The sequence below is a fragment of the Etheostoma spectabile genome, unplaced genomic scaffold (assembly GCF_008692095.1).
Source record: "Etheostoma spectabile isolate EspeVRDwgs_2016 unplaced genomic scaffold, UIUC_Espe_1.0 scaffold00569331, whole genome shotgun sequence".
NCBI classification, from domain to species: Eukaryota; Metazoa; Chordata; class Actinopteri; order Perciformes; family Percidae; genus Etheostoma; species Etheostoma spectabile.
In genome coordinates, this window is record NW_022605066.1 from 799,689 (window position 1) to 943,867 (window position 144,179).

The window sequence follows — 144,179 nt, forward strand, 5'->3', positions numbered from 1 at the left end:
TATTTATCTCCTCACCCAGATTTTTTCTTTCCAAATAATTAACTTATATTTTCACTTCAAAATATTGCATTTTTTACCCTTAATTTAAATAGTTACGTCTATAATTAGAACCAATCCAAACCTGAATGCATGCCTGCTTTAAAGAGACGGAGAGGGTCCTTTATGGGTTTAATGTCTGTCTCTAGATCATGTATGAACAGCACGTATACATTTATTTTTAGGATCAGTCTGGATACTGTGCCCTAACATAACACCAATCCCAGACACACACACACACACACACACGGGCGATGGATGATCACATACTGTTTCACTCAGTAAGTCAAATAACGTGAGCTTTAGGGGAGGTGGGGGGCAATTAAACAACTTGTCGTGGGCCGGCGTGCAACCCTAATAAATCCTCGTTCCATCAGTGGGAATGTAGTAGTCTAATCCCTGCGCCCTGTTGGTGGAAATCCCCACGTGGTCCACTGGTGTATAAAAACTTTGGGTGCGCGGAGCCCCTGTTGTCGTGACTGCAAAGGGAGAAAAGGGTCTCAGTGCTCAGTGAACAACAGCATCTTGCAGGACGCACGGAGCTGCGCGCATCGGACCCAGTACCCAGGCGCACACACACACACACACACACACACACAAAAGACACGGGACTCGGCGAGCTTTGTTATTCTCTGTGGGACTGCAGCTGTTGGACACTCTGCATGTTGCTTGAATGGGAAAGAGCGGGTTGGACGCGTTTTTTTATTGATACTTCTCGGAGGCGGTGTGCTTTTCTCCGGTTGTTTTGGTAGATTCCACATCCGAGGTGAACAATCCGTGTGACAGAAGCGCGTCAAACGATTCCGAACTTGCGAGTGCGCCTGGCAATCAGAGAGATGAACTTCTACTGTGTGCAGAGAACAGACGTATTGCTGGATAACCAACCTGAAGGCACAGCGCCTGGGGTTCATTAGCCCCCTCACACTGTTTTCAGCAGCGCTCTTGTATGTTTGGGAATACACCGATCGCGCTGACTTCTGTGGATAACTTGTGGCACTCACTTTTGGAACACGAGTGGACGTTCGGATAATTGTAAATTGAAAAATCAGCTTTAAGCTCAGAGTGTGTGTCTAACATACATATGCACCATTATCTTCCATAGCATATGGACTGTAATCATACATTAAAAAAAAAAAAAAAAAAAATGAGCATCTACAGTGTGGCTTTGTCCTGTTTGGTGGCGTGCGTTCTGTCCGTCCGCTGCAGCACGGTGGCCGGGACAGAGACGCAGAGTTTGCCCCAGGAGTCGTGCGCGTCCTGCGGCCTCAGGGCGTCGGACCAGTCGGAGCGCGTGGACATAGACTTTTTGGAAGCGGTGAAGAGGCACATACTGAACCGGCTGCAGATGAGAGACAGACCCAACATCACCCACCCCATCCCGAAGGCTGCGATGGTGACGGCGCTGAGGAGGCTGCACGCCGGGAAGGTGCGCGAGGACGGCCGGGTGGAGATCCCCAGCTTTGACGGACAGGCGGCGTACAACAACGAGGTTCAGGCGGAGAACTCGGAGATCATCAGCTTCGCAGAATCAGGTAATACTCAATAATTCATTGCATCGAAATCTACCTCTCCGTGAACCCGTGCGTGCACCCTTTTGACTTTACGTAACAGGTAGGTAGGTAAGCAGGTGAGCTCACAACTTAATAATACCACATGAAATGTCACTCTGCAAGATGTATTAGATGATATGCATATCAGCTGTTTTTTGGGATACAAGTAAAGTGCAGTCATCTTCTTCTTTTTTTTTTTAAATCATTTTATTACATCACTATTCCCAAATGCCAGTGGTTGGTGTTAAATCCTCCTGTTTTAGCCTTGATGAAATTTCAAAAAGAAATGAAACTAAAGAGAGAGTCCTTAAATTACCCCCATGTGTTGTCTAGGGGATAAAAAGAACCTCTGAGTCCAATTTCATCACTAAAGCTGTGCTCACACTCAATACTCCAATGTATAAAGCCCTCTTTTAAACACGGACAAAGTCCCTCAATTGGCCATTTATCCCTTCCTCTAAGAATGTGTATCTAACTAATTCTCACTAGTCCAAAGAGAACACCCTTTCCAATCTCTCTCTCTCTCTCTCTCTCTCTCTCTCTCTCTCTCTCTCTCTCTCTCTCTCTCTCTCTTCTCTCTCTCTCTGTCACAAACACACACACACACACACACACATACCTAAAGACATCTGTGCTTGACATAATCCAATAATTGTCAGTTAGCGCTGTGAGAACCACATCTTTGACACAAACTGTTAGTTTACCAAGAAGAAAACACACAATTAAAGACACCAAAATAGGATTTCTTAAACATACACACACACACACACAGACACACACACACACACAACACACACACACACACCATCCTGTCTTTTCCCATTGGTTCCTGCTGGTACAATTAGCCCTGAATGGTATAGGCCCTGTCTTCCAATGGGAATGATCTGATCTCACTCATGACAAGGGAACAATGCCAGGCAATTATTAGAAGAGCACGATGTGTTCCTGCTGAACCCGACATGTCAACGTTGAGCCGGAAAAAAAAAGCAGGGAAAACAAAAGAAATTGCTCCGAATAATGCATGAGACATTTGAGATTTGCGGGGTTGGATTGGGGGAGTGTGGGTGGAGGGGTATGGTGTTGGCGATGGCAAAGGGAAGAGGGGAGGGTGGGGGGTGGGGGGGGGGGTTATACTGTGTGTGTGTGCCCATATTGCTGTGTTTTGAAGAATCCTTTTTTGTCGTTCTAAAAGGTTCGCTGGGCTCCTTTTGCTTCTTCTCCTTCTTCTACTTCTGGTTTTTTTTTTTTTTGGTTCTATTCTTCCTCACACCTTTGAGCCTTTGTGTGGCATTGTACCATGGAGCTGGCTTGGGTCCCTGCTCCCTAGACCCCGTCTGCATCCTGGCCAGCTGGCTCACGGCCCCCCACCCCCCACCCCTCAGATCGGATGCTGCCAGCCGGGGGCATGGCTCAGAGACAAGGTCCCCAGAAAGCTCTGAAGCCAGGGGAGCATGGGGGGGGGGGGGATTGGCATATGTTCAGCCAACAGTATCCAGCAAATAGAGTGTGGATAGGTGTTTACATGCCTTGTGTTCTGTGTGGAGCAGTGAGGTCATCTTGGGTCCTCTGCCTCCCCCTCAGCACAGGGTTAACTGTGTGTTAGTCCGCCCGGGAGCCGGCTCCTTATCTCCAGTTGCAGTAGCACAGGGGTAAGAGGTCTGCCAAGCGGCCCCCGGGCAGGTGAAGGAAGACGATGCCAATCTCCTTTCTCTCCTGACATGGTCCCGTGGGTCCTTGCGGAGGGATTCGGTGTCCCGTATCCACGGGAGCGGAGCAGGGAACACAGGCAGGGGAAGAAGGGAGGGCGAAAGAGAGAGGGGTCGATGGAGAGGTTGAGATCAGCGCTTCTTGATTGCTCACTCTAGTCGTTCGGACCCAGTGAACTCGCGGCGAGTGGTCCAAGACACGGAATTAAGACTTCATTATGGGGGGTCATTAACTCCAGCCTGGTTCCCCCACAGGATGAGGTTGGCACGTTTGCTTTGGGGCGCGTATCTTTCATGAGGAGCTGTCAGTCAAGGCCCTCCTGGACCTGGTCCAGCCATTTTCCACGTTCACCCAAAAGAGTGTGTTGCAGTCCTCAATGGGCCTGGCTGCCTTTGTATAGCTTGAGAATTCTTTTTTTTTATTATTATAAATAAACATAGAACAAAATAATATAGACATATATTGTCATACAGAAATAGAGTGGAAGAGAATTAAGAGTCTGATAGCAATCCCATTTTTTCCCTGAAACCCTCTCCTTTCTCCTTTGGAAGCATTCCTCCAAACCGCCGATAGAGTCCTTCATGTTCATTAGGAGTCTCAGGTGGGAATTGGGAATCCTTGGGAATTATAGAAGTGATGAGTGCAACTTTTTTTTTAAAATGCCCTTTTAGTAGAGCTTGGCAATATGGAGAAAATCACATATCACAATATTTTTGACCAAATACCTTGAAGTCCGTATTGCACCGATATTGTAGGCTTGACAATTAGTGCTTTTAAAAAAAAATGTACGCACTGAGATTTTAGATAAATAATCAGTTATGTGGTGGTATGTAAAGGCAAATAAGACAACAATGCAGTGTGGTAAGTTCAGAGTAGTACAACACGTTAGTGTAACACAGCCGGTAAAACCTGGAAATTGAAGACAATATCAAGGCTCATCTATTGATGTGATATTGACATATTGCCCAGCCCTACCCTGTGGTAAAGCTTCAGCAGCAACAGAGTCAGCGCCTCGGCGTCTTTAACCTTTCGCCGCAAGTCCAGCGACTCAACCCCACTTCTCCATCCTCCCCCCCATCTCCTTCTTCCCTCACCCTGTTTTGGAATTCCTGGAGTGCTGAGACCCGGGCCTGTGGGACGGCTGCCGTGTGCTCCACGCCCCTGTCCCTCAACGGCGTGTGGTCTTGTCGACAGCAGCTTTGAGTAATGATGTCTGGAGCGGCCTGCCTGCCTCCACGGCCTCTTCCCTGGCTCGGTGGCGCAGGCGGGGACACGCTGGAACAGCTCTTTATCCCGCACAAGCCCACCCAGGTGTCCTGCCTGCTGAGACTCACTAAGACCTTCTCCTGTGCGTGGTCTGGCGAGGCGTGTCGGGGCCAACTCCAGATCGTTTGTAACCCTGGATGAAAAAGAACAATTTGTTTCTGGAAAAAGAGCTCAGTGGAAATAAGTCATGTTTGCATGTTGGTATCTGGAGGCTAAAACATATCTACTGAGCGGACCTCAGGGAGGCTAAAACATATCTACTGAGTGGTCCTCAGGGAGGCTAAAACATATCTACTGAGCGGTCCTCAGGGCGGCTAAAACATATCTACTGAGCGGTCCTCAGGGAGGCTAAAACATATCTACTGAGCGGTCCTCAGGGCGGCTAAAACATATCTACTGAGCGGTCCTCAGGGAGGCTAAAACACATCTACTGAGCGGTCCTCAGTGCGCTGCTGTGGAAAGTGTTTCATTTATTTAACCGTTCAAATATACTGTTGCCTAGGCTACAGTTACCTAGGAAACAGTAGTGACAACTTAAAGGTCCAGCGTGTAACGTGTGTAGTTGATTATTATCAAAATCGGCGTTTCCCGGGTTTTGGAGCAGATAAAACGGATGTAGTTTACAGATGTGATGGTCTTGGCCTTTAGGAAATTGTCTTACACTATTTAATGTCATTGAATGCATCAATTCATTGGACAAAATAAATGGCAGATTAATTGACAATGAAATTAAAAGTTAACTGAAGTCCTACTACAAATGGTAGGCAGCTATGAGAGCATCTCTGAAGTTCCTGCCCCCCCCCGACCCAGTTGTACCCCCCAGCTCTGCACATTGGAGCTCTTTACTACGATTTGGCATCATGAACCGGTTCCAACATGGAATTGTTTCAAAAATCACCATGCTAATGCAATTTTTTTTTTATTGGAATTGTTAGGAAACTTTGGTTTCAAATCAGATCACTGGTTCCAAATCCACCACGGGTTGTGTTGCAGCCATGGAGCACAGTAAGCAGCGCTCTAAAGTGGGGCTGTATTTCACATTGAAAAACCTTGAAAACCGTAAACCACCAGTCAAGTAACATTTCTCTTATCTGTGAAATAGAAAGAATCGATAAGGACCGGAATCGAAAGGAAGAATCACTATTGGTAATCCGAATTGTTGAAACCCTAACCCAACTCTACTTTTACAGTTTTTCACGATTGCTATGACAATTTTTTCCATACTTTTAACAATTTTCTCACTTTCTTCTCACATTTCTACATCCACAACCGGCGAAATGGTCAACATTATGTTCAAATTCACACATCGTAAACACCAATGCTAATTTTCATAATACAATAATACACTAACACAATACAATAGGTCAACCAAAACACTGCAAACATGTCCCAAAATCACATAATTCTTCCAAAACACTAACACAGGTTCTCTCCCAACAGGAACATTTACTCAGTCACAGCACAATGTCACAAAAACACTAATATCACAGAAACTGTATTTCCATCGGAAGGTTGGAGGTTCGATCCCCGGCCCTGCAGTCTCATGTCGAGGTGTCGAGATGCTGAGCCATCGGAGTGTGAATGTGTGTGTGTGTGTATCTGATGAGCAGGTGGCACCTTGTACAGCAGCCTGGGCCCCAGTGTGTGAATGTGTGAATGTGTGTGAATGAGGAATGGTCCCTGTATGATGTTAAAGAGCTTTGAGTAGTCGGTAAGACTAGAAAAATAAAAGAAGAAAATAAGAACAATCCATTTCCATTTACTTCTGTAATGTCAATACAGTAAACGAAGTTGGTTCACTGTTGGCTACAAGTTAGCATCAAACGCAACAAAGGCTGTCAGTTGAATGGCGTTTTGAGCTAACCACAGATAGCTACAATGTTTCTGAAATGATTTCCATCTTCTGTTATTGTTTGTAATGAGAAAAGTGTATTATTTTAGGGATTTCACAAATTTCAGTATGACACGTTATGCCGTAAACCGTAAAAATCGGAGCATGCACGACTCAAATCTGCCCTCGACTCACATCGAGACAGGATGTATGGTTTATGAAAAATGGACAAAGAGACAGAATTGTCCTGGTCCCTCGACTTCCTCTCCCTTGAGCAGAAATCGTCTTACTTTTTTTGTGTTCATCTTTCCCGTATTGTTCCTTGTTCCACACAATCAGCCCAGATAGGTCCTCTTGCACTGGTCGTACTGCTGTAACATATCAGAACCAGCTGTGGCCAGGTCTGGGTGAACACACAAGGAATGTGGCTTTGGTTTCTGAAGTCCTCGCTCTCAAAGTACAGCACTCGCTTACTGTCACATATAAAGAATAAAAACAGATGGTCATGTGATTGAAAGAACCTCAACCCCTGAGTGTGTTTCCAAGATGGATGACTTCAATCAGCTGTTCCTCTCATTTACAGTAACAATGGAATAAAATGCAACAGGATGTTAACAGCCTTTGCAAATTTGTCAGTAAAAAAAAATCCATTATTTTGATCTTGGTTGAGCTTGTTTGTAAAAGAAGTTGAAGCATTTTAAATGTTGTGTTAAAGCAACACGAAATGTGTTAATTGTACGGCCTGTACAGACGGATGTTGTGCTGACTGTGTTAAGGGTTTAGGAAAGTCGTTAAGAGTATTGAAAAGATTGTCACAGCAATCGTAAAAAAACTGTGACTGCACATGATTCGGGGATCCGATCCTGAGACTACCGCAGATATCATGTATCTTGTGAACAAACAGAGTCTGAACCTACTTGTCTGAACAAACATCAGCGGAGTTATTAGATTCATGCTCAGCGTGTGTTTATGCCGCTGTCAGTGTGTGCTGTCCCAGTTTTTTTTTTTTCGAAGCTCAGAGATGTCAGGGCAAGTAAGAACGCACGTTGCTGAATGAGGTGAGGTTAGTTACTTGTAGCCCTGAGGGGCCTTTACGCCAGTCGCAGGCAAAAAGCTACTATTCCGCTGATTCCTTTATATCATTGCCTTCGGATGGATTTCAATACATTCTCATTGTGCACTTGATACTTATACCACAGTCTGTGGTATTGAGAAGGCTGATATTTGATGTATTGCTTACCATGGGCTTGTGTGTGTGTGTGTGTGTGTGTGTGCGCGTGTGTGTTGATGCGTGCAAACGTGTGTGTATGAAGTATTTAAGCTCCCAGCTGACATGCTACAGAGTGGAGAGCCGGCCTCAACAGGTCCCTGTTTGAATGTAAAGCCCTGGTTTACAGAAGGAAGAGACGTGAGGCTCCTTGAAGAGGGGGGGGGGAGGGTGCCCCCGTCTTTGGTGGCCACCTGTTGACACTGACACACACTAATCAGTCGGCAAACAAAGTAATTTAGCCGCATTCAAAGACGTCGCTCTGCTTGAGCACATTGTACCAAATTCTCCTGAAGTAGAAACCTTTCAAGTTACCTCAGGGTAATTTGGAAGACATCATTAGGCTTAGGAAAAGAAGAAGAAAAAACAGTGCCAGGGAGAGCCCATCACCACCTTTTAGACTGCCAGGATCTCTTCTTTGTGCTGCTTTAGAAAGTGGCCAGTGTCATGTAAATGGCTTTTATTTTTGCCTCATCATGCTTTTTGCTGGAAAGCCACGCGTTTGAAAGGCGGGCTGCAGCGCGGCTGTCTCCCACTGCCTCACAGGGGGCTTTGTGCTGTCACTCTCAGGGTACTCACACTGGAAGGACGGGGGGGGGGGGGGGGGGGGGGGGTTCAGGGGGGCTCTAACAGCAAACTCAATGAACCCCCCGCGGGTTTTGGCCGTGTCCGCCACCCTCCCACCTTTTCCACTTGCATGCTTCCTTCTTTCCTTCATCTTCCTCTTTTCTGTTCTATTCCGTCCCTTTCTCTCTCTCTCTCTCTCTCTCTCTCCCTCTCTCTCTCTCTTTTTTGGCCCTGACACTTAAAAAGCTGGACTTGAGGCCAACTGGGCCTGATCCCAGAACTGGCCTGTCACCGCTGGCCTATCAGGAGCTGCAGCGGGGGTCATCTGACACAGTGATTGAGGGTAAAAAAAGAGAAAACAAGGGGAAAACAAGACAGAGTGGTGCCCTTTCTGCACTAGGTGTGTGTGTGTGTGTGTGTGTGTGTGTGTGTGTGTGTGTGTGTGTGTGTGTGTGGTCTAGGTATAGCTACATTTGTGGGGACCAAAAATTGTGAAAACAGTATACTTATGGGGACCTGAGTGCTTTGTGGGGACCAAAATGCTGGTCCCCATACCGTTAAAGGGCTTTTTGAGGACTAAGACTTGGTTTTAGGAGTAGGGTTAGAGTTAGGTTATGGTTAGGGTTAGGGTGAGGGTGAGGGTTAGGCATTTAGGTTTGATGGTTAAGGTTAGGGTAAGGGGCTAGGGAATGCATTATGTCAATGACTGGTCCCCACAAAGATAGGCAGACACGACTGTGTGTGTGTGTGTGTGTGTGTGTGTGTGTGCATGTGTGTGTGCGTATGTGTTTGTTTGTGTGCATGTGTGTATGCGTGCGTTTGTGTGTGTGTGTGTGTTTGTGTGCATGTGTGTGCGCGTGTGTGTGCGTTTGTGTGCACGTCTGTGTATGCGTGTGCGTGTGTTTGTGTGCATGTGTGTGTGAGCGTTTGTGTGTGCGTGTGTGTGTGTGTTTGTGTGGAAAAAAAGAAAACAGCCTTTAGCCCTTTCTCTTGAAATAACATCAATGTATTGAAAAAAAAGTGATTATCACGAGGAATCACTGGAAATATTTTCAGCCGCGTTTCATGGCCCTCGTCAGAAGATGAAACTTGCTCAGTAGTCATGGAGACCGTTTCATAAAGTATGGTTAGGGTAACGTGTTATCAGGTCATATGGCGTGATAACTGAACCATTCTTTGAATAAGGATTCTTTCCAAAATGAACCATAATAACCCTCAACTTAAACATAAACTGACCATTTTCATTTCTTTTATAAAAAAGCATTTTATGTTCCATTGTTCCTATGATACAAAATACAATACATGAGGGTGTGGTAGAAACCTGTAATTTCTTATATATATAAATAAAAAAACACCCAGAGGAAATACCAACCATTTTATCAGGTAAATGTGAAGATACAAAATCCCTAGCACATTTTAAGTATTAGTGTTCAAAAGTTTCATAAAAAATATGTTTTAAAATAAAACAAACATGCAGAGAAACCAAGGTAACTGCCGTATTAACAGTAGGGCATTTATAAAGTATGGTTTTATAGGTATTATTTTTATACGGAAAATAGGACTCAGGAATCCATGAAATGTACATTTTCATTCCAAAAAATAATTTAATAGAAACCGGAGCACGTGATGTTTTATACAAAAGAAGAAGAAGGTTCTTAGCCTGTCTAGATGGGTTTTTCCACATTTCCGTTGAATGGTTAATGTTTTAAAGATGTAGTAAGATGTCTTTTCTGTCTCCAACAGACGATCGCACCTCCAAGTCCGGCCTGTACTTCCACGTCTCCAACGAGGGCAACCAGAACCTGTTCGTGTCCCAGGCCAACCTGTGGCTCTACCTCCGCGTGCTGCCAGCCGGCCCTGAGAAGGGCCTCCGGAGGAAGGTCACCGTCAAGATCCACTACCCGGAGGCTGCGGCTGGCGGCGGTGCGGAGGGAGGGCCGGGGGGCGGCGGCGGCGGAGGGGGAACAGGCCGCTGGGCTCTCGTGGAGAAGCGGGTGGATCTGAAACGCAGCGGCTGGCATACCTTCCCCCTGTCGGAGGCGCTGCGGGCTGTGTTCGGGAAAGCCGGTCGGCGTCAGGACCTGGAGGTCCACTGCGACGGTTGCGAGACATCCGGCGTGGCTCCGGTGCTAGTGGACCCGGGCGACCCGTCCCACCGGCCCTTCCTGGTAATGCGGGCGCGACAGGTGGACGGAAAGCACCGCATTCGGAAGCGGGGGCTCGAGTGCGACGGCACCAGCGGGGGCCTTTGCTGCCGGCAGCAGTTTTACATAGACTTCCGCCTCATTGGCTGGAACGACTGGATCATCGCGCCGGCTGGTTATTACGGCAACTACTGCGAGGGCAGCTGCCCGGCGTACATGGCCGGCGTGCCCGGCTCGGCGTCGTCCTTCCACACGGCGGTAGTCAACCAGTACCGGATGAGAGGCATGAGCCCCGGCTCGGTCAACTCCTGCTGCATCCCCACCAAGCTCAGTACTATGTCCATGCTCTACTTTGACGATGAATACAACATCGTAAAGAGGGATGTGCCCAACATGATCGTGGAGGAGTGTGGCTGCGCTTGACTCCACACCGACATTCATTATCTTTGGACTATGGAACAGTCAGGAAGGTCTTTAATACAGACGGGACGTTGTTGTACGGTACACATATACAATATATATATATATATATGTATATATATATATATAAATAACTACTGTTTGTGCAAGCAGCACACACACTGGCTTGTCTGGTACATCTCGCAAATGCAAAAGTACCAGTGTTGTGTCCATGTGTGTTACGAGTGTTGCGAGTGTGTGTATTTATCGGACTGAGTGACTGAGTGCTTGCTGCGCCGTGCCGACGACCGCTCAGCGACGGGACGACAAGGGAACCACGATCACCAAATGATACTTTGCTCTAGTTTGCCATTTCTAGTCAAAAAATAATGGCTCGTCATCTCCTCTCGAATGAAGATAACCAGCGCTTAAGGAAAAGTGACAGGATCGGCCGCCCCCGACGCTCCCAAACACCCTGCTCCTCCAACCCTCTTAAGTACTTAAGCACACCACAGACTTTTTTTTTTTTTTCTTTTTTTATAAAGCACTGACAATTCATCCGCTTATACAATTCAGAAACACCAGCACTTCCCTACAACGCCAACAGACACAGTCTAACTGTCCTCTCTGGTGAAATCAGAACTTCTGAAATCTTAACGCCCTGCAGGATTATCAACTCGCCACAGAAAGGTTGAAGAAAGTCCTCCACGTAGCCGCCGCCGCCGCCGCCGCCGCCGCCGCCGCTGCTGCTGCTGCTCGGGCCGTTCTCGCTATCGACTACGGGCTTCAACTTCCTGCCTGTCAGGAGGGAGCTGCAGGCCCCGCTACCGTGACAACCAGGTGAAGCTAGATCTCATAAGTGCACTTCGCTTGTGCACCGGGAGCGACACAGAGAGAGAGAACCGCTTCCTCCCGCCCCCCCCCCCGTGGGCCTGCGGGAGTGGGTGACTCCAGTTTGGGACACATAGTGTGCAGTGCAGAACTTGCAGAAACTGAAATGCACACCCTGAATAGCACTTGTATAAAGAAATGCCTTCCAAGGGGTACCGAGTAGTGGTGTAAATCCTAGGTTTTTAATCGCTGTACCGACATCCAACCCTTGGACATCGAGACGATATTTGGCCGAAAGTCTGTCCCAATGCGGAATCCCGATTCCATTCCTTTCAGGGGCCTGCGATCGATCTGAGACGGATTAAGGAGCCCATTGAACACAGTCAACTCAAAAAGGCAACTTACGTGTGATTTGACAACTTTTATAACTGAGCTCTTTAAGATATTTAAATTAACAACCAACTACTCTTTTTAATAAAAAGATCAAATATAAAGCGGGAATAGAAAATAAGGAGGCATCTCATCGATGATGTTTGTTTTGAATTGTGGATCATTGAATCCATTTGCCGATCCAGATCTAGTACTGAGTGTCCTGTCCTATCGCTACATAAGTGCCACATGAGCTATGCAATGTATAGTAACCTATCCCCATACTCACCATGCTCTGTTAGACTGGATTCTCTTTCTCTCTCTCTCTCTCTCTCTCTCTCTCTCTCTCTCTCTCTCTCTCTCTCTCCTTCTTTCTCGCTTCCCTCCTCGACTCTTTATCAATACTTGAAATGTAATCTTTCGCTTCCTTTCCAAAGCGAATGATTGTTGTGACGTTTGCACTGAAAAGTTGCGGGATTAGTGAGACAAAAAAAACTGCCATTGAAAAGTTATTTTTATAGAAGTAAATTGAATTTTGTTTCAAATGTATTTTACCTAATTAATGGAACCAAAGAGGCCAATATTTTAGCTATTGTACTAAGATGGCGAGGCCATGGAGTTACTGTGTACAATACTGTTTTTGATCATTTGCAATAGGCCTACCACTGTATCAGGGTACGACATATGATTTCATTTCTTAGCTCTATTTTCATTCCGTTTTGTACAATAAGCAACACTTTTCATCTTTAATTCTGTTTTTGTTTTAAGTTTTCTATTTAATAAAAAAAAAGTTATTTTTAGTTCCTTTCTAAGAAGCATTTAGTCAAATTAATGTCATCTGTACAGTTTACGTAAAATAAAATGTTTTCTTAAATATTCAGTAACTTTAAAATTCCTTTGTGCGTCATGTTGTTGAGACGTGTGTTTCTGCTGATGGATGGGCCCCCCCCCCCCGGTATCTCTGGAAGTGTCCTTTTTTATCTGATGGAAGGTGCTTTGGGCTGATTCCTGACTAAAGAAAAGAAGGTGGGGCTGAAATAGTTGTGTACTACAACACACGCACACTTGAGTCTTCGTCCGTACTGGTTGGGACATAAAACATCTCTTTCTCGGCTGTCTGTCAGGACTGAGTGTCTCCCATGAGCTGGAGCCGTAGAACAGTAATTACAACTGTGATTAACCGCTTCAGTGGCACAGCGCCCGCCAGCAGACAGACCTCCACATACCTGCTTGATTCCTTTTTGGCTACAGCGTCTGTTGGCGTGTGTTTGTGTGCGCACGCAGACGGTTGTGTATTTTGCCGCGTTTCCACTGCTCGGTGCTCCACTCGACTTGCTGACTGTTTCCCATAGACGTGCACGGCAAAAAGATGTCTGTGAAGCAGTGGATACTTTTTTTTTTTTTCTGGACTGTCACGACATGAACACTGTATTTTGAACAAGCTGGCATAACAGCCTGGCTTTGAATTTCCAGAGAAACCAGACCCACGTGACGCGACCGTCCAATCGGCTGCCGTCGACAGTTTGGTGTGTTCTGGGGAACTTTTTTTCCGCCAACTCGGTCCGGCTGCCTTTTTTCCGCCAACGGTCAGCCATCGGGTGGGGGGGTGTCAGGGCCTTTAGTGGAGCGCTAAACAGAAGTTTATAGCTCGGCTACTGTATACATCGGCCGACGGAGGTCTCTGGTGCGCCTGTTCTTTGGGCCGCGCGGTACGGAAGCAGCGTCGATCATCCAGATCTTTTGTTTTGGCTTCGTTCACCAATGAGCAACTCTCGGAGGAATGATCAGGGCTCCGCCTCAAACACCGTATCTAAATTTAGGTCTTATTACGCATCCAAAAAAAAGTCGAGTCGAGCCGCGGCATGCAGTGCAGGAAAAAAAACGGCATCGGTATCTGTATTTGTGCGGATACCTGTGTTGGGAAACTGGCAGCATTCCTGTGGCCCGTGTGCAGCCATGCAATCTGTTACATCAGAGCAATCTCCCCCCTGCAACACACACAATATTTGTGTTACTCAACGTAGGTTTACAGGTGCCATAATGTCCGGGGCCGAGTGTCAACACTTTGTGCAACAGCACGAGTCTTGCCCAACTAATTGCCCGCCTGTGCCAACACCTACCAACGCCTAGAATTCATGTAATGTTTCTGCAGGGCTCCATCAAAACACATCACGTGTCTTTTGTAAAAAAATACATGAGGGATAATTGCTCTAAACGATGTATATTTTAAAATGTATCTAGGATCTGTCAGGGAGCGCAGTGGGATTTGATGCCTGCGGGGCAAATAGCATGTCAGGGAGGGATGAGTGTAATTACCTCGTTACCGAGCCGGCAGCAGAGCGTCTCTCGAGGGAATAAAAGAAACAGAAACAAATCAATATTGCGCTGCATGCATATACCGGCAAGCGGAGAAAAAGACGAAATCATCTGTCAGAGGTGATCTGAAGCGACGCAGGGTGTTTTGAATCTCTGCACCTCTCTAGACGAGAGAGATGGTGTAGTCTGTGTTGTCATGCTTCCAAATGCATGCCAAGATCTCCACAGCTGGAATGTTAATGACGCTGAGCAGGAGCCGAAGGCCGTTAAGCATGCTGCCGTTCATGGCTTCACTCAGGGCCACACACTCACATCCATACTCTTTGTATGACGGGGGGGTTTGTTAGTAGCTGAAGTTTTACCGCTCAAACTGCAGTCTGCGTCACCGACATGCAACAAGCCTCTTGGCCAAACGGGTCATCTAACCTCCAATACTCACTTGAAACACTTCATGTGTGTCTCAAAATCAACTTGTTGGACCAAAACACTGGCATCAGGTTCTCACTCAGACAGCATACATCGGGGGGGGGGGCAGCCGGGTGGCTCCGTTGGTAGAGCGTGCGCGCCCATATGAAGAGATTTATTCCTCAATACAGAGGCCCAGATTTTGAACCTGACATAAGGCAGGTTTCCTGCATGTGGTCCCCCCCCCCACACCGCCTCTCTCTCCCTTCCCATGTCTGAGCTGTCCTGGTGATTCAAATGATCTTACAAATTAACAAAAATAGAGCATACATTGTAGTAAAGCAGGAATTGTATGTATATATATATATCTATATATATATATATATATATATATATATATATATATATATATATATATATAATAAAACACATACATGCATATAAACAAAAGAAAAATAATTTTGAAATTCCAGGGCTTATTAAAATAATAATCACACAAGCATGCTGATCCATCGCTAAGCATGCTCTCGTGCAGACATGTATACACAATCATGCACTCTCTCACGGGCTCTTTTCTAAAGTCGCCTTACACATATGCATACACACACACACACACACACACACACACACACACACACACCCCAACCTCCGCAACCCCTAGTTATCAGCTTAAACAAATATTGTCCCTCTGCCCTCCCTCGTCTAATACCGCCACAGGTTGAGGTCATGACAGCTGCCGAGTTGATGGGGTCAACTGGTTTATCAGCGCATTAGCATTCATTCTCTCCAAATCAGCCCTGGCCCGCATTCACGCATGAATTTATGACTATTCATGGCCCGGGGCCAGGCATTCCTCGGCTTCACCTCCTTGTGCATGGCCCCGTGGCCCGGGGCCATGCACTACACCACGTGTCGATGAGGAGGAGGTTTCCTGATCACTTACGTATCCTGCACCTACGGTACTGTAGAGATGTATATCTTCCACACGCTTCCATTAACGGCCGAGCTGGAAGGTAACCAAGTACATTTACTCCAATAATGTACTAATGGTGAGGTACTTGTACTTTCTTTGAGTCTTTTCTTTTCATGCCACTTTCTACTTCTACTCCGCTACATTTCAGAGAGAAATATTCTACTTGATGCTCCTCTACAATCATCTGACAGCTTTAGTTACTAGTTACTTTAGTTACTAGTTACTTTAGTTACTAGTTACTTTAGTTACTCCTCTACAATCATCTGACAGCTTTAGTTACTAGTTACTTTAGTTACTAGTTACTTTAGTTACTCCGCTACACTCATCTGACAGCTTTAATTACTAGTTACTTTAGTTACTAGTTACTTTAGTTACTCCACTACATTCATCTGACAGCTTTAGTTACTAGTTACTGTAGTTACTCCACTACATTCATCTGACAGCTTTAGTTACTAGTTACTTTAGTTACTAGTTACTTTAGTTACTCCACTACATTCATCTGACAGCTTTAGTTACTAGTTACTTTAGTTACTCCGCTACACTCATCTGACAGCTTTAGTTACTAGTTACTTTAGTTACTCCGCTACATTCATCTGACAGCTTTAGTTACTAGTTACTTTAGTTACTCCGCTACATTCATCTGACAGCTTTAGTTACTAGTTACTTTAGTTACTCCGCTACATTCATCTGACAGCTTTAGTTACTAGTTACTTTAGTTACTCCACTACAATCATCTGACAGCTTTAGTTACTAGTTACTTTAGTTACTCCGCTACATTCATCTGACAGCTTTAGTTACTAGTTACTTTAGTTACTCCGCTACATTCCTCTGACAGCTTTAGTCACTAGTTGCTTTAGTTACTCCACTACATTCATCTGACAGCTTTAGTTACTAGTTACTTTAGTTACTAGTTACTTTAGTTACTCCACTACATTCATCTGACAGCTTTAGTTACTAGTTACTTTAGTTACTAGTTACTTTAGTTACTCCACTACATTCATCTGACAGCTTTAGTTAGTAGTTACTAGTTACTTTATTTCCTAGTTACTTTCCATATTAAGATGGCTGCACACTAAACACATGTACATTATAAAATCTGACGTTTTATTATAATGTTACCTAGCAACCTAGCCGGTGAAACACTCAGTTGAATGTTTCCAGTTTATTTGCATTGAGTACTTTTACTTTCAATACTTTAAGTACATTTTCCAGATGATACGATTTTCTATCCAGGACTTTTGCTTGGTACAGAGTGTTTTTACAGTGTGGCATTATTACTTTTACGTGAAGGATCTGAGTTATTTCTTCCCCCCCCCCCCCCCGCTGATTTATGTAATAGTAGATTTCTTGCAGCGACCTCTGACCTCAGCCATAACTGACTTGACTGAGCTAACACATCAGGATTTGTGTTAGCAGCGATTAAAGGCCGACCCTTTGTCTTCCCTTGTAGAGAGCATGTAAAGGCCCTCTTGTTCCAGGGGGTTTATGGTGCGGGCCCCTTACTCCAGCCCTGTTTACGTCTCCCTCCAACCCAGAGTGACATTCTGACCTCTGGAGTGACGTAGCCCGAGGTCCTGCGAGCTCTCTCTCTCTCACGGCTGGATTACTGCGGGAGTAAAAAGGCTTTGCAACTTGAAAGCATATTTGTGAGCGCTAATGAGCAAAAAAATTAATCCAATCAATCCAATCATTCTTAATGGCTGCATTCAGGAGCTCACGTTGCTGTGGCATTTTTTTTCTTTGTGCGTGTGTGTTTTAACAACACGGTGAAATCAGACCCACTACACCCATCCCAGTTGTGTTTTCTTACTGCAACACAAGCTCCAGCGTCTAGAGGCGTTCTTATCGACTTCTCGACATGGGGATAATCCCCGTCAGTATGTATAATTCATTCGGGGAAGCAGTGGACATGTTTTACAACTCCTGATTACCGGCAGTTGAAGGAGACATTTGAGGTTGACTGGCAGCAGAGTTTTGAGTCCAGCATTGAGAAAATATAATTAACACCGCCTCGAAAGGCTGTTAGCAGATCAGTCCTTCTATTTAACCTCTCCTGAATGTTGTAGCTGAGGAGGGAATGGGTTCAACATACCACAGTGCACAGTGTGTGTGCGCGTGCGTGTGCGTGTGTGTGTGTGTGTGTGTGTGTTGTGTGTGTGTGTGTGTGTGTGTGTGTGTGTGTGTGTGAGTGCGTCTGTGAGTCCACAATGTCATAATGTCAGGGTTGTTCTTCCCCGTTTTAGCAAAACAACTGAAGCCTTGTCACCAAACTCAGCCTCCCCCCCTCCCCCTTCCACCCCTTCCCACCCAAACTATGTCTCCCCCATCAGCACCTACACCTTCCCACATTGGCACCCCACCTTCCACCAACCTGACCTTCTGGCTCCCAAAGTACTGAAGGCACACTCAGGGGCCACAAAGCCCTCATTTGTGTTGTCTACAGTGGCTGGAAAGGAAAGGAAAGGAAAGGAAAGAAAAGGAGTGGAAAAGTAAGGAAAGGAAAGGAAAGGAAAGGAATGGAAAGGAAAAGAAAAGAAAGGAAAGGTAAGGAAAGGTAAGGAAAGGAAAGGAGAGGAAAAGAAAGGAATGGAAAGGAGAGGAAAGGTAAGGAAAGGAAAGGAAAGGAAAGGAAAGGAATGGAAAGGAAAAGAAAGGAAAGGAAAGGAAAGGAAAGGAAAGGTAGGAAAAGAGAGGACAGGAGAGGAAAGGAGAGGAATGGAAAGGAAAGGAAAGGAAAGGTAAGGAACAGAAAGGAAAGGAATGGAAAGGAAAGGAATGAAAGGAAAGGAATGGAAAGGAAAGGTAAGGAAAGGAAAGGAAAGGTAAGATAAGGAAAGGAAAGGAAAGGAAAGTTAAGGAAAGGTAAGGAAAGGAAAGGAGAGGAAAGAAAGGAATGGAAAGGAGAGGAAAGGTAAGGAAAGGAAAGGAAAGGAAAAGAGAGGACAGGAAAGGAAAGGAGAGGAATGGAAAGGAAAGGAAAGGCAAGGCAAGGAAAGGACCGGAAAGGAAAGGAAAGGAAAGGTAAGGAAAGTTAAGGAAAGGTAAGGAAAGGAAAGGAGAGGAAAAGAAAGGAATGGAAAGGAGAGGAAAGGTAAGGAAAGGAAAGGAAAAGAGAGGACAGGAAAGGAAAGGAGAGGAGGAAAGGGAAGGAAAGGAAAGGAAAGGAAAGGAAAGGAAAGGAAAGGAAAGGAATGGAAAGGTAAGGAACAGAAAGGAAAGGAATGGAAAGGTAAGGAAAAGAAAGGAAAGGAATGGAAAGGAAAGGAAAGGAAAGCGGCAGGGGAGGCGGTTACCTTCAGCCATGGATTTTCCTGCATTAAGGACTTTTTGGCACCCCCCAAAGAGGTTTTAGCCGACCCCAAAGGAAAACACCAGCGCTGTAATGACAATTGAGAATAAAAATAGCAATTCAAATCCCCTTTAAATGGGTTTTAGAGAAATTTACCAAACAACCGTTGAACAAGTAGACATAAACTTGAATATGAGAGCTAATCTCAGATTTATTGCGTCTGACTGTGTCGGACTCTCCCGGTGTGTAATTTAAATATTATCACTATTCTTTTTAAAGAGTTCATATTCTGCTCATTTTCAGGTTTATAATTGTATTTAGGTTTTATCAGAATAGATTTACATGGTTTAATTTTCATAAAACACCAAATTTTTGTTGTACTGCACATTGCTGCCGCTCCCCTTTTCACCCTGTGTGTTGAGCTCTCTGTTTGAGCTCCAGAGTGAGACATCTCACTTCTGTTCCATCTTTGTTGGGACTCGCACATGTTCAGTACCTAGGTAAGGACTACTAGCCAGTCAGAAGCAGAGTATGAAGGCCCTGACAGTACCTAGGTAAGGACTACTAGCCAGTCAGAAGCAGAGTATGAGGGCCCTGACAGTACCTAGGTAAGGACTACTAGCCAGTCAGAAGCAGAGTATGAGGGCCCTGACAGTACCTAGGTAAGGACTACTAGCCAGTCAGAAGCAGAGTATGAGGGTCCTGTCAGTACCTAGGTAAGGACTACTAGCCAGTCAGAAGCAGAGTATGAAGGCCCTGACAGTACCTAGGTAAGGACTACTAGCCAGTCAGAAGCAGAGTATGAGGGCCCTGACAGTACCTAGGTAAGGACTACTAGCCAGTCAGAAGCAGAGTATGAGGGCCCTGACAGTACCTAGGTAAGGACTACTAGCCAGTCAGAAGCAGAGTATGAGGGTCCTGACAGTACCTAGGTAAAGACTACTAGCCAGTCAGGAGCAGAGTATGAGAGCCCTGACAGTACCTAGGTAAAGACTACTTGCCAGTTATTATTCTAGGCTCGACATTTGACATTGACATTGAAACAGTATGTCATATAACGACTAGTTTACACCTGTTTGTGAATGGGTATGCCTCAGCATTTTCAAAATAAAGCCCCTTGGTAATACGGTCATGTGCCACAAACAGATTCTTTTTTTTAAAAATGTTCCTTTATTATACAAGACAGAACAAACGTGCTAACGAATCACATCAAACATTGACATTGAACAATCAGAAAAGAGGTTCAATAGAGCATTTTAAGCAGATTATAACCCATTATGACTGTTTATAATGCATTACAAAGACATGCTTCATGGAAAGTTGTATTGTTTCTAACGAGTTCTCCTTTGCACACGTTAGTACTCGAAAAATGTTTGAGGAGAGAAAGATGAGCTGCTCTATAATCAGCACCCCACCCCTCTCTGCTTCTGCTCCACATTATTCATGCCTTCAGACATCTTGCTGTTGACCCCCCCCCCAGACCTATTGACCAGCTAAATTTAGCTCACTAATGGTATTTTGGACTGAAGAGGGACTTTTTTTTCACAACCTTTAAAAGGGAAAGGAATCCTGGTGACTAATGTCCTGTGTACATGTAGAAACAGTATGTAAACAGTCTGGCTTTTGTTTCCCGACAAGCAAAGTTTCTGTTCACATTGCGGTGTCATAGTCGGCCCTCTGATAGTGCTGGTAGCAGGCAGTGTGTGTGTGTGTGTGTGTGTGTGTATGTGTGTGTGAGCATGAACATACTCACTCAGAAGGAAAGACAAACACCCATTCCCCTTTGTGACAAACAAACAAGACAATATCGATCTCCAATGAGTGTGTGTACCTTGCGTGTGTGCTTGTATGTGAGCAAGACTGCTTTGTGCGTTTGTGTGTGTGTGTGTGTGTGTGTGTGTGTGGTGTGTGTGTGTGTGTGTGTGTGTGTGTGTGTGTGTGTGTGTGTGTGTCAGAGGGGAAATTCCAGCCAGGGGGATACAAGGTGTGGATCATCTCTGACCACTTTAAAGTGGAGCCATCATCGTCGCTCCTGTGTGACTCTCGGCCCCAGCTGTGTTTCCCTCTGAGGGCCCATTATCCTGGCAGGTGCCCCATTGTACCGTCTTTTGCGGGCCTTTTCAAGAGCATACCAAAAACACAACACCGAAAATATGCAGGGAGGAGCAGGGAGGAGCAGGGAGGAGGGTGGCCCGAGTCAAAGTGAAGAAGACTCAGAAAAAAAACCCGTGGCATCAAAAGAAGAGAAGGAGCTTTTGTTCGGAGGGATGAGGGAAGAATGGGAGCCGTTAGATGTTTGCTGGTTAGAGCGGCGGGATGTGGCGGTTGCGGCTGCTGTCAAGGAGACACGTTCACAGACTCGGATTGTGATTGAAAACACGATGGGACAAACTGCCATAGCTCACAAAATGTCCCCATCAGTTCTTTGTTCAAGCAGCATTTACATTTCTAGTAGTCTTGCATCGCTAGAGTCTGGCTAGTTCCCACTGCATTCTGGGATGGCAGAGAAACGTGCTCTGGTTTATTGGCATTTCTTTAAACCAATCACTGTCGCCGGACAGAGCAATGGTGCTTTAAAATAGTCTCAGGAAGGAAGGCTAACCCTAAGCCTAACCCTAACCCTAACCCTAACCCTAAGCCTAACCCTAACCCTAACCCTAAGCCTAACCTTAGTCGTCCACACAGCAGTCCAGGGTGGGAGAAAAACCTGCTCTGGTTTATTGGCTGAGATGGCAAAAGTACTCACTTCCCATACTCAAGTACAAGTACAGATACTTGTGTCAAAAATACTTATGTAAAAGTAACAAAGCACAGGCTTGGAAATGTACTTAAAGTATAAAAGTTAAAGTATCCTTGTGAATGTACTGGACACACACATGTTACTAGAGTACAAGCTGAGGAACTTTATATGTTGTTGGCTCCGTTTTATATGGCTGTCTGCCAACAGGCCTACAACATCCCCTATAGGATTATTATGACAGAGACTGGGACTACACGTTCATAAGATTCTGACTGAGCAGCAAGATGGGAATTCAGATGGGATTCTGTGAAAATTCACAGATCCAGTTTCTCTTTTTTAATCTTCCCCTTCACATTTAAAGGAATCTACATGTGTGCGTGTGGGCTCAGATATGGCTTCTGGAAAGAAAATAACGGATAAAATATGAATTATTTATTATCTGCTATGGATGTGTGTGTTTGTGTGTGTGTGTGTGTGTGTGTGTGTGTGTGTGTGTGTGTGTGTGTGTGTGTGTGTGTGTGTGTGGTTGTACAAAAAAATAAATAACATTGTAAAGGCTAACATACACAGTGCATAGGAATCATATATGCTAGCAAATAATAACAATAAACCTGCTATTCCATTATCTAAATGCAGTGTAACTACTGTAGCATGGAAATAATAAACCTAAAATACAAACGGGAGCGAGGGCGTTCAACAACCTCCATTCTATCGAATCAACAGACAGGTGTAACCTAGGTAACAGGTGTAACCTAGGTAACAGGTGAAGAACACTAACAACACCATCACTAGCTAACTAACTTTAAATGTACCAGAACTACAGACCAACACAACATCAGGCTTTAATAAACTGACACCATCAGTTATACCACTGCAGTTCTCAAGGACACACACACACACACACACACACACACACACACACACACACACACACACACACACACAATCTCAGCAGATTATCCTCCAAACAGATAGTCTCTCTACTGACAACTACACTACTACTACTACTACATGCAGGAAATCTTTCCTTTTCTGAGTCCAAATTTAAAATGAAAACCCTTTTATCAAGGTCATGGTTGTCTTTTTTTTAACCCTTTTGTGGCTGTCCCTCAGTGATTTTGTCACTTCTTCAACGTTTGTCGACTGTTTCTGAGCCTTTTGAATTTTTGGGGGATATTTCCCAACATTTTTAAAGTTTTTTTTTTTAACATTTGCCACATTTTTTTCTTTCGACATCTTTTCACATTTTTTGTCACTTTATTTGACATTTGTTCACATTTTAGTCACTTTTATTGACATTTCTGGGTCTTTTTTACACTTCTTTTAAAGTTCTTTTAACAATATTTTTTTCTCCAAAAGCCATAAAATTGAGCAAACACACAAATTCAACGAAAGTAGTGAACTGATTATTAATTTAACTTGTGAGGAGCGTTTTGGGAACCGTCCACGTTACATTTCTTGGAAAATTAGTTTGAAAGAAACCCAAATTTCTGATATAGAAACTTGTTGGAAAGGAGTCAAACTAGACCTGAAGACACCAGGAGGGTTAAAGCATCTTCAAGAGATAAACACGCACAGTGTGTGTGTGTGTGTGTGTGTGTGTGTGTGTGTGTGTGTGTGTGTGTGTGACACACATGGGAGCTCATTTTGGAATATGGGCCAGTGGAGCAAATATCGCGGAAACTTGAGAAGATCTGGCGCTCCACCAAACTGGAAAATTCTCGTTTAACCTGGCAAGATAGTCTTAAAACGTATAGGAAGGCCCTCCGTAATGCCAGAGCAGCGTACTACTCGTCATTGATAGAGGAAAATAGGAACAACCCCAGGTTTCTTTTCAGCACTGTAGCCAGGCTAACAGAAGGTCACAGCTCTACTGAGCCAAGTATTCCCATAGCTCTTAGTAGTAACGACTTTATGAGGTTCTTCAATGATAAATTATAACTATTAGAAGCAAAATTCACCAAGACCTGCCTTTAACTGGCTTATCTCTAAACTCAGGAACGTTAGAAACAGCTGTAAAACCAGATACATGTTTGACTGCTTTGCTTCACTTGATCTTTATCAATTTAATTCAATTATTTCTTCATCTAAGCCATCAACCTGCCTCTTAGATCCCATCCCGACTAGGCTACTTAAAGAAGTTTTACCATTAGTCAACACTTCACTACTGAATATAACCAATTTGTCTTTATTAACAGGCTATGTACCACAGTACTTTAAAGTAGCTGTAATTAAACCTCTTCTGAAAAAGCCAAACCTTGATCCAGATGTTTTAGCCAACTATAGACCTATATCCAACCTTCCATTTCTCTCTAAGATTCTTGAGAAAGCAGTCGCCAAACAGCTGTGCGACTTTCTGCATAGCAACAGCTTATTTGAGGATTTTCAGTCAGGATTTAGAGTTCATCATAGCACAGAGACAGCACTTGTTAAAATTACTAATGACCTCCTAATTGCATCAGACAAAGGACTTATCTCTGTACTTGTGTTATTAGATCTTAGCGCTGCATTTGATACCATTGACCATTATATCTTATTACAGAGATTAGAACATTTAATTGGCATTAAAGGGACTGCTCTAAGCTGGTTTAAGTCTTATTTATCAGATCGATCTCAGTTTGTTAATGTTAACGATGAATCCTCTGTGCACGCCAAGGTTAGTCATGGAGTCCCACAAGGATCTGTGCTCGGTCCAATCCTGTTCACTTTATATATGCTTCCTTTAGGCAGTATTATTAGGAAACACTCCATAAACTTTCATTGTTATGCAGATGATACTCAATTATATCTATCAATCAAGCCGGATGAAACTAATCAGTTAGCTAAACTTCAAACGTGCCTTCAGGATATTAAAACCTGGATGACCTGTAATTTTCTAATGTTAAACTCAGATAAAACTGAAGTTATTGCTCTCGGACCCAAGCACCTCCGTGACGCACTATCCAAAGATATAGTTACTCTGGATGGCATCACCCTGGCCTCCAGCACCACTGTGAAGAATCTTGGAGTCATCTTTGATCAGGACATGTCCTTTAATTCCCACTTAAAGCAAATTTCAAGGATCGCCTTTTTTCACCTACGTAATATTGCAAAAATCAGGAATATCCTGTCTAAAAATGATGCAGAAAAATTAGTCCATGCATTTGTTACTTCTAGGTTGGATTACTGCAATTCTTTTCTATCAGGCTGCTCGAAAAAATCCATAAAGACTCTACAGCTGATCCAGAATGCTGCGGCACGTGTTCTGACGGGAATCAGGAAAAGAGATCACGTTTCTCCTGTTTTAGCTTCTCTGCATTGGCTTCCTGTAAAATTTAGACTAGAATTTAAAATCCTTCTTCTCACCTACAAAGCTCTTCATGGTCAGGCTCCATCTTATCTTAAAGAGCTCATAGTACCTTACAACCCTGGGAGAGAACTACGCTCCCAGAATGCAGGGTTACTGGTGGTTCCTAGAGTCTCTAAAAGTAGAACGGGAGCCAGAGCGTTCAGCTATCAGGCTCCTCTCCTGTGGAACCAGGTTCCAGTTTGGGTTCGGGAGGCAGACACCGTCTCCACATTTAAGAGTAGGCTTAAGACTTTCCTTTTGATAAAGCTTATAGTTAGGGCATAGAATAGAATATTGTTAGGGAGTAGTAGTTAGTCACATAGTTTCATATAATATAACTAAAGGGAGACTTGGCATACAGCCCGATCCGGTTGGGGGGAGTTCTGGCCGACCGGGCTGGAGCTCTCTTTACCTTGTCTCTCTTGGTTTTGTTGTAATAATAGTTTTAGACAGCTTGGGACTTATTTTGATACACTAGTTAGGGCATAGAATCGAATAATGTTAGGGAGTAGTAGTTAGTCACATAGTTTTCAGATTTCTATCATATAATCAAGAATATAATAGAACTAAAGGGAGACTTGGCATACAGCCCAATCCGGTTGGGGAGAGTTCTGGCCCGGCCGGGCTGGAGCTCTCTTTACCTCGTCTCTCTTGGTTTTGTTGTAATAGTTTTAGACAGCTGGGGACTTATTTTGATACACTAGTTAGGGCATAGAATCGAATATTGTTAGGGAGTAGTAGTTAGTCACATAGTTTTCAGATTTATCTAACATATAATCAAGAATATAATAGAACTAAAGGGAGACTAGGCATACAGCCCGATCTGGTTGGGGAGAGTTCTAGCCCGGCCGGGCTGGAGCTCTCTTTACCTTGTCTCTCTTGGTTTTGCTGTAATAGTTTTAAACAGCTGGGGACTTATTTTGATACACTGAGCTCCTCTCTCCTCTATCTTTCTATCTTTTCATTTATGTGCATCCATGTCCCAGAAATGCGTGTTACTAACCTATTTCTGGGGAGTCATTCCCCGGAGTCCTTATGTTCTTTTTTCACCAGCATGTTCCCTTGGATCAGAGAGGCTCCGAAATCAGGGTAGCAGCTGTCGCCATGGTCCCGCTACACGTTCTGTGATGCCATGTTCAACTGCTACACTGCGGTGCCCTGCTACGTCCTGCAACGTCCTGCAACGTCCTGCTGTGCCTTGTAATGCCGCACAGCGTCCTGCTATGCCATGAACTACTACAACGAACTTCTACAAACTACTAATTTTTTCTATTTTTATTGCCACTCTTCATTCTAACCCCAACCGGCCCGTCAGACACCGCCTACCAAGAGCCTGGGTCTGACCGAGGTTTCTGCCTAAAAGGAAGTTTTTCCTCGCCACTGTCGCACTGTTGCTTGCTCTGGAGGAAACTATTAGAACTGTTGGGTCCTTGTAAATTCCGGAGTGTGGTCTATCTGTAAAGTGTCTTGAGATAACTCTTGTTATGAATTGATACTATAAATAAAATTGAATTGAAAATTGAATTGGAGGTGAACCCGATTTGGTTTCGTCAAACTTTTAAGGACACTGTTAATATCCGAGATTTCAAGAATAAAGTTGAAATATTTTGAGAAAAATAGTTTAGTGTGTTTGGGGTAAAAGTACTGTAGTCATACAGTGTAATATATAAAGTCAGAATTTTTAAGAAATAATGCTTAAATCATTTTCAAAAAGAAGTTGTATAAGTCAGGTGGCCTTCAAAGCTCAGCAATTTAGAAAATGTTGCAAAGTGAGAAAACATAACCAAATATAGAAATATGAAATAAGTGTTTATAAGAAAAGGTTGTCATGCCCTGTAAACAAGGTAAACATGTTATGTAGTATGTCATATTTTAAGAAAAAAGTTTGTATTGCGTGAAAATAGATTCAAGAAAAATTGGCAATGAAAGGAGAACAAAGTTGTAACTTTTATGGAAAACGTGGCAGTGCTAAGTTTCAAGAGTTGTTATTGAGAAAGAAGTCATGATGTCATGAGAAGAAAGTTGAAGATTCCATTTCAAATGTCTGTAAAATCGAAACATTCATCCTAAAATGCAACTTTATCCTCAAAACATAACACCATAATTCTAAATATTGCAGCCGTTACTCAGGATATTATGACTTTTTCCTTTAAGTTTTCTTACATCATTATGATTTCTTTCTCAATATATTTCAACTTTATTCTCAAAATCTGAGACGACCCCCCCCCCCCCCCCCCCCCTCCAATATTATTGCATTCAGCACAATCTAACATGATTGCTTTTTTTTTATTGGGGTTAGCTTAAGGGCGCTGGTTGGGAGCAAGACAGGTCGAAAGGGTATGGAAGTGAGTCCTGGAAAGTATGCCGAACAAATGTGTTTGCAAGTGTGTATGTGTGTGTGTGTGTGTGTGTGTGCGTGCGTGCGTTCGTTTGTGTGTGCACGCACCATCTCCAATACGTAGCGCTGCACCACTTCAGGTTTAAACGGCCTCCCTGACAGCGCGAAGGAAAACAACGTCCCGTTCTTCTAAACACACGCCTGGCGCCAGCTGCCAAGGGAGATAAAGACGAGAGGTGAGGAAAGAAAGAAAAACACCCCAGAAATAACAAATCCCTCGTATCTCCGGGCGATGAACAGTGACAGAGAAACGTTTACTTTTGCCCGCTATCAGATGGGACGAGTCCGCATAGCTTCGCAAGAGCAGCACATTAGAGACAGACTTTGATACATGGACATTCCTGTAGATTTAGCCATTTGTTGAGAGTGAGCCACCGCGGAGGGCACCGAGTCAAAAACATCAGAGACACGAGGACTCGGATGGCTTGGGGTGGGGTCCTCTACGGGCGTAGACGCATTGGCCTTGAGCTCGTGGATATCGCTCGGATCAAAATTAATTTTGCGGCGCCTTGGCTCGGGATCAGGGTGAGTGAGTGTGCCACACACAGTCTTTGATTGTCTCTGATGGCTCAGATGATGCAGAAGAGGAGATAGCATCTGAAGTTACCCATTCTTTTTTTTTTTTCCCCTGCTTTTCTTTTTTTTTTCATCTCAGATTACAGCAGTGGAACAGGATCCCTGCCCGTGCTGTACCTCTGTGGTGAGCTGGGAGTACACACAACAAAGGCATCTGTTGTACTGGGCAGTCATTGTGTGCAATTTACCGTCTCCTAAATACTTTTATTGTTGACTCCTTCAGGTGCATTCTGAACATTCCTTGCGGTTGGGCCGGGAAGCAGCGTAGCATACTGTTACAGATAAAAAAAAAAAGATTATTGCTTTTGAGGATATAGCGACGATGAGACTCAAAGGATTTAAAAAAGAAACTAACTGACTACTTAGCACGTCTTTCAGTCCAAAACACATCTCCCCAAACAAAGACACCTACTTCACTAGATGTGAAATCACCTAACAAATTGACACACTCTATGCTTGAACAAGAGCAGGCATATCCTTTAATTAGCTGTCAAGCCAATCCCATAATGTGAAATCATGAGTCACGGTGTTTTCTGTTACCCCAGCAGACAATAAGAATAACGATGAACCAGGGCCCTAAAATAGGTACCACCTACGGAGGGGGTTTTCAATTCTGTTTTTTTTCTAGACACCACAACAGCAGTTTGTAGGCCTGCAGACTGAGGTAATGCCCTGTGAGAGATTCCTGTTGCCTTACCTCATGGCTGTCTGACTGAGAAACGCCTCAGTTATCTCAGCCACTTCCTTCTCTTGACCACATGCATATCAGCTGAGGTAAGGATGGAGTGGCCTGGTCCTAGAGCAGCAAGCTGGCTTTAGAGACCTGATTAGATTGGGCTTCTGGAGTCAGATGGCACAGGGGGTAAAGTGGATCACATGTACAGTCAACGTTCTATTTTAATAAGAACACACTCATTTGGTCCTTATCTCAACGACCTCATTGAAAATTGAAAAGGTTGGTGGTGCGATCATGTCATATTCAACGACTGTATGAAGTAATGCTTCTGACAAGATGCTTCTTGGCCTGAAAAGTGAGTGCCTTTAACCTGCATTCTATCAAAATTCCAGCAGGGGGGCGACTTCACTGGCTCCAAAAAGAAGTCCCTTTCACTAGAAGTCTATTGGCGTTTTTCCACTGCTGGTAACAGCTCGACTCGACTCGCCACGACTCGCCTCTACTCGACTCAACGCATTCTGCGTCCGTTTTCCATTGCAGATTGAGTAACGCCTCAGCGTGGCTGGTCACCATAGCTACGCGTGATGATGTCATTTTCAACGCGACTCACAACAGCACGTCGCATACTCGCCGCAGCAAGAAGAAACGTTTTGTTTAAAAAGAAGCTGAAGGAAGCAACAAAAATCACCGCTGAAAAAAAACAGGAGTTTGGGAATTCCGACGGAGTTCAGACGTCGACATGACGGTTGTTCGCCGACACAAAAGGGTAAGTTAAGTTTCCCGGTAACGTTAGCTAACATTTGCATGTGTTAGGGGCCCCGGTCAGTCTTTACTATACGCTATATAAAGTACATGAACTTTAACAACCATGATTACACACCAAAATATGTATGCTGTGTACTGTTTGTGTTTCAGAGCATTCACGCTTTGCAAAATCGCCGCCGCAGACCGTCTGGTGGGCGATGTCCGACCGGTGAGATCTCCGGTTCTAACCTGCTGGGCTTCGTATAATCTTTATGAGAGTCACGGAGAGGCTTATGACAACGACTGGGATGCATCTGGGCCAGCAGGGTGCAGAGGAAGAAGACGGGAGGGTTAGATGCGCTACTTGAAAAGCTAAATAAAAACATTTCTTTGATACGTTGTCTTGTTTTTTTAAAGTAACAGTGTGCAATATTGGAAACGACATAAAGCCGCTAATAGCCCTTAATATTGAACAGTTGATAAGTGAGAATAGTGCAGAGAGTAGATAACCTGTCGGTGTCTGGCTAGATTTTTTTTTTAAATGTCCCGTTTGTTCTGGACACACACTCCGCACTCTTGTTTGCTAAAAACGCAGTGATCCGACCAACCAGCGGTCTGCAGGTTTCCACGTCACCTTTTGGTATCGCCTCGGCTCGCTTGGAACCTCAACTGAGGTAGTACTTAAAAAAAAAAGTACCTGGTAGCAGGTCCCAGGGACTTTTTTTCGTAATGGAAAACCAAAAAAGGCTAGTAGAGTCGAGGCGAGTCGAGTAGATACCACGCAGTGGAAAACCGCCATATGAGAAAATAACCCTACTTCCCACTTGATTTATTACCTGAGAAAACATTTACATGATGAGTTCAAGGTGTCAATCACTAGTTTCAAGTCTTCTTCTATACAGCATTATGTTCATTTAGTATATTATGGTCCCATTTATTTTAATATGACAATAAAGCAGGGGATGCTGTCAGTCATGATAGAGGCTAACCATGCTTACCATGACACTGTGGACATTAAAATAGACCTGAACATGTTTTAGGGTGGTGTCCATGTTTTCTTCTTTCTTCTTCTTCCTTCTTTGACCCTTGAACTTTGGTTGCCTAAAAATGACTTGTTCAGCGTTATGCCAACAAAGCTAGCTATCTACCGCCAGCGTTAGATGGTAACTTAAGGGACAGTTTGCCAACAAACCACTGGGTAACGTCACCGATACGGCGCCTGTTTCTTTTACGGTCTACGGGCATGGCTCTCCCTGTGTTTTTTGTGTGTGAAGAAGAGGTTGATGGCTAACATCGCCTGCCTGTGTCTAATCCTTGGGTTAAACAACACACATCTCCTCTTCACCTCTTCACGATTTGTTAAAATAATGCAGAGTAGACTTGGACTTAACCCTCTATTGCAGGGGTCTTCAACGTTTTCCAGGCCAAGGACCCCCAAACTGATGGCGAGATGGAGCGGGGACCCCCTACTTATATATATTGTATAAAATTGTGTTATATCAAACTGGTCCCATAGTGCCATGTGTGCATCTTCTGCCTCCATTTATCTGTTTACTACAGTGTGTTGAATTCATGTTAATGTGTATTTAAAGACATTTCAATTAGTGGAAAAAATTGCAGGGGGGGGGGGGAATAAAAAAAAGTCTAATCAACCAAAACTTTCGCGACCCCCATGCAGTACATCCGCGGACCCCCTAGGGGTCGCGGACCCCCTGTTGAAGACCCCTGCTCTATTGCATGAATTATTTTTTATACATGGTAAAAAGGTCTTGATGTGTTTTTTATGACTCCAGGTTGCCTAAATAATGTAGTTGTGAAAAAAGAAAAGAAAAAAGAAAAATAATACTTAAAAATGATTAAAGGGGTGCGCATTTTTTGGAAAGTGCCAAGAAATCCATTATTCCTTTAAAAACATGTTTTTTATTGAAAAAACACCAAACAAATTATATGCCATATGGCAACAAATTAATTTGAGCCTTTTACAGGAAAATGTAGCATTTTAACTGGTTTATGTGATTAAAATTGAAAGTTTACTTACCCCAGATAACAGTTGAATTTTTTTTTCTCAAAAAAATGCTTCTAAAATTAAGGAAAATAACCACATTTTGGCTGATCCCGGAACGTGATCTTTAGTGTGTTACATGTCCGGAAAAGGGGCGGGGAAACAGGATTTCCTGGTTATGTGAAGTCATCCAATTAATAACACTTCAAACTTTCCCCTCAACACTTTTCATTTCAAAAGAAAACAATGCATTTTACATGGTTTGTTGTGAAAAAAAAACTAAGAAAAATAATTGGTTGCCATATGGAAACACCACGCAATAGAGGGTTAAAGTTATAGTGCGTAGTTTCTGTCGCTCCGGACGGCACCAGTTTCTGAACATTGATAACAGAGAAAAACAGAGAGAGTGGTGTGGAGCTGATAGTCTTAATTAGCCTAGGGGCGATGGCTGGGATGTAACGGACGTTCATTAATATCCAAACGTCACACACTAAAGCTCAAAAGTGCTGAGTCAGACATCACAGAACCAAAACACAGAGAGGGCCAAGTACTCCATCTTGTCAGAGCTCACCTTCTTCCCTTTTTAGTTTTTCTTTACTGTCTTTGATCTCCTCTCCTTGTCCCTAACTTTTTGTCCTTTCTGGCCTTCCCTCTCCGCCTCTCGACTCATGTCCTCTAGTGTCCTTTCTTGTCCCCTCGCTTCCTCTCATTTCCTCCCTTCTATTTCCTTGGTGTGCTTCATCTAAACGTTCCTTGCAGGACTGGCAGGATTATCGACCAGGGGTAATAAGGTGGTCGCCCGGAGAGACCCAGATGCTTTACATGCTTTCCCATCAGGATGAGGGGTAACTGTAGCTCTCTCTGGATTGGCTTCATTGAGAATCCCATGCAATAACAGGGAAGGGTTGTGTTTAAGGCTAACCAAGCGGTAGTAAAGCCATGGGGATTTAACAAAGTATCATCAATATGTTTAGCAGCAGCAGTAAGTTAACACCCTCTTCTTTGCAAATCACGTAGTGGAGCTGTTCGAAATGTGCTGTATTTGAATTAAGGGTGTCCTATCAGTCCCAGCAGGGTGCTGCCGCTCCATCTACTGTTTAAGTGAGGCTCGACATGTTATTATGACCATCCAATCAACAACCATCAAAATGTGGGTGTGTCCTGTTCTAGCTAATGGGAAATGAGGCTTTAAAAAGTTCACCAAATAGCTGTTTGGGCTATGTATTGGTTAGGATGCTTTCATGAACTATCCCATAGACTGTAAAGAATAAGGACGTAGCATCAGTGACGTCAGCCATTGGTTTGTGGACTGCTGTTCTGAAGCCAGGAGTTTAGCATTTGGGCCGTCGCCATCTTGGTATTTTTTGGAGTCAGAAATGACCATATTTGGACAAAAGGGGGAGCTGGGGATGATAAGGCATCCAAGCCAGTGTCTCTATGGTTGCAATGGCTTTTCAACCCTTCTGACCCAAGTCACCCAGCTATGTTTTGCCGCCTGGTAAACAACAGACCTCAGCATATTGGCGTCATTCATACGCATGTATGGCAGGAGTTCCCCCCTGCTGGAAATGTGGTATCATGCAAGTTTGAGGCACTTCTGCATTGGCGTCACTTTTCAGACCCGGAAGTTGCCAATTGAACAATTCACATTCTAGGTGCTGAAAGGTTAGTAACAGGGTTTGATTTGATTCTTCTGAGTAAAAGTTACTCTAAGTATTTTGTTGTTTTACTTCATCAGTTTTGCGCCTTATTTAGTTCCTGACAGTTTTACCAAAAACACGAACCACTGTTGTGTTACTGTCTGTCCAATTTGACAGAATTCTGCTAAAATGCATTTTGTAACATTTATTTTCAGGTGAACTCACATTTTTGCATTTCTATTTAACCTCATAAATATTAAATTCAACTATGAGCATCAGTCTCAATCTCAACAGTCCTGGCTATTCTAAAAAAGACAATGTGCAATACGTCCATATTTGAAGCTAATGCGAGACTTTAAGAGTCTGATGAATGGAAGAGGACATGGACTGACACATCTTTATAAGGGACTGAAACCATCTTCAATCAGAAGCCAGCATTTTGAGGAAAGTCTTATGTCTGCCTGCTCAAGTCTCAAGCCAAATGTAGGGTCACTCTGACTTGAAGTAATTCCACAAGTCAAGTCCCAAGTCCACTCCGTGAGTAGCCCGGTCCCTAAATTATTGTTGCAAATAAATCATGAAGGGATTTCAATTTTGATTCGCCTCATCGATGGTATATTGCCACTGTTTTAGAACTGGATGACGCTGTCAAAGCAATCCATTTAGTTTTTGTATTGTCGAGGCACTAAGGCAAGTCCCTGCACCATTAACGGCTGTGTTTATTTTCGGCTCTGATCGCCAACACCGTTTTGCTGTCGTGGAAACCACTGTCTCTCTCTCTCTCTTGCTCAACCACCCAGTACATATTGAGCTATTTCTCTAAGCAGCTACGCTAATCTTATATCTCATTTTCAAGGGGTCCATGGAACTTTCTACCAAGGGACTTTACATCGGTCATTATCACAGCGGTCTACATTCCACCACAGGGGAAGTACAGAGGCTGCCCTTTCAGATCTTTGCAAAGAACTGAGCTGCTCACAGACTGATAATCCTGAAGCAGTGCTCATTGTTGCTGGAGACTTAAATCAGGCTAACCTTAAGAAGGTCCTGACTCCTATTAACATATTGACTGTGCAACCAAGGAAACATACAGCCGCGCAGCAACGTATTTTGACCAGGGGGTGCTGCCTTGTGTGACCAGCCTGCATTAATAACACATAGCATTGCTATTTTGAGTAAAGTGTCAGGAAAAAACCAGGGTAACAGATTTGAGGTCTCAATCGCATCATGTTCTTCTTTTGATACAACTCTGCAGGGCCTAGAGCAGCTTTTAGAAACATCTTCGTCTTTCCATTTTCTTTAGTACTGTATCCAAAATTAGGGCTACGTATGGCTTTACATTAGTCACATTAGTTTTTTGGCTAAAGCCTATAAGGTTTTGTCATTTAATCCGCAAAAAAAAAAAAGTTAGGCTAGTACCCAATTTTACCATGTCTGCACACATTAGTTTATTGCAACACAACGACAGTTACAATGGTCAAATTACAGTAAACTGGAATTGTCTCCCTGTTTTCTTTAATAGTTAAGAACATCAAATAGGCCTATTTTAATAATATTGGAGGCTGTACTGATAAAATAAATCTCCCTCGGTTTTCATTTGAGAAAAGGTCACCTTATTATACATGCTACTGTATGTGCATGTACTTTATAACCCTCTGAGCCCTGAGGCCATTTTTACAGTTTGTTGTCCGTCTGGATTTATTTTATGAAAAAGCTTGTAAAACATCCACCCTGTGGTCTACAGTCAAGATATGAACATCATTTTTTTTAGGACAAACTGGGTTATTACAATATTTGGGTTGCAGTGAGGTCACTTGAATGTTAAAAAATGTTGTAGGGCCTTAAAGATAAATAAATAAATAAAATGGAACATGAATCTTCTAGATATGTATTGATATCACAGACAGATAAGTAATGAATAAGCCATTTTCCTTTCTAAAACACTTGACATATGTCTTGGGAGTCACACTGTGAAGAAATAATCATCAACTTATAACAATTTAACTTATACAATTGACAAAATACATACATTTTTTCAAAGAAAGTCAAGACGCTTTTGCTCTCATGACATTTGCTTATGCCAATAATAACATAATAATGTCATATTTATTAATATTACACCCACAGCAATGCTACACAAGCAAATGTATGTAAAAAATTTGCTCTTCTTGGCCTTCCATACAGCCTATTGGCCTTCTTGTCCCCTTTGGCCTTCCATATATGGGCATGCTGGTGCCTGTATTTCCGGAAACAACAGAGAGGAGAGACGGAGCCGCGAGCTAGCGGCAGAAATGAGCCAAAACTCGATGAATTATGGACATAAAGTGGATCAATCTTGGATGTAACGTTTGGATTTAAAGCCCAACGACCCCAAAAGAAGCTGGAAGTTCCAGGCTGGATAGAAAATAACCTTTAGGGGCTAGAAAGACCCGGAAGAGACCTCCGTAACCGCTAATTCGTCAGGTTTCAGAGGCAACTTTTGGTGAGTTGTTATGGTCAAAAAGTTATTAAACTATGAATCAGAGGTGCTGTTTTTACGCGTGGGCGAGTGTCTCGGTCTCAAAATGTGCAGTTTACTGATGATTTAATAACATCGTAAACGCCGTCTTCTTCCTCTGAAAGCTAACAGCTGTTGCTTTCCGATGCTGTTCTGTCCCCAGGGAGATTGAATATTTTCTATCTAGTCTGGAACTTTTGCTTCTTTTCGGGGACTTGGGTACAATAAATCCATAGTCTTAGATCAGGTATTGATAGTCCTGTTGTCCATATTTTATCCATTATCGACCATCCATTAACGTTTACTGTAGTTAGCTTTGTTGCTTAAAAAAAAAAAAACGTATTACAATTCCCGTGAGAGTCTAACCATCTCAGAGGTTTGATTACGTCTGTGTGAGGCGGGTCAATGCGTATACTTTCACTTTCATCTCTGCTGTACACCATTAAGAAATGAATTCAGAATTGGATCCATATACTCTGATAACTATTCAAAAGACTGTAAGAACCACAGGTGGACTGGTAGCTGGAGAGGGGTAAGTTCACCTCCTGGGCACTGCCAAGGTGCTCTTGAGCAAGGCACCAAACCCCCAACTGCTCAGGGGTGCCTTTCCATGGGCCCACTCTGACATCTCTCTATTCAGTAGATTTAAAAAAAAAAACAAGTCAAGGTTATCGCCAACCAAATACAAAAGGGATTTCATTCCTTAGATGATCATATCAAACACACAGTATGACTCAGATGATTCAAAGTAATCCCAAGGCTAGACAATTTAGAATGTGTGCACATGTAGAAGTCCTCCTGTGTGTGTGTGTGTCTGAATGAGTAAGTCAGAGTGCAGGTGCTCCACCTCATCGCTGGGAGCAGCTGGCTAAGGCAAGGCCTCAGACATGTCTGGCTGCAGACACACACACACACAAACACACCCACACACACGATGAGTATGTGGTTGCAATGTGGAAAATACTTACTTACATGAGAAAAACGTAAGCAGAAGGGAAAAGGAGGGGTTTGAAACAATTAAACCCATGCTGACAACTCACAGACATTTCATAACTCACGGCTGGAGCTTGCGTCTCGTACCGGCCGGGCTTTATGGAAAGCAACCCTTATAGGGTTATACTATGAAACTCACACAGGACTGACACACGCCTGGCACAAGACGAAGGTGTGCCCTATTTGCCATTAGCCAGATGTTCTGAACCCAGACAGCTATGGCTTAATCACTCCTAGCACATACTGGTAATAGCTTCATCAATGGTTTTTCATTGCAGTGACTGTATATTGTCTCTGCATGCAAGCTGATTCTACTCAAGATAATAATCCTCTGATGTAATTTTCCGTGAGCGGTGGAAACTTTGGTTGGGCAGAACGGACACATCTGTTGCCAAGAATTGATACTGATAGGTAGGGAAGGCTCTTGATGTTAGAGACCACTCCTCAAAGGAACCCGCCACCGTTTGTCGAAATAGGGCTTATCACTGTCTCCCGTTGCTGTAGATAGGGGGGCCAACGCATTTTTTGTCTCAGTGCATGCATTGTTTTAGTCTGGTGCGACGCGGCTAGTTAGCTTAGCATAGTGAATGGAATCCCATGCTGCCGGTTGGCATGTTGTGAGGACAAGGGAGTCAACAAAAAACAACAACGACCTAATTACTTCTTGTGGCCTGCGTGTTCACAACGAGAACAAATAGCAATGCAGATGGAGACTAGACCATTTCCTAGGCAGATAATAATTTGGGACTATGTTGGGTGGAAGCACAGCCGAAGCACTGTCCGTCAGCAATACACACACTACATACTACCTCCTGCTTGTATCAGGTTAGGGTTATCTATTGGCTGAGCAAGCTGCCTGTCTCCGGACATGTGATTGGTCGGTATGGTCAGCAGACAGAAGTCAAGATGGCGGTGGCTAATAATAAACAATGCATTTTTTTGGAATTATTGTGCATTATACCAGGGTCTGGGTGAATACTCGATTCTGATTGGCTCCAGGGTGTCCATAAAAAAGTGATGTAGGACACCTACTAAAGGAGTTCTGGTGAAACTGGCTGTTTACTGTTCTAAATGAATGCGTTCCACTTAAACAAAAAGGAAATGTGGGTCTGTTATTTCCAACACGTCCTCTGAACACCACAGGACGGTGCTGACACACAAGCGGAAAGAAGTCCCCTCTAAACTGACTTAGTTTCGCTTAGTTTAGTAACGTTTTCTCACATCCCGTTCACTGTTCAGGTTGCTACTTCAGGCTGCGGCCGACAGGAACGTTACACATCATGGATAAAATTGTTCGTAAAAGTCCTTATGTTTTGTAGGGGACAATGACATAACTGGATAGCTAGCTTATCTTCTTGTTCAACATACTGTCAAATTATTTTCACTGATTGCCAACTGTACACAATATCATTGACTTTGGTGTTGCTAGCATAGCGTTAGCGTTCTGGCTTGTAGCTGAGCGGACTATAGATATCTCCCGTTGATAAAGGAGGCGAGTCGTAGCTGAGGTCCTTCCTATTTCCTGGAGGAGTGCACAACGTTTGCATTGCAAAAGAACCTTATGGGATGGGAATGATTGTTTCAGGTATTAGTCCAACCCTCAGGCGTAACCAGGGAAACAGGGTTATTGTTTGTAAAAACTTTAGATTTTGATTGTAAAACTAATTAAAATATAAACTACTTTTTTAAAAATATGTTATTTGACAAGTGACCATGGTATAAGCAGCTTAATGTCCTTCACGGTGTCCATTGCCCATTGTTAATGGACTTATTGGACTGGATGTATGGATACGAATGGAGGAATGAATGTACATTTTTAACTGAATGTCTGGATATTGATGAATGGATAAATGAATAATTATTACAATTTCTTCTGATTTTTTTAAGACTGAATGCATGGATGTGTATGGAAATAGGATTGAAGGGTTGTAAGGCATGTGTGGGTGAACAGAAGAATGTAGGAAGGATGGCTTTTGATTTATTTAACTTTTTTTGAAAAATATAAATATAAATCAAGTATAGAAAATGGTAATTTGTATTCTGTAATTTGCACAGCTCTTTAAATAGCCCATAATTTTACTGGACATTTGTCTTTTAATTGTTTTAACCCTGTGCTCGTTGTTGTGTGTCTGTTGTAACTCAAACAAATTTCTCCTTAGGGAGACTAATAAAGATACTTCAGACGGTTTGTCGGGCGGCTGTGGCTCAGTGTAGAGCGGCCGCCTGCCAATTGGAAGGTTGGGGGTTTGATCCCTGGCCCTGCAGTCCAATGTTGAAGTGTCCTTGGGCGAGACACTGAACCCTGAGTTGCACTATTGGAGTGTGTGTGAGTGTGTATCTGACGAGCAGGTGGCACCTTGTACAGCAGCCTGGGCCACAGTGTGAGAATGTGTACTGTACTATGTAAAAGAGCTTTGAGTAGTTGGTAAAACTCAGAACAGTCCATTTACATTCTCGTCTTCCATTACTACCTGACAATGGACGGGCATTAACCCTTACATAGTCTCTGAGAAGTTTCAGACTTCTAACAGGGCTATGGTCGCACTGAAGCTTTTTTTTTTTAACAAAGACATTGTAATTCCATGCTGGATTAAAAAGCTTTGGAATGCTATCCTACACTAATAAAAAGGACCTTATTGAAACGGTGCATTTTTCTGCTTTTGAACAAAAAAGCTAAGTCTCTGCGCTGTGTTTATCTGGTTTTATTACATTGCTCCATGTGACCATCTAGCCTCCAAATGGAGACCTTTCACCCAAAACGTAGCGATATCTCAAGAAAAAGAAGAGAAAGCAGAGTGACAATCCAACATGAACGTGAAAAAGTAATCTGCTGGGAAACAATGCGTGATGAAAAAAGTTAGCCCTCCCCACTCTCATTAGCTTTACAAATGGCTTCTAATGGTACGGTATGTATGCAATTCACGAGTTGCGTTCCATTTTATAGAAATAATTACACCCGTACCCATCTTAGCTTTTGTTCAGGGGACCCCTTAACCCAAGGCTGGCTCCAAAACAGGGAGAAAGGTTAACTTCTGTGTTTATATGCAGCGGGAATGCATGTAAGCAGCAGGGCTTGTTTGTGCCTTCGCAGCGGGGTGCCTGGGAGTTTCTAAAGGGAAGCATTATGTTTCCTCAGGAGCTGTGTTTTCCTGGCCTTGTATTAGCCGGAGAGGTCAGCAATCAGCCCTGAGAATAAGCCAGGATCTTGACATTCTTGTTGCCGCAGGGGGAGGACAGGCCTCCCACTTGATTCCTACTACTCAACACAAATGTAGCAACCAGGTAGGGGAGAAGGTGAAGAATGGAAGGAGGGAGGGATGGTTGGAGGCGACAGTGACAGAAAGTGACAGAGACGCAGAGGGTGGCGGAGCACTGGCGCTAGCTACTGCATGTTGCAGCACGTCCATCATGGGTACATTACAGAATACCTCTGCAATTTAGAGATGGAGTGCCACTGTGCAGCATGCTAATCCGCTGCTATGAGTGACTTTGTCAGGCAAGGAGGCAAGCATGGCCAGACTGTATGGCGCATTATCAGTAAGGGGCTTATACAAAATGGGAATGCTGTTGTAGGGCTTACAACTTCCTGTAAGTCACTCTCTAAAGCCAGGAACTTAAGAGACCTTTTAGATAAGGATGTCAAGGTCCGCTCCTTAGCAAAGCACACTGCCACATCTTGTAAAAAGTTAGCACTGAGTAACATGTCCTGACACCCATGACTTTAAAGGAGCTGGAAGAGAATGGGGTAAATGCCAACTTTGTGTTGTGTCCTTAAAGAGAGTGTGCTTGAGGTTTCCTGCCCAGAAGCTTCCTGAAAGTTTCTGGGCATAAGATTGCCAAGCTCAATGTCTTGGCCTGGATCCTGTTGCTTTTACACTGGCATGTCAGATTGGATGTGATAAATAATGCTACACTATGATGCATAAATACATCAACCCAATTTGAGTTCTTTTTTAAGCATATCAAAGCAGACACAAGGTAAAACAATGTTGTCAGTGACATGTTGTGTTGAGGCTGGGTTCCTGCTTACAATAGTCTCGCATTGCCAGACCTTCCTCCACAGAGCTGTGGAGGAAGGTCTGGCCAGTCCACACAGCATTCCAGGATGGGAGAAAAATGTTTTGGCATTTATTTAAACCAATCACAATCATCTTGGGCGGAGCTGAGCGCAGTGCCTCTGCTAAAGTGCCGCAAGAAGGAACTTGTTTTGGTGGAACGTGTGTACGTTCAGAAATAGTTTTAGTCTTCAACAGAAAACTCAGATTGGACAGATGGTCTAGCTAGCCTGTCTGGATTTGTTCTTGGTCCTCAACTACTCTGCCGTGCAAAGGAAAAAGGCCGTAACTTTGTTTTTGGTCAAAAATGAGTTAATGATATTTTTGGGAAATTCAAGACTTCATTTCATGTGGATAAGTATCTTGAATTTTGTAGTTTTTTTCGAGAAAGTAATGGGTTGGCTGAACAGTAACTCAGTAAAGCCAAAGAGAAACAAAGGCAGAACAAGGTAAAACACTACTTACAGCTCTTTGACCTTGTCTTGGAATGCTCAAAGCATACAGGTGTTACTATAATGATTTTGTACATGGTGATCAGCAACAAAACATTGATAATGTGGAGGTACTGCCTTTTGCCTTGGCGAGACGTCTCACTTATTGCAGACAAAACAAAGGCAGGGTATAGTAACAAAAAAAAGAGGGCAAAAGTCAAAAAGGTTTTGAGCTCAAGTTTTTTTTTGTGTAGATAAATCTCACACCAAAACATCTCATCGCTAATTTCCAGTGGCCTACCTATAATTCATTTGGCTGGACAACAAAATAACTTTAAAGTCATATTTCTCAGTTCCACACTCTGGCAAGTTAAGGTCTTTTGCCTTTGTAGGGCTGTAAGTAGACCCTGGTCATGCAATGAACTTTTACTCAAGCGTACAGGCCCTTACTGCTGTAGGACACTAGAAAGTTCCCTGGCTGTGTGTGTGTGTGTGTGTGTGTGTGTGTGTGGTGTGTGTGTGTGTGTGTGTGTGTGTGTGTGTGAGAGAGAGTTTGTGTGTGGTCATCTGGACCTAAAGAACAGCTCTATTGTCTCCATTCAAAGGTGTGGGGGGTGGGGACCTGAAAAAGCACCTCTCATCCAAACCCTTCCTTCTAATGGCTACACTTGACATGCAGGGGACAATTCCTCAGGCAGAGAGTGAAAAGGTGCTGGCCAGCTGAGCGGGACACTCAGCAACAAGGAAGGAGAGACAGAGAGAGAGGCCTGAGAGAGGGAGGATAAAAGAAACAGGGGAAGAGAGGGATCTACGGAGGCGAGGGGGGGAGGGGGGATTTAAACATACATGACAATCAGGTTGGAATTTTGCTATTTTTTGAAACATTATTTTTGTGATTTGACTCACCTTCTGTTCAGAGGTTTGCGATAAAGAAAGGGAGTTCAAGGGGTGTGTTTGTTAAAAAGTGTGAGTTTGGGAGGCGTGTGGGGCCATTAGGAGGGCCTGGGATTTTTAAAAGCATATGCTCTAGAGCCCAGGGCATGCTATGAGAGGAATACCAAGCTCTGGGAACAATGACAAGAGGGCAGAGTCACCCCTGCCCAGCAGCCTTTCACCGCTCTGGCCACTCAAAGGGCAACTACCAACACTGCACTGCTGCTCGCTCGGTCTCTGTCTCTCTCGCTCTCTATTTCCTCAGTCAAAGCTGCCATGTGCAACTTTTGCCATATTGAGAAAACTATAGCGATAACATGATCGATAATCCATTTCATCCGGTCGAAATGGCACAGTTTTAGAGGGAGCCTCGACGACCGCCGAAAGCAAGGTAATAAGATTTAATGGTCAAGTGAAATGGAGAGCGACTGAAGAGAGAGATTGCTGAGCGCCTCTAGAACAAAGCTGCCAATCAGAGAAATAAAACGGGTTTTTTGCCGATTCATCACTAGAATTGGAATTGTAGCAAAAAGTCTGGAAGTCAGAAGTTAGAACAGAAGCACAGAGAGATGTTGTTATGGAGATGATGCACCGTCTCGTCTCAGTGGTTATAAAGTGGCAAGAAGAAAATTCAGCTGTGAATTGTGTGTCCGGACCCTCCATGTGGCCCTGCTCATAACACACAACGTGTCAGTGAGTGTGCAATTACAATACATTTCAAGGCCAACACCAGTTTACCTAAGTTGTTAAAGGTGGAGTCAGCGATTCTGGAGAATGCTTGTTGTCAACAGTAAATGTCTCCGCACAATCCGCTATCTGTCCAAACTTTGTGCGCTAAAAAATGTGTTAATGCACATAAACTGGTATGTAAACCAAGGGGCCATCGTAGTTAGCAACATGCCGATTTACAGAGCCTAGGCTATGTATTAACACTGAACCTTTTTTTTCAGCGCACACACAGTACAGACAGGTAGTGGATTGGGAGGTGATGTTCACTGATTTTGACAAAAAGTGATTTTGACAACAAGCTTTCTACAGAACTGACTCCACCTTTTTAAGAGCCAAATCATTGGGTGAGGGGAATAAAGTTCCAGAATTGGTTACTGATCGTTGTGTTCAGGTGCATCTTAAAATGGCTCAGTCGGTGTTTCTGAACATTTTATTAAGTTGTGTTTTCAAATGACACTTATAGTGTGTTTGTACAGGAGGGCAGGGGAATCTTGCAAGTACTTTGGTAAGTACTACATGAAAACAAAGATCCACTAGATCTTCGAAGCTATATCTTAAACACAGTTTAGGAGACTAGTTATTGTCTTTGTTTAGTATTTTACCATACAGAACAATTAATCGAGCATTGAGTGTTTCTTTTGCACAATGCAGAACATTATATATTTTTACTGAACATGCAAAGATAAGATTTTGTTGGCAGCCAGTCGTGGCCATTCTGTGCTAGAAACGTGCAATAAAGCTGAAAGACAAGTTTGCAAAGTTAGCAAAGAGATTCCCAAACTCCTCCGCTATACTGTTTTTAAAAATGTGCTGTAGCTTCACCCCACTCTATTGAAAATGGCTTGAGGTTTAGACTGGGCTGGCCACTTACAGATGACAATACAGTTGTCTGCATTGTTGTCTAGAGCACAATCACTACTCTGTACAAATTAAAAAGCTATAAAATGAGAGTGCCCCCAAGAAAGAAAATAGGCAAAAAAACTGATTTGGATCATACAAATCTAAAGTTGATATGACGCAATTGTTAACTGAGAATGTGTAGCTTGCCTTTGTGCAACTGGCAGACTCTTATATCCAGATGTCTAAGTAGAGCTTGGTGGATAGATGCTGTCTCTGCGTTTGGGGAACCTTCCTGTGGGTGATGAGGTGGTTGTGGTAGATTTTGGTGGTGCAGCTCAGGGCCCGGTTGTAAAAAACCTTTGCCTCTCCACAACGGTCGGCATGAACTTGTGGTCAATATCAGACTGCTCGGATGGAGGCTGGATCTTCAGCTAACCGGAGGCGCACCTGGACACTTTCCATTTCAGTTGGGGTTTGGGGATGTCTCTCAGGGAATCTAGAATATCCACAGAAGGTGTAGCAATAAGATGTAGGCTATATAAATGAGCACAATGATTAAAAACCGTACAGCTAATTGTTGTGATGATACTTATGGTACTCATACATCGTTGTGGAATTAAAAGATAATATGTGAATTGCATTTTCATTCAATCTGAGATTAATTGTACCCTCTTCCAAGGTAAACAGACGCACCTGTTCAGGTCAGAAGTGGTGAAGACTGCCACGTCATGCCAGCACAAATGCCCCTTATGATGCTAAGAATCGTCTACCACAGCCTGTAGTACGATTGATGGCCAGCCCTTTCTATTGACAAAATCCTTGTAGCCGTCAGCAGGGGGTCAAATCGGGATGTGAGTCCCGTCTATTGCGCCATACACCTGTGGCACAAGGTGCGCTCTGGAGTTAAGTAGCGAGATGTCATGCACCTCACCCACTCCTGGCAGGTAGATATACCTCTGCATCATCCTCGTTCATATGGCATTGCACATGGCGTAAACACACTGGTGCACGGTGGTTTTGCTGACTCCAAACATTTTGCCTACCACTCTGTACTCTGCGCACATAGCCAGCTTATAGAGCGCAACAGTGATCAGGGAGGCTCCAAAATCAGGGTAGCAGCTGTCGTCATGGTCCTGCTACACCTTCTGCGATGCCATGTTCATCCTGCTACGCTCTGCTGTGCCCTGCCGCATCCTGCTGTGCCTTGTAATGCCGCACAGTGCCCTGCTATGCCCTGAACTACTACAAAGAACTACTACAAACATGACTGTTATTGCCACTCTTCATTCTAACCCAACCGGCCCGTCAGACACCGCCTACCAAGAGCCTGGGTCAGGGTCTGGGTCTGACCGAGGTTTCTGCCTAAAAGGAAGTTTTTCCTCGCCACTGTCGCACTGTTGCTTGCTCTGGAGAAAACTACTAGAACTGTTGGGTCCTTGTAAATTCGGGAGTGTGGTCTAGACCTGCTCTATCTGTAAAGTGTCTCGAGATAACTCTTGTTATGAATTGATACTATAAATAAACTTAAAGTGAATTGAATAGTGATACGCTTCTCGGTTGGAACCGGAGGGCGATAGCTTGCAACATGTGGGGAAACTCACGGGCCAACCAAAGGGTTTCCATGAAGTGTCTCTGAACCACAAACTCCCAGAACTGTTTGGAGCGCTGTCGTTTTCCCACACCACAGGCCGCCTCTGTTGTCGTTGGGCATTTACGTGCGTCTGCATCTGCATCATCATAGCAATGTGTTGTGTTGTTTTCTTATTATAGCTTGATATGTCGCTACCAGCGGGCGCATAAGAACTATGACAGCCTGTCCCATATTGATCATGTGTTGGTAGACGGCGCGATCCGTTTTGTCTAAAAAACACTTTGTTCCCAAATGTTTTCTTGAATGTTGTGTTGTAAAACACTTTAAAATGTCTCAAATCAATTAGATATACCAATTTGATCGTCAAACAGCGTGTGACATCATTACCACAGGTTTTTATTGGCTTTAAAGCCGTTGGATAGAAACCCACTTCCACCAGTATTATTCACATGAGTATTTTTACCGAACTTCAGATAATTTGATTGACAAGTGCATGGAAACTTAGTTACTGTCAAGACATCGCTATGACGATGCAGATGCAACTTGTCTTTTATTATCCCTCCGGCACCGCTGCGAGACTCTTTTTTTGAGACATATCTTTCTGATTGAGCGTCTTCCATTGACTCCTTAGGACGTCCCACGGCTTGTCCTAACCTTTGTCGGCCATTTCCTTCACGAGTTCCTGATAAATTAAATTTAGAAAGTCTTTCGTCTCCTCGTCCGTCCAATTCCATCTGTCTTTGTTGCCCCCCCCCCCCCCATGTGTGAGACAGAGAGGAACTACTGGGCAGAAATGAACTAAAACTTCTTCTTCTTTGTTTTGTGGCGAGTTGCAACCATAAAATGACCTAAAACCTAATCGCAATTCATAATTTATTCGGCAAATGACGTTTCCATAAGCCTTTATCACATAGGCCGTATATCATCAAGATAAAATCAAATGTGACCAACGGATTTTCTTTTGAGTTGATATTCATGAAATTCTATCAAATTTCCATAAAGCATTTTTTATTCTAAATCACTTAATTTGGTTAAAACCGTGTGGATGGAAACTTAGCTACTGTCCCCTATTTAGCTGAGTGGTATTATTTATAGTATTCTTACTTTAAATTCTTCCAAAGTTGTTTTTTTCAAATGTCTCTCAGGCTTACTCGTGCATTATCACTTCCTCGTTTATCTTCACTCCAAACCAAGACACCATCTCTTTAAAATTCATCAATCCCATGCTGCTTGGAACAATAAGAGACACTGCTTATCAGCACAAAGGGCATATATTTACGTACAACCCTCTTTATCTCAGCTGTGGGCTTGTTTTTATGATTTGTGGTTAACTCCTCAAAGTCTCCGCCAAGATCCAAGGCTTGTACAGCTTGTAGTTAATGAGTGTAATTTCCAACATTAAAAGCTTATGGGTTGCCACTGCAATAATAAAAAGCGTGCTTTGTCAGTCAAGCCTTTTGATCTTGACACTTAAAAAAAAAAAACAGTTCCCTGTTGACAATGCAGCCAACTGACAGGCCTGTTTGTAGGCTGCGGAGAAAAGAAGATTATTGCTCTTTGTGGACATGACCCCATTCGTCTTTTCGAGAGGTTTTGAGCCGTCTTAGAGGAATTTGGGGATGTAAAGTTCTACCCATGTTTTGGATGGAAAAGAATGAGCCTTTAAAGAGGGAGTAAAGCTCACAGAACCGTATGGTTTCTTTTATTCTGATGTGAAAAAACAAGCGTGTCTGAACACAAGATTCAAAGTAGTAAACAATGCATGTCATAGACATTTCATAAGCGTGGATGAAGATCTAAAGAAAAACAGATTCGTAACACATTTTGAACAACATTTTCTAGATTTATGATTTAAGAAATTGCAAACAACTCCGAGTTGTTTTTAACATGGAGAGCGGACACATCTTCTTTGGCAATTCTCTAGAAGACGAGCAGCATTTTGTGAACCCTGAAGTCCTGGACTGAGCAGCTGTCATTTTGCTCATTGACATTATGCGTACTCGATATTTGCCATGCTGTTTCCTCCCTCTCCACGCGGGTAATTTGGGGCACAATAAAGCACTCTAGTGGGTAACAGAGCTCTCTTTGTGGGATGGGCCCCTGGGGGCCGCTAATCTCTGCCAAGGAAAACAATGGCTCGCTCTACCACACCATGGCCCGCTCCTGTCAATAATGCATCAGGTTCAAACGCATGGATAGAAACACACATACACACATACACACACAGCTGGCACCGTTGCCGCCCATCCTTGTCCTGACAACACTAAGAAGCGATCACCTGGCCTACAACCGTGTTTTTCTTGGCAGATAAGACTTTGTGAAGAAAAAGAGCGAGTTATTACTATATATGTTAGTTACCATGTAGAAACAAAGGGAGTTTCCCTTATTACAAATTAATTTCCATCCCTGTTACCTAGGGAATCCTATTGTTGACACATCAACCTGCAGTTTATAGTTCAGAGAAATCAATATGAAAATACTCAAAAACCTACCTTACAGTGCCAAAACTCAAAGGCATTGCAACATATATAGTTGTTGAGACTGAACTAAATATCTGTTTGGAAATAGCACATGCAATAACATGTCATCTCTTTTGCTTTTTAGCCAATAAACATATCAGCTGTAGACCTCTACAGTGTGGTTCCAGAAGTAAAAATCCTATTGATTTTCTTTGTAAGGATTTTGATTACCAGTCATGATGTCTAAACCATCCGAGGGAGACTGACCTGGAGCCCCGAGGTTGTGAAACGAAGGTTTCTGCTCCTCTAGAAGCTAGAAGTTCATATGAAATCCACCTAAGTACTACAGAAGTACTACACTACCCACAATCCTAAGCATAACAGTGACCTACGCACAGCTAAAAGTGAGCTTCTGTCGATGAACGCATAATGTTATTTTTTTGCGCCAAATCAAATGTTCTATGGTCCCGATTAATCTTGTAGATGGTTGGCTCGGTTCCAGGCTTCAAACTCTCTAAAGAAACATTTAATGAAACGTCAGAGGAGATATTAAATGGACCAGGGAAACAGAGCAGTTCAAAAAGTGTATTAGTCTCCCGAGTGTGACTCAGCACGTTTCTAATCATCAGTCTCCCAGACAACTCTTGAAATGATTTAGAGTAGAGGTGTAATCAATGACAAGTCAACGGTGCTACAGCTGCTGAGTCATGACTGCTGAGGCCTAAAGGAATCAGACACTCATCAGCAGATGGACAAATCCTAACATGTGGCCTGAGTTACTTTTTCCTACACTCGGGTTCCTCCGAGCTGTTTGTTTATTCATGCTAAATGGACTGCACTTATTGGTTTGGCACATTTGGCCAATAATTTGGCTGATTACAGTTTTTCTCAGTCGCTTTGGTACATTTCTCGAATCATCCTCAAAATTTGCCAAACAGTAGGTGTTAAGAGTGGAGAATGGCGGCCCATAATGCAGAGGCGGAAACTGAGGCTAGTTATGATGATTTCATGAAAAACAAACCTCAAAAATGCACAAAAACCAAAGGAGTCAAGGAAACAAGCGGCAAAACGGTTTATACAAAAATAAGGAACAAGTAAAGTAGAAAGCAAAGGAACACTAGCATGAACTGAGAAGACTAACAAGCAACGGTACTAACTGGAGACACACAACGATCTGACAGCAGACGAGGTGAACACAGACACTAAATACAGGGCAAATGAGAAAACAAGGAACAGGTGACACTAGGTAACACACAATACACAACAGAAAAACAGACTATCAAAACAGGACAAAACACCAAAACCACAACAGTAACAATTCATACAAATAGCAAAACACCATGGATTACCTGCAAAAGCCAGTCTCCTGCTCAAAATACTTCATAATAGTTCATCTTTCATATAAATATCTGTGTCAATGAAAAACAGCAGTGCCGTCAGAAAGCTCTTGTGTCATTCGGATAAGACAGTCAAATTGCTTAGTCATATTGTCAATATAGCAGTATCCTCTGGAGGGAATACTCTGATGTAAACTATGGCTAGAGTTCTGAGAGACTGGACAAGACTCACATTTACACTTTTACTATTTGTACCGTCAGTTATTGACAGATTGTGTCATTGCGGTACAGAAAGGAAAAGACAGCACTGCATAGCACAAAGAAAAGAAATGGAAATGTGAACGCAGAACAGTCTCCTTAGGGAAAACTGGACATGCAGACCTGTAGGAATAACACGGCAATCTTCCTTCACCTGCTGACTTGGATGTCTTCAAAGATGTCCTCTATATATAATGGCACTCTTTATCTCCATCGTGTTCAGGTGGCCTTCTGCCACCCCTGTTAAGTTGTCTATAGGGAAAAGTATTGTAATACAAAACTCAAAATTATGTAAGATAAAATGTCACTGTATACTCTAAAGTATGCTTACTGTATGTTGTAAAATGCAAGTGGAATACTCAAATATTGTATGCAGCATTACAGAAAGTATCCAGGATTCCACTGTTAGATTTCATACCGGTTCATCCTGTCTGGATGATTGAGGACACCGGACACTGTTCTCCCAACATTTGGCTGCACCCTTCGACCAACCTCGGCCATCGTGAGCCCGTGATTGAGGACGTGGTTTACAAGTGTAGGGTTATCTCATCAGGAACACGCAAATGTCCTCGGCCTCTTCTGCCTCTTCCTCTGTTCTGCCTCCCAACTCCTCCGCCACGCAGCCTCACACCTCTTCCTCTTCTTCTTCTCTCTGGCTGTTGACCTTGTCCTTCCAATGTCAGACATTATAACATTGTGTTGTGCTCCAGCTATGTATATATATATATATATATATATATATTTGCCAGTTGACGGTTCATGAGATACACTTGGGAGCAATTTACCAATTCAGGAAGATTTGGAAAGAATTTCTGATGGAAATATATCGAAACATGCTTGCCATATTATGACCATCAACCATCAACAATTTTGCATGTAAAGACTTATGCCTAAATTTTGTGTGGGGGGGAGACTATTTAAGAGAGACCCATTGTATGGATGTACCAACGCATTGGCAAATTCTTCAAAGAAATGAGAAACAGCTTTTTTTATGTGCACAAGTGTTGTTTTGAGAATTTTGATTCTGATCTGAGAAATGTACCAAAGCGACTGAGAAACACTGTTATCGAAAAGGAGAAACGAAAAAGCAGGTTAGCAAATTTTTCCTGAACAGGTCAAGGAAAACTTTCAGGTTGTTCCCACTTTGAGCTAAAAAAAACCTACATGCTGTGGTTGCTTTTTGCAGCGGCTAATTGTTTCAATAGATAGATAGATAGATAGATAGATAGATAGATAGATAGATAGATAGATAGATAGATAGATAGATATGTGAAGATTTTTGAAAATGTGTCCCCTGAAGATCCATTTCTAAAAGTACAATAATCAAATTTCTTTTCACCTCTGCATTCGGTTTTAGTTTGTCAACATTTTGGTCGGAAATTGAATTTTCTTACTTTTTGGACTAAATGTGCAAATGAGGCATTATCTTGTTAAATATGTTATGCTAAATTGATACATTTCCATTACAGAAATCTGAACACTGGACAAAGCCAGCTTTGAAAGTCTTTTTGTGGCATTATATTATGTCTTTTTTTCTCTTGTCTTTTTTGGAGATAAAGGCGAAAATAGGAACATTATGTGCACTCACAGATTCAGACAGGTGGTCTTCAACCACACAAAGGCTTCTCTTTAGGTTAAGTGGAAATGTTTAGCAATCAAATATGACAGATCAAGACAAGGCTCTGCTAATTAGTGGAATTCCATTGGTTTGCATGTCTGTAAGAAGGCCAGTGAAGAAACCAACATTTAGAAGACTTGTTGTCACTTCAGGTTATTTCACCTAATATATTTGTTTGTGTCTTGTTATTCTTCTCCTATGTGTTTTATTTTCTTTCATTTATTGTGTGAGGGATAGCCTTTAAATGTTGTAAGTCAATAGTCATATTATCCTACAGGGCCTGAAATGAAACCCAACCATTTACTCTGATGGTGATTGCTGCAGCGTTGGCGGGTACCCAATGAGGGTTGAGCGATTAATTAGTTGGTTTTTTTAAACACAATTCCTTAGAATTTCTGACTTTTCCTTTGATTTGGATCAAAAATTGAACGGCAATTTGCTGGGGTGAAGACGGAGGGAAGGAGAAATTGTAATACCAAGTGGACAGCTGGCAACAAAAGGACAAGGTTCGTGAGTGGCTGATTTATGACAACAGTACATGACAAATGTTCTGCAGGGGCTGTCCTATGGCCTGGAGAAAGCAACGCTAAATCCTTTTGAATTGGGGACTAAAAACTGGAAAATAGAAACAATTAAGGACCCAGAGTAATCACAATAAATAAAATTGGCTGGTAAAAGCATGTATACATACAATCACTGGTAGCCAAAAACGTTAACTTCACACTCTAAAAGCCTACCAAAGTACCTGACGAGCTCTGGGAACATGGCAACATTACTAGAATGAAGAGGCACAAGCAGGTTGTAAACAAACCATCCGTTTAGACCAGACCTGGGCATTGTACGGCCCCCGGGCCACATCTGGCCCTTTTGGGCGACCCTAACCGGCCCGCGTGAGGTCAATAATAAATAAGTGTACATCATGCATGGAATACAACTGCATTGCTTATATTTTGAAGGCGACTGTCTTTTGTTTTTTTTGTTTTTTTCTGTGAACATATACAGCTTCTTCTTCTCTGGTTCTAAATGACAATTAAATATAAGTAGCAGAAGTGCAATATGTTGGTGAGCCACAAACTGAGCTCACAAGACATTAGCATGGACGCAAATGAGCTGTTATCCCTCAAAAGTGTCAGCTCATGGGAAAAAAGTAAGGTTGATACAGAGCGCAGAGTTTTTAACCAAACATGGATTTCTAAGTATGTATTTCCTGAAGTCAAAGGTAAAGCTGTGTGCTTAGTTTGCAGAGAACAGATTGCTGTGTTAAAGGATTATAATTTGAATCGGCACTACTACTACTACTACTACTACTACTACTACTACTAAACATGCAGAGAAACAACTTGACTGATGCAGAGCGGGCATGGACAGCTGAAGCTTTACTAGTTAAACGGCAAAAGCAACCAAGCGTCTGTGTTTGTAAGACTCTTCAGCCTCTCTGGGATAATTTGGTCCAAGTTTGACAAGTCTAGGTATAGTGGTCTTGGATCTGGACCTGGTCTAATGTGGTCAATCGGAAGGTAACTTCAGCTTAAAGTTTCCTTTAAATTTCCCCTAACTGCCAAACCGGAAGCTGCGAATTGGTGGCCAACTTCAGCGTTACAAACTGGCATGTGTTACACTCCAAAATGACTTTGGATTGTGACAATTGTATGCACGCGGGGCAGTGGCAGTAGGTCCGCTGTCTCTAGACACATGCTCCATTGACCCACAAGTGTCAACAGCATAGAAAAACATATTAGGTGAATGCACCCATTGAGCACGTTTCATTAGAAATTGAATGTTTTTTTTGGTACATGCATGGCAAACTGTGATCACAATTGAAATGTGCCGTGCATTTTCCCTCGCACATTCCAGCTTTTTACTATGAGCTATCTGATCTTCTGGCTGCTCGTGTTTCTTGCGTCATCTGACTTCATTTAGCGATGTGTCTGTGTTCCCAGATCTCAGCAGTAGACCTTTTTAACAGCAGACCTTTGATTTATAATAGCAAGAACAGCACAGATAGATTCACTGACATTAAAATGGCTCAGTCCCATGCTGTGTCCCTGTACGCTACTCCAGCCAACATGCACAATACCAGGACCTAAGTGGAATGCCGCTATTGTTAATGTTAACTTTTCCTAAAATGTCCTCTGAAAGGTCTAATACCTGTATGATCGCCAACAGGAAAGATGCAAACAAGATTCAATTTCTAACAAATAAAAGTATCCTTTAAAATACCCTTGCTGTGTATACTTGCTGTATTCCATGAGAAAACACACTTTTGGGTACATAAAGCATGACGGAAAACCTATTTTAAAACCTTTGAGATCCAATAATAACAGGTTGAAAATCAGAACTGTTTTTAGGATTTGTCATGTTCCCAACCAATGACAATGTAGTAAGTCAAATTAGGACAGCAACCAAAGCATGTAATCTACATGTCATCTTTGCATCTAACCTAGATCTGTTCTTTATTGGTTAACCACATGTGAGCGATTGTATCAACGAGAACAGGTCATCAGTCATGCTGGAGCTCTCAGCATCGTGTTTGCTGAGGTTTCCCTGCCATCTAATGAAAGGCGGGATTGCTGCCTGGCGAGCCAGTGACGGCTTGAAAAACATCAGAGCTTTCTTACAAGCCTGAAAGGGAGGATGAGCAGCCAGCTGGGACATTCTACACCAAACAATGTGACTCATATTTAAGCTCATTTTATGACTAATTTCAAGTGTCAGAAATAAATCTTCCAAGCTGAGAACCAAAATTAGGTGCACTTGTATTTCAGTGCAAGCTCTTTTCATATCTGCTGAAATCTAATTTGACAGATATAACAAGAAACATGAAAAGCAATACTTAAAGGGGATCTACAGAGAGCACGGCTGTGAAAAGATCAGGTGACAGTGAGAAATAAAAGGAAAGACTAAAAAATGAAAAGGAAAAATTGAGCTAAACAGTTTTGTGTAAAAGCTTTAATTCTGGAAATTGCATCAGTGAAGTGGCCAGAGGGTGGCTAAGCCCCCCCTGAAATCTGGTTGGCTCCCCTTTAGGGCCCCTCCCTGGTCAAAAGGTGATAGGTAGTTGGCGTATTAGTGGTTGTCATGGATGGATTACTGAACAAGCCTGCCAGTACAGGCCAAGGGCCCCTGGACCCCTTGCCACATTTTTACTCATTCTACAAATGTGCTTCTCTAAAGCGTCCATATTATTCAAATTTTCAAGTTCATAATTCTATTTTGAGGTTGCACCAGAATAGTTTCCAAAAAACACCATATTTTTGTTGTACTTCCCATTGCTGTGGATTTTGTTTTCACCCTGAGGTCTCAGTTTTAGCTCCAGAGTGTGACATCTCACTAGTTTTAGCTCCAGAGTGAGACATGTCCCTTCTATCCTATCTTTGTTGGGAGTTGCACATGCTCAGTAGCTCAGTAAGATCCCATCAGCCAGATAACTCTTTCTCCAGCTTTGGTCAGTCCAAGGCAGGATCAGCTGGGAGACTTCTTCTAGACCAGGACCACTTGTGGAATACCTGCACAACAAGGACAGGAAGTAGAACAGGGACAGGAGGTAGTTCTTTTGGAGATTCTGCTCAACTAGTGGCTGTTGGAGCAGTGTTTAGCCATTGAGCACGAGCTAGCATGCTACGGTTAGCCACCTCGTCTCTAGTGACGTAGAAAGCCGTGCGGATGTTGAACAGCTCACCGGGAGACTGAAGACAGAGGACATTCAGAAACCAGATCTCAAGAAAACAGCATGGGTAGTTTTTTTTCCAAGTTTTCATGCGTGTGGAAGCACCAGAGACACAAAATAACCCCCCAAATCCCAGAAAAAGGGAATATGGGCAATGTAAAGCTTCTCTTATCTTCTTAAAGTCGTCCCTGCTCATCACACATTTCTCAAGGGAAAGTGTACTGTATGTGTTCTGTTTATGAATGATCTCTAATCATTTTAGAGCACAATTCTTTTGAATGTCTCCAATGTGAATTGACCCTCCAAGATCACGCCCCTTCCACTAAGCTACACAAGTCTTTCATACCTGTATCCTTCCCATGCCTTGCTATTCTGATCCAAACGGAGAGCTCTGAAGTGTATGAACAATGTGCATGAAGAACTACCCAGGCTGGGGGTAAAAGAATAACCTACCCTCCTTACCCGCATCTAACACACACTTTAGGATCTTGTATGCGTTGTCAACGGACATTCTAAGGAAGGGATAAAACCCCTCTTTCATCCCCTTCTTACGGGTTTTGTGTTGATTCTATGGGTCGTCAGATCCAGCTGGAAGTCTTCACTCTGCCCACAACGCCTCCCTGTGTTAAGTACAGACTAAGGAATCAAACCGTCAAGCTACTTTGAAGATCAGCAGTTATTATTCCTCAAGTACCCTCATTGTTCCACGCTTGAATTAGTGCACCTGAATCCACTAATCAATGGTTGTAAGTTCTGTCTGCACATGAATGACATGTGAGGGCTGTTAGGTGATATTTGAGTGGAATGGCTGCCGGTGGTTTAGTGGACCAGGGTGTCTGTCCCTTCTCACTCAATGTTCAAAACTGTCCAGTGTCGAAGAGACAACTTCAACTTTCAACTTTATTTTGTGACCCTGAGGGCAATTGGTTTCACAGCAAGGCAATCCAACACTGAAAGCAACATAGGCATCCAACACAGAAGAAGAGGGATACAATTCTGAAGACAAGAGGGCTAGAAGACCAACAATAGTCACTGGTGACCGACATTTACACACTTTCACATGTCCCCGTGTACAGCACCTATACCATCAAAAAAACACAGCAGGATGACAAAAAAATAAATACAAATATGATACGTGATGTTAAAAAGTGGGGCCAGACTATATTTGTGGACTACCTGCTGTTCTCTTTTAATGGAATTTGAAGTAGATTAAAAGAGTGTTGCATTAAGGATTGTTTGTTGCCTTAATGTTGCTAAGCTAGGGAGTTTCCTCATGTTAACACTATTTTCTAGTATGTCCTTTAGACATCATACTGTGTTCTTTAGAGCAAGTCAGCCCAGTTTAACCTGTGGGAGTATTGAAGGCTCGTGCCACATGTTTTGCTGCCATGAGGAAGTAAATTCCCTACAAGTGAAAACAAGTGGAAAGTCTTCACTGCAGAAGTGAACCTAGAACCACTAGTGTCAGCGAAATTTTAGGGTGCTCTGAAAAATGCTTACAGCCAGAGTTTCCTAGAAGTTGATTTTCCTAGAAGTTGATAGGACAGTGTGTGAGTGTGTGTGACTGGTAAACAGGAGGAAGAATATTACCTGTTCCTGAGACCATAAGTGGACAAACTCAAATGTCTGATTTATGTTCAGTGAAATTCAATGAAAAATGTCATGGTTTACTTTGCTGAGAGAAAAGGCTTCAGGTGAGGACTTTTCCCATTGGACTAGTCTGATAAAGTCTTTTTTTGGGTGGATTTATAATCCGCCAGGACAGTACTTCCATCACTCAGTTTAGACATCCTTAAAGATACAAAACCCAGATTATTCAGGAATGTTGGATTCCCAATGGTTAGCTGGCAGCTAACATTATATAACAGAAAAATAAGACATCCATACAGAGCCTCAACATTATTTTTCTATTCTCTTCAGAGGGCGGGGTTCCCAGGTTGCCATATAATAACTAGGATAATGATTTAAATTTAAAATAAATGTGTGGACCAGGTTCACTAAACTATTGGCCAAGACATTGGCCAACCAGCTCTCGGCAGTTAGAGAAATGATGACCTTATTCAGCTTTATTGATTTTTTTTTAACAATAACATGATTTTCTCGTTTATTTTGTGGTGGTCACCACAAAAGGAACATTGGCCGCCAGGACACGATCCGTGGTCTTTCCGGGAAATGAAACGCCACACGCCGGCGGAAGGACCGCCACACGCGGGACGCGCTACAACAACGGGACGGTTGTGATTAGGAGAAGAACAACGGGGAATGGAGGCTGCTGGGACATGATCCGCCAACTGTGGGGGACGCCACAACGGGGAAATTAAACGCCACACGCTGTAGACGGGGACAACAATGGCTACTGGGACACAATCCGTGGCCTCTGGGTGTCCCCCCAGAGGCCATGGATCGTGTCCCAGTGGCCTAACCCTAACCCTACCCAACAACAGGGAAATGAAACGCCACACGCCGGCGGCCGGGCCACCACACGCAACAACGGGAAAAAACAACGATGACGGTTGTGGTTAGGAAAGGAACTGCCACATGTGGCAAGCGATTCCCGGACTCTGGGGTTAAAGTCTTGTGTTGTTTGACCCATTGTTTGACAATTGAGTCCCTGTACAGGAATCAATAGATTAAATAACGTCACCATTTCATGAACTGCCATGAGACTGGGCAGGGTTGCCAGACCTTTTGTCATTGGCATGCGCTGTAAACATTACACAAGGTGACGCCATTTCCCTCTGCATCGTTGGTGAATTTATTACTTTGAATTTACCCTCTGACAGACGGAAGGTATTTTCAGGCAGACAGTAGAACAAAATATAATGTGTTTTTGAACCTTAACGCATGGAAACGTGTTGTAGTAGAAACCCAAAATACAAGCATGAACATGATAATGAACATAATATGGGACCTCTAAATTTCTGTCGGCCTGTCATACTTATTCAGTGCTAAATTTACTACCCAACTTGTCACTGTCCACCACGTCCCATTATGGTTATGTTCAAGTTTAAGAAGCTAAAAGTACTTTCACTCAGTAAGACATGCTAGGTTAAAGAAGCTTCTCGGTAGCTGAAGGGTTACAGTGCATGTCAATCAGTACGTGGGACCTTTGCTGCATGTCATGCCCCCCCCCCTCTCTCTCTCTCTCTCTCTCTCTCTCTCTCTCTATGTTTCCAGTCTACCTCCCTTTCAACCAGTCAATTAACAAGAGTTCTAGAGTTAAATCTATTTGAAATTAAATCATGTCCTATGCGGCGGTGAATGATTGTTGGCAGAAACATCCCTGGATATTTTGAAGCGCAAACATGCAGTGAAAGCTGTCGGTGGAATAAATATTGTATATATGCAAGAGTTGATCACTTGACTTTAAATCTTGAAACATGAACAGTGTTTTTCACAGCAATTCGTCTGTACAGGCAATCTGCTTACATATGTCAACGATACTAACATGCGCATCCACCTTGATCGATCAAGTGACCGTGTGGAAGGACACCTGTCCCTGAGCTGTTGATGGATGTTGTGACAGCTGTCTGCCGGGCGAGACGCGGCGACGTGTCCGAAGCCTGACAGCGTGCAGCGGCCAGTAAAGGCTTTACAGGGATCAGCAGCCAGGACCCTGCGGCCTCTCGCTGAGTAATGGACAGTTGCAAATCTGTTCCATGGGGGATCTGATGAGGAAGGGAGCGAGACAGACATAGCTCGGGGTGGTGGGGGGGGGGGAGCATGGAGGAATGACGTGTACGGCGTGAGAGACGCAGGAGATTGGGTCGCACACCTGCACCGGGGCTGGACTGTTGTTACATGCAGTAGTGGAAAATAAGTACATTTACACAAGCGCTCCTGAGGTACTTGTACTTTCCTTGAGTTTTTTCTTTTGATGCCACTTTGTACCACCCGGCTACATTTCAGAGAGCAATCTTCTACTTTTTACTGAACAGCTTTAGTTACTAGTTCATTTAGAAAATCAGATTTTTGAACAGTAAACACATGAAGTTAAACAATGTTTCATTATTAATGAAACTACCCGACGATATATAGGCGTACGTTTGCAGCTGAAATATTAGCCGCTCCCAACTGTTTGGATCCTTTCCAGGTTCTAAAATGAGAGGATTTTTTTGCATCGAGTACTTTTACTTTCAATACTTTGAGTACAATTTTCTGATGATACTTACATTACAGACTTTAACTTAAGTAACATTTTCAATGCGGGACTTTTATTTGTAACACAGTGTTTTTACAGTGTGGTATTAGTACTTTTACTTAAGTAAATTATTGGAATACTTCTTCCAGCGTTGGCTACATGAGGGGGCTGCGTTTGTGTGATCCCTCCTTAGGGGACCATGAATAACCCCCCAGCTATGGGGGGGGGGGGAGACCCACTCTGTGCATGGCTGGCCCCAGTGGGAGGGCTGCGGTGGTGGCATGGGTGATAAACTGTGTCATGCTATTATACAATGACACGGCACTTTTAAGGTGTCAGCAGCGCAGCGTGAGAAAGGTCTGACAAGCTACCTCAATAAGTTTGAAAATAGCGCGATGTGTATTATACAACAAAATGATTATTTCTGGAAAATGCAAGATAAGCAGAAATGGTCAAGAACCAAGCCAAGCCAGCAATACAGCATGCTATTATTTAATATAAAACAACAAAAGAACAGTAAATCTTTTGAGTTATTAGATGAAAATAATTTAAATATGATAAGTCACACACTCTGGCATCAGGAAATGTGAATGTATTTTTTGTATTGTCTTTACTTTATGGTTTGTAATGTCTATTCTATTCCGTGTGTACCTTTTTGTAAATGATTTTTTTTTTGTGTAAGCTACTCCAGTTCCTGGGTCTCTCTGGTCCCTCTGGGTGCGTTCTGATCCCTAGTACAGGGGTTAGCATCGGTTATGATCAAAAGAGACATTTTTGGCATTAAAACAAAAAAACATCTGGAGCCGCAAAACATCTGGAGCCTTGTATTTCGTGTCCATCTTGTAAACAGAAGATACAGAGGAGACATGATTGAGGTGTACAAGCTTTTACCTCGATTATATGATGCAGCGGTTGAGATTATCTTTCATTTTTGCAGCAATAACTCGGATTTAGGAGGACATTCTTTAGAGCTTCATCCCAGAACATGTCTGGAAAGTAAGCCTGTGCGATTAATCGTTTATAAAATGGCGATCTTGATTCACCCTGTTCACGATTGAATTTAATGATTAAAAAACTTTGATTCTCATTTAATTAATTATTTAATCACAAACAGTACTACTTTCTACTTTGAGTTAAATGTACTGCCAATAAGTGTTTTTGGTCATGTTAAAAAAAAAATCAGGATTCTTATTTTTCCCCAAATCGTGCAGGCCCACTGGAAAGAGAAAGCCTTTCTTCCCAGGTTGGAAGGAGCTTCCAGAAGAAGTTCTCCCCTTCAGTTAACTCTTTCAAGAATAGGATAGATACACTTTGTCTGTCAATTGTAAAGTCGGTGTGCAATTTATGGAACTTGTTTATGAAATGAAGGCAGCGCAGCTTTATTTGTACAGCACATTTCAGCAACAAAGCCAAGTGCTTTACATAAAACATTAAGGAGCGGTTAAAACCATTAAGAAACTAAAAACAGATAAAATACGAGACTAAAAGTTGCAGTGCAGTATAAAAAATTAAACATTAAAGAGCCTTTAAAAACAGCTAAAAATATACAAGCAGATGGGATTTTCATATAATTTTAACAATGTAACTTTATATAAAACATTAAGGGGCAGTTAAAACCATTAAGAAACTAAAAACAGATAAAATACGAGAATAAAAGTTGCAGTGCAGTATAAAAAATTTAACATTAAAGAGCCGTTAAAAACAGCTAACAGCTATTTTAACAATGTAACTTCAGCATAGGACATCACCAACTGTTTAAAGAAAGGTGTGGACACCATTCTTTAAATAGTTGGTGATGTCCCCCTGGTGTCCTTGGGTCAAATTTGACCCATTTTCAACAAGTTTCTATGTCACACATGTCTTTCAACCGAACTGTCAAAGAAATAACGTGGATGGGAACGTGACTACGGCGCTCTTCACAAGTGTAAAGTAAAGGCTCAGTTCACTACTTTTCTTTGAATTTAGGTGTTTTATTAAATGTTGTAGTATTTGAATGTTGAAAAAGCGTCCAAAAGTTTGGAAAATGCTGCAGAAAGGCTGCGAAAAAGATTGACGAAAACATCAATAAAGCGACGAAAAAGATCTACAAACAAAAAATGTGTCGAAAAAACAACAGGAAAGGCAAAAGTGACAAATGTCGAAAAAGAAGAAGTCAAACTTTAACCCAGAAAAATCAAAAGTTGCGACAGGAATACCCGAATGTCCTCGGGTCAAATTGACCCATTTCAAAGTGTTTTATATCAGAAATATGGATTTCTTTCAACCAAATTGCCCAAAAATAACGTGGATGATTCCACACAACATTCTTCAGGTAAAATGAATGATTTCTTTCATTTAAGTTTTGGGTGTTTTATTTAATCTTATAAAATTTGAATTCTTTTTTTTTTTTTTATGGTTTCAAAACAGTATCCTGACTAAACTTTGACATCTACTAATCTGTGATCCACTCAACATCCTCTGATCTTAACTATTAGTCAAAATAATTCATAATCTTTGCCTTTTTAACTAAAAACTTGCGTATAATTTGATTTAAATGAGGTTTGTTGACCATGAATTCCAAGAATAAGTGTAAAACCTATAGTGAAACCAGCTCAGGTTTTTTAAAAAAGCACCAAAAGCGTGGAAAAAGTGACAAATAAATCAGAAAAAAACTTTAAAAAAAACACAAAAAAATCAATTTTGACCTGGAAGGGCAAGTTCATGGTTCATGGGAAGACAACACAAGGGTTAAAAGAACTGCGAGCAGACCTGTACATTGTCCTCTAGCGAAGCATTTTGTAGAAAGCCAGACTTATTGACCAATGATGATCATGGGACTTTGTACTCTGGTAACCCTGGTAACCAAGAGTGGAAGTACTTCCCTTTACACTACAGTATAGTTGTCACCATACAGCTTACTTTAATTACGGCAAAATTTTGCAAAACCCTGAACGGCTCCAACTGTTTCTTGTAGATTTTACCATAAAATGTATGTCATGCCCGCGTTGGAGAAATTCTCAGAAATATGTTAGTTTCCTGTTCAGATATACCCCAGAATGGCCACAACCCTAATCTCACAAAACAACCCAAAAGGTACCAAGTTCACTCCAATATTTGTTTCAAATGAATGAGATTTATGAAATCAACGTACTTTCAAATTTGTTGAAACCGTTTAGGTTTTTGTGTTGTTTGAGTCTGGAATAGGGGATTTTATATCTTGTACCAGCAAATAGGTCTAATAAGTCTAAATGATATTTTTGACCATTTGATCCAATTTTTAAAAGGACATTTTGCTCTGCTTTCTGCAGCAGTTGCAAAATCGCTCTCTTTCGCTCATCCCAAGCCGAATACGTTTTTTTGCGATTGCTGTGTGCCTGTTCTGGTTATGTCTTTGAATATTTTGAATTAGTAATCAAAAGCTACTACATGGAAACAGTACAAATACAGATACATTGCAGATACATGTGGGACAAGTGGAGGAGTATTTGGCTGGTTACATCCCAACTGAAGACAGTTAAGTCAGAACAAGTTAGTCTAAGCTATCCCAAAGGACAATGATGGATCAACTGACAAACCCCCGTGCCCCTCCCCCACCTGATGTCATTGTGTAGCAGACAAAAAAATTAGGGGCTTAAAGATGATTAGTCAAAGAGTGCCAGTTTAATCAATAAAATGTGAATGTGACATTTTCCCCGTGTGTGTGTGTGTGTGTGTGTGTGTGTGTGTGTGTGTGTGTGTGTGTGAAGAAACCAGTGTTTGCTTTAGACAAGACCATGACTGATTGTTTTTTTTTTCTAACTTTGTGGAGCAATCCTCCAAAATGTGACAGATTCAAACTCTAAGTTAATAAATACGATTTCTACTAAATCAACTGCAAAGACTATTTGGTCATTACAACAACAACAATAAGCTAATTCTTGAAGTCGAAAGCAAAGCCCGAATCAACTTTTCCAGTCCGGTGACGACATGTTGTAAATAAAGTCCCCCCCCCCCTCCCCCCCCCCTCGAGAAACCTGAGACCCAATCATCATCTCTTATCGAAATCCAGCTGCCTTGATTTTTTGTCCAACAAAACAACCATTGTGAGCTACGTGCACACTTAAAATAAACAGGTAGAAGAAGAGATTGCTTGTTCACTTCTTGTGGGATGAGGTAGCGCAGCGAGAAGTGGATACGGCAGGCTCCTTGGAAGGGTAATCTCATGAAATAACATTTAGGGATTAGCTTTAATTTGAGGTTGTTCCCCCCACACAGCAGCGTCTGTCATCAGGGGCTTGACTAAGCACTGGCCTGCAAACAGCTTCTCATCATCGACACTGTCATTACATGTGGAGAGCCAGGCTGATTTTAGCTGCTCCTAAACTGACCATGACGCTTTAATAGGAGATGAAGAAGAAGAACATTTTTGCTGACAGACTTTCTTTTTTAAGTTTTTTTATTTTTTTCTCTCTCAGTGTTGGTTTATACAGTTTTTATTTCTCGCGGTTCTTCTCCCTGGATGTTTTCATGTGATTTTTACCCTTGTGTTGTCTTGCCGTCATAATTGAAAATCAACACTTTTGTTGACACTTTTTATCATTTTATTTTTTTCATTTTCTTACGTTTTTGTCCCTTTTTTCAACACTTTTGACGTTTTTTCTCAATGTTTGTCACTTTTTTGACGTTTTCAACACTACGTCACACTAACTTATTAATTTTAGTTTTACAGTTAATTTTTGAATTTATGGTCAATACGTAAGGAAATTATTCCTAATGTTTGAGTTAGAAAAGCAGAAATTAGGAATTATTGAGACTAAAATTAAAGGAATGGATGTTAATGGATAATCACAGACTAGAATATGTCAACTTTTCCTCAATACTATTTCAAAAAAACTTCAATTTTTTTTCAAATGCTATAAAATTGAATAAGACGCCCCAAAATTAATGAAAGTAGAGATTTGTACTTGCCAACGAGCGTTGTGTGGAATCAATCATGTTATTTTGGGGAATTAAAATGAACATTGAAATAAGAAAACGGGTCAATTTGACCCAAGGAGAACACAAGGGTTAAAGGGATGGTTCGGAGTAATTTCACCTTAGGGTCCTTTGCACCATGACCTCAAACCAAACAACCCCCCCCCCCAGGAGCTTTTTTCCCTTGGTCTAACATTGGCTGAGTTAGCGCTATCAGTTGAATGGCCCAGTGCAGGAGCTAATGGAACAAAGTGTGTATCTTGTAAATTACCCTACTCATAATGCCCAGAATGGTACTAAAACAACTACAGTATTACAAATAGGTTATTTACTCATAAAACGAGACATTGGAAAGTTTGTAAGTACACCAGGAGTTTCTTTAAATGACATCTGCCTGATGGCTTCTGCTCTTTGCTGCTATACCTCTGCATCGACGTCACTTCCCTGATTTGGGAAACTCACAAGTGTAAGGGAAAAGCTAGTGAATTCAACACTCCATTGCAATGTATTGGTAACTGGATGATATTTGAAGTGTTGACCTGAACATACATGCATTTATAAAACTTTCCAAATTCAGCGAAAACGTTTTTGTACTCTCACGTAAAACTTTGTTGACGGAAACAACTGCGCACACGTGTGTTGAAGCCATTTCTATGGAAATTTTGTAATACCTGACAAAACCTGTGTTCAAAATAGAACGTAGAAATTGGAGTTTACCAGTGACATGGAATAACGTAATTTGATTGGCTGCTAGATGTAGCATGAAAGAAATAGTACTCTGGGAAACAGCCAGAAGCACCTGGACTTTGGAGCAACACAGTCTTTTGACCTACACGGAATTACAGTTAATTTATTTATTTACTTTAAAGAAAAGTAAAGATCCTAAGTTTTTGTATTTTATGTTTTGAAATTTTTTAAATAAACAATCAAACGAAGAACTTGGGATTCAAGACTTTTATTCACTGCCGTTTTGTGTTGAGTAGAAAAGAACTTTGAAGTCCTAAGCTAGTGAGTCAGCTTGTAGCACTCACAACGTGACTCCAATCCTATTGGTCCTAGTGAGAACGGTAGCATGTGACGGCATAACCGTAGGGGCATACATAGGCACGCCGGCACATAGCTCATTAGCTCTTTCTATGAAGCAAGGCACTCCAGGCGGGGCGAGGGGCGGTGAACCGACGCAGTGTCTCGCTCCCCTCTCTCGGGGAACAAGGGTTACATACGTAACCCGAGACGTTACTTCAGACCACTGCAGCGTAAACGATAGGGCAAGATGCCGGCAACGCTGGATCTCCCCGTCTGCGAAATGAAAGCTAAAAAGGTTGAGTCCGGAGACCTTCCATGATCTGCTGTTTCGGCACAGTGACCCGGAGCTTCTACAACAGTGGCTTGTCCTTCTCAAAATGGACATCACGATGAAGCACTACCATGTCTGTAGCTGACATTTCGATGAAGACAACTTCCTTTATCCTAGTAAAGCCAAAGACCCAAAAAACGCCAACTAGAGTACAAGTGAAAAAGAACACTATTCCGCAAGTGGGGCCACTGGCCGCGGTACGGTGCAGAGGACCCTAGGGTGAAATTACTCCCAGCATTTTAACCTTTGACTTCGCACTGATTGAACATAAAAGATGTGCTGAGGCTACGTTTTAGTTTTAGATCTGTGAAACTGAAAACAAGCTGTACAAGGACACACTATAGTACTAAATACGTGGAATGCATACAAATTACAGTGCACGAGAAATAAAGATTTTTGAAGATTAATGCGACAGTCAGAAGCAGTTACCGCAAAACTGCAGTGTGTTGAGTACAACTTCAACTGTGTACCTTCATGTTTAAAGCCCTTGGTTTATTTGTAAAAAACTAAAACTAAAATGCAATTTCATGTATTTTTTTTTATATTTATGTACTGGCTCAGACATTCAGGAGAAGGTTCCAGTGCTAAAAAGTAGGATCCAGCATCTCCACAATCTGCCCTGGGACTGGAACATCAGGCTTTTCTGTCTAGTTCGTTAAGGTCCACTGGTTTAGCAAAGACCATTTCACAGTTCGTTCAGCTCCACAGGAAATGTGAGAACAAGTGTGACACTTTACGCGCAATAGAGGAAAGTCCCTGAAGGATATAGTTTCCAAAGAAATCTGATGTAATACTAGCACTTGAACACTTTAAATGCTTCTTACTGCAACGCCCTGCAGCGCCCTGCTATGAAATGCACCACCACTACTTCTACTATGACTACCATTTTTTTTGTCACTGGTCAATTATCTTTATTGTGACTGTTATTGCCACTATTCATCACGCCCGCCCCCCCCCCCCCCCCCTTTCCCGGCCCATCAGACACCACCTACCAAGATCCAGGGTCTGTCCCAGGTTTCTTCCTAAAAGGAGTTTTTCCTCACCATTGTCGCACTAAATGCTTGCTCTTGCGGAAATACTAGAATTATTGAGACTTTATTATTCATAGAGTGTGGTCTAGACCTATTCTATCTGTAAAGTGTCTCGAGATAACTCTTTATGTATTGATATTATAAATAAAATTGAACTGAACTGAATTGAATGTACTGTATATATGAGTTGGTTCAATCCAGCTAAAGGGCAGTGTGTGAGGTGTCTGGGTGCCAACCCTAAAGCTATGTAAACAGCAATTACAAAATGACTATCTCTAACCCTGACATTAGGCCCTGTGATTCAAACAGAGAAATCAACTGGAACACAAGCATGCAACACTTTGCTTTCTCTCGTGATGAGGATGTGTCACACCGACCAGTGGCTGAGAGAGGAAATTGTTTTCCAATAAACTATTAACATTGTAATGGATGAGCGTAATCACCGTAATGTTGCAGTAGAAAAACAACAGCTCGTGAGTCATGCACGTCCTATGAGAAATGTCAGGCTTTGATATTTGACACCAATCAACAACGCAGTAACGTTCAGTGTTCAACAATGGACTCGGTTTTACTTTAAAATGGCAATGGGAGCAAGTATCATCAAGTAACATCACGGTACGGACGAGGATTAGGGCCAATGCGAAAACAGTTTTTCAGTTCTGAGATTAAAGTCATAATCTGACTTTAGAATTCTGAATCCATTCACAGAATGCTGACTTTAATCAAAGACTCACAACTCAAATACAATTTTTTTATCATGTGGCCCTAATCCTCTTCCCTATGAACTGCAGGTTTATTAAAAATGGCCATGGGAGAAAGATCCCAGATGATACATCATTCATTTTATGGAGGAGGATTAGGGCCAATGTGAAAAATGCATTTGAGTTCGGACTTTTCTGTCAGAATTTAGTGAGCTTTAGTGAGTTTACTCTCAAAATATGGACTTTAGTCCCAAAAATACAATACGTGTTTTTATTATTATTATTATTATTATTATTATCCTATGTGACCCTTATCCTCTTCCTCATCCTCTGCAGTGTCATTTCCCAAAATGCGTTCTGTAAAAACTCATTTTGTCATCAAATTAATCACAAACCAAATCCCATTGACAGCTGTTAGCATCGCCCCAGGGCAAACAATGCAGCTGGCACAAAGACAAAGCCAACTATTGTTTTCCTTTCACCTACAATGATAACGCATGTAAACATCTGACAGTGCGAGTCTGATCAAACGATAAGATGTGAGCCACATTCACGTCTGTCACATTCCTGAACCCAGTTACGTCCTGTGGTGGAACATTGTTTTTTGTCAACACACATCAATGCGTTTCATTCTGCTTCTTTTTGTTTGGCGGTGAAACTTGAGCTCGGTCCCGGCATCGTCAGAAGATTGCATGCTAAGAACGTTTCCTCCGCTGCAGCCTTGGATCTGCCCAGGGACTGATGAGCAAGGCGAATGAAAGCAGCGGAAATGGGGAGCTAAACAAACTTTGAATTAACAGTAATTTCTGTTTGTCGCCTTTCCACGCCCCTTCCTACCAAACTATCCAACAACGCCACGCATGACCTTAAACTTATCCCCCTTCACACACACATTCGCACACAACTGTGCTAAACATCTGCGGGGCTTATGACATAGAACACACTGTAATCCTCTGTATGAGACAGGTCACACAAAGTCAAATACAGTCAGATGAGGGCAAGCTCGTACATGCATTTGACAGTTCAGCGCAAGATTTTCAAAGCTCTTTTGGTACAGTATTATCTTGCGTTGTCACAATTTATTTTGCTTTGGTACAAAACAGCTCTATTCTTAATTCTTTAGACCTTTTGGAATGGCAGCTTCTAATATCATTATGCAAATCAGTATATTAATTAAAGATGTTGAAACTTAATACACTTACATTTTTCCTTTTTTATTTGGGGCATTTGTGTGCGGTACATACCCTTCTTAATGTGTATTTGTGTAGGGAAGAATACAATGTATGGAAAATAAACTTATGCCACACACCACAGCATTTTTAGCCTGAGCTCATTTACAATGCACGCCTAGATCAACCCTTTCTTTTACCCTTGTTTTGTCTTCCCGTCAAATTGAAAATCAACACTTTTGTTGACGTTTTTTATCCATGTTTTTAATTTTTTATTACATTTTTGTCCCTTTTTTTCAGTGTTGGTCCCTTTTTTGATGTTTTCAAGACTACGAAATTATTATTATTTTAGGAATTCATGGTCAATAAACCTCATTTATAGGAAATTATACCTAATGTTGGAGTTAGAAAAGCAGAAATTAGGAATTATTCAGACTAAAGTTAAAGGAATGGATGTTGATGGATAATCACAGACTGGAATATGTCAACTTTTACTCAATACTATTTCAAAAACACTTATAGAATTGAATAAGACGCCCCAAAATGAATGAAAGTAGAGATGTGTACTTGCCAAAGAGCGTTGTGTGGAATCAATCATGTTATTTTGGGGAATTAAAAAGAACATTGATACAGGACAACGGGGCAATCTGACCCGAGGACAACATGAAGGTTAAATACAATAGCTTTAGATTAAAGACAGTAGAGAACGCAAACTCAAAAATAAGTAGTAAAACTCACAATAAAGTACAGACAAAACAATACAAAACACAGACTAATACAAGAAATCACCAAAGGAGCACCAGATTATTTATGACTATAATCCAATTTTATTTTATTTATATTATCAATTCATAACAACGAGTTATCTCGAGACACTTTAGAGTCGGTTTAGACCACACTCTATAATTCAAAAAGTCCCAACGATTTCTAGTAATTCCCATGCTACATGCTGTTATGTCTCGTCTTGTTTGTTAAGTCCCTCATGTCTAGACTTGTTCTTGTAGTTTGTGCACTTCCTGTTTTATTTTGTATTCACTTTCCCTGTCACATTCACATTCACATTCGCGATTTAACCTGGTAACAAGTGATCCACCGTAGTGTGGATTGTAGTACAAGCCTCTGGTCTTCATGTAACCAGGTTCCCCTTCGAGGGGAACTCAAATGGCGTCGGTTCATCGCCCCTCGCCCCATAGTGTCGTAACCGACGCAGTGTCTTGTTCCCCTATCTTGGGGAACAAGGGTTACATACGTAACCCGAGACGTTCCCCTTCGAGGGGAACTCAAACTGCGTCGGTTACGACACTTTGGGGCGAGGGGCGGTGAACCGACGCAGTTCGAGTTCCCCTATCTCGGGGAACAAGGGTTACATACGTAACCCGAGACGTTTTGTTTCTATTTTTTTCGAAACTGATTGAAGTGAGCGCTTTTCTTTGTTTGAACCTTTGCCAAGTAAACTTTAGTTAAACTTTCTACTGTTAGTAAGTTCATTTTTACCAAACAGTGTTTGTAGAAAAAGATGACTTTTATTTTGTTATGATTTATTAATTTATTGGCAAAATGCGTATCCCATTAGTTGTCATTATTTCCTGTTATGTAGTGATATGATGGTTGTTGATGCACGTGGTTGCAGAAGGTTTTTCTATAGTGTGGCAACATGACTCCAGGGATGTTACAAGAGTATCCAAGTATCCCTGAATCAACAACACCCAAGAGGACACGAGTGAGTGTGCACCGGAGCTCTGATGGGCGAGAGACACACACATGTGCAGTCCAGCCACACACAGACTGTAGCTAATTAGCAAAGCAGAGGGCTACAGTCATAAGGTTCACTGTGATTAATCCTGTGCTGTGCAATAATCACGCGGAAATTAAGTTTCCACACCAAATTTGGTTTGCTCTCATTGAGATTGAATGGAGACGCAATTCACCCTGATTGGGAGCGAAACACAAGTTCACAAATGAGGACAGCTGGAGAACCAATCAGGTCCCAATGTTTGTGTTTGGACGCGGGAGTTACAAAAAAAGTCTGATCAAGATGGCGGAAGTCATCAGAGCTGTATCATGAAAATGTGTATGTGATTGAAACGTTTCTACACCAACATTGGTACTTTTATCAACACATTGAGATTTGTATGATGAACAACTTAGTCAGGCACATACACCACTGAATAGACCACTGTGTATGTTAGCTTAAAGACTCCAACTTTACAGCTAGCCGACAAGGCTAATCACTAGCATGTTTGGATATTGGATGTCATTGTTGCCTAGCCAGACAGCTAGCTAGGCTACTTGTGCATTTGTTTGACTACGTGTTTTGTTGGGGAACATTGACGCTTGTAACAACATGGATTGATATTAAACAGGGAAAATACACCACTGCAGATGTTAGGGTAAACACTCAGTATTTCACGAGGTGGATCGCTGTGTGGAACCCCACCGTGAGGCCCTCATTGCCCTTAGTGTTTGGTGTGGTAAAGTGGTTTAAGTTCTTGTCTACTGGAACGGTGTCGTTACATCCATCATCATCATCACTCCAGTTCTGAGCTCTTTACACTGTCTTCCTGTCTCTCAAAGAAATGATTTCAAAATATGAACCATCCAGACCTCTCTGGCGGTCTGGGACCCAGAGTCATGGTACATGTCCACATACGCATTGTTTTCACACCAGAGATTGCCTCATTCCCCAGCATTGCTCACCGGTGGCTTCTCTTCACTGACCACTGACAAGCAAAGAAAACAGTCTATATAAATATATAGATACATATATAAATAGGCCATAGAGTTGCTGAATCAGCTTAATCTGGTCAGTTTAAAAGATTTAGCTGGCCGCTTCTCATTTGCGTGAAGTTGCCTGGATTTGACATTATGCAAATGAGTCCCTGTGACGCTACCACAATGCATTGCACGGCTGCTCCCATAGAAATGAATGCGAAGCGTGGAAATGATGCTGACAATGGACACGTACCATCCGACCTAAACATGGAGAAGCAGTGTTCAGTTTTTATGCACCACGTATCTGGAACAAATTTCCCGAAAACTGCCGCAACTGTTCTTTTAAATCAAGGCTGAAGACTCTAACCCTCTCTTTAACAAAGGTTTTCTTTTTAACTGCTCTTTAATGTTTTGCATAAAGCACAATGAATTGCCTTGTTGCTGACATGTGCTATGCACATAAAGCTGCCTACAACAAAGACCCAGGTGTAACACTTTCATAAGGGTTTCTCTAAAGTTTAAAGTTGTCAGTCTGTTTTCTAATCCCATTGTATTTTAGTGAACTTTCATAACCTTATTTTCCCTCTCTTTCTCCCATGAGCATGAGGATACAATTTCTCGGTCTCTCTCGCAATGTTCTTACTTGACTACAGAGTTGGGTGAAGTTGCTGCAGCTGCTTCAGAGAATATGTAGTGTTCCACTTTGCTTTTTGCTGTGTAAAACTTTCTCTAATGAGTAGCAGGTGTTGGTAATAGTTGTTAGAGCTGCTACCAGCTGATATCTATTGTTAGAGATCAGATTTCAATGAACATTGTTCAGTATTTAAAGTCCTATCACGTTATTATATACAAGATCTTTCTGTCAGCAACCTCAGCTTTGATTACCTTCCGGACATGTCTTTTGGCAATTGTTAGTGTTTTGTGATACTATCTTCTTAACACATGTCACATATATAATGTCATAGTGTCAGTAAATACCTTCAGGCAACAGCTAGCTTGTGCTACAGCGGGACGGCTAGTCAGAACCCGTTTAAATTGCATTGCTGTTTAGCAAAAAGTACGAAATTCTAAGAACTCAGCACTCCCTAAGTGCAAATAATGCTAATCTTTCAGTATTGCTTTAAGCTCTGTGGGGTATGTTTTTCTGCTGTAAACACTGAGCAAAAAGAAAAGCAGGGGTGAGGGGTGAGGGGCTCAGAGCGGACATTCAGCCTGGGGGATTCCCTCATTTGGCAGGAGCAGCGCTGCCTGGGAGATTGTCCACAGGGACACATAAACCACACTGAGGAGAACAAAGGTCACGACTCAGAGACCAAGCCCTAAACCCCCCACACTATTCAGCCATGGTCATCGTCTTGCTCACTCTTTGGTGCCCACTGATCCCAACAAGCTCCCAGCTACAAGGTCGACAAGCGGGACTCTGCACTCGATCTCGTTGTGCTGTTCCTGCCTTCCTGCACTACGGAAAACTCCAAACGTAGGCCTCACCCTTCACATGTCGCTGCCTGGTCCCTGAGTGGTGCAACAATGCCAAATGTATGCCAAATGCTCCTCCTTAATGGTGGTAATTTATAGACACAGGCAGGAGCAAATTTGGACTTGTGGGCAGAGGTGTTGATTACCCTTTTTATCTGGCCGTTTGTTTGGGAGCTTGATCAAAGCCATCACCCGTTAGTGATCATGTGCTTATCCTCTCCCCCTCTGCCCCCTGCTAAAATTTTGGCACACAGCCATTCATCGGCCTACTTTTCTTTGTTTTATTACTTCAAAAGGTTGAGCCTCACCCCATTCATCACAGAACACTGCTCCCGTCAAAGCTGCAACAGAGTCAAATTGTTCAGGCATTTGGGCAACAAAGCACGGTGAGCATCTCCGAATCTGATGTAATTCAAGGAGGGATAATTCAACACTCTCCAAGCCGTCTTTGATCTGTGATCTGTACCATATCTGCACCCACACTCAGCCCTGGCTCGTCAAATCACGCTTTGTTACGCTTTTGATATTTCATCTCATCCAGCCTATTTGAACATATAGACGCAAATTAGCATTGGGATGTGGAATATCCCTCGATAATGCCTTTGATGTTCGTTTTGTCAGATGAGCGACCTTGATTTGGACACATATTTGTTTACCGTGTTTGCTCCTCAAAGTATCACAGAAAGGACAAAGAATGGAAAGTATCCAGAAGCGCTCAGGGCTGGGAAGATTGTTGGTTATACAAAACAACAGCTGGGCGTCTTAAACTTTAAAGACATGACCCCAACCTTCAGATGACTCTGTTTGTGGAATTACCATGATGCAGTGTGGCCTTTCCTTGAGGGTTTCTTTCAAGTGACTGTGCAGCTGGATGGATTTGAGCTTATTTATCTTTCTGTTCTGCATGACTTTTGTGCAAATGTTGGCTGTGAAGGAAAGGCACATGAGGTAGAGGAAGCCACCGCAGCTCTCTCTGAGGCACCCTGCCCCTATATTGAAGCCTAATCCGATGAGGTCACACTCAGCATGTTCCTCTCGTGAGTTCTGCATGACTTGCGCTGCCCCCAGAGATAAAGGACGGAAAGGGCGCTGCTGTCCTCATGGAGAGGCGGCTGGCGTGGGTGTGGAGGGGTAAGGGGGTGTCATAAAGAGGTGGGAGGGAACGGGTGGACACTTGGGGTATGGTTGTGGGGAAAGGGGCGGAGAGGGGACATACTAAGGCCTCTGTGTGCATGTGTGGGGGAGTCTCATCATCGAGCACCTCTCCCGCCCTCGGACACTGACCTCTTTGTAGGATTCATATTAAAAACTCTGGCCCGGTGAAGATGACCCGCCGAGACTAATCATGTGACCTCCAGCGCATTAAAGTGACCGTTAGTGGACATGGCAAGGACAGTCTGTCATTTTGGACTCCCAGTGGAAGGATGTTTGTGTGTGTGTGTGTGTGTGGTCAATGTTTGGATGTCAGCGAGGGCAAGGTGGGGTGCGGGGTGTGTTTGTCATGCAAGTGGGGTAAAACCTTATGTCATTGGGGAAGTGGAAGGTTATGTACATGTTAAATGTGTCTGTTTTGTTCTCTGCTGAGGTACTTGGAAAGCATTAGGGAAAGAATTATTCCACCATGTTACTATTTTGCTCAGCATGTGACAAAACAGGAAAAATTCTACTTACTTAGGCCATGTAAAAAGCCCTCAGTATCTGGAGAAGCATACATTCTTAGTGGGTTGCTTACAGGCATTTTTTGTTGTTGTTTTTTTAAAGTGCTCAGACCCGAGGGAATCCTTTACAGCTCCGGAAGTCTGTCACCAGCTGGCCATTTGGTCGGTAATGTTCAATGACAGCTCAAAGCACCGACTTGTTGTCTCTGGGACCTGTGGACATCTTCTGAAGCTCTTGGAGGCCACTTTATGTGGTGATAAAAAAGGGCCCAATAAAGCCTGCTCAACAGCAGCAGATCCTCCCAGTGCAGCAGTCCTTGTTAATCACAGCAAACAGTTGGAGATCCTTTCAAAGGGGATTATATCAGGGTCAGGAGCATTTGGACCTTAATTACCCTTGACATAATGTTTGACCATTCTGTTACCACCGGGGAGGGCAACACTTATTAAGGGGACATGGGCCTAGGGGTCACCAGGGTTACCCAGGTCAACATTGCAAGCACAGCCCAACCCAACCCCCCAGCCAACCTTTTCCACATTTAGTCATAGTCCAGCTACGGATCTCTGAGCCACAACAACTATGCGCCATGACTCCAGAGAAGGAATCCTGTCAGTTTAGGAGCTGAAGGATTTAGGAGGGGATGTTGGTTGATGTCATCACATTGAAGACCATCAGCTGGGACATGCTTTGGACAGAAGGGCTGAGCCATGACCTGCAAACACATGATTTGAGGACAACTGCAGCCAAAGGGTTAAAGGTTACTGGTTTTAATCCTCAGAATAGCAGGATACATTTGCACTTAAGAGCAATGCATATTGCTTTCATTTGCTGAAACCCAAGGACCCAAGCTTTAATGTCCCTTCATTATGTAGATAACAATGTGTTTCTTTTTCTTTATGATCATAGAATCACCTCATCAAGTCACACATTTGCATCACTTTTTACAAACAAAGCAGACTTAATGTGCTGATAGTGTTAAAGGGTTACTTTGATTTTTTTTCAACCTGGGCCGTATTTTCCCATGTTTTTGGATCTAAGTGACTGATGGGAACAACAATCTTTGAAATTAGTCCAGTATAAAAACGTGACAAGGCACCTTCCATTTATGTTAAAAAAAAGTGCAAACATGACTTACTTAGGTCATTGTTAAAAGTGTCCTTAGAAATGTTCTAAGAACTTTACTGTTAACATCTTACATCCACATTTGGAGATTAGATGTATAAAACTTTTTAAAAAAAGTAAGAACGGTTGATAACTGAGGAACACCAAAATAATGGCACTAACCCTAAAACTCACTTGGGGCCAATTCATACTTTGTGTCCGCATGGCAGAGGATATGCAGGATGTAATTTATGTCCACTGCTCGTGCTTTGTGCTTCGTGACTGGCCAAAATGACTGAGGGACTGTACGCACTCCACGCACCAACCAGCGTGCCAACTGCTAATGTGTGATACGCGTCTATTTATGCTTATTTTTTTCAGCCAGTGGCTGGCTAATTGGCTCTTCCCTGTGGAGGAAGTCAAACAATGAGACCATTTCCATCAGCAATTAATAAGAGATTTTTATAATGTGTTCAGAGCTCAGCTTTTGTGCTCAGGACAAGGAGTGAGAGGTGCACAAAGTGGGATGCAATCAACAGATGGGAATGAAGTCGGCCGGTGGAAAGCATTAGCCCCCTCCACACGCAGAAAACATGTTTCCTCTGTAGGCCTGATCACTGTTCCTTCTCAGACACCTTCATTTTGGCAAATATCTTAAAGAGCCACTGTTCTGACGTTCTTATATCGAGCAAACCCTCAGAAGTCTGTAAAATACTACTCTCTGTCTTATCCCCAATGACGTAAACAGATAACACCCAAAAAAAAAATGTAGCTAATACAAATGCAATCTTGTATCTCTCAAGGTGTGAGTTTACATGCAGCCTAAATGTGACACAGATGATATACAACAAGAGGATACATGTTTTGCAATCAAAACATCAAATCCCTTGCTGGCTACACACTGTATACATTCTGTCAAGGTCCTCTCCAGATCAGAGATTATTCTCATGTAAACACACATTGCTTTTCTTAGCTGTTCTTGCATTTTTTTGGAGAGAACAAAATGCCCGGGGTCCTCTGAAATGAAGAAAAAGTGTTTGACTTTGGAGGAGCTACTTTCCTGCTACGCTCCAGCACTCCAATGGCTCAAAACACGCTTATAATGTGATTGAATAATCAGTACAGCCTTATTCCTTATCAAAACCCATGCACAATAAGCCCTGCAGGCTGCACCCTAAAGTCATAACTTAACCTTACATGAATAGTGGATATACAACTATGCTCTTAAGATGCCCCGCTGTTTGCTTCCCAAGTGTCTTCAATGATCTTATTGGGCCAAATAGCATTTGCACATGCTCAATAATTTACCCATAGTCAACAGTCTTTTGTTCAGCGTCATGCTCGACCAAACGAGCACAATATCGCCATAAACACACGCACACAACACAAAACCCCCAGCACCACAAAATGTTGTCCGCCAGTCAATGTCACACACGTCCAACTGTGTGGCAACGTGTATCTCTGAACACAACACCCCACCCACCCCCGTACCTTAGTTGACATGAGTGGGAGCACGTCATTGGGAGAGTTACTGTAGATGTAGGGGAGGATTGAGAAAGGAATACGGAAAGGCAGGGAGGGTTGGGAGGAGGAGGAGAAGACAGGGGGGAGGTGAGGGTAATCTGTAAACAGCTTGTAATTGCGTCTTAAATTGTTTAAATTGCCATTATGCGATGACCCTGTGATCCATGACTGACACAGAACATGAAGCAACTTGGTTTTCACATAAACATGGAAAACACCAGGTTTAAGACACATGGAGTCATCGTTTTACAGCTGCTCTACAATTATTAACATCCCTCTATTGTTGGCTTCTTTTTTCTGTTTATTCTAATTTCAAACACTCAAATGTTCTCAATGTCACAAACAAGGTATTAAAATTATCAGTTGCAACTTTATAATAGCCATCTAAATAACGTTTGACAGTTTAAATTTGTTTCTAAAGCTTTACAAATATTTGGTAATCATTAAAAAATACTTGATATTTTATTTAAAATGTTACGTGTGCAACAATTATTTTTGTATGAATAAAAACAAACAATTATAGCATTACTAATGATTACTAAACACTATTATTTTGTTGGTTTTGAATAATTCAATTCAATTTTATATATAGTATTGAATCAGAACAAGAGGTCTAGATCACACTCTATAAGTTACAAAGACCCAACAATTCTAGTAATTCCCCCCAAGAGAAATCATTGAGTGTGACAGTGGAGAGGAAAAACTCATTTTAGGGAGAAACCTCTTGTGTGATGAATAATGGGAACAGTCACAGTAAAGATAATGGAACTATGACTAGAAGTAGTAGTTGTAGTAGCGGCGTGTAGCAGGGCGTAGCATGGCGCGGGGCAGGACCACGGCGACAGCTGCAACCATGATTTAGGTGCCACCCTAATCAGAGGAAAACTGCGCGGTGAGAAAACATAAGGACTCTGGGGAATAAGCTCCCCAGAGCTAAACTAACATCAAGCATTTCTGGGACATGGATGGAAAGAGAGAGGAGAGAGGAGCTCAGTGTGTCAAAGGAAGGACATCCCCCGGCAGTCTAACACTATCACAGCGTAACTAAGAGCTGGTGCATGGCAGACCGGAGCTAGTTCCATAAGGGATGGTAGACGAGTCTGACGATTATGAAGAAAAGCAGGGAAGAGAATTGTAATTTAAGTTTAGTTAACTATCAATTTGGGATAAACCAATGTAGACTGTTGGCAGGAAATGGAAGAAAAACCCTTGGTGTCAAAGTCACAGGCCCTGTTGACCCAACTGTTCACCTTACCATAACACCAACCATCACTGCAGAATCCTGATTACGTGCCATCTGATGCTGAGGTATTTCAAATGTTTACTTTCTACATTATCCAAATTCAGGCACCTGAAGACAACACAACTTTACGTTATGGTTGTATATCATGTAGAGAGAGAGCAGCACGTTAGCAGAGTTGCAGCTTCAGTACTTTGCTTGTGTCTACACATTGTTGCGTCCAGGCAGTTTTGAATTTTGGTCATCTGCATCCCTCCATGTTAATTTTTACCGCCCCATCAGTGCTGCACTACTCTTGCTTTTCTAGACCTTCCTCCAAAGCGCTGCGGAGGAGGGTCTGGCCAGTCCACACAGCATTCTGGTTTATTGGCATTTCTTTAAACCAATCATAAATGCCTTGTGCAGTGCTAAGCACCGGGAAAAGTCGCAGTGCCTCTGCAAAATAGCCTCAGGAAGGATTTTGTTTTGGTGAAACGTGTATACGTTCAGAAGTAGTTTTAGTCGTCAATAGAAAACTTAGATTGGACAGATAGTCTAGCTAGCTGTCTGGATTTACCCTGCAGAGATCTGCGGACCAGGTAACCATGGTCCTCAGATTGGACAGAAAGTCTAGCTAGTAGTCCGGATTTACCCTGCAGAGATCTGAGGACCAGGTAACCATAGTCCTCAGATTGGACAGATAGTCTAGCTAGCTGTCCGGATTTACCCTGCAGAGATCTGAGGACCAGGTAACCATAGTCCTCAGATTGGACAGATAGTCTAGCTAGCTGTCTGGATTTACCTTGCAGAGATCTGAGGACCAGGTAACCATAGTCCATAGAAATGAGACGCAGGTTAGAATGCCAACACAGAGACAGAGGAAGGGGACGGATATCCGAGGAATCCTAGAAGTGGAACGTCAAGGAAATAGACTGCAAAGACTGAATCTAAAATTACAACAAGGCAGCACCCCCATGGGGATATTCTGTCTGTGCAGTGGGAGGAAGTGGCATGTTGTCCTTCTTCATATGCAGTCTATGAGCCCAACACACAAACATTGTAGTATAACAGAATAAAATAGACTTGAAGCGTAAAAATGCCCATGCCAGATTTCCTCCTGGGCTTATCCACCAGACCTCCTCCCTACAAAGATTTGTGGCTTCATAGAAACGTCATGTTATTTTCACCTTTGCTCCACACAGACAGTAGCCATAATTCACAGGACTGCAAGGGGGTCTTGTCAGTTAAACACAAACATAGCTCAGCATTTGACACATGATTGATGCTGTCGTTTTTCTTGGGATCAGGCTCCGTGTTCTCACCAGAAAGTATGGGCCTCAGTGTGGCCTCTCAGTCCATACAGCAACGAGCTGCACCTAATCCTACCTTTATAAAGGCTGTCGCTTTTCCTACGGAGGGAGGTTTTCAAATGATCATCATGACCTCATTTATGAAAATTGGTTCTTGTGGCGCAGTAGCAGCACATGTTTGTAACCCTACACTGTAATCACAACAAGCTAATTCATTGTGACACAATGTACGTCCAGTCTGGCCCATTCCTGAGTATGAGTCAGTCTGCATCTCAGATTAAAGTGTTTATATGAGAAACATACTGCGAACAGCGCAGTATGACAGATAGCTTACAGTAGTTTTAAGAAGCTAGCAGGGGCATGAAGTTGGAAAGCCCCGAAAGGCTTTCAGACATTTGTCTGGGAAATCAAAATGAATAAACATTTGTATTAACCCAGCAATCAGAGACGGTGAAAACGCATGTAACTTTTTATGATGGTGCCACGGGGGACACGGACAACATTCAAGGCATTCAACGCGGTCTCAGGAGCACTTTCCCCTAAACATTTTCCCCTAGTGAAAATGACAAAAAGTGCTAAATCTGTACAGTGAGGTGCTGTTTTAGAAGCTGCTTTATGGCCTCTCTTGAGTTTTACATGAGACGTGGTGGTTACGGCGCACAATCAAATAATGGAGCTAAATTTAAACTGAAGGCTTTTTTTCACCCACACACGCCAAGAAAAGAAGAGTGGAGCTTTGACTCTTGTCCCCATAAATCTATCACTGGATCTGTTAGTTGATCCTAAAACAGGCAAGGGGGGGGGGGTTCCTGGTGTAATTTACAGTAGTTTAGTTGGTGATGCTAGCGAGAGGTAATCTTAGAGTAGGGTATATATGAAGGATTTTATGGACTCAAGTCTGCATGATTTTATTGCAACAGTGGAAATAAGCATGCTAATGTTTCCAGTGCCACATTCCTCACAGGTTCACAATGGAGCAAACCACATTAGAAATATTAATCTGTGTATTATTGAATTCCTAATGGGTTTTGGTAGAGCCTGAGTGGAAAGGACACTTTTTTTTCATTAGGTTTTCCTTGTAAGTTCACATGCCAAGAAAGTTGTGCAGGCCAGAATGGAACATATTGTCTGCCTGCTTGGCCCCGGCAGCATCCAAATATTTTTGGGGAAAAATCCCCCCAACGGTAAAATTCAACACTTGTGAATCCAAGGTAGATGCACTGGATACTACACAGGCACTACTTTGAAGGTTGACAAAGGGCTGAGCATAATGCCACTCTGCGAGATCACATCACATTATCCTGCTATTGTGCTGTACAGAACTAATGTACAATCCAGTCTTTCATCCCGTCTTTATTATGCGCATGTCAGCGTTAAAAGAACCATATTGGCTCTTTAATGCGTGCACACAAGCAAGCGTACCCATGTCCAAACCTCTTACAAAAAACAAAAAGGGATAGTGTAGAGCTATCCGGCCATTATTGCATAGCACCCTGACAGCGGAGGGGTCTTGAATCAGCCTGTTCTGTTCAGAATAGTCCTCGGCTTGCACTACATCATCCCAGCATCACACGTAATACCATGTTTAGCTATGTTCCAATACATGCTGATTATTCAACTGTGCCCTTTTATATATGGATCTGAACACTGTTGCAGTATTATTATACTTATTAATAGACTTTTTCCGTGAATTTAACAAATTCCTTAAATCATAAATATATTTCCAGCAATAAATCCACACAGACTTTGTATTGCTCTCACAATGAAAAAAAACCCAGGCAGCAATGTTCCAAACGTTGTTCCTCATGCAGACAAAAAAGTCGCTGTTTGAGTTTTCAAAACTTTGTCCACATTCCGTCTTGAATGCAGTGTGCAGCCTCTGTTTGGGCTCTCCATGTATGTTGGGATGCGGCAGAGAACCTGTTGGCACAAACTCGGATGTGCACGTTCTCCTTTTCCTGCCCGCAAGCCCAGTAAACTCTCTCCTGTTATTCACTGGCAGCTTTTCCAGGGATCTAATAAAACATCAAAAACTCATAAAATGAATATATTTAGTCTCACTCACGCTTAGACATTTACATTTTTCCAAATTCTCTCTAGATTATCTTGCCTGCTTAAATAATGAATTAAAAAAACAATATACGCATGCATGCAAGTGATGAGATGGTTGCTTGCATGATGTTGATCTGTTTTTGTATATTCTATTTGTATTTACAACCAAAACCCATGGCAAAAAAAGAAGTTTGAAGTTGACTGACAATACAGGCCAAACGTTTGGACCCACCTTCTCATTCAACTCATTTTCTTTATTTTCAGAAAACATGTCTTATATTCTAGTTTCTTCAAAGTAGCCCCCCTTTGCTCTGATTACTGCTTTGCACACTCTTGGCATTCTCTTGATGAGCTTCAAGAGGTCGTCACCTGAAATGGTTTCCCAACAGTCTTGAAGGAGTTCCAAGAATGCTCAGCACCTGTTGGCCCTTTCGCCTTCACTCTGCGGTCCAGCTCCCCCAAAACCATCTGGATTGGGTTCAGGTCTGGTGACTGTGGAGGCGCAGCACTCCATCACTCTCCTTCTTGGTCAAATAGCCGTTACACAGCCTGGAGGTGTGTTTGGGGTCATTGTCCTGTTGAAAAATAAATGATGGTCGAACTAAACTCAAACCGGATGGGATGGCATGCCGCTGCAGGATGCTTTGGTAGCCATGTTGGTTCAGTATGCCTTCAATTTTGAATGAATCGCCAACATTGTCACCAGCAAAGCACCCCCACACCATTACACCTTCTCCTCCATGCTCCACGGTGGGAACCAGGCATGTAGAATCCATCCGTCACCTTTTCTCCATCGCATGGCGTTTGGAGCCAAAGATCTCAAACTTGGACTCATCTGACCAGAGCCCAGATTTCCACTGGTCTGATGTCCATTCCTTGTGTTTCTTGGCCCAAACAGATCTCTTCTGCTGGTTGCCTCTCCTTAGCAGTGGTTTCCTAGTTGCTATTGGACCATGAAGGCCTGATTCAGTCTCCTCTTAACAGTTGTTCTAGAGATGTGTCTTCTGCTAAAACTCTGTGTGGTATTCATCTGCTCTCTAATCTGAGCTGCTCTTAACTTGTGGTTTCTGAGGCTGGTGACTCAGATGAACTTATCCGCAGCAGCAGAGGGGACTCTTGGTCTTCCTTTCCTGGGGCGGTCCTCATGTGAGCCAGTTTTGTTTTTAGTGCTTGATGGTTTTTGTGACTGCGCTTGGGGACACGTTAAAAGTTTTGGCAATTTTCCAGACCGACTGACCTTCATTTCTTAAATTAATGATGGCCACTCGTTTCTCTTCCCTGAGCTGATTGGTTCTTGCCATAATATGAATTCTACCAGTTGTCCAATTGGGCTGTCGGCTGTGTATCAACCTGACTTCTGCCCAACACAACTGATGGTCCCAACCCCATTAATAAGGCAAGGAATTCCACTAATTAACCCTGACAAGGCCCACCTGTGAAGTGAAAACCATTTCAGGGACCACCTCATGAAGCTCATTGAGAGAACACCAAGGGTTTGCAGCACTATCAAAAAAGCAAAGGGGGGCTACTTTGAAGAAAATATAAGACATGTTTTCAGTTATTTCACACTTTTTTGTTAAGTACATAATTCCATATGTGTTCATTCGTAGTTTTGATGTCTTCAGTGATAATCTACAATGTAAATAGTCATGAAAATGAAGAAAACGCACTTTGGTCTGTACTGTTAGTGAACTTCAAACTTCTTTTTTTTGCCATGGGTTTTGGGTCAGTCAAAATACAAATGTAAGGAAACACATTGAATGAGAAGGTGGTTCCAAACCTTCGGCCTGTAGATACAGATGTATCATGTTATAGTGATGAGCACACAAGCAGGAAGGGATGAAGCAAAGTGTTACTTTATAGTGTATATATGTATATTTATGGAATGTTTCTCACTAAGGTTTTTGTGCAGCCTGGTCTCACAGAATTTCGTGAAATTATCCCAAACTGTTACCAGCACCTGCTGGTGGCACGGAATTTGTGAATGAGAAGTCCTTGAGAAGATGACGTAGCATTAAAAGCGACAACGGTAGCGAGTAGTATAAAAGCCTGAAAATCCGCGTTGGAAGGTTGGTTGGGGGGGTTGATGGGTCAGACAACACAGGACTGGGATCTCCCAGGAGACCGGACATAGTGTACCGCATGTCACGATTCCTAAACCCAACCATCTCGTTCTTCTTTTCCTAAACCCAACCCGTTGTTGTCCCGCCCACCTGTGACCTTTTCTTTAACTTAAGGGGCCGATCACCCATCACGGAATTTTCAGATTCCATGAAACTGCCACACATTTTGAGTTGAGGAGCCATGTTCATTTCACAGAATTCTGTGAGACCAGGTTGTTTTTGATGTTGTGAGCAGAGATGGTAAAAGTACTCACTTCTCATACTCCAGTACAAGTACAGATAGTTGTGTCAGAAATACTCTGGTAAAAGTAGAAGCACTGATTTCACTTCTTTGCGCAACTAAAAGTAACAAAGCACAGGCTTGGAAATTTACCTAAAGTATAAGGTAAAAGTTGCCTTGTGAATGATCACCATTACTTATGCAAAGCTACCAGGACCAGACAGATGTTACTAGATAACTCGCTGAGGAACTTCAGTATTCATGAAAAAAGACTCTGAATCTGTCAAGTCGTCTTGTAGTGGTGCATCAAGTGCAACGTACAGTACTGTAGAGTCCCATCCAATTATTTAATTTATTTATTTATTAATTATGAAATTACATACGGGATACAAGCATTTCATTGCCTAACTTGTTATCGTAATGACAAATAAACACCTTGAACAAGATTGAATTTGGCATTGATGATGTAAAAAATATCAGCTTTTACAGCTGCTGCAGAGGAGAGAGACACAGGTGACGTTAGATTCAGTAGTACAACTAAATCCAAAGTTATGTTTCTCACTGGAGAATGAGATACTGGAGAATAAGGCCTGAGGAAGTACCACATGGTGAGTGGCAGCCAGGTGTGCCTGGTACTGCCTGTGGAGCCACGCCCCTGTAGATGAAGTCACACACACACACACACACACACACACACACACACACACACACACACACACACAGCGGAAGACTGACAGGGAATCAGAGGTCACAGACCAGGCTGTGGCAGATATTGGCGTTAAAATGTTAGAACTAAAAGTGAAAAGTCGGCACAAAAATAAAGTAAAAGATATCTGAAAAATCCACTTGAGTACAGTAACAAAGTATTTGTACTTTGTTATTTCCCGTCTCTGGTTGGGAGACATGTAATACGACCCAGGCAGTCAACTTTGATGCATAGGGTTAGCAACCTTTTTTGAGCCAGGTTCAAATATTTTACTGAACTTTTTTCAGGGGCTCTCTGAAATGAAAACTGTTAAACGCAATGAGTGAGGGGGGGCTGTGGTTTTTCACATACTGGTACTGGTCTGTTTGCATCACACAAGTTGAACCTGGCCAACAAGGATAGCAATATCAATTGTCATGCCACACATATGACCTGTGATCTTTTTAGAAAGACTTGGAGTTGCCCCCATCTTAGTCAGTTAAGCAGCTATTCAGTCTTTTGGTGTTCGGCAAATACAATTACTTTAGTCAATTACTAGTTTTTTGCTAAATAGTTTTGCACGCTGAATGACTTGTTTTAAATAAACATATGCGCACATCTCTGGTAAACACAAGATTTAAAGGGGTGCTCAAGCCTGATTGTTTTGTGGAGAAAACTGAGTTTTATAGATCTGTTGGTGATAAATCAACTAATCGTGTAATCGTCAAAATCATGTGTGTTAGTTGACAAAGAATGTTTTCAGTCTTGTACAGCTCTAGTATTAGTGTGTACTTTGGACAAACACTGCACCGTTCTGCTGATTCCAGCTGACAACCCCCCCAAGAGAGCACTCAGGCCACGGACACCCAACACATCCAACACAGTCTTCAACATGTCACATCAGGCACAGGTAAGGCCCGAGACAAAAGGCCAGGGAGGAATTCAGAATTGGAAAGTGAGCAGGAGAGATTGAGAGAAAAGCCCTATTTTTTTCCTCTGTATGCTTTTCATAAAGGCGAGCTCTCTGATTGCCAGTGTCAAAGTGACAGGGTCTTTTATGAGCACTTGGCCGGTCCCCGCCCTGGTTTTGTGTAGTCAGGCAGCGATAGCAGTGCCCATTGTTAGGCTACTGGGAGAGGAGCGGCCCTGTGCTATTGAGAGGGGAGGGGCCCGGCCCTGCTCACCCGCCCTGTGCACTGTGTTGGCTGAATAGGCAGCTAAGGTGTCCATGCCCCCCAGTGCCCTTCAGTGTGGGAAAGCTGGTGCAGAAAGCACCTGCAGCATCTTGACAGCGGCGGACACAGGATTGCGTGCTAGCTTTGGATGCGCGGGGCACCGGGAGGTGACACTCTGCGCTGACGGGTATAGTAGGAGTGTCACACTCCCATGCTGTGTTAACATCTCCTGTCAAAGATCAAACGGATCGAGTTTGCATGCACCGTAATGTACAGTACATGCCGCTTTGTGCTTGCGCTGTGTGCACACAGACATGCACACTGGCTGCAAGACGATACTTTTCTACGGTACAATAAGTATACAATCTCCACACATGCACTTCACACAATCATATCAGTGCACATGAAAACATGTTATAAAACAAATTACAGCACATAATGCAACGAGCCTAATGCTTTGGAAAACTAACACACATATCAGATAACCTGAAACCTGTTCCAAAAGCTCCTGGGAACAATATTAACTACATTAAGACTGTAAAAAGACGTACAAAAAAGCAAGTTTCAGCATATGTTATCCTCCATTTGACAAATATTGGTTAATAACGTAAAAAATAGTAATTTTGTCAACGTGTAAACTAGCAACTGAATAAAAAGCCATCAACGCTATTTAATATTGAGTTTGGTGCATCAATCAGTCTCTCATTTATTGCCTGGCATGTCCCATGCGATGGGTCTGTGTTGCAACGCTGCCATTCCTGGCATTCCTCCCTGGAATGCACAAATAGGAGCTCACAGAATGGGATCAAGACTGCAAAACAAGACAACATTCCTAAGGCAAGTTTTAACAAAATATACTGTGCTGCTTTATGTACTGTAAGTGGCACGTGGACGGGAGACGTGCAATCTAATGTATGGGCGAAGGAAACAGAGTTCAAGTATTACATGTTTGTAGTGTGTGAGGTTTCTATGCCTTGAACGGTAGAAGTCAATGGTGTTCTTAAATGTCCTTAAGGGATTCCTCCTGTTCCAGATGCATTTAGATTCTTATTGCAGAAATAAAGCTGCATTTGTTGTCTTTTTTTTTTTTCTAAACTTCTTCACAAGGACCATCCATCTCACGCAAGGCTGTCATAGAGAGAATAGAAGGTGACACCTTGCCCAACGCTGGTGGGACAGAACAAATATTTCAATTGACATATTCAAATATTCAAATATCAGTTGCCCAGATTAGATGACTGTTATGTGTCCGTCAACATGTTAGAATGACTCTTGACTGATTCCCTCTGGTCACTCTGCTGTTTCCCCATGACATCAAGTGAGCGGCAAAGCCACTCGACGCATGACTAGCAGCTTCGACTAACTTGTTTTCTGGGGGGGGGGGGAGTTGACTGGGTTTTACCACAGTGCGGCTGTTGTTCCAGCGCCCGAGGATTACAATTAACCAGCCACTCCTGTTGGGGCTTAATGACCGAACACTGCAAAAGCCAGCAGCAGGGACACTTCCTGAACAGCGCTGGGTTAGCCCTAATTGGTTCTGGCACAGCAATCCTTACTGCTTATCTCATAGCCAGCTGAGAAAAATCACCGGTGATGTGTGAATCAAAACATGTTGATTGCAAGAATTTCAGATTGAGCAACATAGTCTACCTGATGAAAAGGCTTGTTTTTGTGCAATCATGCTCAGTCACTGTTCCCTGACGTTGTATTGTCTTGGGCTTGATTGTGATTATATTTGTGCAATGTAAAATGATATTAAGATACTTTCAAATCCTTTGTTTTAGTACTATGGTTCTGTCCTGAATGAGGCTTTGGAAATAAATAAATAGATACAAAAAATGAGAGGGAATCTCCCTTGATCATAACAGGACCCTGTCAACGCATGTCCAAGCTCAGAATCAAGGGGGGGGGGGTTTGGACGGGAGGCCTGGGGGATTTGGGTAAACCATCTGTTGACCAAAGCTTTTGGGAAAGAGCACTAATATGGATTTAGGATATTATTCTCTCTGCAGGTGGGATGGTCAAAACCCCTGTGGATTTCTATGCAAGGAGGGGGCGAGCCTTATAGAAATAGAAAAAAAAAAAAGATTTCTAAAGAGGGACAGAGGGCAGAATAGACGGAACAAAGATGCTGCATTGTTGAACTTTCCCCTATTCTCCACCAACTCATTGGTAACTCAGCAGAGTCAGGTGTGAGGGCTCAACATGGGGACGGAACAGAAAAGAATTTGTCACTGAAAATATCCACATTATAATATTTGCGGTGGCATTTCCTTCCTCCCACATTCCTGGCACAGTTAGACCAGCAATATTAAGAGGTGGAGGGCCTGGGTGGCTCTCCACATGGACTCAGACACCATGCAGGGTGGACTTGGGTAAGCTCAGACACTGACCTTGTGTTGGGTAGAGAAATAAGGACTCGGGAAGTAATAGCGCTCTTTGGCTCTCTAGTTGCCAGGGTTTATTCCAGCAGCAGCCGTCTTTACTGGGCTTAACAGTGATTTGCCCCCTTTTGCTAACTTGTTTGTTTACCAGGATTTTCCAATAGAGCTTTAAGCTGCCAGGTGCTTTCACTGTATTACTGGTGGAAGATGCACAGCTGCTCACATCTGCATCAAGAACAGTGAGAGGCACGGATGGCTGTTACAAGTTTTTAATATTATTGTAATCTGCTTAAACAGCCAGATGAGAGTAAACTGACTTCCCTGTGTCTAAACATTACTTCAATCTAGCACCTACAGCATGTATGCCAAAACACACCATTAAAAGGTATTTTCCCAAACTGCTTGGCCCAGGACTTGGGAAATGGTAAGCCTCTAGAAATAATGCAATTCCTATGAGGCAGATTTTGAGTCTTTCAGGCCACATGGTGCACAGCAAGTGGCCAACAAAAGCCACTGGACTTTGTATGCAGTCAGGTAAGGAGAGCTTAGAGTAACCAGTAAAAGATCTTCAAAACTATGGCACATAGCAAGCCCAGCCAACTCTATTATCCCGAGACAGATTTTTAGCAACTGTGTAGACTGGTATGTGCTGTTGAAGTACTGTACAGTAACTGTAGCATGAAGCACAGATTTTCTACAACTTCAAAATGAGAAGAAAAATAAGAAGAGTACAGAGGTTCCATGGCCCCAGGGGGATGACCCAAGAAAGAGGTGGTGATGATGTAAAGCTCTTTCCTAGCTCCCAGTCAGTAAATTACAGCTTCCCTCTAATCCGGCTCTGACCCCCCGCCCCCAACCCTCCCACCACTCCATTTCCCAATCTGAGATACTGAGTGAATTGATTCCAGGAAATGTCTATTTTGAGGAACAGATTGTGGCATTGTTGTTGACAACTAAGCGGGAACAGCGACGGCTAACCCACTTTATCACGTTAGCTACTGTTTACATGGGAGTGACACGAGGTTGCCTTTTCTATTCTGACATGCAAAATACACAATACATTTAACTCACATCTGGACATGAACAGATGTCAAAAAAGGCAATACTTAGGCAGGAGTGCTTTAAGTTAAATGCTAATATCTGCATGCTATCATGCTGATGTTAAGCAGGTATAATGTTTACTACGTTCACCAGCCTACTTTAGTGTCTTAATAACAGACAGTATTTACAGATGGACGACACATCTCCACTTACTCCCACTGTACAAAAGTGAAGCCAAACTATCCCGGATACAGGCGCTCTTGGAACTTCGGAGCCAGAGTGTGTGCAGTAGTGTGCAGCAAAAATGAACCATCTAAATGTGAGAAATAAAATACCTAATTTGAGAAGTTAAATACTAGAAACAAGTTAATTTATCTGTCAGTGCAGTAAGATAATTACACTTGATAAGATTTCTTGAAATAAGGCAAATTATCTAGGCATGAGAAAGGGGAGAAATCTCTTGAAAGAAGTGCTTGAACACTAATTTCAAGCACTGCATTAAGTCAAATAAACTCAAAACTAAGTTGTCAATTCTTCTTTCAGTGTTTTGTCCTTTCTTAATTTTAGTGAAAAGCTCTTCAAACCAGAACCACTAAACAGGATGATTTCTCTTGATTCAAGACTGTTCATTATTATCTTATCCAGCTTAAAATGAGATAAAGCATAAATAAAATAGAGCACAGATAATTGTCAACAATGTATTTATATTTGGTATATTTTGACCGGCCGGTGGAGCCGCAGTATCAAAGTCCCGTCCATAGTGCATTGTTTAAAATTTGAGAACATTTCTCACGGATATTACGTTCGGATTGTGTAATAATTTCCCTCAAAACCGTTCTCACACTCAAAGGGTCACTCCTCGGACTCAGGCTGCTTCTGCGCGCTTGCACATCTTCTGCTCTCAGACTTTTCCGGCGCTCTCGGGTTGTTTGCGTTGCCTGCCCCGTTGAGGGTGCATTCGCTTTGTATTAATAAAAAACCACCCCTATTTAAGTAGCACATCATTTCTAGATCTGTTTTTATTATAGTGGTTACTGGTTAAATTGTACTTCAGACTTCAGACTAATGTTGTATGTGGGAACAAAGACTAAATTCTGATGAACAACATACAACACTGATGCAAAAATTGACACAAACAATCCAGTTTCTTGCGTCCTAACAGTAATATTACAGTTTAGGTTTTACTACTGGCTCTAACATGAAATTACTCAAATCCAGGGAACATGGTTAACCAAACGAAGAAAAAATACAAAGTGGGGTCAGCACATTTACGCATAGCCAGTGTTCGCCATGTGTTGTTCAATCTAGCTAAACAATAAAGAAAACCTATTTGTTTATGGACATCAAGCTAGGCTATATGCTAGGCGCTTAAGTTATGTTACTCATCTTACCCTCGCAGTTGTGGACTTAACTTCATACGTCCCACTTCAAGCCTTTCTCCCGTTTCCTGATGAGTGCTGGTGAAACTAAGGTGTACTAAATTCCATGGCAGTCCATTTAATAGTTGTATTTTAGTCCATTTGTCCATTTAATAGTTGTATTTTAGTCTGGACAACGGTGGAGGTGGACAGACCAACGGACAGATCGGCATTGCCATCCCTTGAATCTTACTGGTAAGTGTGGCTAAACATACAGAAATTCAAAAATGTAAACAATGGCCAAAGTGGGTTACATTCAGCACTGGAGAAAGAAAGCTCTTAGACAGATTAATTGCTCCATCATTAAGCTATAAATCGTCCATCTCGGTCAAGTTATTTGTGGCTTAATTCATGGTCAATAAAGACGACTTAAACCCTGATGGAGGGACTTTGCCCCTATTAGATACAGGATCTGGCTGGGGTGATCCCATGCGTAAGGATATGTGAATCTGGCCACTTAAGGGGCCCTGTGGTTTTGGGTTGATTAGTTTCACAGATATCCTTCCTGATGCTGTCGGGATATCCTGCTGCTTTCCAGTAAACTACACATCTCTGATCCCATGCTGAAAGAAAAAGAACGAAAGAAACCTTTCCAAGCAAGCAGTTTATTGAGAACCGTTAACAGTTTGACAGCTTAGATTTTAAAGGCTTTGCAGCTTAACGCAGGATGAAATAGCCTGTAGATATGCTTTAGTCTACTACATTTTGTATTGCCAAGCAGGTTCATTTAGATCTTTGGCGAATGACCAGATTGAATGTTAGCCATTAAAGATGGAAGAACACAGTCTTGGCAGAATGTGAGCTCAAATTAACCAGAATGGGCGTGTTGATCAAGGACACATGGGACACAAGTCCTACCAGGCATGCAGTTCTCAATGAAAGAAGACAAGGTAATGCAATCTCTCAAACTGTAATTCAGAATAATAGGCCAGCTTCCTCCAGGAATGGTCTCTTTTTGATTGTTTAATTGTTTGCAGGCATGCGGGTGAACTAACTGGAATCTGGTTAGATTTTTCCCCTGGGGATTAATGAGGAGCATGTTGGAAGGAAACCCAAGAAGGGTTTCACATCCTGGACACAGCAACAACTTGTCATTGCAACAGAAACCGATGATTGACACATTGTTGAACTGAAGATTACAGACACTATATTCGTGGCTAAATTGACTGCCAACATGTTTTTTACTCTTAATAATCACAAGATCTATTGATACTTCACGTTAGTCACCATGCATCATATAATGTAACAGATGAAGTTCTTATGGGTTTTAATGTGGTCATATATCTACAGCGAAATCTGTTTTGAACTGCATTCAAAACAAAAAAAGCATCACCTCCTGTTTTTTTTCCCACTTTCTTGAATTTAGATCAGCAATTGCAAAAGCTTTTTTATGAAATGTAAACAGGTTGAACCACTATTGTGTTACATCAATTAAAATAGTAGTGAAATTGGAATATACTGACGAAAAAACGTCAAACTTCAAGCGTCACATTTTTTTCTTCTTCAATGGCCGCGGGTTTGACTCCGACCTGCCCTATGCTGCATGTTATTCCCCATTCAAGTCTAAACTGTCCTATACAAATAAAGGCCTAAACGCCCCAAAAACAATCTAAAATGTCAATCATTATACTTTATACTATATACATTATAGTGAGTGATTGTTGATTTCTAGTCTTGAATTGGACTTTGTGAGTGACTTTGCAGCTGTGTTCAGCTCTGGCCGCGCGTTCTCATAGAACAGAGTGACAGCATGATGTCATTTCAGGTCCCAAAAAACACCTGGGATGAGGCTACCCTCTTCCAAGCCATAAAAAAACACCTGGACTGCCTCTGTCCTGAATAAGACTGCATCAGATCCATCTAAACGTTGAACGTCATGGCTAAGATACATAAAGCAGTGAGCCTCCATGGTGTGGAATACTAACAGTGGTTTCGTAGAACCCCAATCATAAACATTTGCATGGATACAATGAAGGATTTGCTCTTTACTTTAATTATTATTTTTGTAGTGTCACAGGGACAGCTATCACGTGGATTTGGAGTGAGTCATGTGTTTGTCCATGAGGACATCATCTGGGATCTTACTGTTCTCTTACAGGACGTGTTCGCACACGTCAGCTATCCCCTGCACTTTGAATACGCCCATACAGCTCGATCTGCTAGTGTTTCCTTGCTTTGAGTTCTCTGGAAGTAAACAGCCAAATGGACAGTTTGTGGCAGGGGGATAAAGGGTATATGATGAAAATGAGAGAACTAAGCCCAGAGGCCCCGCATTCTGCTTGGGGAACAAAATACTTCAAAACAGTAACCGCTGCTGCTTGACTACAGACAACCACACTTCCAAATAGAACATGCTACCACCCAGCAACACTGAAGGATAACCACTGTGCTAGGTATTTTGTGTATGTGCTATGTGCATACTGCTGGACTTAATCTGACAGAAACGGTAAGGCCTTAGGCAGAACATATGGGACATCTTGACATTTTGCGTAAAGTCTGCTAATTATAATGCCATTATAATAATGTTGAAGGGCATTGATGGGAATAACAGTGTTATAAATGATGCTGGCTGAGGGTTTTACTTTTTTCAGTAACAAGTAATCCGATTGATTACTCTTCCCATCTTAATAACGCCGTTTTTTCATCACACCAACTAGATCTCTGAGCTGAGAGGTAAAGACTGTTTTTACTGTTCTTCCTCGGTTAGCAGCCACATGCTCCTTCAAGGTCATTAAGGTCTGCAAATCAGTCTCTTCTTGTTGTCCCTAAAACACGGCTCAAGAGCAGAGGGGATCGGGCTTTCTCAGCCGCAGCCCCGAGACTTTGGAATGAGCTGCCTCTACATGTCAGACTGGCCCCCAGCCTCCCGGTTTTTAAATTGCGACTAAAAACCCATTTTTATTCCCTGGCTTTTAGTCCTATATTCTGTCTATTTATTGTTTCATTTCAATGTACAGCACTTTGGTCAACCTGGTTGTTTTTAAATGTGCTTTAGAAATAAAGTTTGATTGATGGATTGATTGATGTGACTTACGGGTTCGCTACGGCAAAGCTGTTTCCATCTCCTATTTTGCACAATAACTCAAAACCACCTCAAGCAAACGTTCAGCTTTTTTGCGTAGTTCTTTTAAATTTTTGCCATTTCCATCAACATTTTCTAATGTAATACTTCAACATGTGTATAAAAATATGTTGAAGTTGTTGATGATGGAAACACGGCTAGAGACTGCTGCACTATTGACTTCTGTAGCTCAGTGTCCAACTCAGTATCCCAGTGGCATGACTGAACAGTTTAAAGGATAAAGGTTGCAATATTCAATACCTTCCCTACTGTCAGCCATCCATCCATCCATCTTCGACCGCTTATCCGGTATCGGGTCGCGGGGGCAGCAGCTCTGGATATCTGCTCTCCTACCCGAGCCACATCAACCAGCTCCGACTGGGGGATCCTGAGGTGTTCCCAGGCCAGGTTGGAGATATAATCCCTCCACCTAGTCCTGGGTCTTCCCCGAGGCCTCCTCCCAGCTGGACGTGCCTGGAACACCTCCCTAGGGAGGCCCCCAGGAGGCATCCTTACCAGATACCTGAACCACCTCAACTAGCTCCTTTCGACGTGAAGGAGCAGCGGCTCTACTCCGAGCTCCTCTCGGATGACTGACCTTCTCACCCTATCTTTAAGGGAGACGCCAGCCCACCCCCTCCTGAGGAAACCCATTCAGCCGCTTGTACCCTGGATCTCGTTCTTTCGGTCATGACCCAGCCTTCATGACCATAGGTGAGGGTAGGAACAAAAATTGCCCGGTAGATCGAAAGCTTTGCCTTCTGGCTCAGCTCCCTTTTCGTCACAGCGGTGTGATAAACGTGATGTAATACCGCACCGGCTGCTCCGATTCTCCGACCAATCTCACGCTCCATGGTCCCCTCACTCGCGAACAAGACCCCAAGGTACTTAAACTCCTTCACTTGGGGTAAGGACTCACTACCTACCCGAAGAAAGAACTACATCGGTTTCCTGCTGAGAACCATGGCCTCAGATTTAGAGGTGCTGATCCTCATCCCAGCCGCTTCACACTCGGCTGCGAACCGATCCAGGGAGTGCTGAAGGTCACAGACCGATGATGCCATCAGGACCACATCATCTGCAAAAAGCAGCGATGAGATCCCGAGCCCACCGAACTGCCACCCCTTTCCGCCCCGACTACGCCTCGATATCCTGTCCATAAATACTATAAACAGGATTGGTGACAAAGCGCAGCCCTGGCGGAGGCCAACCCTCACCTGGAACGAGTCCGACTTACTGCCAAGAACCCGGATACAGCTTTCGCTTTGGTCATACAGATATTGGATGGCCCTGAGAAGGGACCCCCTCACCCCATACTCCCGCAGCACCTCCCACCGTTTCTCCCGGGGGACCCGGTTATATTCCTTCTCCAGATCCACAACCAGCCAATAGTGTGTAAACACCCAAAGCAACTGGGAATAGATCCTACTAACAACTATTGTCTGTGTATCCAAAGCCTGATATATCTCCATTATTGTCTAAAAACTATCCAAATCACAGTGAGCCAGGCTGTTGAATTTTTCCTTTATGCACACACTGTAGTTTTTATTTTACTCCCACATACACTGTCCCGCTGCTGCAAGCACTCACTACTACTGAACCAAATGTGGATTAATCCACCAATGAAAATAGTCCCCAACAAAGGCATTATTTATTCCTTTTGAGTTATATGTGCTTATAACTACAGTGCCCACTTGCCTCAAAAATTACTTTTTCAAAGAAAAAACAGTTGGATTTTTGGCCATTGTGAAATATATTTATATAATTAGAATTATGGAATTATACATTTTAAGTAGGAGCTAATGGGCTTGGTGCCGTGTGCCACAGACAGGGTAGGGAACTAAACTAACACATTGGGGGTTTTGGTCTTTTCATGTCATTTGTAGACAGTGAGAAAAACAGAGTAACGCCATGCTTATCCTTTATGAATACATAAAGAAATAGTTCAATAGGAACATCAAATTCATAATTTGAGGATGCTATTTGTTGTTTGTTTATTTTGGCCTTTTGCTGTTGTCTCATAGCAGATGTTCTAGTTTTGAACGTATAAATCATTTGGGGATTGTTTTCACTGATGCCTTCCTGTTTTTTATGTTAAAAACAGATCCCATGAAAAGACCAAAAACAACAGTGAATTATTCATTACTACAGACACTACATAGCCCGTGTTCGATATAGTGTATTCATCTGTGCTACCAAAAGGAAAAGTTGTTAGTCTAGATCTTAATACTTTCCAACTTATCTATTTAATAGTATATGGCACCCGCTCTGAACGTTATCAGCTGATTAAGTGGGTGTTATCAGTTGTTATCTCTACCACAGATATGAGGCAGTAGGGCCCGACTCTACCTCCTAGCCTTCCGTGCCAAGATCCAATGCTCAGAGCAACTACTCACCTGCTGCACTGGAAGGGAATAGTATTGAAAGACACTAAGGGTCCTTTTTTTAACAATCTACCTAAAGCTAAAGCTTTTAGGGCGTTTACGAATCCACTAATGCTAGTTTAATGGCAAAAACAATAGTCCGTGCGCCGGGCGCATGATTCAAAAGGGTTCCCTTAGTTTCTTCTTTATTCAGAGGTGTGTTTTAGGCGTAACATGCAATCAACCAATCAGAGGTCCTCTCCCCCATTCCCTTTATTATCGATCAGAATTAAAATTGCATTGCTAGGAAGGAGAAAAGTTCAAGAGAAGAAACTGATCTGCTCGTGCTTGAAGTGAAAGCGAGCAAGCAGATGATATACGGCACGAGCACGATGCCAGCAACACTCCACGAGGTGAAGCCGGCGTTAAAATAACAATGAAATGCTTTAGACCAGGTTTTTGTTGGTCAATGGCAAGATCACTTCCCGCTGCCTCAAGATAGCAATACGCCTAGAATGCACCTGGACACACCTCCCTGTAAGACCAGCACGCCCAGAATACACCTGAACACACCTCCCTGTAAGACCAGCACGCCCAGAATACACCTTAACACACCTCCCTGTAAGACCAGCACGCCCAGAATACACCTGGACACTCCTCCCTGGAAGACCAGCACGCCCAGAATACACCTGAGAACACCTCATTGTAAGACCAGCATGCCCAGAATACACCTGAACACACCTCCCTGTAAGACCAGCACGCCCAGAATACACCTGGACACACCTCCCTGTAAGACCAGCATGCCCAGAATACACCTGGACACACCTCCCTGGAAGACCAGCACGCCCAGAATACACCTGAGAACACCTCATTGTAAGACCAGCACGCCCAGAATACACCTGAACACACCGCCCTGTAAGAACAGCATGCCCAGAATACACCTGAACACACCTCCCTGTAAGACCAGCACGCCCAGAATGCACCTGAACACACCTCCCTGTAAGACCAGGACGCCCAGAATACACCTGGACACACCTCCCTGTAAGACCAGCACGCCCAGAATACACCTGGACACACCTCCCTGTAAGACCAGCACGCTACGTAAGTTACCTTTTTTACATGGCATTCTTAACAGACGCCAAGAACATGGTTTCATTTTCCAAACACAACCAAGAAACTTTTGGTTTGTTTGGACTCCCAGAGCGTTAAAAAGTTATGGGACTCCAGACCACCCTAGTCTATAGCCTCAACATTCCACTTCTGGGATTTTTGCGGATGCATGTATTTCCAACGGATGCATGTACAATCACCAATTATTGTCCCCTTCCTCTTTCTCTGTGTTGGCGTTCTAACCTCTGGTGGATTTTTTGAGGACTATGGTTACCTGGTCCTCAGATCTCTGCAGGGTAAATCCAGACAGCTAGCAAGACCATCTGTCCAATCTGAGGACTATGGTTACCTGGTCCTCAGATCTCTGCAGGGTAAATCCAGACAGCTAGCTAGACTATCTGTCCAATCTGAGGACTATGGTTACCTGGTCCTCAGATCTCTGCAGGGTAAATCCAGACAGCTAGCTAGACTATCTGTCCAATCTGAGGACTATGGTTACCTGGTCCTCAGATCTCTGCAGGGTAAATCCAGACAGCTAGCTAGACTATCTGTCCAATCTGAGGACTGTGGTTACCTGGTCCTCAGATCTCTGCAGGGTAAATCCAGACAGCTAGCTAGAATATCTTTTTTTCAGGCAGCAGGACGGTGTATGTGAAATTGAGTCAAAATAAACTACAGAGTGTATTCATGATTTGTGTTTACATTACTCTCTAGCTTATACACATGTACAGCATATACAAACAAAACTCTTCCTTTTATGAGTGTCTTGTTGCCACCTGAGGAGATTATCTAACATTACCTTCCTGATCTTCATACAGCGTACACCTGTTGATGCAGTTTCATTAACAGTAGAGAGCCAAGAGTTATTCAGCCCACAACACAATTCTGGTAAAAGATAACAGATAATATCACAATTTTTTAACATATGTCACATTGACATAAAGTATACACCCTTTTCCGGAGAAATATACAGTATATCTGTGGGAACACAAATGAATATTTAGCATGTGTGTATTTGTGTGTCTGGATTGACTCTTCACCTGCAATCTGATTTTTCCAATTACCTTTCATGCCAAGATGGAAAAATACTGCAGGGCACATCGGAGGTATGCACATTGGTAGCTGTCATCTAAATTGTTTATTTCCCTTTTTCTCTTGTCAAGGCAACCTTTTGAAAAATCTAAAATCTCCCTCAGTACAAGAATAGAAATATAAAACGTGAACAAAGCATAGTGCATCTACACTTATTTTATTTTTTTGTTTAGCTGTGTTTTGTGATCTCTGTCCACACAACACTTTCAGATCCAGTAGCAGAACTAATCTCCGTCCATATTAACGCGTCTTAAAACGCATATCACATGGCCATTCACACACACTGGGCATGTGCGTGGAAGCTGATTGTCTGACGTTACTTTTGCGGTTGAAAATCATAGACTGAAAATTCGGGAAATCTTTTGGAGAAAGAACAACGGTGAAAAGTAAGAGCATGGGATTTATTAGTAGCAACGCCGAGGTGGACTGTTACTGAAAGGTAACGGGTAAGACTGACGTCGTTTCCAAAGGTCTCCGTTTGTGGCCGTCCAGACCACAGAGCAACCCCGGAGCTCTCAAACCAAAACGGGGGCAGCAGTGTCATCAAATGTCTCCGTCTTAGGGGCTCGGACACACCGGAGTAGTGTAGATGCAAAGTGTAAACGTGGCAAAAGATATCTGCTTTCCAGCCAAAACATAGTAGTCTCCATGTAGCCTCGGCGTATTACACACGTACACACGTGGGTACATGACTCAGCTAGTACATGTGTACTTTTCTTCTTTGGCAACCCTAAGACAGGTCACAAGCTCACACACACTTTGGCAAATACTTTCAGCATGGTTAACAGTCCAGAAGATGCAGGAAAGGCCGTTTTCTTTTACAGGCAAACTCATAAACAAAAGCCGGCTCATAACTCATAAGCATCAATGGCTGACCATGCAACTAATTTCCTCAGGACAGATTTCCCCTCTGCTTTGAAGCTGGAAACAATATCATTTTTTGTGCATTCCTAATACCATCACTTCTAGTTTGGTGACTTCACATAAAAGGCGTTTGTGTAAACAGCGCTGTGCAGCAGGAGGCCCTTTTTATGGTGGAATAAAACAGCTTTGGCCTTCATGTTTTTTTTTTGTTTTTTTTTTACTGCTGAGGAGGCTGATCCTGAACCCCTGTGTTTCAAAGCATCTTGAGCCCTGCACAATCCTCTAGCCCGCAAATATACCCCACCCCCGTTCCACTGCAGAGCTGCTTACAATAGGCCCTCATTCCCCCATCTTCTTTTAAACACCAATAAAATCTTTTACATTTCCTCAGCGGGCAGTTAAAATGGGGCTGACTACTGTGCATTCCCCCTGCACTCTGCACAATCTCGCCATGTCAACTTCTGGTTTTGTTGTTCTCTGCTTTCACGTATCGTCACCCATGCCTTTAACTCTTGCTAACCATGAGAAGATCACACACACAACAGAAGAAGAAGCTTATTTTTTTACGACCAGAGCTCAGGGTGCCATGTTGGTTTGTCCCGGGTCACCTTTTGGCACAGCTAGGGATTCTTTTTTGACATAGGAGAGGGATAGCGGCCATAGGGAAAAGCTGTCAGAGTGTGCTGATCTCCTCCTTCCTCTCTCCCAACCTTGATTCCTTTGCTTGTTCATTTTTCCTTCTCTTTTGTCATGCCCGCTCCTGTTCACCCTCTTTCCTTCCCGCTTTCCACTTTTGCTTGTCTTTTTTTTGGCCCATCCGCCTGGCTTCCAGTGCCTTCCTTGCTTCTATCCTTCTTTTCCTACCTTTTTTGTTTCCTTTACCGTCATGCTATTCACTCTTCCCAACGGTTCTTTCCTTCCTTCTCTCGCCCTCCTTCCCTCCATCCCTCCCTCCCTACCTTTTCCTATACTTTCCTTGGCTCAATGCCCTTCCTTCCTTCCTTCCTTCCTTCCTAATTTATCCCTCGTACTATCTTCCCATCGACCATGTGCTTGTTCAGGTTTTGGTTTGCCTGTTTGTGAAGCATAAAGTAGCCATCGCCCAGTTCTGTGTTACATCTTCTTAGCCAACTTCATAACTTTTTTACCACTAGTCGTACACTTTTTGTTTCAATGGATTCATATTATATTTCTCATTTATAAAATACTATGCCTAATTTTTGAGTAAAATGAGCAGAAATTATGAATTATCTTGACTTATAGTTAAGATCAGAGGAACCTATGATTATGGATTATCACAGATTTTTACCTGAGTATACACTACCGGTCAAAAGTTTGGGGTCACTTCGAAATTTCCATTACACTCCATTATAGACAGAATACCAGCTGAGATCAGTTGCATTATTTTTTTAACCAGCGCAGCAGTTTTCATATTACATTATGTGCTTACATAATTGCAACAGGGTTCTCCAATGTCTTCTCAGTTAGTTTTTTTTAAATGATATCAGATTAGTAAACAGAATGGGCCTTTGGAACACTGGATGAAAGGTTGCTGATAATGGGCAATGTAGATATTGTATTAAAGATCAGCCCCCCACTCAGATCAGCTGGTATTCTGTCTAACATCGAGTGGAATGGAAATTTGTAAGTGGCCCCATACTTTTGACCGGTAGTGTACATGAAAGTGCGAGATCATCAATTAGCGTATAGAACCATCTATGTTTTTTGGTGAAATTTGGTTGAAAGAAACCCCTGTTTCTAGAATAAAAACGGATCAAATTTGACCTGAGGGCAACAGGAGGGTCGATTCCCTTCCTTGGTTCTGTGCATTTCTTTCCGAGACATATAATTATACGCCCCTGCAGTGTTTTTTTTTTTTCCTTTCTTCCCTTTCTACCTACCTCCTTCCTTTACTCATTCCCTGAATTCTTCCCTCCCTGCCTCCCTTCCTTACCTTCTTCCTTCTCTACATTCTTGGATGTGTTCAATCATCACCTCCGCCCTCCAGTTCAATACTCCCTTCTTTCTTCCGTCCTCCCCTGCCCTCTGTTCCTTCTTTATATGATCTTTTTTTCCTTCGGTTCTGGCCTCCACACCCACGTGACCAACATCATGAGAAAACTCTCATGACAGTACCCTCTGCCAGCTCTGCCATGCGGACAGCTCCGACCCAGTAGCAAGGAACTGTTTCCTGCCCAGAGCTCCCCAGGCAGGCCTCGTCTCCTCACCCCAGTTAGCCCTGGACAATGTAAAGCCCACTTCCTCTGCAGGAACATAACCTTGAACCCAAGAAACCTTTTTAGTTCTCATAGTTTCTGGCCCCCAAAAAAACACCCTGCTCCGTTAGACAGGAACTTTTTGGTTGAGTTTGCGAAATGTTTCAGTAGTGCTTTTTCCATCTATCTATTTCGAAGTTGTGCATTAGCAAATCTGTATGGAGACGGCAAAATTCAGTAAAACGTCCTCGATTGCTTGAGGAGCTTCCTGCTTTTTATGGGAAAAATAAATGATTGGCTAGGGTGCCCGGGTAGCTCAGCTGGTAGAACGCGTGGCCATATACAGAGGTGGACTCCTCGACTCCGACCTGCGGCCCTTTGCTGCGTGTCATTTCCACTCTTTCTCCCCAATCCTGTCTTTAGCTGTCCTATGCAAATAAAGGCCTAAAATGCCCAAAACAAAAATCTTATAAAACAGGAAAAAGAACTGATTGACTGAATGGGTCAACGCCTTATTTGTTGAATAAGTTCTGTAACTGAGTATCTAATTTAGTTACTTTTTGAAAAACGTAACTAGTAACTGTAACTGATTGCTTTTTAGCTAATGTGAGCTAATTACTTTAAGTAGCTTGCCCAACACTGGTGGTTATACGCTAAAGCAGGAATAAATCGCTGTAAAATAATTGCTGAGTGTTCACTTTCACGCTCTACATGCATGATTTTAACCCACTGAGCTATACAAATAAATATAAAATAAATAAATTACAACGAACCACACAACAATGTTGCATTGTAGTGTGGTCACCAGTGTAAATTGGGTCTCAACTGACAGCGTAGTTTTTGATTTGTTACCTGACACATCTTTCTAATATTCACATTTCTTCGGTTGTCTGGGAGCGTAAACCCTAATGCATAAATGGAACTTTTAGTTATTTGGTTTAGCTCCTGGTGCGCCTTAGTTCCTGAAACTCTTTGTTCAAAAACTAAAGCTTTAGGATCCTCTCCATATTCTGTCACACTCTGTGCACCTGTGAGCCAGTGTTTGTGTTTTTCAGCATGCTTGACGGTCAATGGAATGTGAATTTAAGCCATACAGAAAGAAAAACCAAACGGCAAAGATAGAAAAGATAGTTCAAAATGTCACTTTAATTCAATGTGTAAGATGAATGACACAGTGCACCATCAATTCTAAATGGTCTATGTTGCACTTTTTATGAGGAAGTTGTTTCTAAAAAACATGTTTTAGACGTCGTGATAACACATGCACAGGATCAACAACTTCTAATATTTTCAGCCCAGTTATTATTAAGAGAACAATTAGTTGGAGTGTTAAGGGCATCAAGAGTGCAAGTGCGGACAATAGTTTCCTCAATGTTCTGACAGAACGTGGTACAGCACGGCGCCGATATGTGGGTGTTAACCACTGCACTGTGAGGCATTTCTAACATGAATGCAGCCTGCCATTAGCCTAGCAGTGAAGATAATACAACTTCCTCTTTCCACATGTTAGAACCTGACAGCCAGTTGGAGCCATAAAAGTCCAGAAGGTTCCCATAGCCAAGAGTTCACACCAAGCAGACTGTTGTTAATGTTAATGACGTGTGATGGCAGGCAGCTTGGTTGTCAAGGTCAAGGCTAGCCCCGCTAACAGCACAGGGACGGACTCTGGAGACAAGTGGCTGAGCCTCTCAATGCTGCTATTACAAAACAAGAAGGAAGACCTTTCTGGTCTGTGTACTCTGCAGGTCCCCAGGAAGTGCAAATTGATTTGAAGCGAATTGAACATAGCGGCATAACAGCATAACAGTGAAACGGCAACACCCCATCACGTGATGCCCTCTGGCTCAAAAATACTTTTCCGCATAGACTTACATGGTTAAAGAGATGTCTGTAAATCAGTGGATACGTTTTTTTAAGCATCGCAAAGCCCCTCAAAATGACTCGTTTCGCGATCTGAATTTGATCCGTTCAGGCTGATGGAAGAGCTGCAAGATGAAAGTTAACAGAGCGATCGTCTCACATATCCATACGCCACAACGCTGCAGAGTAAGGATGGGAGAAGAAAAAAACACTCTGGGTTGTATGCATGTATTTAAACCAATCCCAATGGTCTTGGGGTGGATTTAAGAGACAAGGGCTCTGCTAAATAGTCTCAGGAAGGAACTTGTTTTGGTGAAGCATTTACAAACCACATTCTATATTAAATGAAGTTAAGTGTACACACAATAGGGAGAGGTGAGCAATTTAAATGAGCTGATACATGTCTAAAAGTCCTCTCTTACCAGTGGATCTCTGGATGCAGTCCCACCAATCAGCGCCAAAGCCTCCCAGTTAGAGAGGACAACTTTGTAAATCTTTACCATCATTCTAGTAAAGAACTCTCTCTCGTAGAAAAGAACTGGGCTCTGGCTCCAGCACTGAGCCCACTTCTTCTAATACATCTGTGGCATTATGTATTGATAAGGACTGTTATCCGTCAGGGGTTTGTATGTTGTGCCATTGGATTGTTGTTAAAATGCAGACCAGAGCAGCCTTAATAAAAAAGAAAATCCGTAATTGAAAATGTTAAATGACAGTAAAATGACTTCAGACCCTAAAACAAGTTTGCCGCTGTTTTCAAAAGCCTCAGTTCTGAGAAATGCAATTTGTCAAATTAAAGCTGTCAAGAACTTAAAAGCTAACTCTTCTCAACGCCATCAGCTCCATGCCAGATGTTTAATGCTCATCCTATGTCTGTATATGTGATGAAATGGCAAACTATGAAAGGGATGTGCTGCTGTCTGAACCAAGACTCCGCTGTAAAAGAGACTCTGAATCCCAGAGGGAATATTTCTGGTAAAAAAGGGGGGGGGTTCTTTGCCGGGTAGTAACTATCTGCATAAAAGATAAAAATGCTGCACGCATGTCTTTCATTGTGGCCTTGTTTTTATTGTGCCAGAGTGACTCATGTGTTTTTATATGTATGAGCAGCTTTTATGTGTGTGCAGTGTGCTACTGTCACATTTTACTGCCGTCTATGTCTATTTAATGTCAATAGTTTTATTACTTTTCATGTTGTGTGTTTATTTTGCTTTGCGTGTTTGAATAGTATATGAAAATGAAGCACAAGTATGTTCTGCATGAAAACTTCACAAAGCATGTATTTATTGTCTTATTGCTTTGCATGCTTAAGAACTATTTCAATAACTTTATGTTTATACCCTCTATTCTTATTTAGGGCGACTACAGTACGTAACATCTGTCCAGGAACTGAAGATGAAATATAGACTTTGTTTGCCAATGTTTTGTTTTGTTTTTTGTGCACTGTCCCTTTTTATATAAACTAATGGATGAAATAGTGCCTTAACAACTAAATCAATAAAAAATATAAATCCCATGCAGTATTAGAAAGTCATAAAATGTTAACAATTCATAAGCTTTCATTAAATTAGTACAATGAAACATCAGTACAGTGTAGCATGCAGTCTAGTTTATGTAACATTATTGAGAAAAATAAAAAAATATTCATTTCATTTTTTTTATTTGTAAAAGGACAAGTATGTAGCATAGCCACACAACACTGCATTTATGGCCTGAACACTTAGATACAAGGCAGGGCAGAACACACACCCAACAACAGATACCTTAAAATGAAAAACTCAGTACACAGACTAACACAATAAATGATCAAGAAACAGGAAGCAGCAGACCAATCATGACTACTACCTGCTACCTGTTTAACAGTTTCAGCAGAGGTCTACCACGATCACAGTCAGGATCTACAGTAGTTCAGTAGGTAAGGAATTCCCCGAACACAGAAAGCTGTTTGGGGATTGGATGCTGGTAGATCATCATTAGCTGAGTCAGAAGGCAGAGCTCTTGATCAACTGGTCAGTTCTGGTTCCTACCCTCACCTATGGTCATGAAGGCTGGGGCAGGACCGAAAGAACCAGATCCAGGGTACAAGCGGCTGAAATGGGTTTCTTCAGGAGGGGGGCTGGTAAGCTCAGTCATCCGAGAGGAGCTCGGAGTAGAGCCGCTGCTCCTTCACGTCGAAAGGAGCCAGTTGAGTAGGTTCAGGTATCTGGTAAGGACGCCTCCCGGGGGCCCCCCTAGGGAGGTGGTCCAGGCATGTCCAGCTGGGAGGAGGTCTCGGGGAAGACCCAGGACTAGGTGGAGGGATTATATCTCTAACCTGGCCTGGGAACGCCTCGGGATCCCCCAGTCGGAGCTGGTTGATGTGGATCGGGAAAGGGAAGTTTGGGTTCCCCTGCTGAGGCTCCTGCCCCCGCGACCCGATACCAGATAAGCGGATGAAGATGGATGGATGGATGGATGGATGGATGGATGGATGGATATATCATCATTAGAGACTTGGTTACTAGGGCTGGGACAATATGCTTTTGTCCCGATTTGGAGATATTAAGGTAAATCATTGGTAAAAATAAATAAATCAATGGGGCGACCTTGAGCTCACCTGGTAGAAAGTCCGTGGCAGATGTCTATCTAAAAAAAAATTCTTCTGGGAAAAACAATTTATTTTTTAAAAATTGTTGCAAAAACATCCCTAAACATACATTAATAGACTTTTCCCTATTTGTTAGTCTAGATGCTGCTTTTATGGATGACATAGAAGGAAATTGACTGGCCGCTAACCGCCGAGGACTCACAGTACGAATGTTAACAGAAGAAGAGTTGGGGCTGTGAACCATGTAGGGAAAGCATTTCAACTGTTGTTTACACAAATCCACATTCACAACCTCGCCGGGCACTTGCATGCACACTTTCAGACAAGCACACACACGCGCACACACCCATACACATGCTATCTATATATCCATTATGAAGAGATGAATAGTATGGGAGTTAAACAGAAGACAGATCATGTAAATATTCACACACACAGCCAACACAGTTGGTTCTGCATGTGACTCAGATTGTAGAAAACACAGGGACCCTTTGCAGAGTCTTATCTTTAATCTGGGTGAACCTGCAGCCGATAATGACATGGCCTGGTCACGTATTTAACCTTTGACCCTTGCACCAGCGCAGAGAGCTCTACCAGGAGAAGCAACTGTGTGTCCTCCAGAGCGGAGGGGAGAGAGAGAGACACACGGACTGAGAGAGGGACAGAAGAGACAATAACATGGAGAGCAGGGTTGCCAGGTCTGTATGACAAAGCCAGTTCAATGGCCAATCAAAGCCAACCCCAAAACCAGCCCAACACAACATACTATGTCCAACCCACTCATTGTGTATACTATCGTTCAACACTACTTTTTTTTTAAGTAGTTCACAGCAGTGTATCTTTTGGAAGCTGTAATTTCCAACGTCACTTCGTGAGACCCTCCTTGCCAGTTGGAGACGCGTAACCATAAAAAAAAATCATCTCTCAAAAATACTGTTTTAGCTACTAATTAGTATGTTAGTTTGATGTTTTGGCTTACATTTCCATGAAATGAGAATGAAACGGTTGGGTTTAGGAAAAGAAGAACGGGACAGTTGGGAAAAGAAGAACAGGGTGGTTGGGTTAAATTGGGTTTATGTTAAGAAGCCCGTGACGGTTGGGTTTAGGAGAAAAAGAATGGGACCTTTGGGTTCAGGAGAAGAAGAACTGGACATTTGGTTTCATGAAACATAACTCCAGGGTGAAGGTCCTGTGTTGTTTGACCCATCCACCAGGGTGAGGGTTAGGGTTAGGGTTAGGGTTTGCTGCTCACCCTGGTTTGTTCTACAAACACGCTGAAGGGTGTTTTTTTCCGACGCTTTTGACGCTGCCAGCCACTCAGCACCACTGCTATTCATTTTGGTGCCCTACGCAAAATTCCTTTTTGATGCCCCCCCCCCCACTCCAGAAAAAAAGGCCAGTTAAACTTTTTATTACCAAACACATAACTCAGTACAAATAACAGAATGGCAGCAACCAAGTGTAAAAAAAATAAATAGAAAAATCAACTTTGTAAACACGGGGCAGCCAAAACATACATGTACACAAGTTTTTAGGATGTGTAAAATCTTTGTAGGAATTAAATAGTCATCCATAAATACAAACTCAAAAGAAGTCTTAATCTTAATCCTAATCTTCTTAAATAAAACAAAGATTTAGAAGCAGAAAAGTCACCCAATTATACTTTACTTAGTAAACACACTATGTAGAACAACTAAAACACACATATTCAAGTATTGAGAAGTGCATAATATTATCAAAATAAACCAAAGACTGCTGGTACTGGTCTGGGGTTGATGTGTGCCTCAGCTGCTTGTAGATGGTTGCTCATCTTGGCCACATGCTTCTCCTTGTACATAATGTATCAATGTATACTTTAGTAATCCCACAAGGGGAAATTACTATTTACACACACATGCTCAGTACATATGTACATGCACTACATGGAGAGATGTCAGCTACCTCTCCACCACCGTACTTTGCTGTTGTATGTTTGTGGGTCTGGTGTCTACCCAACCAGTGGACCAAAAAATTCAACCCGCAGCAACACTTTTAAAGCAGCCCAATTCTGCGGGAAGCCCGCGGACCTGGCAACCCTGATGGAGAGAGAGAGTGTTTATGTCCGACTCAGTCCAACGTAAACAGCCTGGATGCAGTCTGTCACCACAGCCCAGTAACACGCTTGTCCTGCTTTCACTGCCATTTCCAGCTGTTATGAGAGTGCTTTCAAGGGGTTTGGGGCTATGGAAGCACATCATATATCGAAGCTACACCCAACAGTTTTATAGAGCTCTGAGGAGTGTGAGCTGGTTTGGAGCATTACCTCTGTTTGTAAAAAGGAACAAACTGTGCACGTCTGTGCTAAGGTTTGCCAGAGGTCAGGGAGAATCTGCACACTGATGGGATGTGAGCTCCTCTCACATCGGATGCCCATGCAGGGCTCAAGACGTCAGCTGTTCCTGAAACTGCTCCGTCATTGTCTATGACGCCGAGGCCTGTGAGCAAGCAAATAAAAACACCTACCTACGCGCAGCGTTGTCACGTGCACCGCTGTCTGGTTCCACTTCAGCAATGATTAAAACAACATTAATGCAACAAATTATTAAAATGGATTAATTTTGGGATGCATGCTTTGCTCATGCATTTGCATGCATCACGTGTAGTTGTCTGGCAGATGAAATCATCAACAGCCAAAATGCCATTTGGGAAATGTGCAATATATAATGGCAATTAAAATTGTGCTTCTCGGGAAGTATGTTGGCTCTAAATAAGGAAATGACAAGAGCAACAGAATAAAGAGCTAGCAGTGCATATCATGCAATAAGCATCACGATTGCTATGTATGTTTTAATTAAAATGCATTCACAAATGTTAATAGAGTATCATGTTCTGTACCTTATTGTGCTTATTTTAAATATGAACACAATTCATTACCATAATCACAGCACTGTATTTAAATGGTCCCCATCTCACTCGTTATATGCCGTTGTAGTTCTATTGCATTCTGCAATGGTTCTTGGGCATCGCCCTGCATTGTCATTGGTTGTATGCACTCTCTTCATTTTCCCTTGCCTGTAACAATCCACTGACAGCTTCAAATAGGTGTTTCATAAACCATAGTTGATTACTATGAAGGTCACTGCCCATTGGCATTCATCTGAACTTGGATTACATGGTTAGAAAAATCTTCTGCAACTCTCTTCATTGTCCATTCTTTGTCTGGTGACGTTGCCAAAGAATGTTCACTCGTTTTACATGATCCATCATTATTAAGTGATGAAACTTCTAAACCAAAACACATGCTTTGGCAACATGGTCCGTTTCAGAGGTAATATTTTGAGAACAAATATATTCTGGTACACATCCCATGAGCTAAAACAAAGCACTGCCGGAATACTTCAGTAGCAACTGGTTTTATGATGTTCTGCTTGACTTTTCTTTTAGCCTTTCATTTCAAGTATTATCTTATTATCTAGAGTGTATACATATTTAACAGACTGTTTTTTTTTTTGGTTCCTCCGCTTCTTTTACAATCTTGACCAAACTTGGCTTGGTGACCTGGTGACTTGGTAATGACAAACCAGGAATGGGGTATGTTTTCCTAGGGTGTGAAGGCATGCCCCGCCCTCCTTCTGCCTTACTCTGCCTCTGATTACCTTACCCTGACATTCTTACCCTGATGCTAACCAATCCCACTCCTCTTACCCAAACCTAACCAACCCTATGCAATGAAGACGAGTACTAGCCAATCAGAGGGAGAGTAGGGTGGGTCAATTACAATGCCTTCGCCATTGTAGGAAAACAGATTGGCGTCCCGGAAGGACATCCAGCAGGCGGCCAGGTAAAATCACAGAATTCAAACATTTTCTATTTTGGAACTATTTTCTAACCATGACGGGACCCCCTGATCAAACGTTCATACACCAGTCGTTCATGTCTCAAAGGTTTGCACAGTAGGTGTGCTAAGCGTTGAAGTAACTGTCCCTCAATCCTGATGAAAATGTCTATGTCCGTGCACATGTGCATGCATAAGTGCATGCATTGTGTGTGTGGCTGTGTGTGTCCATGCATGTGCCTGTGCAAAGACATGCAGTACACTTAAGCAAGTATTTCATTGCTGGGGAGATGGCCTTCTCAAAAACTTCTCATAAGCTGTCTGTGCAGTAGAAATATACAAGTACATTTGAAATTGGTGCTACATGACCAGAGAAAACAGAGAAAAACCTTCCACATTGTATTTTATGAACATTTTTAATGAAACAGTAGATAATGAGTCTTTCCAACTATTGGTCTCTTGTTTTACTGTGGTAAACAGTTTAGAAATACATTTCCATTTCAATGATAAATGGGCTACTTGTTTGTACTGTGTGCACTCAAAAACGTAATACAGATTTGGCAGCTCTAAATGTTATTTCACTCAAGAATGACTATAGCTAATACATGTTCTGGTATCCAATTACGCTGAGTTTTATTTAAGTTGAAGACGTTAGCAAAGTCCATGTTCCTTTCACTTCGGGGTGTGGACTGCAGTGGTAGCATTCACAGCAAGGTTGCCTAGATCAGTGGGGTCTGGGGACCCCCCAGGGGTCCTTGAGGGAGTTTCCAGTTAAAGGGGGAATCATTTATTTTTACTTTAATTCCATCTTTAAGTAAGACAATGACAGAATGGTTGTTGGTTTAGGGGTCCTTGCTGTGAATAAAATGTGGGAAGCACTGGCCTAGCTGTCCCTCTCCCCAGCAACATCCCCCGGTTCTGATAACATGGCATTAGCGTAAAGGCAGGATATGTCAGGCCTTTAGCGATATTCTAGATCTGCAGATCTGCACTGGGCTTCCTCCCCTGCCAGGAAGTCTCCTGATCACAGGCCTGAACCACCTTAACTGGTTCCTTTTAATGCCCAAAGGACCATCCACACCAAACTGACAAACAAACCAAAGTTGTACTTACTCCACAAGGCCCGTTCTATATCAGGCTGCACAAACTACCCACCTTAACCTTTAGTTTAAAACTCTCTGGATGAATAAAGTATCTATCTATCTATCTATCTATCTATGTTAAGTCATTCCCTGTGCAAAATTTGCACATCTAATGTAGAATTTTTAGCCATTGCTCCTGCTGTGTAAAAAGTGTGCTCTGTATATTGTATGTACAGGATACACTCATGTACTTTTTTGATTTTGTATAGTTGTGTTTTATCTTCATTTGTACTTTTTATCTTGCGCTCCTGACTGAAACTTACATTTCCCATCTGGTATTATGAGTTGACTGAACTGAACCATATGTCTAAACTTCTTGTCTTGTTTCTTCTCAAATAGTCTCACATTGCCAGACCTTCCTCCACAGCGCCGCGGAGGAAGGTCTGGGTAGTCCACACAGAATTCTAGGATGGGAGGAACACATGCGCTGGTTTATTGTCATTTCTTTAACTAATCAAAATTGTGGAACGTTCAATGTGTACCATCAAAGTAGTTTTAGTCGTCAACAGAAAACTCTGATAGGACAGATAGTCTAGCTAGCTGTCTGGATTTACCCTGCAGAGATCTGAGGACCAGGTAACCATAGTCCTCAGACTGGACAGATAGTCTAGCTAGATGTCTGGATTTACCCTGCAGAGATCTGAGGACCAGGTAACCATAGTCCTCAGATTGGACAGATAGTCTAGCTAGCTGTCTGGATTTACCCTGCAGAGATCTGAGGACCAGGTAACCATAGTCCTCAGAAATCCACCGGACGTTAGAACGCCAACAAAAAGACAGAGGAAGGTAACGGACAGCTGAAAAGAGGGACATCCGGTGGAATTTCTGTTACTACCCACATCATATCACCATTATCATATCACCATTATTAAGGGTTGGATCTCCCTCATAACCACAATCCATCCTTGCAAAGGAAGGTATCAAGGAGGTATCCTAAAGAGGTTCCTGTACTACAACTGTCCCATTGGGATGTAATACTGTATTACAATGAAAATGGCGATACAAAACATACATCGAGATGTCATAAAAAGCCTAGATAAGTGCCCATGAAATTAAAACACCAACAGTCCCAGACATTTTTCTACAGATGAGTGGCACAGTAGCTGACAAAGAAAAGGCATCTTTCAAATGGATCTGTTACTGAAACAAAAACACTCTCTGTGGAGCGACTGAAACTGCCTGTTCATAAAAGCTTTGTTGAGTGTAGGGCCTATGGGAAGTCCCCGGGCCCCCAATTGAAGAGGGCTGCTCTCAGCGAGTGAAACCAGAGAAATGGCAACGTTCACAGGAGCAGGGACAGAGACTCAAAGACCACCATTCACCAGCCAAACACTCTTCCCAGGGGTGTAAGCCCTACGAGCAGGACTATACAAGGATCATACATTCTCTGCTGTTATCAAAATGGAGTGGTTAATCTATATTTTTCATCTTTATAGCATGCTCAGCAAATTGTTGGCACAATGTCTGACCTTATCAACTTTTGAGAGGTTGGTGTTTTCACTGATCAACAACGTTATCCATAACCTCTCACCCTAGTCATTAAACATCTTGTGGAAACAAATGAATGTTTCTAATTGCATCAAAATCAAGTAACAAGTCCAGTAACAGCAGGAGGGTCACATGAGGACACATTGGACAGTGAAGACAAAGAGAAAATGTCCATTCAGAGAGTTTGCTCTTTCTAGAGTTTACTAGCACTAGAACTAGGGCACTCGGAGAGTGCAGACCTCCATCATCAACAATGTTAATGCAGTGTAAATTATTAGCTTACTGCTGGGAGCATGCAGCTAAAGACACAGGGTAACATTAGCTTACCACTGGTGGTGTAAAGAAAGACACAGGGTAACATGTAGCTGAAGACACAGGGTAACATGTAGCTAGAGACACAGGGTACCATGTAGTTAAAGACACAGGGTGCCATGTAGCTAAAGACACAGGGTACCATGTAGCTAAAGAAACAGGGTGCCATATAGCTAAAGAAACAGGGTAGCATGTAGCTAAAGACACAGTGTAACATTAGTTTAACAGCTAGTAACACGTAGCTAAAGACACAGGGTAAAATTAGCTTACCAATGGTAGCATGCAGCTAAAAACACAGGGTAATGTTGGCTTACTGGTAGCATGTTGCTAAAGACACAAGGTAACATTAGCTTACCGCTGTTAGCGTGCAGGTAAAAACACAGGGTAATGATAGCTGCACCTTTCAAGACACCATGGCCTCTGTTGGACTGAGAGAAACAACCGAATTGGGAAATCCTCCTGCTTTTCTGAAGTCACCATTGTGACAATGTGAGTTATGTTATGTTACTTTTATGTTATTAAAAGTAAAACTGAATTGTAGATTTTAACACCCCTAGGTTAAACTCTTAAGGATTTCAACTTGAAGGTGTTCTGTGAAACAGAATTTTCCTATTTCAATTTAATTTTTTATCTCAATGCGTCCCTCCGGATATTAACTGAACTATTGTTGGGAATACTGCAAATCATGTAAAAGCCTTAATCTAACTATACCATAATCTGGATTATCACAGTAATGGAGTTGTTTGTAAATGTTCTGTGTGAATATTGCTTTCAAGTATTATATGACTCAGGTTTGACTGAAATAACCCCACTGCCCGCAGCCTGTCCCCTGCTGTCCTCCCAACAGAACATCACACACTAATCAATATGAATATTAAAACACTGTAATCTGTGTGTGTGTGTGTGTGTGTGTGTGTGTGTGTGTGTGTGTGTGTGTGTGTGTGTGTGTGTGTGTGCTTTCTCTGGGTGCAGAGGGAAAAAATCCGATGCCTGACTCTCAGTGCCCTATAACGCACACAGCCTGTGTGAGTCATTTAGCACACATTAAACAATTAAACAATTAAGGCACACCCCCCTCCCGTGTCCCCACATGTTCAACAATGGGATTACACATAAAGGAGTTATTAGCGTGAAAATGAAGAGATTACCAGTAATGTACATGCCAAAACACATTGATGCAGCACACAACTTGTGTCTAAATTTGCACATTGAATACAAAATGTGTTGAGTGGGTAAAGTGGGAACAGGCAACCGACGGGGGGGGGGGGGGGGGGGGGGATGGGGTTCGGTGGGGGCAAAGCAGCAGAGAAGGTTTAGCAGCAGCTGCCCAGAGATTGACGACTGTACACGAGGGGGGGGAGAAATGAAGAGCGAGGGAGGGAGGGAGGGAGGATGGAGAGAGAGGGAAAACCAAAGGGGGGGTAACAGGAGGTGAGGAGACGAGACTTAGTTGTCAATCAAGAAGAGTGAATGAAGCAGGAGGCGGTGTTACACTCCAAAAAAGGCCAAAATTGTCAAGCTTTTTACGTATTTTTCCACTGAGACGGTGCAATGTTTCTTTCTAATGTGAAATACTACCTGGGTGAGCCGGTGTTGTATTATTTCCCTGCTTAGTTTGAGAAGACATGTGAAATATGAAATAAATGAATGTGCTTCTTTTTTTTTGCAGTGTGGATGGCTTCCGAGTCCCACCAGCTGCCAGGAGTGTCATCGGGTTAGTGGGGCCTTGAGCCACACAGATAATCAGCTTTATTAGTGCTGCTGCTAAAACCGATTTAAGAGCAGACTACAGGGATCAGACGGGCCAGCTGTCCAAACCAGCGCCTCGGCAGCCACCGCGGCCCCAGCCCACGCAAAACACCAAAACAACAACGAGCCAACTGTGTGCGCTGCCAATTCAACTGTGTGAGCAGGCTTATTACCATATCTAAATCACTGGCTTAGAGGATAGGAATGAAACACATCGCAATCACAAAATCGCTTTTCATTGACACATTTGAGATGATTCATTTAAAGCAGGCATGTAAAACTCATTTTAGTTTATGGGCCACATACCCCTTGGTAGATCTAATATGTGCCAGACCAGTAAGCCACTCCAGAAAGATCCAAAATTGTATCTGCTCTGAGTTTCTTGTCAGCTTGTTGATGGCAAACGCTTGTTGCTTCTGCCACGACAGCATTCTAAGGTCAACGCAGGGGAAAAAAAGATGACATCGACCCGGGAGACAGGGGTAATAATCCAAGAAAAAATTAGATCGAAAAGATTAGACAGAAAAGATTAGATCAAAATCTAAGATTAAAAGTGATAAATTTGGAATTAGAGCTACACTGTAAAAAGTTCTTGGTACGAGTTAAGAAGTTGCATGAATTGTTTTGACTTTGAACAAGTCTTTCTGGATTGTGCTGCCAATGTGACGCTAATATTTGAGGTACAAAAATAACGTGTCCCCAGCTAATAACCAAGTTTTTCTACAACTAATATCAACTGACTACTTAATAGTCAGAACGATACATTGCACCGACCCATGTTGTTTTTTCCTGCCTTGAGTCTAGATCACACCACACCCAGTTCTTTCTACAGGCCACGCAACTCATCAGCGCAGTCAAAACTTCCTCGCCTCATTAAGAAATCCCTGACAGTTGTCCCCCCCCCCGCTCCCGCCCCCATCCTCATGACCTCATGGTGTTTCCTCTGCACGTACAGTCCATCTCCCAACCTGCCTCCACTGCTGATTACAGAGTGGCGGGTGGGGGCTGACTCCATATTAGACGGAGCAAGCTGCAGGCACAACACTTCATCCTCACATCACGTTTCTGACTGGGCTGAACACTAGCTGTGGTGAAAGAAGTCTTCAGATCCTTTACTTGAGTAAAAGTACTAATACCACACTGTAAAACTACTCCGCTACAAGTAAAAGTACTGCATTGAAAATGTTACTTAAGGGGAGAAGTTTTGGGGCTATTTTGCTTCTAGAGCATATCTTCTTTCAGACTATTGGTAAAAAACATCCCGTATACAGATTTAGTGGAACATGTGTGGAAAACTCTGATTGGACAGATAGTCTAGCTAGCTGTCTGTATTTACCCTGCAGTGACCTGAGGACCAGGTAACCATAGTCCTCAGATTGGACAGATAGTCTAGCTAGCTGTCTGGATTTACCCTGCAGAGATCTGAGGACCAGGTAACCATAGTCCTCAGATTGGACAGATAGTCTAGCTAGCTGTCTGGATTTACCCTGCAGAGATCTGAGGACCAGGTAACCATAGTCCTCAGATTGGACAGATAGTCTAGCTAGCTGTCTGGATTTACCCTGCAGAGATCTGAGGACCAGGTAACCATAGTCCTCAGAAATCCACCAAAGGTTAGAACGCCAACCAAAGAAAGCCCAAGGCAACGGATATCCGGCCTAAATGAGTGAAATCCGGAGAAATTTCTGTTGGCAACGGACCAATCTTAGAAGTGAAACGTCAAGGATACAGACTGGGGAAGGGCAAACAGTCATTCCATAATCTTGAGGGTATGTCTTCAATAAAGATATTCTCAATGCAACGCATTTTAATAAATTTATGCACAACAATTTGTATTATATCCTACAAACTTTTGACCACCTGCCGGTCCCATGGCGACCGGTCAAAGGACAGTTGAGTTTAGTAGTTTTTACAGTTCAATGTAACCATGAAAAGATAACCGTGAGCACCAAACGGTTACGGTTGTTTTGGAGGTTGTGAGCCTCTTGTATCATTGTGTCTTTCTCTGAAGAATGGAATTTATTATTTCTGGTTGGAATAACATGATAACAAAATAATACTTTTGTCTATGAGGGTAAAGCATCGCTAAGCCTTCAATATCAGCCTAATACTAAATATGTTCACACCTATTAGATACATTTAGGATCCATCAGGGGACCATTCCAATTCAAATCTTTGGTTACACATGGCCCAAAATCCTGCAGTAATGCCCAAGAGGAAAGCAGGGTTATGAATGATCTAAGTGTGTATGTGTGTGTTTGTGTGTGGGTGTGTTTCTGTGTCCATGCACACACATAGCAGCTTGTTTTACAGACGTCCTTGTGTGTGATTATGTACGTGCCATGGCTCGTGTGTGTGTACATGCTGTCTTGTATTTTCATGTTTGTGAGTGTGTGCGCTTAATTTCATGCTTGCATTTGTTTGTGTGTGTGTGTGTGTGTGTGTGTGTGTGTGTGTGTGTGTGTGTGTGCGTGCGTGTGTGCGTGCGTGCGTGCGTGTGTGTGCATGCGTGCAGGGACTGAACGGCAGATTCTTCGACACCAGGAGCGCAGATCTCACTTAATCTGCAGTTAACGGCCGTTTAAACAACTTCCATAAATGTTTAACGGTGCTGCTTATGCCTTATTGAATGGGAGGCATTTTGCTTCATGCAAAAACAGGCCACCAGAGGCCTGGAGGCCCCCCCTGACTTGCATTTAATGTGTGTAAGAAGGCGGCCATTATCAGCCTTACAATGACACAATTGACTCTGTGTGTCTGCCATCCCATTTGGTTTGTATCAAGGCCCCAGCCCTGCTGATGGCTATCTAATTGGAATAGTTAATCAAAGAGCTAATGTCTGAAGAATTGATGTGTTCACGCTTTCTGGTTCAGACTGTGCACAATGTGTTTCCGCCGGTGACGCCTTGTATGAATGGAGCCGAGTCAGATGGATGAGATTATGCACACAACGCTGTTATGTTTTTTATCTTTGGTAGGGCTCTTTATTTGCCCCAAGTTAAATTAGGATTTTATCACAAGATTTGTGTGGAAGATGGCTTTTATTTATTATGTTCTTACTCCATCATAACTCAGAGTTAGTCGTGTAAAAATGGTCAAAAATCCTTTTTCAATACATACACCAACATTTGGAATGACATTCCACAACACATCATAACACCATCATCTATCACAAATTTCAAAAAGGCATCCAGGCAGCTCCTTCTTAACAAACACACTAGCACACATTAATGTGCTCATGTATTTGTCCGAGCCTTGCAGAGGTGGGTAGAGTAGCCAAAAATTGTACTCAAGTAAAAGTACTGTTACTTCAGAATAATATGACTCAAGTAAAAGTAAAAGTAGTCATCCAAATAATTACTTGAGTAAGAGTAAAAAGGTACTCGATGAAAAAACTACTCAAGTAGTGAGTAACTGTTGAGTAACGTCAGCAACGTTATTTCTTAACACAAGCATCAATCAGACAGACAAAAAATACAAAATAATCATATTTAGGCAAATTATTGTTCATCCAATCAATAAAATAAATTAAAATTAATTTATTAATTAGAAAATAGCTTAAGTGAGAGACTTGTCACATCAAATTTGGATGGATGTGCAAAACATACTGTATGTAACCTAAAAGACAAAGATCCACCTCTCCACAGCAAAAACTACAACTACAACTACCGCTACGTCTCCTCAGGTTAGATGTTGAGTTGTTGAACGCTCACATGTCCGTTTGTTTTGGTCAACACTAAACGCCGCATAATGTAGCTGCTGTTTCGCACTTTTCCTAAAAGGTAACCATGCTTTCAATATGAGGCCGGGGGGGCTAACACGTCCCGCCCATAGATATATACAGTCTATGGTCCCGCCGCTGAGATCGAGTACGGTCACGTGACTGCTCAACGCCGTTTGATTGGTGGAACACAGTCACGTGGTAGAGCCTTCAGCGGAAGACTCTCTCTCTCTCTGTCAAACTAAAACATTAAAATGAGACGTACGCTGGGGTAAAAACAATGACGCGTAGAATACCAAAGAGGTAAAAAGAAAAGTAACGAGCTCATTGTAGCCGAATGTAGCGGAGTAAGAGTACAGTTTCTTCTTCACTAATCTACTCAATTACAAGTAAAACTATAGTGATTTAAAACTACTCCTAGAAGTACAATTTTTTCAAAAACTTACTCAAGTAAATGTAACTTGTTACTACCCACCTCTGGGGCCTTGTCTAGCCCAGCTGATGTCCTGTACAAATGTTGCTGTCCTCTTGTGCAGATACTGCATTGTATTGTACTGTCTAGTCCACATCCATGTCCTGTACAAATGTCTCTGTCTCGACGTGCTGTACCCACGTTCAATGTTTTATGTTTCTGCAGAACAGGAACCTGCTGGAAACCAGTTTTTATATTATACATTTACATTATATTGTAACGTAATGTTACTTTTAACTTTCCTGTATAATGAATGAAATGAAGGTAGCCAGATTGGAATGATTAAACAAGCCTTTTGCAAGATGGTAGCACATTAAGAGCTTTAGTGAAACTGAGATTTAATGTCATTCTTCCTTAGTATCAGGTGTTAAGCAGAGCAGCCTGATCTCATGAACCATACATTTATATCGCTACCAAACATTAAGCACTGTGATTTGTTATCATTCCACGTTTTTTTGTTGTTGTGTGCATCACAACAACAAAGTGTGAGACCCTACAGGTGAATAGGGGAAATAGTTGAACTAATCGATATCCCCATGAAACATCCCCAGTTGATTACTAAGACAATGTTTTCTGAAATTCTTATGTTTAAATGTCCAAACAAGGCTTTATCTAATGCTAACCTTGCTGAATTTAGAAGAAATACAGTATATACCCGCAGAGACAAATTGTTGCAAAATAGACGCCTCAATGTGTAGTTTTACCCAATAGTCTGAAAGAAGACAAGTTATGGAAGCAAAATAGTCCAAAAACTCAAAATTGAAAAATTACGTTTTTGCCTGTCATGTCTCCCCTAAAGTTTTTCAGTATTAATAGATGTGAAAAAAACAGACATTTTTAAGCATCATATTGCAACAGGCCTTTAAGGACTAAATAATAAATAATAATTTGTCTACAATTCTGGTTAGTCAGGCTTAAAGGGGATAGTCTGACATTTGGGAACTATTCCCCTAACTAAATGAGGTAATTTGCACCAATGAGATGCTTGTATCCTTCATTGCCAGTGTTATTTTAGAATCCGGTGTAAGGAAATGTTTCATCTTCTGGTTTGGAATATTCATTACACAATTACCTCCTGAACTGCCTTAAATGGAAGTGTACTGCTTCCCCTGAGCGAAGCATTCACAAACACATGTCAGACTCATACAGTATGCACACACACTTTTACTTGTATCACTATTTCACATTAATAGTCATTCAACCCCGCAGCCTTTCTACATAGAAACAGTAAGAAAACAGACCTCCGCTCCCACCACTGTTGAGCATACTCTCTCTCTCTCTCTCTCTCTCTCTCTCACGCACACACACACACACACACACACACACACACACACACAGAAAACATAAATCCGCTCCCACCATGGTGAGCATGCTCTCTCACACACACAAACATAGAAAACAGACCTCTGCTTCCACCGCTATTGAACACACACACACACACATACACACACAGAGCCAGTGGTGTATTTAGAATGATGACCAGTGCATTTAGCAGGACTCCCTCCACTCAGCGCTCTAGGGGAGCACAGTGATTTACTGTTCCCGTTATAGCCGCTGCTCGGCTCGATAATGAGCCTCTGACATGCTGCATGTTGCTAGCGTGTTTTCCTTGGCTGGGGAGGCGACGGCTAGCTGATTGCTGCCCCCATTAAGAGGGCATTCCCACTGACACCAGCGCGCGCCTTCAGCCATACGCACTCAGGCATAACAAGCAATCAGCTAAGGCTAGGTAACACGGGGTACGCAGCACCTGTTAATGAACCTGTCCCACTGGTCGAAAACAAACACAACATCCCAGAGGATATACTGTGTATGAGGGATGGAACAAAAATCGATTCATGTATTGTGATTTTTTATTTTCATCTGCTTTTAAAATTGATTCTTTTCCCTAGAATTGTTATTTTTTCTTGTTTTGCTTTTTTCATTCAAACCGCATCGCCCATTCCAGTTTAGCAGCTTAGCAGCTGGAAAAAGGAAATCCAGAAAATCCATGTTATATACTTCTTTACAAATGAAATAAATGGATTGTGCATTTCTTTTTTTTTTGGAAATCAATTGTCTCAGGATGTATTTTCTCTAGAAAAATATTATTCAGCTTTGTTTTTTTGTTATAAAAGGAAAAAAGAGCACCTGGGCAGGTCACCTGGTCGAGTGCACATACACAGAGGCTCAGTCCTTCCCGCAGCGGTCGCAGGCTGGGCTTCAACCTGCGGCCCTTTGCTGCATGTTATCCCCTCTCTTTCCTAAAAAAGGCCTGGCAATCCCCAAAAACATAATCTTTACAAAAAAGGAAAAGAAAATTGCAATACCTAATCACATTGAATCGCAATACTTCTAGAATTGCAATAATGGAAAATTGCAAGACAAAGCCCTAGCTAGTCCCGGTCCTACAGCCCTGCTGTCCATGATGATTTTAGGGTGCATGCCTATCAGTATGAAAAGGATTTTCACACGGTTCAGTTTTTGTTTTTTAACTAAAGCAGCATCCCAATCTTTGGGTGTTCCGATCACTTAGGAGGCCAGAGACGTTGCAGTTGTGGAACAATAACCAGCCTGTACCCCCAATAATGTCAACTCAAGTCATCTCTATTGATCAAGCACGTTTGAAACACTGGAGGTTGACCCAAAGTGCTTTCCAATTGGGGCACATGATTTAAGATCTGCCTCAATCCAGACGGACAACAATTAAAGAAATAATTAACAATAATAATACAAAACAAAACAACCAACACAATATACCAAAGTCAAGTCAAGAAATAGGAAGTTGGGAGAAAAGGAATAAAATCATCAGTTTATTAAAAAGCAGTTTGAGGGGGTTAAAAAGAGAGGACTTGACAGAAGCCACAGCCTTAAACGCAAGAGAAAAGAGGTAGGTCTTAATATTTGACTCACCCTTTTATTTTGTGGAACATGTCTGAATGTTGGACGGGAGTAGCCTGGAAATCAAAAGACTTTGAAAGATTAAGGGTCTGGCATCAAGTAACGAAGGTCGTGCATTTGAAATCTTACTGCACGCAATTGGATAACACTAGGACCAATCACAACAACACACGGGGTGACGTTTCCAGAAGCTAACTGGTAGATTAAACTGTCGTCATCTGTTCAGCTCGCCTCTGGCCCCCCCTATATCAGATACATCGTTGTGATTGGTGCAACTCGCCTCTGGCCCCGCCAATATCCGATACACTGATGTGATTGGTGCAGCTCGCCTCTGTCCCCGCCTATATCAGATACACCGATTTGATTGGTGCTTCTCGCCTCTGTCCCCGCCTATATCAGATACACCGATGTGATTGGTGCAACTCGCCTCTGGCCCCGCCTAAATCAGATACACCGATGTGATTGGTGCAGCTCGCCTCTGTCCCCGCCTATATCAGATACACCGATTTGATTGGTGCAGCTCGCCTCTGGCCCCCCCTATATCAGATACACCGATGTGATTGGTGCAGCTCGGCTACAAGGGCATTCTTAATGAGCAGCAGTACTTGATGCCAGAGTAACTTGCTGAGCTAATTGTAATTGTGCTCTGGCGAGAACTCTGGATCTCCAGGGAAGGACAGGAGTGTGTGGGGGGGTGATAATTTGTGTTCCCTGAAGGATGTATGAGCACTTACCCATACAAACACATTGAATCAAATACACTTGAGAAAGCCAGAGTATCATAACAGTGACTTATATTTAGTGCCACAGCAGTAGTTACAACAAATAGAGAAAAGTCCTCATGCCAAATTCAGACCAGATGGCTTTTCCACTGTAGCAGACATATTTTCCAACCTGGGAACAAAAAACCTCTTAATCGGTGTAAGGTGATAATAAAAACTCAATCCGACCTTCCCTAAGTCAGTCTTTTTACAGTCTCGCCATTTCGACAAAAACATACGTGTTTGATATCATCATCAAGTTTCAAGTCTAGGTGGTAAAATCATCTGGTCTGTGACAGATTGTCTTTAGATGGGAGATGGTGTCAGACTTTAATCATTTCAAAGTCTTTTTAGAGTCTTCAACTTTATGGAAAGTCATATCAGGGAGGATGTTAGTAATGTCTACCCTACACTTGAAGACTTTGAATTACCTTAAATAGATTAAAGCGCCCATATTAGGTTAATTTTTAGGTTCATAATTGTATTTTGAGGTTGTACCAGAATAGGTTTACATATTTTTGTTGTACTGCACATTGTTGCAGATCCTGTTTTCACTGTGTGTTTAGGTCTCTGTTTTAGCTCCAGAGTTAAACATCTCACTTGTTTTAGCTCCAGAGTGAGACATCTCCCTTGTTTTATCTCCAGATTGAGACATCTCACTAGTTTTAGCTCCAGAGTGAGACATCTCACTTGTTTTAGCTCCAGAGTGAGACATCTCCCTTGTTTTATCTCCAGATTGAGACATCTCACTTGTTTTAGCTCCAAAGTGAGACATCTCCCTTGTTTTATCTCCAGATTGAGACATCTCACTAGTTTTAGCTCCAGAGTGAGACATCTCACTCGTTTTATCTCCAGAGTGAGACATCTCACTTGATTTATCTCCAGAGTGAGATATCTCACTAGTTTTAGCTCCAGAGTGAGACATCTCACTTGTTTTATCTCCAGAGTGAGACATCTCACTTGTTTTAGCTCCAGAGTGAGATATCTCACTAGTTTTAGCTCCAGAGTGAGACATCTCACTTGTTTTATCTCCAGAGTGAGACATCTCACTTGTTTTAGCTCCAGAGTGAGACATCTCCCTTCTATCCTATCTTTGTTGGGAGCTGCACATGCTCAGTAGCTCGGTAAGATCCCATCAGCTAGATAACTCTTTCTCCAGCTTTGGTCAGTCCAAGGCAGGATTAGCTGGGAGACTTCTTCTAGACCAGGGCCACTTGTGGAATACCTGCACAACAGGGACAGGAAGTAGAACAGGGACAGGAAGTAGAACAGGGACACGAAGTAGTTCTTTTGGAGATTCTGGTCAACTAGTGGCTGTTGGAGCAGTGTTTAGCCATTGAGAACGAGCTAGCATGCCACGGTTAGCCACCTGGTCTTGGTTATTTTGTTTGTATCCATGTGGAACCACCAGAGACACAAAATAACACCCCATGTTTCCTAACATGGGCACTTTAAAGTGTGACACCATCTCACTTATAAAGACAATCCTCTAACATCTAACGTTAAAGACTGTCAGAATATGAGAAGACCAGGGATCTTGCAGGGTCACACATTGCAAGACTACAACCAGTTTGATTTTAAAAAATGTAACCAAGCTAGCTAGCTACCGCTAGCGTTAGCTGGTAACTTAAGGGAAAGTCTGCATATTTTCTGTTCTGCCGTACATGCAGATGAATGTCTCCAGTAGCCGGAGGTCTGTGGTAATTCTCCGGTGGATGACACGCTTCAGAACGGTTGAAAATTTGCAACTTTCCGTCTTTAGCGTTAAGTGTAGTGCAGCGCCATAGCAACCATGAACAACACATGAAACAACATGAAAACTTAAATATCAAACAACGTCCAGATGGGAGAAACACTGACTCGGACCGGGTTTTATGACAATCTTACACCAAACGATTGAGACAGTGGGAGCCCCCCAACTCTAAAAACTCTCATGATTTTATTCAGATATTGGAAAATTCGTCTGCGACAGTGGAATCGCTTAAAAAAAAGTTTGGTGTAAGGTCGGCAATTACTACCTGTAAGCAACCAGAAGAGTAGAAGAGACATGATGAAGATGGATGCATGAGTAAATACATAGATGACTGAATGAGATGTGAACAAACATGTTGTCAACTGTTTTCCTGGGAACTATTTCATCAGTACAAAGTAGGTTCAACACCTGTTTTCCAGTTACTGGTACACTGTTCCTGGAAAAACATGTAGCTTTTCAAATCAAGGGATCATATCTATTTTTTGTAATTTATGTGAACCAACCCTTTAGAACCTCTCAGCTGACCATCTGAAGGGTTTCCATTACACGCTATTGTCCTATTGATGCATGTTAGACAGATTTAAAATAAAAAAAACCTTTTAAACCACAATAATCCCAACCTCTGAGAGCGTGTGTGCCCATGCATACAGTGTGTGCATACAATAAATGTGTGTACGCATTTGTGCGTGTGTGTAAGCCTATACCTGCATGTCCTCAGGGGGGTAACATACAATACTATGACACCTCTCTCTGAGGAATTGCTGTTTATTGAGATGTGAAATATGTCTTGCATCATGACCAAAACACAGAACAATGCCTTTTTATAATCCACATGTTATTGATACTACAGAACGCCTACTAATCACATTGAAGGAGATGTAAGATGGCCACAGTTTCACAACAGGGACCTTTCTGGCCTCTCACACGACTGGAACAAAGACACAGAACGTACCGCTACTGGATAAAAATCTTCTTCTTTAGGTAACTTGTCCTGCCCAGCAAAAAAAAAACAATAAAAAAAAAAAAACGTGTACAATTTCAACTCCATATGGTGCTTTAACAAATTTCTCATAATAAAATGAAGAAGGTAGGGTTTCTGTACATTCTGATTCTGATAACAATCCCACACAAAAACCATTGCAATGTAAAAGACTAACCTTTGTGTCATATTAGTTGGCATACACGTTGAAATTTATCAGTTATTTTTGGCTCTCTGAAAATGAAAGAAATTGTATTCTTAATGGGAAGTCACTTAACATCTTTTTAAATAACTAGAGTAAAAGTAAAAGTGGGTGTTCCCAACACATTCTCATGAACGGGTTTGCTTGATATGGTACGAAACGTTGCAGACTGTCGGCCGGTCACGTGACAGCGACTGCAGACCTCCGGGCTACAGAGCGACAGCTCGTCGTATCGGCAGCAGTTGGTAGAGGTGTTTAGCTGCAACAGTAGGGTGACCAGACGTCCCCGGTTTCCGGGGACAGTCCCCGATTTTGGCGACCTGTCCCCGGCTGGATCTGTCCCCGGAAATGTCCCCGGTTTCCACTGTGACTGACAGACCTGAAATTGGAATGAAAGAAAGAAAATACTGACAAAACGTAGTCGATGGTCGCACACCCTACACACGCAGGCTCCAGGCAGCCAGAGCCAGCGGGGCTCAGAGATGTTTAAGAAAGCCGTGTTTTACGATGCTAAAATCACTGATTATTTACATGGAGTCTGGTGGGTTTAGCGAACGCAATTTCGCAGACTTTTATGTTTTAAAAAAGGATCTTAATCTTTAACAAAAAGGTCGACCTCCTTTTGAAATCCTTTCCATAATGTTGTCAGACACTTAGAATATTAATCTGAGTCTGTTAGCAGCTAAACAATTACTTTTATGAACGTAAATACAAGCTGGACAATTATCCTATTAACTTACATTGTAGCTTATTTCTGCCGACTGGAGCGATCTCGTTTAATACTGCATCAATGTCAAAGGAAAATATGTCCTCAATAGTTTTTATTGTATCTGATTCTCAAGGAGCTGTTGCAGAAACAAGCCTTGAGCAATAAAGCAAAAGCTGTCAGTAGTTCAGTAAACATTACAACATTATGAAATATTGAGACTTTCTATCTTGAAATCTTAGGACTATTAGGACTTTCTATCTTGAAATATTAAGATTTTATCATCTTGAAATATTAGGACAGTCTATCTTGAAACATTCCCCTCTGAGGTGTAGTGGAGTGGAGTAGGAAGTAGCAGCAGGGGTGGGTCTAGGATCAGACCTTGGGGGGGGGGGCTCAGCCCCTAATGAGAACAGCTCTAGGTCTAGTGTCCCCGTTTTAAGTTTTACAAAAGTAAAAACATAACTTGTTTTGGAGGTAAATACGCTTCTGAGCTAAAAATGTCCCCGGATTTTGTCTGAGAAATCTGGTCACCTCATGCTACAGGGCTCTGGGACACCGGCTACAGTGGTCTCCATGGTGCTCCATCAGGTCAGCGGTAGTTGGTGGTTCAGTTACCCGAGAATCTGTAACTGTGCACCAGGTGCAGAGCACCACAAGCTGCTGATACATGTCCACAAAGCAAACACTGACAGTTATTTCTGCAGAGATTACAGTTAGCAACGAAAGTTAAGTTTAGGCATTGAAAAGACTAGTTTGTTTTAGGTGGTTTGTATTAAAACACTCCCAAACAACACGTATTTCCAGGGTAAAAGTCGTTTGCTTTCCCCAGAAAGCCTGAAGCCTGAAAGTCCCGTGTGTTAACCCATCACCCCGACCACCTCCCTATGTGGCCTGCCACATTCTTATACAGCAGCCATCAATGTTGTGCACACAGCAACAACAAAAAGACATTTCAATTTGACAAATTACAGTGTTTATCTTTTCGTAGGCTGGTATTCCATACCACTGATGACACCAGGACGGCTCTCATGCTAATCGTCAACCTATCGTCTCAGCGTCCAAAACATTGGAACTAGCCACAGGCGAAAAAATGTCTCAGGTAAAGAAACAATGTAGCGTTGCCCTAGTATCCCCAGCACACAGCTAATAGAGAGCAGGTGAAGGATGAGAAAAACCAATGTCAACACTGCAATCAGAGCTGCCCTTTGGCAGGCCTCCAAACCTGTTTAGCTCTTCAAATCAAGTGGTACTTGAGTGCACCACTATACCAACATGTGCACGTGGGGAGAGATGTCCGAGCCCATCATCTAGCTTTCAGTCAGCCATCTCATGTGGAACACATTATCATGTGAATGAGGAGTACTGTATGTGCAGATATCACTCACTGCGAGCATACACCAAACGTAGCTCAATAAAGATTCAGGGAGTGGGGATAATGAATATGAGACTATAGGTATGGAAAGTGGTGTGGAGGTGGAGCTTATTGCATGCTATGTGTTACCATAGAAAAAGTATCCGAGTAGAAGTAGAAAGTGACATGATAAGACTCAAGTAAAGTCCAAGTACCTCACGTTTGTACTTAAGTACAGCATTTGTGTAAATTAACTTAGTTACGGTACATTTCACCACAATTGAATTCTAAGAATCCTTCTCTGTGGACCGTGAACACACAAATATGTCCAGTAGCTGTCCATAACCTAGCGCTGAAATAGATTGAATGTTTCACATCAGACATTTGAACTGCTTTCTGAGGACACGTACTGTCTGTGTTCCCACTTGCCGTACATTTTTCATTGTCAAAGTGCTGATGCCCTCCATTTAAGGACAGCAGCATCATCCCCATCAGTGAGAACACACATGTTCATGTGGACAGTGGACAAAGTGTCCCTGTGCTCTCTAATCCACGAGTTTATCTGGAAAATGTCACGCCTCATGGAGCAGGCTATTAAGCACAATCACACACAGACCAGAGGACACACTGATAGGAGATGGAGGGTGAAAGTTGAAAAACAAAACAGAGTTGGTTAATAGAAAGGTCGCTAATCCTCTCTTCCTCTGTCTAATATCATGCAAGGTTATGCTGGGCTGGATTACAGTAATGTATGATTGTGTGTGTGTGTGTGTGTGTTTCTGTGTGATAAATGTAATGGTATAAAATACACTAATGTCCTTTATGAGTAGAGAGTTCAGAGCGCTGCAGAGATCACGCTGTCTAGACTCTGGTAGTGCTATAATGGGATTCAGGCAGATTACTGTGATTACACTTGTAGTTGTAACACAGGGCTGTGTTTTGGGGAGAGAGAAAAGCTTTAGTTTCATTCACTGATGTGCCAGGTTGAATTCCACAAGGCTGAAACCTATACTACGGTACATACAGGGAGGATTTAGTCTAATGCAGAAGGACAAGTTCATCCCAATGATGCAGGCATGTGACTGAAAGATCACGGCTTGAAATCATCAGATAATTAACTTTTCCAAAAGATTGGGATCTATGTAAATAATTAAATGTCAATTATGTGTGCAATGGTAACTGTAACGCCGGGGTTTAGTTAAAGGTTAACATTGGTAATTTTCAAGCTGTTTTGACCACTGGGCTTGGATTATTATTTTAAGTGTTTTACTTTAAGATCCCAACAGAGAAAGACCTTTTTCTGCCATTTACATGTGAAAGTAATCTGCCCCTAACGCTGTATTAATCTGAGCCGATTACTGGCTTTTAGTGGACGTGAACAGACGATGCACATTTGCCCTGGAAGTTTACATTGCATTGGCTCATGTTTACAGTGTTATCACTTAGAAGTCACATATGGCGTTTTCCATTACATGGTACCTGCTCGACTCGCCTCCACTCGTCTTTTGTGGTTTTCCATTATGATAACAGGTCCCTGGTACCTGCTAACAGGTACTTTATGAAGTACCAACTTAGTTGAGGTTCTGAGCGAGCTAAGGCGATACAGAAAGCTGACGTGAAAACCGGCAGACTGCTGATTGGTCAGAGAGAATCATAACTGAATGTGTCTCCTGGCAAACAGCGACGTGCCAAGAATCAAAAACACATTGTTGTGTGTGTCGTGTTAGGTCACAGCAGTTTCCCGCGGGATCGTTAGGACGACCACCATGAGGCGGTATTAAATCTGCAATAGAAAAAGGAGGACAAACAAAGTGGAGCCAAGCCGAGTAGAGCTGATACTAGCAGTGGGTTAGCGCCATTAAGCCCCTGACACACCAACCAGACGGCCGACCCTTGGTCGAAAAGCCAGTTGGACTGACCAGTCTCCACGAGTTGTTCAAAAAAGTGCCTCGGAACACGGATGAAGTGAAAACCGGCAGTTGATTTGGCGAACGCCATGCCACTGCTGAATCTGTCTTCATTTCAGATCAACAAAGGTCAGTTTAAATTTTCCTCAGATTTTGAAGGACTCTAATCACTCCTCATTTCCAGGTTAGCACTCCACCAATCAGATTGGTCATTTGAGTCTGAGTGCGGGCAGCACCCGCCTTCCAACTGAGAATGTCAGGTCGGCCAAAATGAAGGCTGACGGCACTTCTGACGGACAGCGGCACGGAACACACCAAACACACTCGAGTCGCCGACCTCACCAGACTGTCCGACGGACGATTGTCGGCTTGGTGTGTCACAGCCTTTAGACACCAATGCATGGGGAAATAAGCTCCAGGTTAGAAAGTATAGTAATTACCCTTTAAAACTGTTAAATGTTCAAAGGCATCACTGCGTGGGTGAACAGGGTCGTCAGGTGTCCTCGGTGTTACCCAACATAGAAACACTGGACTCCCCTGGATAATGGTTGTGGTGGGAGACTTGATTAAGTCTGTTCCAATAGCTGCCTCTACACTATGGCATCATGCACTGAGAGGGATAGTCAGGCCCAAGGAAGTGCATTGGGCGTTAAAGCCAATTTGACATACAACTAGCTTGTGTCACGTGATGCCATGGGGCCCAAAAAGACTTCTTCTCAATAACTGAAAAAAAGATTGGATTGTTTTTTTTTAGCCTCACAACCCCCGCAAAATGACTTGTTTCCTTTTCAGAATTTGATCCTTCCATTTTAAAAGTCTAGAAGAAACGCATGATCAAATCATTTAATCTCCATTCAAGAAGCCTTTTCAACTGCCGTAGGTCTCCAGTGTTCCTGCTATATGAACCAACAGTGCAGAAATCGGTGGAATATTGTACCTGGTGGCAGTTGAACTTTTGGGCTTCACGCACCACTGAGCAATGAACGTGCCCCTGCCTCAAACACTGCATCCAGCTGTTATTATACATCCATGGGAATAGCATGTCTGTGCTTTCCAAAAGATCTTATGTTCTCAGTTTTTGTCCCATATACCTAGTTAAACTCAACATTGCATATGTGGCTTAGGAAACATGATAGGAGTTGTCACACAAGCAGACTTGTGTTTGCTTTGTGGATATGTATCAGATACCAATAGGGACTGCTTTAGTCACTGCCAGCTGATCCCTCTCAGCCATCAATCACAACGGGCCTTTGAGATGTTTTTTTGTACTTCAAATGTGAAAGTTCCAAATTCCCCTTTGTAACGTGCTTAGATACCAAAAGGTGTTTTTACAGTAGGTCTGAGACTGTTGACAACACAATGGCTGTTGTCTTTCATCGTCACTCACCTGTCTGAGAAAGATCCCCCAACCCCCCCCCCACCCACACACACACTTCACCGTGTCATTCGCAATGGCACATCAAAGCACCTTAACGTAATCACTAAAGCTGCAGCGAGAGACCACAACAAAAGCAGGAAACAGTGGGGAAACTCCCCAACCTCTGACCTTTTCCCTTATGAGACTTCCAATGGGGAATTTAAGCACTCAGATGTGGCACACATGAACCCATTATTTCAATCCCCAACCGCCCCGCACTCCCCCGCCCCATGAATTTGCTTTTAACTGTAGCCAGTATGACCGGGGCTGCAGCAGGAACAGAGGCGGGGCCAGTTGCGGCGACTGGATCATATCTGAGAGAGGACAAGTGGATCCTCTGGAGACTGCTACATGCCGATTTCAGAGAGAAATGGGAAGCGGAGAGTCTAAGTCCAATTTCCTTGTCTGTCTCGACGCCTGAGGTTCCCAGACAGTTTGGTCATAAGGGAAAAAAACAGTCAGGTCTTTCAGTTGAGAGGAAGCATCAAGCTGGCCAATCATCGAGGTTACTGCGTAATATATCACAGGCCGACTATAATAAAAACAGAGGGAGGAAGGCCTGTCGAAAAAGAATGGCCTTGATCTCATACATCTGCATAGCATTTAGGCAACACCATTTGGACAGGTGTCTGAAAACTCTCAGATGAAGTTCAGGTAGACACTAACAGGCATGCCAAGCTACAAAAATACACAGAATGAAGGCAGAAGCCAGGTTTTACTGCAATACTCCAAATTAAACAGAAAAAAGAGCTGGAAAGGAGCTGGATACATTTATTGAAGTACTGTACTTAAGTACAACTTTGTGATAGGCTACATTTACATTTCAGAGGTAAATAATGCCCCTTGACTCCACTACACTCATAGGGCATCTACATATGCCATTAAATAGTATGATCAATATATAAAATGAGATTTTTAGAAACTACCCAATAATATATAAGTATATATGTAAGTCTGTCAACTCCATACAACATATATTGAATTGTCAATTTTACAAACATAAGTTGTTCTTTATGTGGTTGACGTTGCACGTTAATGGCATGTGGCTTTGCAGTCTCGGGGCGTCTCTGCGATCCTCTGTACTCGATCACAGAAGGCTTGCGTCATGTGGAAGCGCTGAAAGTTTTGTTATCATTACTTTTTCCTCATGGGGAAGACAGAAACCACTATTGCTTTGATTAAAAGTAGTACCACCACACTGTAAAAAATACTCTGTTAAAGTGTATTATGTCCTGCATTGAAAATGTTACTGAAATGAAATATGTGAGTATCATCAGGAAATGTACTCTCCATGTTAGAAAGAGTTAAGGATCCAAGAAGCTGTGTGTTTCATGGTCTCATCATCTGCCTTTATATTTTTGCTAGGTTACTTTATAATAAAACATCAGATCAGAATCTTAATGTGTAAAGTAACTGGTAACTAAAGCTGTCAGATTAATGTAGTGGAGTAACTAAGGTAACTAGTAACTAAAGTAACTAGCAACTAAAGCTGTCAGATGAATGTAGTGGAGTAAAAAGAAGAATATTTCTCTCATGAAAGAAAAGACTCAAGTAGAGTGCAAATTCTTCCAACTTATACTTCCATCTCTACGTCAGACGGACAACCAGCTGTCACTTCTCTGGCCCGTTGGCAGGTGTGGACGGTGAGCTCGGTGGACGGTGAGCATGGTGGACGGTGAGCATGGTGGACGGTGAGCATGGTGGACGGTGGGCATGGTGGACGGTGAGCATGGTGGACGGTGAGCTTGGTGGACGGTGAGCTTGGTGGACGGTGAGCTCGGTGGACACTGAGCATGGTGGACGGTGAGCATGGTGGACGGTGAGCATGGTGGACGGTGAGCATGGTGGACAGTGGGCATGGTGGACGGTGAGCATGGTGGACGGTGAGCATGGTGGACGGTGAGCATGGTGGACAGTGAGCTCGGTGGACGGTGAGCATGGTGGACGGTGAGCATGGTGGACGGTGAGCATGGTGGACGGTGAGCATGGTGGACGGTGGGCATGGTGGACGGTGAGCATGGTGGACGGTGAGCTCGGTGGACGGTGAGCATGGTGGACAGTGGGCGTGGTGGACGGTGAGCATGGTGGACAGTGGGCATGGCGTACGGTGAGCACGGTGGACAATGAGCTTGGTGGACGGTTAGCTCGGTGGCCTGCAGCGGGTTTCAGGATGCCGGGGGCTGAGGTGTCCTACAGCGGGTTTCAGGATGCTGGGGGCTGTGGTGTCCTACAGCGGGTTTCGGGATGCCAGGGGCTAGGGGCTAGAGTGGCCTACAGAGGGTTTCGGGACGCTGGGGGCTGTGGTGGCCTGCAGCGGGTTTTGGGATGCCGGGGGCTGGGGTGGCCTACAGCGGGTTTCGGAATACCGGGGGCTGTGGTGGCCTACAGCGGGTTTTGGGATGCTGGGGGCTGGGGTGTCCTTTCGCCGAGACTTGGCTGGATCCATTCAACCGGGTGTCTCCTTCGCTGTGTGGAGATCGGACGGACACAGTCTGCTTCAGCTGAAAGAGCTGATGGGATTACATATCACTGGAAGTGTACTTCCTACAATTTCATGTAACAAATAAAAGTGATTGATTGATTGATTGATTGATTGACTCAACCAGCTAAATATTATTAAAATTCTGCCTGTTTGTGCATGAAAAATACTGAGTACAGTGTTACATTCTGACAGGGTACCTGTCATTCATTCATTCTTCACGTAGTATATTTGGCATGCTATGGTTCTGTACAGTCACTTAATTAACATTTTTCTTGTATTTACTTGTAAGAAAGTATTTATACATTGTGGTACTTTTACTTAAGTATCAATCTGAGTACTTCCCTTACCACTACCGTAACCATTACTCCTTTAATTGCTCAACAGGAAATTAACAATTTTGATAATGGGTGAATAGTTTAAGTAACTTTTCAAGCAAAATACTAAATATTTCCAGGTGCGGTTACTTGGTACATCTGTTTTATATCATCCTAAATTAAGTACTCTTTGGGCTTTATGGATTGCTGGTTGAGCCTAACGATAAATTTGAAGATGTCATCTTGGGCTCTGGAAACTTGAAATAAGGCAACACGTTATTGTTTTGGGGATATTTTTTCCAATATTTAGAAGACAGAATCTACAAAAGCTTTCAGGAAATTATGTCCCCGTTCTTCTCACTATATACAGTACATAGGTTAAACAATGAACTGATTATTTGAAAACCAATCCATTGTTCAGTGATGAAAATAGGCCAAAATAAATGTGTTTGAGGCGTATAAAGAATGAAGAGTTGAAGAGGCAGAGGAGGCACAGGGAAACAAAAGAGTTCCATAAATGAAGACCGAACGCAAGCGACATGGGAGAGAGAGCTAGAGATGTGGGTGAGTTTATTCCTTTCCCCTCCTATGTTGTCCTTTTATTCTCCGAGGCTCAGACCGAGCGACGTGTATCTATAGATCTGGCCTATCTTGGACTGATCCCTCCCCAGGGTTCCTCAAACTGCCCCTCTGTGTTTGGGCAAGCTTAAAAGAGAGCTGATAGTATTCAAAGTACCGTGACAAGAGAGTGACGCACAGAGTCGCAGAGTGTTTATCTCGACATCAGCAGCTGGGAGCCCAGCTCCAACACATGTCCTCCGTCTCCCGTTCCTGGACCAGCAGTCCCGGGCACAGAAAGCTTCCAGGGCCAGTCAGCTGATAACTTCATTATGTCAATGTGCCAAATAGATGGGACTAATTTCTAGAGCCCGACCGATATATCGGCGTGCCGATATTGGGCATGTCCCGATTTATCGGTTTCGGCATTTATAATGGCCGATAAAAATAAAATAAAAAATCAGAAGCATTTGCAATGACAAATAAACCATAGTTTTGCATAGTTTGTCACCCAGAGAGCACTCTACAACGTCCCTGTTGGCAACACGGATTATTTTTTGTTATTAACTTTAAGTTTAATACCTTAAGTTTGTATTTTTTATACATTCTGTTTATCAGAACTTTAATATATTTTGATGTTCCTCTGTTTGTGACAATAAAACAAATTGTTATCATATTATTTTAGCGAGAACTCATAAATAACTACAAATAACTCATGTTAAAGAAGTCTGTTTATGTTTTGTTACGCGTTTCTGGATTTTTTTTTTAATACACAGTATATCGTCTGATATATCGGCATGTCAGATTTTTTAAACAACCAAATATATATATTGGCATTGGCTTTAAAACTCCTTTATCGGTCGGGCTCTACTAATTTCAAACAGATTGTACAAGTCAGGGAACAACAGGAAGCATGTTGTAATTTAGACCAAACGAGATTCTTTCCGGCATTGCTGTCAGGACAGACCACCGCACACCGAGTAGATCGGACTGAAACGGCCTTCGGTGAAGATGCGTGTCTAACTCTTCTGCGTTCTTATCAGCACCGCAGATCACTGAGGATGGCCGGAAGGCCTTTCACATACAAGGCTGCCCATTGCTCCACATGCTGCAGTTTGGATAGCAATGATTGGGTTTGTGTTTGATTTGCTCCTCTGCAGTTTGAGTATAAGGCCATTTATCTCTAGAAATTTGAGTAATCTTGTAAACTACAGCATTTAATCAAATTTTCTCCATTTATTTAGGTTCTTTCTGATTGAATGTGGCCAAAATGTTGGTTAGGAATACAAATAAAGGACAGTTTTATCCCACTGTAGATCATTTCACAGAGTGTGGTGGAGTTTTGGGTGAATGCTGGTTTGATGTCATGCGTGCATACTGTAAAGTGTAAACCTGAGGATGGGATTAACTGGATTACCTGGACATTAACTGGGCAAAGTGGGAAATTGGCCCCAGAGGCCCCGGACTCTCCGGGGCCACAGGTTTTCTGGGTGCCAATTGGTTTTGGTTAATTACTTGGTAAATGTGTTTGGTAGAATGATCCACTAAAGGAATTGACAAATGATGAAACAATGGGCCCCTGAGCGCATCATGTAAGACCCCCACCCCCCACCCCGCCCTGTCAGAACACCAAGCTCAAAGTCTCAAAGTCTACTTTTAGTCATTTCGCATCCCATTCTAGTCATTTTTCATCTATTTTTAATCATTTTGCAGTCCTCATTTTGCATCTGTTTAGTAAATTTGCATGTCTTTGTAGTACATTTGGGTCTCCGTATTCATTTTTTGACTCTTTTTGTAGTCATCTATTTTAGACCTTTTACCTTTTTATGTGGTGTTTTAGGTTGCTTTGTGTGTGTTGTAAATCTATTTTTAGTCGTTTTGCACCTCCTTGTGGTCGGTTTGTGGTGGGGCATCTGTTTGTAGTCATGTTGCGTATCTTTATAGTAGTTTTTGGTCTCTGTGGTCATTTTGTGTCCCTTTTAAGTGATTACAGTTTGAAAGTAATTTTGTTTTGTTCGTGCTCATTTAGCGTGTCTATGTGATAAATTTCTGGGTTTTTTTTAGCGACCTTGAGTCAGGACCCCTGACCCCTTTGGGTTCACAAGCTATTGGACCATACATCAAGTGGTGTCGTTGACAACATGCACATGTTGGCTCATTTCTGTCCCTGATCTCCTGCAGGGTGTGTTTCCCCTGCTCATTCACACGATGTGCTGTCTGTATCCGTTCAAATCAACAAACAAAAAGTAACAATTAAAACGCATTGTGTACTATAAGTAAGTATTTGCCAGGAAAATCACTAGAATTTCAAATTAATAAGTGGATTCATAAAAAGTTCAAAGAGTTGTTGTAACACCAACAGACCATTGGTACCTCCTGGTGTTCACTGAAGGTAATCCACCTGACACCTGACTGAATCTAACCTCAGCACAGGGGTTGTTTTAGCCCTTTTTAGGGGGGCTGGAGCACCTCTACATTTTTTAAATCTGTGTAAATCTATTGTGAGCTAAGGAGTTCTGCTCTAGGAATATCCCAGAATTGAGAAACTAACCTCAGAGTCTGGACTGTTCAGATATAAATGCTGAGCCATTTTCAGCCATAATCTCCGACCTCCTCCATCCATACACCCCACCCCGAAACATACGGTCCCCAGACACTGGCCTGCTCTCCGTTCCCCACACCAGACTCTATACCTTTGGAGACACCTTTAGTGTTGCAGCCCCGTCCCTCTGGAACCCCCTCCCTGCAGATATCCAAAATGCTACATCCCTGGATATTTTTTAAAATACTCCTGAAACACCACCTGTTCACCACAGCCGACAACATCCCTTTGCTTAGTAATTCTGTAAAATGACCTTGGGTTTCATGAAAGGCGCTATATAAACATAAGATATTATTATAATTGCTCAAAATTGCATAAATCTCTTATTTTTTAAAGGTCATTGATTTTTAATTTTAGAAATGTTTGCTGATAGATACATACACTGTTTCATGTGTAAACCCCCCCCCCCCCCCCCCCCCCTTTGTAGTTATGGCCCTGAGGATCATCGTTGAAGGAAGTTTTCTCAGACCTGTTGGTGTCTTTCTAGTTACATAGTTCAGTACCACGATGGTCCAAAATGATTGTAAAATGCAAAGTTTGCACGAAGAATAAGGTTTCAAAGAAAGACGGTAAAAGGGTGCCAGGCCCCCCTAAAGCCAAAGCTCTGATCCTAGAGTCGAACCTGACTCAGCACAAACAGTGAACCCACATTCATTACTTCTATAAAAATGTGAACAATAAAACCTGGCTCCAGCTGTAAACCTTTCTTTAATGTGTGAATGTGTTTCTCTTTCGGAGCGTAACACGGAGGCAACTTTTTCCCTGGATCATTTGGAGACATCACAGAGGTTGCTCACTGATTCCTCCCCTGAGAGAGACCGTTAATGTGTGATTAGTGGTCGGGGCGTGTGTGTTGACGTCTGATGCTCTTCCACGGGGCTCTGCGCTGCACGCTATGCCCTGACTCGGAAAAGCCAGACTGGGCTGTGAGTCAGAGGAGACAGGGCACTTGTGGCCGGCTGGGACTGCTGCGGTGAGGATTTGGCTGTGGATAGCCTGACAGCTACTGTATCTGCAGCAATCTGCGGTCACATGTCCGGACCTCAAGTGACCAGAACTACGTTATCATGGCCCTCAGATAGGGAGATGAAGGAAAGTCCCGGGCAAAGTCATATCCGAGAGAAGCAGCTTTGTAATTCTTCCTGTAGAGGAAAGTGAAATTAGGGCTTAGTTGGCTTCTGAAGTCTAAAAAGTTAGAAATGACTAGTTCCCACCTGCCGGATACTTAAAACCTCCAATAATGACAACTTCTTGACCACTTTCTTCCAGTCAACTGTTCACACAGTACAGTAAAGTGAGCTAGCTCTTACCAGTGTATCTCTGTGTGTACGTCGTCCACAGCAATCCCACCAACAGCTCTTTAAGGCAAGGCAGGCAGGCAAGGCAGCTTTATTTGTATAGCACATTTCAGCAACAGGGCAATTCAAAGTGCTTTACATAAAATCAGTTAAACAGATAAAACACAAGTACAAACAGTTAAAAATCATAAGCATTGAAAACCGTAAAACACATGAATAGACAGTTTAAAACAAAATAGAAACAGTAGGACACATAAAACACAAGAATAAAAGTTACAGTGCAGCATAAGAAATTTAAAGAAATGAGCAGTCATTTAAAGAAAGGCAGCATCAAAAAGAACCCATCTACTGTTCCCCGCTTGGGGAAATTATGTCACTCAGTTCTGTCCCTGACGGAAGGAAAATATCAATGATATTTTTACTTTTAGCTTTTATCTGGCCCCTGGCAGCAGATTTTTCGTGCAGATTTATCTGGCCCCTGGCAGCAGATTTTTCGTGCACTTTTCCAACAGTGTACCCCAGGTACACTCAAAACTTTTAACCCTTGTGTTGTCTTCCTGTTAACCCTGAACTTGTCCGTCGAGGTCAAAATTAAAAATGAATAATTTTGGGGGGCTTTTCCAGTGTTTTTGTTGCTTTTTCTGTTTTATTTGTCACTTTTTTCCAGCTTTTGGCACTTTTTTTTCAAAAACCTGAGCAGGTTTGATAATAGGTTTTACACTTCTTCTTGGAATTCATGGTCAACAAACCTCATTTCTGTCAAACTATACACACGTTTTTCGTTAAAAAGGCAGAAATTATGAGTTATTTTGACTAATAGTTAAGATCAGAGGATGTTGAGTTGATCACAGATGGGTAGATGTCAAAGTTTAGTCCGGATACTGTTTTGAAATCATTAAAAAAAAAGAATTCAAATGCTATAAGATGAAAGAAAACACCCCAGAAATTCAATGAAAGTAATCATTAATGTCATATGAACAACATATGGAATCATCCATGTTATTTTTGGACAATTTGGTTGAAAGAAATCCATATTTCTGATTTGAAACACTTTGAAACGGGTAAATTTGACCCGAGGACAACACAAGGGTTAAAATCATTCCTCCAACGAACCAACCACGCCTGCCTTGTTGCACCATCCAAATGTATTCTTTAAAACTTGAAAACATTTGAATTTTGTTCTCAAAAGCGAACAGAGTTTGAGAACAGCAGCAAACATGCCGGATGTCAGGCAATTATCCTGGAACTATACTTGTGTTGATCCGGACTAACCAGTTGATTACCCAGCCCCTTGTGCCCTGAACACAAATGTTAACATTGGATAAAGCCAGGTTCACAATTCTTGGTTCATATTGCTGACGGATTAAAGCAATGTTATTAAGTATGCAATGTTACATAAATTAGGCTATAAATGATACATGAACCAAGCCCTGTGTAAAAAGCTTCTGTACACAGACAGGACTAAAAGTGTGGTGTGTGTCAGTGCTCCTGAAGAGGAGATATCTGAGAAATACTCCGAAAACGACCTTTAAATATAAGTACTGTAGTTTGAAAGAAGAATGTTATGGAAGAAAAATAGCCCAAAAAGTCGACACTACAGGTAAAACCGTTATTTGTCTATTACACACACATTTCGTAGTGCAACTTTTCTGAAATGTTTATGTTTAAAAACGCAAGCAAGGCATTTGCTAACGCTAAACGTTGGTGAATTTAGGAGACAGTTACGGGCTCAAAGAGACAAAGTGGTGTAAAATAAATGTCTAAATATGTACGTTGGAGGATTTCCCCCCAGTAGTCTGGAAGAAGACATGCCATGGAAGCAGAATAGCCCAAAAACTCAAAAAAATGCATTATATGTATATAATAATAAAAATGCCTCTAGTGTTTCCCCTTAAGCCAACTAAATGCCTTGACTGGATGTTAGAGAGCGGGGCCTTTGAGGTTGACCATGAGTCACTGAAAGGAGGACAACACCCCCCCCCCACCCCTCTCTCTTGGTCCCCTCCCACAGCTTTGAAGTGATGGCAGATTGTGCACAAACAACATAAACCTTCCCTGCGACAAACGCTGTGATTTACAACCCAAAGCAAGGAAATGGCCTCTGAGACAGTTCCATTCAGTTTATAGGGCTGTTTTGTAGCTTTCGTACCTCCGGACGGACGCTCTTTTGTGATGTCCACTTTGAGAATGCTGGAAATGAGGATTCCCAAAGCAGAGCCAGAACAAATGCCTGGCCAGGCAGCGAAACCGAGGGTTTCGGGGCAGTTTAGTCCCAAGCAAACTCACACCCTCACTGCCTTGTTCAGAGATCCACAGAGGCCAAATGTGACCAAATCCAGAGATAGGAGATCCTCTTTCACTGGCAGGGGTCACACTTCATATTCAAATTCCAAAAAGTATAAACTGTAAAATCGTATAACTTGTTGCTTTTTGGAAAGTTGGAACTGATTCACCCGGTTAGTTCAATTTAAAAGATGCATGTTTTGTTCTAATCTCGTGAAACTAGAAATCTTTTGTCACAAAAAGTGTATGTACAATTTCAAAAAAATAATTATGAGTTGAGTGATTGTTTGAGTCCTTATGAGACATTTAGCTACACTGTTGTCTATATGCATATTATGGTGTGTTTGATGGTGTGTGGAGTTTGAGTACCTTGATCGCACAATCATTAACTTTGTAATACAGACTTGTTGCACACAATGTTTTGGGATATTTATAATACAAGAAAAAAACTTTTACTACTTGAGTACAATTCTGAGGTATGTGTACTTTACATCAATACTTACTGTTGTATGATATAATTCATGGGGAAATATTGTAAATATTGTTGTATTGTTACATATATTTATATATATATATATATATACTGTATTTATATATACAAATACTGCATGTATAATGCATTCCCATAAAACACTATTGAAAACTACACCCTCAGTCACAAACATAAATGAATACCTCTCTGACTGTGTCACTGAACACTGAAAATTGTTGTAATAAAGTTCAAGACTCGAGCCTGACCGATACCGATACTAATATTTGGTTAAAAAAAACAGTGTTACCAACAGGGACGTTGTAGAGCGTCCTCTGGTGGACAGACTACGCAATGCCATCACTGAGGGGACGTTGTAGAGCGTCCTCTGGTGGACAGACTATGCAACGCCATCACTAACGGGGATGTAGTAGAGCGTCCTCTGGTGGAAAGACTACGCAACGCCATCACTAACGGGGACGTTGTAGAGCGTCCTCTGGTGGACAGACTACGCAATGCCATCACTGAGGGGACGTTGTAGAGCGTCCTCTGGTGGACAGACTATGCAACGCCATCACTAACGGGGATGTAGTAGAGCGTCCTCTGGTGGAAAGACTACGCAACGCCATCACTAACGGGGACGTTGTAGAGCGTCCTCTGGTGGAAAGACTACGCAACGGCATCACTAACGGGGATCTTCTCCCAGAACACGTGCAACAAAACTAAGAAAAAAAGGGTCAGATATATGTTAATCTAACATCTTAATCTTTACACCCCCACACAGTCCCCAGAAAGGGAATATAAGAAAAACACCCGTGTGTGTGTGTGCGTGTACCAACTCAAGAAATCTCAAGAAATCTCTCTAAATAGAAGTGAAAGGTGTAATTCTGTGTCCAGGTACGCCCAATAGGCCTACTGGGCGTACCTGGACACAGAATTTTTTTTTTTACAATGAATATCAGTTAAGAAACAAACTATTGAAATTGTGAATAAACATGATGTGTGTGGTGAAAAAAATACTGAATGAGCCTTTAGTGACAAACAAGCTGCAATGGTTCAAAATATCCATTAGAGGGCAGCATTTCCTAAGAAATCCACTCCACTGCTTCTTCCAACCAGTGAACTCTGTGAGACTGACTCAATGTATTCCTTGTCAGTGAATCTAGCACTATAGTAGGAAGTGGGATGAAGTGCTGTGGTTTCTAACCTGGGGGTCAAGAAAAAATGATGGGTGGCAGATACTTCTGTGACACAAAATTAGGTTTTTTTCAAAACGTTATCTTTTTTGTGCGTCAAATGCTAAATATTTTGCTTATTGTAGTATTTTATTATAGTAGCATGGCATGTGTATGATGAGAGTTACCCAGTAGACTTGAAAAAAAAGTCCCTGTAGTCAAAGATAAAAAATCAAGTATTTCTGAAATTACTTTAATCATTAAGTACATGTAAAATAAAAAGCTAAATATACCTTAAGCTTCTGTCTGACTGTCTCTCGTCGGCAGGTATTAACAACCTGAATCATAGCATACCTGGGACACAGAGGGTACCTAGGACACAGAGGGTACCTGGGACACAAAGCGCACCCGGGACACAGAGGGTACCTAGGACACAGAGGGTACCTGGGACACAAAGCGTAACCTGGGACAAAGAGGGTTCCTTGGACACAGAGGGTACCTGGGACACAGAGGGCACCTGGGATGGAGAGGGTACCTGGGACACAGAGGGTTCCTTGGACACAGAGGGTACCTGGGACACAAAGCGTAAACTGGGACAAAGAGGGTTCCTTGGACACAGAGGGTACCTGGGACACAGAGGGCATCCGGGATGGAGAGGGTACCTGGGACACAAAGCGTACCTGGGACACAGAGGGTACCTAGGACACAGAGGGTACCTGGGACACAAAGCGTACCTGGGACAAAGAGGGTTCCTTGGACACAAAGGGTACCTGGGACACAGAGGGCACCTGGGATGGAGAGGGTACCTGGAACACAAAGCGTACCTGGGACACAGAGTGTTCCTGGGACATAGAGGGTACCTTGGACAAAGAAGGCACCTGGGATGGAGAGGGTAGCTGGGACAAAAAGCGTACCTGGGACACAGAGTGTTCCTGGGACACAGGGAACAACTGAGAACAGGCTGCAGAGTGTGGCTGAAGAGACTGCCAGGAGCTCTGTGATGTCTAATAAGATAAGAGGACAAAGTCCCCACTGTCTTCCAGCAGAGGGCTCCTTTACCTCCATGTCCACTCTACATGCATGGGAGGGATGTCAGCCCTGGTCACTCTGAGGGTTTTATGTTGTCCAAATTATAAGACACTTTGAGGCGAGGTTGTGATTTGGTGCCACATGACTACAACTTAACACAACTTTAACAAAGTAATTTACTTCTTATGGAAAATCCTGTTGTTCAGATCAACTGTTTGATCCACATCATGTGTGTCAATCAGGGACCAGATTGTTCAGGAGCATGATATTTGTTTGATTCTCTCCCGTTTGGCTTTCGGAATCGCAGATTTCATTTATGACGAACGGAAACAGACGTTTCCATAAAGTAGCGTTTACTGCTGAAACTTTGAACAACTGCTGAAACTTTGAACAGCTGGCCACACGGTGGCAGAGCATGCCAATAAACCAAGTATGTGTCCTACGTTTCTCAATATGCAAAAAACAAGACATGTTTTTCACATTTGTATATTTTACTCATACATCCATTATACGATGTTATGAACCATCTGAGGGTCATGGGCCAGCTGATAATTAGAACCAAGGAACAGTACACGCTTTGGTTTAAAGTGCCCATAGTACACATACAAACTTGGAAGAGAAATTACCCACGCTGTTTAGAGTGAGATCTGGTTTCTGAATGTCCTCTGTCTTCAGTCTCCGGGTGAGCTGTTCAACTGGTGAGATGTCTCACTCTGGAGCTAAAAGAAGTGAGATGTCTCACTCTGGAGATAAAAGAAGTGAGATGTTCTGGAGATAAAAGAAGTGAGATGTCACACTCTTGAGATAAAAGAAGTGAGATGTCTCACTCTGGAGATAAAAGAAGTGAGATGTTCTGGAGATAAAAGAAGTGAGATGTCACACTCTGGAGATAAAAGAAGTGAGATGTTCTGGAGATAAAAGAAGTGAGATGTTCTGGAGATAAAAGAAGTGAGATGTTCTGGAGATAAAAGAAGTGAGATGTCTCACTCTGGAGATAAAAGAAGTGAGATGTCTCACTCTGGAGATAAAAGAAGTGAGATGTTCTGGAGATGAAAGAAGTGAGATGTCTTACTCTGGAGATAAAAGAAGTGAGATGTCTCACTCTGGAGATAAAAGAAGTGAGGTGTCTCACTCTGGAGCTAAAACAAGTGTGATGTCTCACTCTGGAGATAAAACAAGTGAGATGTCTCACTCTGGAGCTAAAACAGAGACCTAAACACACAGGGTGAAACAGGATCTGAAAATGAAACCATCTAAATTTATTCTGGTACAACCTCAAAATACAAGTATGAATGTGAAAATGAACATGATATGGGCGCTTTAACTTATATTTACTCCTGTTTACAGTGGTGTCCATTGTAGTAGACAAGGAATTATTATGCAGGTGCAGTTCAAGACTGCTTTGGGCTGGCTGATCATGGGGACACATTACACTTAATAATCTTAATAAGGCCCACATATCTCAGATTGAATGTATGGAACAGGTTGAGGGTTTGACATTTAAAAGCAACATAGATTTGTTTAAGCTAATTGGCCTTACAGATAGTAATAATAGTATGTAATAGTATTTTGAGCTACTATTGTGTACTTCTGTGTGTATTAAAACCTCAAAATAATTTTAAAGAAGCAACATGTTGCTCATAAACGTTCTTAGACATTTTACTACTTGCATTTGGATCATTGCCAAACACCGAAAATTCAAACATTGCCCCTTAAAAATAGAAGACTCAAGTAAAGTACAAGTACCTCAGCATTTGGACTTAAGTGCAGTACTTGGGTGAAAGTACTTAGTTACATTCCACCACTGTACATGTGCAATATACATGCAATAAACATGCTCGTTAACATTCCTGTTTGTAAGACTGTACCAGGAGGGGAGAGAAGGCCAGAGAGCCTGGTTAGGGCACTCAGCCTGATGGGAGGGAGAGGGAGAGGCCTGCAGAGCCCCGGAGGCCCACGAAGGCCCCCAAAGGCCCACGGAGGCCCAGAGGCCCACAGAACCCCAGGGGTTGCTTATGGCCACTCAGCCATGATGCAGCCACACACAGAGACAATAGGTGGTAGCACCTCCAGCCCGGGGACCAACCACGCCTGACACTCCCTCTGGGAGACCTCTTTTCATCCTCTCCATCTTTCCACCTCTTGTTGAAAGGGATCATCTGATTCGGTTTTTTCAAGACCGCTACTGATTATATAAGTACTTAATATAACCGATTTTGGAATGTTACATGTTCCAACACAGCACTTTGTTTACATGCTTTAAGCAA

The 144,179-nt window shown here is 42.6% G+C and overlaps 2 protein-coding genes and 2 long non-coding RNA genes across 4 annotated transcripts; 2 read left to right on the plus strand and 2 right to left on the minus strand.

The window, feature by feature from the left end:
- The first annotated feature begins 420 nt into the window (after nt 1-420).
- LOC116684807 (inhibin beta B chain) lies at nt 421-12,847 on the plus strand. The gene is made up of 2 exons (XM_032510239.1): nt 421-1,568; nt 9,968-12,847. Exons 1-2 carry the CDS (start codon nt 1,142-1,144, stop codon nt 10,789-10,791), a joined length of 1,251 nt encoding a protein of 416 aa, XP_032366130.1. The 5' UTR covers nt 421-1,141; the 3' UTR covers nt 10,792-12,847.
- A 17,279-nt stretch (nt 12,848-30,126) lies between these two features.
- Nucleotides 30,127-37,868, plus strand: LOC116684815 (uncharacterized). The gene is made up of 3 exons (XR_004330847.1): nt 30,127-30,138; nt 34,958-34,965; nt 37,752-37,868. It is a non-coding gene; the product is annotated as an uncharacterized LOC116684815 (long non-coding RNA).
- LOC116684816 (uncharacterized) lies at nt 31,900-62,393 on the minus strand. The gene is made up of 3 exons (XR_004330848.1): nt 62,382-62,393; nt 44,258-44,602; nt 31,900-31,910 (listed from the first exon to the last, which is right to left on the minus strand). It is a non-coding gene; the product is annotated as an uncharacterized LOC116684816 (long non-coding RNA).
- A 68,920-nt stretch (nt 62,394-131,313) lies between these two features.
- Nucleotides 131,314-132,148, minus strand: LOC116684792 (proline-rich receptor-like protein kinase PERK2). Its single transcript, XM_032510211.1, has 2 exons — nt 131,978-132,148; nt 131,314-131,892 (listed from the first exon to the last, which is right to left on the minus strand). Exons 1-2 carry the CDS (start codon nt 132,146-132,148, stop codon nt 131,314-131,316), a joined length of 750 nt encoding a protein of 249 aa, XP_032366102.1.
- Nucleotides 132,149-144,179: the final 12,031 nt, after the last annotated feature.

Bases quoted from the DNA above. Each gene is read 5' to 3' on its own strand.
- LOC116684807 (XM_032510239.1), top strand. From the start codon at position 1,142: ATGGACTGTAATCATACATTAAAAAAAAAAAAAAAAAAAATGAGCATC. The intron at 1,569-9,967 runs GTAATACTCAAT...TGTCTCCAACAG, and splicing joins CATCAGCTTCGCAGAATCAG to ACGATCGCACCTCCAAGTCC.
- LOC116684792 (XM_032510211.1), bottom strand. From the start codon at position 132,148: ATGGATCCAGCCAAGTCTCGGCGAAAGGACACCCCAGCCCCCAGCATC. The intron at 131,893-131,977 runs GTAGGCCACTCT...AACCCGCTGTAG, and splicing joins CCAGCGTCCCGAAACCCTCT to GACACCTCAGCCCCCGGCAT.